Source organism: Ziziphus jujuba, chromosome 11 (assembly GCF_031755915.1).
Source record: "Ziziphus jujuba cultivar Dongzao chromosome 11, ASM3175591v1".
NCBI lineage: Eukaryota > Viridiplantae > Streptophyta > Magnoliopsida > Rosales > Rhamnaceae > Ziziphus > Ziziphus jujuba.
Genome location: NC_083389.1, coordinates 13,385,101 through 13,529,279, shown reverse-complemented (window position 1 = coordinate 13,529,279; position 144,179 = coordinate 13,385,101). Strand labels below are relative to the sequence as shown.

At 32.3% G+C, this 144,179-nt stretch overlaps 12 protein-coding genes, 2 long non-coding RNA genes and 1 pseudogene across 20 annotated transcripts in view; 10 read left to right on the top strand and 5 right to left on the bottom strand.

Moving 5' to 3' along the window:
* Positions 1-2,166, top strand: part of LOC132799973 (uncharacterized) — a 2,714-nt gene extending 548 nt beyond the window's left edge. The window contains exons 1-2 of the mRNA XM_060812755.1: positions 1-1,251; positions 1,458-2,166. The exon at positions 1-1,251 is cut by the window's left edge and continues 548 nt beyond it. Coding sequence (XP_060668738.1) covers positions 1,216-1,251; positions 1,458-2,090 — 669 coding nt within the window. The 5' untranslated portion in view covers positions 1-1,215 and the 3' untranslated portion in view covers positions 2,091-2,166. The remainder of the gene's footprint in view (positions 1,252-1,457) is intronic.
* Positions 2,167-13,312: 11,146 nt separating this feature from the next.
* On the bottom strand, positions 13,313-14,903 carry LOC125419472 (uncharacterized). The gene is made up of 2 exons (XR_007238434.2): positions 14,486-14,903; positions 13,313-14,179 (listed from the first exon to the last, which is right to left on the bottom strand). It is a non-coding gene; the product is annotated as an uncharacterized LOC125419472 (long non-coding RNA).
* A 1,291-nt stretch (positions 14,904-16,194) lies between these two features.
* On the bottom strand, positions 16,195-18,156 carry LOC132800075 (uncharacterized). Its single transcript, XR_009634971.1, has 3 exons — positions 17,797-18,156; positions 17,297-17,471; positions 16,195-16,847 (listed from the first exon to the last, which is right to left on the bottom strand). It is a non-coding gene; the product is annotated as an uncharacterized LOC132800075 (long non-coding RNA).
* A 14,311-nt stretch (positions 18,157-32,467) lies between these two features.
* On the top strand, positions 32,468-38,663 carry LOC107403905 (gamma-glutamyl hydrolase 2). Of its 4 annotated transcripts, none has more exons than XM_048465563.2 (10): positions 32,471-33,375; positions 34,143-34,229; positions 35,101-35,190; positions 35,282-35,376; positions 35,499-35,559; positions 36,064-36,126; positions 36,237-36,299; positions 36,874-36,962; positions 37,994-38,086; positions 38,265-38,663. In XM_048465563.2, the coding sequence occupies exons 1-10, from the start codon at positions 32,899-32,901 to the stop codon at positions 38,308-38,310; spliced, it is 1,164 nt and encodes a 387-aa protein (XP_048321520.2). In that variant the 5' UTR covers positions 32,471-32,898; the 3' UTR covers positions 38,311-38,663. The 4 variants fall into 4 exon arrangements, with proteins under 4 accessions (XP_048321519.2, XP_048321521.2, XP_048321520.2 ...); XM_048465561.2 differs by having other exon boundaries at positions 32,473-33,375; positions 36,037-36,126; XM_048465562.2 differs by lacking the exons at positions 37,994-38,086; positions 38,265-38,663 and adding an exon at positions 37,825-37,987 and having other exon boundaries at positions 32,468-33,375; positions 36,037-36,126.
* An 876-nt stretch (positions 38,664-39,539) lies between these two features.
* LOC107403900 (uncharacterized) lies at positions 39,540-44,015 on the top strand. The gene is made up of 8 exons (XM_016010815.4): positions 39,540-39,824; positions 40,164-40,219; positions 40,302-40,426; positions 40,842-41,001; positions 41,115-41,542; positions 41,735-42,229; positions 42,914-43,019; positions 43,640-44,015. Exons 1-8 carry the CDS (start codon positions 39,756-39,758, stop codon positions 43,773-43,775), a joined length of 1,575 nt encoding a protein of 524 aa, XP_015866301.2. The 5' UTR covers positions 39,540-39,755; the 3' UTR covers positions 43,776-44,015.
* A 2,349-nt stretch (positions 44,016-46,364) lies between these two features.
* On the top strand, positions 46,365-50,572 carry LOC107403902 (uncharacterized). 2 transcript variants are annotated; one of them, XM_048465437.2, is made up of 9 exons: positions 46,365-46,603; positions 46,961-47,049; positions 47,344-47,458; positions 48,271-48,464; positions 48,546-48,651; positions 48,758-48,905; positions 49,051-49,190; positions 49,736-49,902; positions 49,983-50,572. In XM_048465437.2, the coding sequence occupies exons 3-9, from the start codon at positions 47,368-47,370 to the stop codon at positions 50,274-50,276; spliced, it is 1,140 nt and encodes a 379-aa protein (XP_048321394.2). In that variant the 5' UTR covers positions 46,365-46,603; positions 46,961-47,049; positions 47,344-47,367; the 3' UTR covers positions 50,277-50,572. The 2 variants fall into 2 exon arrangements, with proteins under 2 accessions (XP_048321394.2, XP_060668718.1); XM_060812735.1 differs by lacking the exon at positions 46,961-47,049.
* A 741-nt stretch (positions 50,573-51,313) lies between these two features.
* LOC125419444 (uncharacterized) lies at positions 51,314-55,331 on the bottom strand. 2 transcript variants are annotated; one of them, XM_048465440.2, is made up of 5 exons: positions 54,988-55,331; positions 54,825-54,893; positions 53,621-53,743; positions 51,842-51,961; positions 51,314-51,599 (listed from the first exon to the last, which is right to left on the bottom strand). In XM_048465440.2, the coding sequence occupies exons 2-5, from the start codon at positions 54,859-54,861 to the stop codon at positions 51,535-51,537; spliced, it is 345 nt and encodes a 114-aa protein (XP_048321397.1). In that variant the 5' UTR covers positions 54,862-54,893; positions 54,988-55,331; the 3' UTR covers positions 51,314-51,534. The 2 variants fall into 2 exon arrangements, with proteins under 2 accessions (XP_048321397.1, XP_048321398.1); XM_048465441.2 differs by having other exon boundaries at positions 55,087-55,331.
* A 1,435-nt stretch (positions 55,332-56,766) lies between these two features.
* LOC107432497 (uncharacterized) lies at positions 56,767-61,406 on the bottom strand. 2 transcript variants are annotated; one of them, XM_048465896.2, is made up of 8 exons: positions 61,247-61,406; positions 61,014-61,104; positions 60,573-60,641; positions 60,286-60,453; positions 59,795-59,965; positions 59,313-59,522; positions 58,056-58,144; positions 56,767-57,711 (listed from the first exon to the last, which is right to left on the bottom strand). In XM_048465896.2, the coding sequence occupies exons 2-8, from the start codon at positions 61,096-61,098 to the stop codon at positions 57,058-57,060; spliced, it is 1,446 nt and encodes a 481-aa protein (XP_048321853.2). In that variant the 5' UTR covers positions 61,099-61,104; positions 61,247-61,406; the 3' UTR covers positions 56,767-57,057. The 2 variants fall into 2 exon arrangements, with proteins under 2 accessions (XP_048321853.2, XP_048321854.2); XM_048465897.2 differs by having other exon boundaries at positions 56,767-57,708; positions 61,014-61,397.
* A 4,697-nt stretch (positions 61,407-66,103) lies between these two features.
* LOC107432550 (uncharacterized) lies at positions 66,104-70,697 on the top strand. Its single transcript, XM_048465487.2, has 7 exons — positions 66,104-66,270; positions 67,232-67,605; positions 67,780-68,007; positions 68,233-68,587; positions 68,674-68,801; positions 68,990-69,125; positions 70,113-70,697. The coding sequence occupies exons 2-7, from the start codon at positions 67,262-67,264 to the stop codon at positions 70,350-70,352; spliced, it is 1,431 nt and encodes a 476-aa protein (XP_048321444.1). The 5' UTR covers positions 66,104-66,270; positions 67,232-67,261; the 3' UTR covers positions 70,353-70,697.
* An 8,752-nt stretch (positions 70,698-79,449) lies between these two features.
* On the top strand, positions 79,450-81,768 carry LOC107432488 (subtilisin-like protease 3). Its single transcript, XM_016043632.4, has one exon. The coding sequence runs from the start codon at positions 79,495-79,497 to the stop codon at positions 81,766-81,768; it is 2,274 nt and encodes a 757-aa protein (XP_015899118.4). The 5' UTR covers positions 79,450-79,494.
* Positions 81,769-83,637: 1,869 nt separating this feature from the next.
* Positions 83,638-86,219, top strand: LOC107432502 (subtilisin-like protease 3). The gene has a single exon (XM_016043647.4). It carries the CDS (start codon positions 83,774-83,776, stop codon positions 86,120-86,122), a length of 2,349 nt encoding a protein of 782 aa, XP_015899133.2. The 5' UTR covers positions 83,638-83,773; the 3' UTR covers positions 86,123-86,219.
* A 22,435-nt stretch (positions 86,220-108,654) lies between these two features.
* On the top strand, positions 108,655-109,617 carry LOC112488977 (subtilisin-like protease). Its single transcript, XM_060812895.1, has 2 exons — positions 108,655-109,285; positions 109,592-109,617. Exons 1-2 carry the CDS (start codon positions 108,655-108,657, stop codon positions 109,615-109,617), a joined length of 657 nt encoding a protein of 218 aa, XP_060668878.1.
* A 9,303-nt stretch (positions 109,618-118,920) lies between these two features.
* Positions 118,921-120,557, bottom strand: LOC132800013 (uncharacterized). Its single transcript, XM_060812894.1, has 3 exons — positions 120,502-120,557; positions 120,138-120,375; positions 118,921-118,946 (listed from the first exon to the last, which is right to left on the bottom strand). The coding sequence occupies exons 1-3, from the start codon at positions 120,553-120,555 to the stop codon at positions 118,921-118,923; spliced, it is 318 nt and encodes a 105-aa protein (XP_060668877.1). The 5' UTR covers positions 120,556-120,557.
* A 4,622-nt stretch (positions 120,558-125,179) lies between these two features.
* Positions 125,180-127,955, top strand: LOC107432487 (subtilisin-like protease 3; annotated as a pseudogene).
* A 10,973-nt stretch (positions 127,956-138,928) lies between these two features.
* Positions 138,929-141,475, top strand: LOC107432561 (subtilisin-like protease 3). Its single transcript, XM_048464830.2, has one exon. The coding sequence runs from the start codon at positions 139,026-139,028 to the stop codon at positions 141,390-141,392; it is 2,367 nt and encodes a 788-aa protein (XP_048320787.2). The 5' UTR covers positions 138,929-139,025; the 3' UTR covers positions 141,393-141,475.
* Positions 141,476-144,179: the final 2,704 nt, after the last annotated feature.

Sequence of the window (144,179 nt, the reverse complement as noted above, 5' to 3'; positions counted from 1 at the left end):
AAAAATGCTCTATCTGTTGATGATTATATTCTTAAAATGAAAAACTTGGCTGGAAACCTAACAGCTGCTGGTGATAATGTCTCTGAGACAGATCTAGTGATGTACATTCTTGGAGGACTTGGCTCCAATTTTCAACCAATCTCAACAATATTGGAGATTCAACCATAACAGTATTCTCTAGAGGATGTACAGCATCATCTTTTAGCTTTTGAGTCTAAAATTGATGAACTTAACTCAGCTATTAACTATGATGCTACACATAAAGCTGCATATATGGCTACTGGCTCAATTTCTTCATCTTTTGGTTCTAGTTCTTATGAGCCTTTATCTTCTTCTTATGGATCTGGCATGCCATTTATGGCTCATTCTGGCTTAGGAGTAACCAATCCTTACTCTATTCAGCCAAGTTTTTCCCAATATATTGACTCCTCTCTTGGAGAAATTGATTCCACTAATAAGGTTTTTAATGTGATGCATGATTCCCAATCTGTTGGTCGAAGTTTTAATAATTTCTCAAGAGGTAGAGGTTTTAATAATTTCTTCAGAGGCAGAGGAAGAAATTTCTTTGGTAGAGGTGGTGCTCGATCGAAACCAACTTGTCAACTCTGTGGTGTCTATGGTCATGTTGTAGCTGAGTGCTATAGACGGTTTGACAGCACTTTTCTGGGACTAAATGTTGGTAATACTGTTTCTGAGGTTTCATATCCTCCTGCTCCTCCTGCTCTAAGTAATTTTACTGGTCAATCTTTTACCTCACACCCTTTATACAGTTCATTAGCTCCAATTTTCCTTCTCAGTCTTTACACAACCAAGCCACTTTGACAAGTGCTTCTTCTACACCAGGCTCCTTCATTCGATCTCAAACTGATACACCATATTGTGAATCACAAACACCTTTTCCATTGCCTGCTTCACACTATCCTCTACCTTTTAGACCAATACCACCACTGTTACAGTTTGGCACTCTACCACAAGTTGCAGTCACTACTTCTTTTGCACCTTCAGTTGGTCCACCTAGCCAACCTGTTCCTTCCTCTTTGCAAGCCCAAAGTCACATGGTTCATTCTATTACGCCAACTACAGCACCACAAACTTCTGCTCCAGTTGTGGTTGTATCTGACAAGTTTGCTGATCATTGTCAATCAGCTTCACCGATGACATTGCTTGATCCAGCTTGGTATCTTGACAGTGGTGCTATAGATCATGTAGCAGTTGATGGAAATGCTCTTTTGGAACAAATTGAGTATCGAGGTAACGACAAATTAATGGTTGGTAGTGGTCAATTTCTAGTTATTTCTCATATTGGAAATTCTTATATTCCCACTGGTAGTATTCCAATAAAGCTGTTGAATATTCTTGTTGTTCCTTCAGTTGCAAAGAACCTGCTTAGTGTTTCTAAACTAACAAAAGACAATGCTTTGATAATTGAGTTTATTGCTGCCTCTTGTGTTCTCAAGGATCATCAAAGGACTGTACTACTCAAAGGTGTGCTTGATGAGGGCTTATATAGATTGATACTTCCAAAAAAGGATCATCATACCAGCATCTCTTCCTCAACTTTTCTGTCTTCTCATGGTCCAAGCAATATTTTCAATTCCTCATCAGACTCTTCTTTTCAAACTACAACAACTAGTTTCGTCTTTCCTACACATGATACTAAGATGCTTTCTGATCTTGCTGCAAATTGTAATACTGAATCTTCTCTTATTTTGTCTTCAAATAAAGATTTGTCCTGTAATGTTCGTGTTTCAAAGTCAATTGTTAGTTCAACTTTTCCTTGTAATCTAATATCAGATTTTAATTGTAATTCATCTTCATCACAGTTTGTTGTTAGTGATATGTTCTCTGAACAATGTGATTCTACTATCATCAATAAAAACAATTTTATTTCAGTTTTACCTTCTTCTTTTTCTTCTACTAATTCAACATCTTTGGCTTCTTTTTCAGGAACAAACATGAATGCTGATGTAAATATTTTACATCAACGATTTGGTCATCCATCTTCACATGTTCTTTCTCAAATTTTACCTTTTTGCACACATTCTTCTACTCCAACCATTTCAAATTTGTCTTTCTGTTATGCTTGTTAGTTTGGTAAACAGCATCTTATTTCTTTTCCTTCTTCACGCTCAAGACCTGCAGCACCTCTTGAGTTGATTCATACAGATTTATGGGGTCCAGCACCAGTTAAGTCTGTTGATGGTTTTCGTTACTATATTCAATTCTTAGATGATCATACTCGTTATGTTTGGTTATATCCTCTTAAAGTTAAGTCAGAAGCCTTACAAATGTTCATTCAATTTCAAACCATGGTTGAACGACACTTTGACAGGAAAATTAAGACTGTTCAAGCTGATTGGTGTGGTGAGTATCGTTCCTTTTTGCCTTATCTTACCACCATTGGGGTTCAGTTTCATCATCCTTATCCTCACTTACATTCTCAAAATAGTCGTGTTGAGCACAAACATAGACATATTGTTGAAGTAGATCTTAATTGACTTGCTCATGCTCATATGCCTCTTTTATATTGGTGGGATTCTTTTCGTTGTGCTGCCTTTATTATCAATAGATTACGCACAAAAGCTTTACAAAATTACATTCCATACCAACTGCTCTTTCACAAATCTCCTGACTTTAACTTTTTTCGTGTACTTGGTTGTGCATGCTATCCCTTCCTTCGGCCTTACAACAAAAACAAGTTCCAGTTCCATACTCAGAGATGTGTCTTTCTTGGTTACAGTCCTCACCACAAAGGTTATAAATGCCTTCATTCTTCAGGACGTGTCTATATTTCTAAAAGTGTCACTTTTAATGAACAAGAATTTCCTTTCCTTTCAGATCCTCTTTTTGTTTCCTTACATAATTGAGTATGGTGCCTACTGTGAAGTCTTCAATTTCATATTCAGAGTCTTCTGCTCCTTTGTTAGTTTTAAAAAGGTCATCCGCATCTACCTCATCTTCTTCTAATGCTATCTCTCAATCTCTTCATCCCATAAATTCTTTAATTCCTCCTATTTCAGCTTCTCCATTAGTTCCTACAACTAGAAATCTGCAGCAAGAGCTACCAATTTCTTCCTCTTCACAATCCTTACCTATGCATTATTCCCAACCTACTTTCAATACTCATCCTATGATTACTCGATCCAAAGTAGGAATTTTTAAACCAAAAACTTTTTCAGCTACACATCATCCCTTACCTGTTACAGCTTTCTCTTTTCCTTTAGAACCTTCTATTGTCTCACAAGCTCTTTCAGATCCTTCTTGGAAACATGCAATGACTTTAGAATTTGAAGCCCTCAAGCGCAATAAAACTTGGAATTTAGTTCCTTATGAACCTGGAATGCATGTAGTTAGTAATAAATGAGTGTTTCGTACCAAGTTTAAAGCAGATAGTACAGTTGAGCGATTGAAGGCACGTTTGGTGGCCAAGGGTTTTCAGCAAACACCTGGAGTTGATTACACAGAAACCTTCAGTCCTATTATCAAACCAGCTACAATACGACTCGTTCTTACTCTAGCTTTAATTAATGATTGGGAAGTTCGACAGTTTGATTTCAATAGTGCTTTTCTTAATAGAGACTTAAAGGAAGCTATTTATATACAACAGCCTGAAGGGTTTGTTGATTCATCCTTGCCTACTCATGTTTGTAAGCTCACTAAGGCTGTTTATGGTATTAAGCAAGCTCCAAGAGATTGGTTTGACAAGCTTAAGACACTTCTTCAAAGTTTTGGATTTCAAAACTCACAAGCTGATAATTCTTTGTTCATTTTGAACACTGCTTCAGCTTATGTTTTAATTTTGGTGTACATGGATGACATCTTAATTATAGGAAATAATCCAACTTATATAGCTAGCTTAATCAAACAGCTAGATGATGTCTTTTCTCTTAAGGATTTAGGAAGTCGTCATTATTTTCTTGGTATATAGGTAACACGTACAAGCTCAACTATGCTTTTATGTCAAAATATATTTCAGATTTGTTGAAAAAGACTAAGCTGGATGGTGCAAGCCCTGTTTCATCTCCAATGTGCTCTAGCAAGAAGCTTTTTCAGTTTGATAGTGATCCACTTCAAGATCCTGCTGCTTACAGAAGTACTGTGGGAGCTTTGCAGTACTTATCTGTAACATCCCACATCGGTTGGAAATGGGAACGAAGCATGGCTTATAAGCATGTGGATACATTTTCCTTCAAGAGACCTTTTCCTGTGACCCACCGTTATAATGGGGTCAGGAATAGCAAAACCGTGCGGGTCGGGCCCAAAGCGGACAATATCTTGATGCGGGTGGTCTAGGCTGTTGCAGTGGTATCAGAGCCGGACCCGGATAGATGTGTCAGCGAGGACGCTGGGTCCTAAGGAAGGTGGATTGTAACATCTCACATCGGTTGGAAAGGGGAACGAAGCATGGCTTATAAGCGTGTGGATACATTTCCCTTCAAGAGGCATTTTCCTGTGACCCACCGTTGTAATGAGGTCGGGAAGAGCAAAACCGTGCGGGCCGGGCCCAAAGCGGACAATATCTTGATGCGGGTGGTCTGGGCTGTTGCAGAAGATATTGTCATCTCTGGGGTATTCCAGGCCGTAGCCCCCCTCAAGGTTTTATGTTCCCTGTCAGCGCAGCGAAAGGCCTCTTCCTGTGACCCACCGTTGTAATAGGGTCAAAAAAAGCAAAACCGTGCGGGCCAGGCCCAAAGGGGACAATATCTTGATGCGGATGATCTAAGCTGTTGCAGTGGTATCAGAGCCGGACCCGGATCGGTGTGCCAGCGAGGACGCTTAGCCCTAAGGAGGGTGGATTGTAACATCCCATATCAGTTGGAAAGGGGAACGAATCATGCCTTATAAGCGTGTGGATACCTTTCCCTTTAAGAGACCTTTTCCTGTGACCCACCGTTGTAATGGGGTCTGGAATAGCAAAACCGTACGGACCAGGCCCAAAGCGAACAATATCTTGATGCGGGTGGTCTGGGCTGTTGCAGTGGTATCAGAGCCGGACCCGGATCGATGTGCCAGCGAGGACGCTGGGCCCTAAGGAGGGTGGATTGTAACATCCCACATCTGTTGGAAAGGGGAACGAAGCATGGCTTATAAGCGTATGGATACCTTTCCCTTCAAGAGGCCTTTTCCTGTGACCCACCGTTGTAATGGGGTCGGGAAGAGCAAAACCGTGCGGACCAGGCCCAAAGTAGACAATATCTTGATGCGGGTGGTCTGGACTGTTGCATATCACTCACTCGACCCGACATATCATACTCAGTTAGTACTTTAAGTCGGTTCCTCCAAGCCCCTACTGTTAATCATTAGGATGCCTGTAAACGTATCCTTAGATATCTGAAAGGCACCATTCATCATGGTTTAAAGCTCACGTCAAATAAAGTTCTTCAAGTTCAAGGTTTTGCTAATGTAGATTGGGCTGGTAGTATTAATGATCGAAGGTCAGTAAGTGGGTATTGTATCTACTTGGGCACTAATATGATATCCTGGAGTTCCAAGAAGCAACGAGTAGTAGCTCGATCTAGTACTGAAGCTGAGTATCATGCTCTTGCTCACATTACATTTGAAATTTGTTGGCTTCAGAATTTAACAACAGAACTTCAATATAAGCTTGATTGTCCAATTGTATGGTGTGATAATACTGGGGCAGCAGCTCTTGCTGCAAATCCTGTGCTGCATGCTCGTGTCAAACATATTGAGTTGGACTTGCATTTTGTGAGAGATAAAGTAATTGCAGACTTTGGAAATCAGATACATACCAACTGCTGATCAAGTAGCTGATGTGTTTACCAAACCACTTGGCACTGACCGATTTCTTGCTCTTCGTAGTGAGCTTAATATTGTTGATACTGTAGTTTAACTCGTTCAATATTACAGCTCTATTTCTTCAATAAATTGAAGAAGTGGAGTCTGTCTAGAGGTTGGAAGAGACTTGCTTTTGCGGGGGCATATTGGCTTGGTCCATGTATAGTATGAGGAAGAGGTTTGCTTCTGCAGGGGCGTATTGAATCAGTCTTTGCTGCCAATCTAGTTACGTGTCTTCTTGAATGATGTGGCATTTCCCTGTTGTTCTCTTACTATCGGTTGTTTAAAGCTTTCTAATAATCTATTAGTTAGAAGGTTAGTTAGGAGGTTAGCTTTTACTATTAGACACGTGTTTATCAATGATTTGTCACTTTTCATCTTACTGTGGTGCTGTATAACATGACAATAGTTTAGCTTTTATTGTAAGCTTTTTTTTTTCTTTTTTAATAAATAAAGGTGAAACAGTATCTCTCTGTACTTTCTTCTTCTTCTCTCTCTCTCTATTTGGTTCATCTTCAACCTAAAGAATCTGCATATTTTACTTTTTCTCTCAATATATTTAGAAACATATTCATTTTTTATTATTTTTCTTCCCCATATATATTAGGCCAGTGACTTCTTTTTTTTTTTTATGGTCTTTATTAGTTATTATGTTTTATATGAGGCCTGGCTTGTTTTAAATTTTATGGAATATGATCAGTATGTTTCAAAACACAAAAGTGAGAAATATTTTGTTTGTGTTTTTTGAAAGCTTTGTGAAACGTTAATTGAAGTATTGGAAAAAATTGATTTATAGAAAATAAAAAAAAAAATTAGGGTTGATTTTGATTTAGTAACTTGTAATTTGGAGAAACCACATTTAGAGAAGTTTAAATTTAAAAAATATTGCAATTTGGACTCTCAAGTTTTGTTGCAATTAGCCCAACATGTTTGATATTGATACTTAGGTTCCTTTAAAATAATAATAATAATAATAATAATAATAATAATAATAATAGTATTAATAATAATAATATTTAATTCTTTTTTCTTTATCCTCAGTTTTTGCTGTCCCGTGTAGTGATCCACTATAAAATTCATAATTTCGACTAAACACACAACATTAAAAATAAGAGAATACATATATATATATATATATATATATTCCATTTGACTAACCAAGCCATGATAACAACACAAAATTTCATATGCTGATTTAGATAGAACATTTTCTTCTATCTTCATCATAACGAACTATTACAGGTCTAGCTTCTTTTACTAACCAAACCATGATAACAGCACAAAAATTGCATATGCTGAAGTAGATAGAACATTTTTCTCTATCTTCATCATGACAAACTATTACTAGTCTTCTTTGGAGAGCCACCAACTCCACCTTTGATATTGTTGCTATTATTTCTGGATTTCGAGCTTCCAAAAGAATCCCTGATCTCCTCCCTTAATGGCCCAATGCTATTAGTTTGTCCACCAGGGGGTCCCTTGCTGATATCTTTACGGGAAGGTTTACTGCATGTTCTGTAATTCAATCAACCAACAAAAAAATTATATATGTTAATGTTATTAGGCTGCATCTTAATTCCATTAATATATATAATTGTCATCTAAAACTAAACAATCATTTCTTATCACACGAACTGTGTCACAGATATATGTAGTTTGGTAATCAATATTTCTTTACTATATATTAAATTACTCTTTCTATATGTATATTCAATTCATCATTTTGTATAACAAGATTACATATGTAAGAAAGCCATGGAAAACAACAAAATATTTGCATGCTTTAATTCTCATAATTTGTGAATTAGAAAAATTTGAATCCCCCTTACATAATCGTGGTTCTTCTGTTGCAAGGCTTGGAAAACGGTATTGAGTTCTGCAGCTGCTGGGTGATCTTCAGTGGCATAGTACCGATGAAGCGACCAACAGAAGCCATGTAAGCAAATACTGAAGAAATACGAACTTTAATTTTCTCGCTGAAATGCTCTCTGATGAGCTCTACTCAGAACCAGTTCTTTAACTGTGTGGGTGCCCTCAGAGAGCATAAAAGAAAGATATATATACACAAAGATTGACGACGTGTCCACTAGTATATATAATAATGCAAAGTGGACTCTGTCTTTATTGTTGGTCAATGTTTTAATATATATATATATATTATACTATAGCATGCTGACCGTCCGTACGAATGTAAACTCCAAAACCAATTGGGAGTTTGACTGTCCTATATAGGATTTCATTTTTGAAGTCAAAATACATACGTGAATGAGACGTTGACCGTTGATTTTTAGACCAGAGATCTACGTATACGTGTAATTCTTTCTATAAGATATATACAGCTTTTTCGGAGTAGTCAGTAGTACCACACGTAAATTTGATACCACGACAACTGACGCCTAGCATGCGCTTGGAAACAATTCTTTTTTTTTTTTTTTTTTTTTACCATCTCTGCCTTTTATTTATCAAAAAATATATATATATATATTGTCTCTCTCATATTTATTAAGTTTTATATTTATATATGATATTTATGGTGTTGCTCTTTTAAGTAGTACATGTGTTTATATTAAATTATTAAGTTTTATATTTATATATGATATTTATGGTGTTGCTCTTTTAATTAGTACATGTATTTATATTAAATCTATCCATGGAAAAGCTTTTCATTTTTCTTGTCAAAGATTCCATGGTTGATTTAATGGTAAATTGTATTTTATTAGTCTTGTGATTTAGACTCTCAATTTTTCAACTCAATAATTTTAATGTCTAGTTTTTCATTTTTTTTAGCAAACGATATTAAAGTGTAAAATATTAAAATTATTTTTAAAAATTTTCACTTTAATGCTTTTATTTTTAAAAAAAAAATAATTTGGATCACTTAATTCTTATTAAATTATATTAAATTTTAAATTAGAATATACTAAAAATATAGATGTTTTAAAACTAGTCAAAAAGGACCAAATTGCAACTAATTGAAAAATTAAAAGTCTAAATTGTAAAATTTTGATAATTGAAAGTATTAAAATGCAATTTTTCAATTTGTTAACAAGAAAGTATTAAAGGGAAAAATACTAAAATTATTTTTAAAATTTTGCACTTTAATCAATGTCTTTTAAAAAAGATTGGTATAGGTATTATATTATATCAAATTTCAAATACATTTAATTGTGGTTAATTTTATCTTAGGAAGAATGTGTGACTTTTCAAACCCATATACTCATCGGCATGTTTGGTACACAAGTTTGGAATAGATTTGAGAATGGGATTGGATAAGGTAAGAATAGTCTAGTTTTGTGTTTGGTGTCAATTGCAAAGAACTAATTTATATATATATATATATATATATATATATATATTTATATATGTATATATTGTTATTAAATTGATTTTTGAATGAAACAAAACGATTTAAATTAGATAAGTTCAATATAAAAATAAATAAATCATTTATCTAATTATATTTTTGAAAGAGTTTATCTAATTAATATATAAAATCATTAATATCATCTAGTAAAATTTCATTTATTAATTTAGACATCCACAAAAAGTGAAAGAAAAACTGGAGAGAGGAAAATAAAAATCAAATTAAAGAAACCATAAAAAAAAAATTTAAAAAAAAGAAAGAAAGAAATGGGGAGATGAAAAAAAAAATTGAAACTAAGGGGGATGTATTCAATTTAGAATTTGAAGGATTTTAAAATTTTTTTAAAGTTTTGAGGTATTCGATTTAGATTTTAAGAGAGTCCATACAAATCTAATGATATTCAATTCAGATTTTGATGGATTTTATAAAAGTCCATTAAAATCTAGATGTATTCAATTAGAACTTTATAAAATTCTTTTAAAATCTGATGGTATTCAAAAAGTCATTGATTTTAAAAGATTTTAAAAAATAATGGATTTTAATGGATTTGAAAGGATTTTAACAGGAAAATTGTGAAGAAAATTATCAATATAAAATCCAGTTTTAAATCGAAAGATTTCATTGGATTCTTATAAAATCTTTATGGAGTCTGTAGAATTCCATAACAATCTATCAAATCCTTTAAAGTCTATAATTCATTTTAAATCTATCAAACTCTAAATTGAATATATTTCTCTAAAACTAATGCAATAAAAAAATAAACAAAGATTAATAAAAGAAGAAAAGAGCAAAGATTTAAAAAAAAAATTTAAATTTTTAAAAATTTTAATTGTAATACAACATCAATGAGTTCTTCCTTTTCATCTTAAAATAATTGTTCTAATTGTTTAATATATTTAAATTTATTTTGCAAATATAGATATATGTATGTGTGTGTGTATATATATATATATATACACGTTTTTGTTTTTTGGATTTATCAATTCCCCAACATATCATACACTTCAATCTTATCAAGTTGTTGAGAAAAACAAACACCAATATATAAAAAACAAAAATGGAAAAAATGATGAAGTTAGTAGCATAATGTATGAATTTAAGTGGGTGAACGAGATTAAAATAGTATAGTTCAAACAGGAATTGGAAACAAATTATTCTTTATATTCACTGCAGCTATTGGCAGCCAAAATAGTATCTCTGAATGATTGATACGTCGATTTGGATCATTTTAAGTGAGTTTTTAAGTAAGTTGTCAAGAAAAAGGAGCGAGCACTATTGGATTGATAATGCCCATGGACATATAATACATATATTCCATATGTGCGTATATATAAATATATATATATATATATATATATTTTCCAGAATTCCACACTTTTCTTGGGCTTTCCTTTCACAGAAAGAAATTTGTTACAAAATTCGAAGGCCGCCTTCACGTTATAATTCACACGTGACCAATGCTTTATTAGAAAAATAATTTTTGTTGATGGATTTGACAATGTGCACCAACCCACTAAATCGTTGCATAAAATTAAATTAACACAGTAAAAAATATTATATTAACACAGTCGTCTTTTTTGGCGTGCAAACCGATACACATTTACTACGCTACACGTTTTACAATGCTGCTTATTATGCTGTAACGCAATTTCTGCTCTTAGATATTTGGTACACTACTAAAATAATTTTATTGTATAACATTAAATTGAATGTTTTAATATTATGCCTTGTTTGATGCAGGATTTGTAGTTTACTATAAATTTTTGTAAAAAATTGATTTTTACTTATTATTCATGATAAAAGTTACACTATCAAAACTTCTATAATATCAAACCATAAGGCAAAAAAAAAGTTTTAACGTTAAAAAAATAAAAATTAATAATATTTGATTTTTTTAATAATTAAAAAATTAAAAATTTTCATTATTTTTAATATTATAATCTATTTTTTTAAAAAAATAATTACATTAATTTTAATATCTTAAATGAATTTTAAGTGATTTTTAATATATTAAAAAACATTAATAATGAATAAAGCATTATTTTTCAAATATTATAACTGTCGATAGAAAGCTACAACTTACAATGATTCATTATTAACAGTTGTGATAGTTTCCTAATGAATGTATATTTTCAAAATCATTATTTCTTCCCTTGAATTATTGTCTCTCTGTTATATTTTTTTTTATATCATTATATTCCTTTTTAATATTTCTTTGAAATCTATAAATACTAAATAAAATTATTGTTGAATGTATTGAAAACAATTAAATAAGTGTGTGTACAGAAAGAATTTAGATTTTTGTTTAGTTTATTGTTCTTTAAAATCGAAATGCTACTATTCAAAAAAGTTATGGTTATATCCTATAAGATAATAACTATAAAACTGTGAATAGCATAACAAAATTGATATTGTTTTGAAAGAAGAGAGCTCAATTTTTGTCTCGATAAATATATAAAATCAAATTTCTATAAATTTTAATTGTAATAAAATACCAATGAATTCTTATTTTTTATCTCAAAATAATTGTTCTAATTATTTAATATATTTAAATTTATATTACCTTTTGGTTTTCTGGATTTTTTAATTTCCTAGTGTATGAACTTAAGTGGGTGAATCAGATTAAAATAGTATAGTTCAAAGAAGAATTGGAAACTATTTACCCAAAAAAGGAAAAAAAAAAAAAGAATTGGAAACAAATTAATCTTTATATTCACTGGAGCTAGTGGCAGCCAAAATAGTATCTCTGAATGATTGTTCAACCAAAAAACAAAAAAAGTATCTCTGAATGATTGATGTATAAATCCACAACTTTCGATTATTTTAAGCAACTTGTCAATAAAAGGAGTGAGCATTATTGGATTAGAAATAAATCATTGCTATGTTATTGGATTATAATTCACGCGCGAGCAATGTTACATGGGGCCCAACATTCTGGTCCTGTGGTCAAGTTGGTGATTAGAGTTCACCATATTACAAGTTCGAGAAGAGGCCGGCAAAAAAAAAAAAAAAAAAAAAAAAAAACCAGATCAATGTTATATTAGAAAAATAATTTTTGTTGATGGATTTGACAGTGTGCACTAAACCACTAAATCATTGCATAATATTAAATTAACACAGAAAAAATTATTATATTGACACAGTCCTATTTTTGGCGTGCAAACCGATATTCATTTACTATGCTACACGTTTTATGCTGCTTATTATGCTGTAATTGAAAGAAAAATTATAAACAAAGCTAAAAACTAAAATTATTAACAATGAAATTGCAAAAGAAAAAGAAAACAAGGTTACATGGGGGAAAGTTGTTTGATGAAGATGCAGGTGTGCATTTCTCCAACTGATTAAGCTTGTATTTATAGCTTTAGATTTCTATGCTATAGAAATTTTAATCCAAATAGAACTCTATCATTAGTTATATTAGAAATTTCAATTCAGCTCAATTTCAGCTTGCTTTGTTACATCTCATCTTTATTATTTTTTTTTCTAAAACAATCATAGTTGAGCTCAACACAGTTTTCAATTAGGGTGTCAACTGACCATTAAAATATTTAGGTTGCAAAAAACAGTTGTTGGAATATTTTTCTGTAGAGATAAGGCGGCTACATATACATAAGCCTGCTAAAAATTTTTTTAGATTAGGTATTTAGAAATAAATATTCGAAGAATAAGTATATTTCGAAATAATAATAATAAGTGATTGAGTGGGTGTAAACTTTTATTATTCTTTAATCAATGCGCCGTTGTCCGATAATAATAATAATACTAATATAATAATAATAATAATCTACCTCTAAGGATGACCGGAGCTCTCTCTCAAACTTGTGGCATACAATTATAGAAAGAAAAGTTAATTTGTCAAAAAAATAGAAATAAAGAATGAAATTTTTTTAATAAAGTCAATTGACCAAATGCAATGAGAAGTTAATATTAATACGTGATAATATTTTAGAAACTTTTAATCTGAAAATATCTAATCGACTATAAATGTTTGTAAATATAATCCTCACTTTTCATCTATCCTAATTTATTCATCTTTTCCTACTAATAAAGCCGATATGCACAGACGACTAGGAAGTAATCAAGAAGAATAATTTGTTTTGTTCAAAAAAATAAAATATTATAATTTGTGCCCAGCAAAGGTAGATATATCTTTATCCAAATCCATTTTAATTAATTTTTTTTATAAAACTATGCAAGACATTATTATGTATATCTCTTCATGATACAAACACAATTTTGGCTTCTTTTGAGGCCTTATTTCCACACACATCGATCTCCCTACTCCTTCCGATATCTAATAAAAATCTAACGTTCTTCTGATCACAACGTTCATGCACATGAAAGCACGCACATAATCCATTATATATGTTCATACCCATATAGTAACATATATTTATATATAGATATGGGTAGGCTTCCTTATACAAAGTTCTTTTATTAATATTTAAAACAAATAATCATGGACATTGAAATGGTCTAATCCAATGATGAATAAAATATAGGAAGTTAAGAATTTTAAATTCATAACTAATTTTTAACTCCTTATATTTTATCCACAGAGTGGAATTATGTCATTTTAACAATCATGATAATTTGTCATAAATATTAACAAAAAACCTTAGTACAAAAACAGGCCCATATATATATATATATATATATATATTATGTATCAAATTTTTCTACCATAAGTTACATAGTCGGCATTCGAGTCCTATATATTATACCAGTAACAGAAAGGTTTTTGCATCCTATTGCTAGTAATAGTATGCAGATATCCATCGAAAACTGGGCGATCTTGCACATGGTAGCGATATATATATATATATATATAATCTTAATTGGTAGCACTAGCCCTTCTTTGGAGTGCCGCCACCAACTTCTTTAGTTTTGTTGGAATTATTTTCAGATTTAGAGCTTCCCGGAGAACCATTATTACTCGTAGGCTTATTGACTTGTGTTTGTCCACCGCCCCGGCCTTGGCTGATATCTGAACGAGTAGGACCACCGCATTTTCTAATTCATCAACAGATCAAAAATATAAATATGTTAGCCTCTATAGCTCTAATAATAAAACTAAACAAAGTTATTATATATATATATATATGAAAATAAACGTTATGGTTTTCGAGTGGTAATATTATTGAAAGAATATAAGTCTAACTATAGCAGGAAATTAACAATCAAATCTTTAGTTTTTCAAGGTTTGTCAACTTTCCAACCCGAGTTCATTGAATTTAAAGTAATAAAAATTTTAAAAAAAAAATTAAAGCAAGAAACTAGATTTATGCAGTTCATGAAGAATAATTTGTTGGAACTAACATGATGGCGAGTTTACGGTTGAGAGGCCTCCAACTGGGCATTCGGATGAGGGTGATGATCATCTTTGGCATATTGCCACTGAATTTACCCACTTGAGCCATGAGCCAAAAAAAGTAAAAAAAGCACGAAGTTAAATTATTAAACTAGCTCTCTGAGAGTCTGAGTATGATCAGAATCTCAATTCCTCGTCTGTGGATTCTAATGAGCAAAAGAGAAGGAATATATAAAGGAGTGAGAAGATTTTTTCTAGCTAGTGGTACAATAATAATGCAAAGTGGACTTGCATGTCTTTGTGCATTTAACTCTCAGTCCACTTTAATTATTTCATTTTTAGCTTCTCACTGGACCAGGTGACATGTAAGTTTTTCTTTCTCTATAATCGAGGTGAATATCTGATGCTTATCTCTTTCATTTTATATACCATTATGTGTTTTTTTAAATTAGGTATAATTCAAAAGTATTTCATGTTTATATAATTAATTTGGAGTATAATATACATATATCAACATTTCATCACAGCGATCAGTTATTTGACTTGAATAGTAGTACACCAAATTAATTAGGGATATGGACTTTAAATTAATTTTGGATGTATATATATATATATATATATATATGTATTTAATTTTTGGGGACAGATATTTTTGAAGTAGCTAGTTTGGGGAGTACCACTTGTTCAGATGACTTTTCTTTGTTAAGGATTATATTATCTAATAATTGCCCTTTAATAATATGCTGAATTGGTCGTCCGTGTGAAAGTAATAGCATATGAAATGTGAACATTCGTGCCATTTTTTATTTCCCCATGAAAGGAGACTCTGAAGCTTTTGAATATTGAATCGGTGGATTTTGTCTTCCACCCAGACTTTCATTTTTTAAGTCAATGCATATATTAATTTGGAAGACTTTGACCGTTGATTTTGAATACACGTTATTAAAATTTTTGGAAGGACACAATTATTTCCACACACAAAAAAAATATATATAATATATATATATATATATATATCTTTTAATATGAAAAAAGTTGTGTCTTAAAAATTATGGTTGATCAGCTTGAGCTATCATGCACTTAGAAACAATTTTCCATGTTACTTATTTTCTACATCTGATTTTATTTAAAATATGGTATTTCTTTTTGGTAAATGTAGGTTATATCATGTTGAATGTTTCCAAGGGGAAAGCTTTTTCTAGTCAAAGATTCCAGGGTTTGATTGAAAACGAAACCACTAAGCATATTAATTGACTAGTTAGATAGCTAGTTCTAATTTATTATTCGATTCATTAATTATCCTTATCCATTTTTTCTTTCTTAATCAGAGTCCAAATCTTTTCACTTTATTATTCACGATTTCATGCAAATCATAATGCCTTTAATTTTCTCATTTTGATTAGTTAAACAAGTAATTAGAGGTCTAACATTTGGTTTATGAAATAAAATGGTCTGTGTGTACGTGGTAATTTGTCGAGAAAAACGAACATTGAAGCTTTATTTACCAAAAACAAAAATATAAAATAAAATAAATAGAATAAAAAAAACAAACATTGAAGCACGAAATACAAAATAATAAAAAATTAATTTTGCCATTAGTTAAGCAAAAAATTAGATGTCTAGCATTTGGTAAATTATAAAATCAAGAATATTAAGGACGCTAACTTACCTGCTGCCAAGGAAATTTAAAAAAAAAAAAAAAAAAAAAAAAAAAAAAAAAGGCAGATACTAACTTGTTTAATAACTTTTTCAATACCAACTTATATTTATATATAACATTGTTTTATATTATAAGTTTTTTGTTAACTAATTTAGTAAGAAATTTTTATAAATCATAAGTGCATGATTACTTCAATCTTATCAAGTTGTCTATTACCCAAAAACAAAACAAAAAAAAAACAAAAAAAAAAAAAAAAAAGCCTAATCAAGTTGTTGAGAAAATACAAAACAATGTCACAGAGACACAAAAAGCAAAAACATTGAAAAAGTTAGTAAGTATTGGCCATATGCATAGCATGTGGACCACAGTTTAATAGTATCTGCCACCACAATCGAAGCTTGCAAGTATTCCAATTTTGATCTCTATAATTCTGCTACCACTCCATCGACTCTGTATATTCTCACCTATAAATCGAAAGCTGTATCCTTTTTTCCTCATAGAACTTTTTTTTTTATTTTTTTATTTTTTTAGATAGAGAAAATGGCTACGGAAGAAGAAGAATGGAAATGGGTTTTTGAGATTTCTCAGTGGACGGGAGAAGAACGAGTTCTACAACATAAAGCGAATGTGACATTTGAATCCATTGATTCTAGCCGATAGAGTTCACCAACAATGGATTCTTTATAATCTTTTTCACCTTTCCTATAAGCCTGCCGACAACCCCCAAAAAAAAAGAGAAAAAAAAAAAAAAAAAAAAAAGGGTCATATCAAACATATAAAAATGGTAATGAAGTACTTGCGTCCATTCTTAATTCACCAATAGCCTCTTTGGCAAACTTCGCAAGCAAGAGCATGCAAAGGCTCTTTCCCCTTTAATAAACAAAATACAATATAAGATTAACGACAATTTACATGGATAATTACAAATTCATATTATTATTTTTTTAATAAAAAGAATTGTTATTTTTGAAAACGAAACTAAAAAAGTTTCAAAATTAGATCGGCATGGGAGTTTTCAAAAATAGTTTAACTCTTTCTTTTAAATCTAATAGAAATGGTTTCTCATTAAAAAATTAGTCTTATACAAATTAATATTGAAAATCATGAGTTTCAACCAAGAAAAAAGAAACGCAAAAAATCATTTGACAGAACTATTTACCCTTTTTGGTAGCTTTAATTGAAGAAGTTGCGGAGATTCTTCTTGGTTGATTTTTAGAGCACTATGATTGAGACAAAAAGCAATGGTCATCGTCTTCTTTTTCTATGCATTTGGCAGTGATTTTCAGTCGTCCTATTTTTCCAACTCAAACCCCATCTTCCATATTCATCTTCTTCTGCTGTGCCGAATTTTTATTGTTGGACAGAAGTAATTTCAATTATCACAGAATCAAAATGCTCAAAAAAAATTAAAAATAAAAATGCACCATTCTATCAAATAAATGAATAAATAAAATTGCACTTTAGGAATGCGGCTATCATCACCACACTCTTCACACATGAAGATTACAAAATCAATCCAATTTATATAAATATACATATATATATATATATTTTCAACAAAAAAGAAAAGCTCATCATGTTTTATAGGGCAATATTAATGTCATAACAGTCTTTCCAAAAAAAAATAATAATAAAAATCAAAAGGAAAAGGAAAAGTACCTACAAATATGTGGTAATGCGATGCCTATTACACTCCTTTTATTAGATCTATTCTTGCAACAATCAAAAGGAAAAGTACCTACGAATATGTGTATAGAAGATAAAACAGAGAGTAATCACCAGAAACTTTTTGAAAAAAAGGGATCTCGAAAAAAACAAAATCAGACTAAACCATTGAGATGATAGAAAAATCCCCAAAAATCAACCATATTAAGTATGACCCTTTATGACATGTCTGCTTGTATGATAGCCATACCCAAAAACCAAAAATTCAGAGAACTCACCCCAGTCCTTTAAATTACCAATTTTATCCTTCCCTAAATGAAATAAATATTTGGCAAAAATGTATTTTATAATTCAAATACCCATTCTAACCTTCTATTTCCCTTTAAAACAAAGAGCAAGGTATTTTTCTCGAGTCCGAAAATTGTGGTAGTGTTGGACATTGCGGCTTTTATATATAGCTATAGATATATTTATCTTTGGTTTTTTTTTTTTTTTTTTTTTGGGGATACTTACAAATATCATCTATTAACAGACAGTATTATTATTATTATTTTTATTTATTACAATTTATGGGAGGGAAAATTTTTATCTAAGGTCAATATTTGAACTTTGAATTTAAAGGACTATTTTCGTTAACTAGTGAATCAAATCTACTGTATAAATTTAAGCGGGTAAAAAGTCATCCAATTAAATAGTTATTAAAGAAGAGACAAAAAAAATTATGCAACACTACTGGTGGCAGCAAAATTGTACTTTTACTGCGTGTTTGTTTCACCCGATTGGACAGGATTGTGTTCCAATCTGGTGTTTGGAAGGAACAAATGAAGGAGCGGATAAGTTAGCCGCTGCAGTGAAATAATCCCCCGAGAGGGGGATTAAGCTGACCCGTCCTTCCCCCTGGGTCAAATTTCTGTCCGGAGCTCATCGAAGGCGTTGGTGGTGTCTCTCGCGTGCCTCTGCCCAGATCAAGCTCTGTGTTCTTCTTCTTGAATCTGTGAGTTTGCCTTCTTCTTTCTCTTCTCATTGTTTGTCTGCTTCTTCTTCTTCATGTTTCAGTTTATTTATTTCTTTTTTATTAGATCTACCCATATTCCTCGTTTCTGATCTGCCAGAAAAGACTTTTTATTTTTCTTTTTCTTCTTCTCTGTTCTCGTTCTTCTTCTTCTTCATCTACATTGTTCTTCTTCTTCTTCGTTCTTCTCTTCGATCTGGCATTGTTTTGTTTTTTTTTTTTTTTGGCCATTTTATTTCTTCTTCTTCTTCAATCTGGTAGGGCAAATCTGTAGACAAAATTTCTTCTTCTTCTTCTTCTTCTTCGTTCTTCTTCTCCTTCAATCTGGCATTGTTTTTTTTTTTTTTTTTTGCCATTTTATTTCTTCTTCTTCTTCAACCTGGGAGTACAAATGTGTAGAAAAAATTTCTTATTCTTCTTCTTCTTCTTCTTCGTTCTCTGTTCTCCTTCGATCTGGCATTGTTTTTTTTTTTTTTTTTTTTGCCATTTTATTTCTTCTTCTTCTTCAATCTGGTAGGACAATTTTTGTCTTATGGCAATGGCAATGGCAATGGCTGTTCATGTTCTCTCCATTTTTGTTTTTGGAGGGGCGAATAGAAGAGGATGACATCAATGGATTTGTCCTATACAATGGATTTGTGTATTCTTCCTAAAACTACTCTTTATCTCTAACAGGATCGCATCATAGCTCGTCTCCAACAATCATATTCACTAGATTGCATTCCAGTGGAGGCAGAGTATCAGGTTGGTTTACACCAGATTAAGCATTGTAAAATCTCATAAGTCATAGGAAATTTTACTTGTTAATATTATTTCAATGTGCTGTGAATATCTGTCGTATTATCTAATATAATCAGTTTATGGACTTGAGAAGTTACTCAGATTATGACTTTATCAAAGGAATGATGATAGATTAATATTTCATCTAGGTCTATTGAGAGCTATTCATAATTATCTGTTGATCTTAGAATAAAAGTTGTTTATTATCTCACTGAATGGAAAATCAGTATTCAGCTTTTTTTGTTAATAATTTTACACTGAGTGTTTTATCTGTTCTCAATTCTTGAAATGCTGAATGTTGATGCTCGTTCTTACTAAATCCCATGCTCTGAATAGCAGTAGTGTTATCTAATATAATCAGATTATGGTAGATTATGGACTTGAGAAGTTAACTTAGATTATAACATGCGAGAGGAATGATGACAGATTAATATTTCATCTAGATCTATTGAGAGTTATTCACAAATCATAATTATCTATTAATCTGAGAACAATAGTAGTTTATTCATATAATAAATGTTTTGGTGGGTGCTTTAATAGACATTTCTAGGATATGCATCTGTGGTTGGGAAGATGCAGTGGCTATGGTAGGTTGGTGACTAAGGTGGGCCATAGCCGCGGTTGCTAACTTGTCTATCATTCTCTTTTGAAAAACTGGATTCTTCAATTGACATGGCCTTGGACAGAATAGTTACTTATGGAATCACATGGGCTTGTATCCTTCCTAGTTGGTGTCTTTTGGTTGTATTCAGTTTGAATCTAGGAATTATTCTTGTTTTAAGAGAGGGTATTTTTCGTCATCTATGCATTACTATTGATAATGAAAGGGCTTATGTGTCACTATGCAATATGCTGCCAGCGAAAGGACTCAAAATTAATATGCCTTGTCCCATATCCCATGGTTACCAAAGATGGATTGCCTAAATGTTCAGTTTGTTTATAATGACCCAATTTTAAATTGGACCCCATGTAACTTCTGAATTTTCTAGGATTTGCAAGTGGATCAGGGGAAATAATTTATGAGAAGGATGTCAACCTTAAAGGAGTAACAACTGTCTCAGTCGAAGTTTCCTAAATAGTTCGATCACTTGATAAAATTGTTTGTCTTAGATTTTGTCTTAAACAACAAGAACTTATGGCATGGAACATGCCAAAAGCATGTGTTTTGTTTTTGTTAGATATACAGGAAAAGTACATGATCTAATATGACGCTATAAACTTGGATCTTAAATCTTAGGCTACATTATCAAAATTGACAAAGTTTCAGTGTTGTGGAGATAAGAATTGTAATGAGAAGTAATGGAATTTTATATTGTCGTATTGGAGAACTGGTGGGGTAGAATATCAATGTATTCATATGGATGATGCTTGTATTATCTTGAGAAAGTTATAGTATCCTGTTATGTAAATGCGGCTGTAGATGGGGAAGTATCTGTATTGATACAATACAACATGAGTAATAGGAGTTGTATTGAACATGCCTGGAGGTACCTTGGACACTTGCCAGTACATTATGGCACTTGGGGGTGGTTTTCAGGGATGTAGGTTGACTTTTAAAAGCTGTAAATGGATTTGGCAAGGCCCCTTGAAATGCAATTTAAGCAAATCTGAATTAGGAGGATGATTTCACATGAGGGGTAGAATTTGTTAGGTGATGGCCAAAGCTGGATTGCAACAAATTTAGTTTCACATTTGGGGCTGAAATGGGGGAGGGAAGCTTTCAAAGGAGGATGGTTTTGAGCTGTAAAATGGATAGAAGACTAGACAGCCCAAGTTAGTTATACATGAAGCAATCTCGCTGGTTGTTGGAACTTGAATCTAGTTAGATATTTTTTGCTTGCTGACTGGTTTTTAACCAAAACATAAGGACTGATCTATAAGGAAAGGTAACTGATGTGGCACTTAACATAGTTGGGCCATCTTTTATTTGTTATTCCTTATACTTTTTCTTCTATGTTACCAGATACATAATTATAATTTGATAAGAAGTTACAAAAAAATGATATTATGATAGATAAACATTTTGTTGGTACTTAAATAAATAAATGAAAAAATCCTGCTAATTTAATCTTTTTCATCTTTTTTAAAACATAAAATATAAATAGGTTTTTTAAATTAAAAATAAATATTTTTTGAAACAAGGACAAAGTAATCTATTTGAAATCAAGTAAAGAAATACTTAAATAGTTTATGGAGAACTAAATTCAAACAAATGTGACCCTTAGACATGTAACTGCACCAATCCAGATAACAAATTTCTCCTCATGCATCATTGTAGTGTCTATTGGTTTGATTGTTAGATACTCCTTGTCATATCCTTGTACTTGAGCAATATCTGTGAACATATGCTAATGTGTTTAGAATTGTTTATCTCAAAGTCATTAGCTAAAAACATATATTATTACATTCACGCTATGTTCTCATTAGTTGCACCGATAAACAGAAGTAGATATTAGGTGTTTATACCTACCATAGATAATCTATATGAGAGTAAAAATTCTAACATTTTTTCGTTTGTTTATATATAGGATGAATAATGAAAATTCCAATGTCTTTTGCACATTCGTTTGTTTATGCATAGATATGATAACCTTATTTTTACTTTTTTGTAGTGAATATGGATCGAAGAAAATTAGCTGCATTATTGATGCTTCCAAATGATAAGGCATTAGAATATTTTTGTACATGCTTTATAGTTGTCGGGTTTATGTACATGTATGTAGCAATGCGATTGAGAAATGATAGAGGTGCTAGGAATCGAATAAATAGGACTGTAGAGTTGCGTTCGTCTTTTGTAACTAGTTTGTTGGACAATGATGTTAACTGTATTAGTCAACTTAGGATGGATAGGAGAACATTTGGTATTTTATGTCAGTTATTACGCCATGATGGATATGTTAAAAGAGATGGTACTGTTACATTGGAAGAGCAAGTGTGCATATTTTTGCATATAATTGCTCATCATACAAAGAACCGTACAATTATCACTAGATTCAATAGATCGGGGGAAACAGTTAGTAGATATTTCAATTCAGTGTTGAATGGAGTGTTACGTTTACATGGGACATTGTTGAGGCATCCTAAACCTGTGTCAGATAATTGTTCGGATGATAGATGGAAAATATTTAAGGTATGTTAATCAATTAGTTTGGTTACTTTATTTAATTCGTAGATATATGTGGCAATATCTTATGTAACTAATTTTGTTTATGACCTAGAATTGTTTGGGAGCATTAGATGGAACTTATATTAAGGTTAATGTACCCGAAATCGATAAGCCGAGATATCGAACCAGGAAGGGTGAGATAGCCACAAATGTCTTAGGTGTATGTAACCCAAATATGGAATTCATATTTGTATTACCTGGTTGGGAAGGTTCCGCTTCAGACTCAAGAGTACTTCGAGATGCATTAAGTAGGCCAAATGGATTAAAAGTACCCATCGGTAAGAGCAATCCTTAAAGTTTATATTGTAGTGGACTAACATTACGCTATCTAATAGGAGCTATTTTTCTGTGTTAGGTTATTATTATTTAGTGGATGCTGGTTACACTAATGGTGAAGGATTTCTTGCACCATATAGGGGAACAAGATATCACCTTTCCGAATGGAAAGATGCTTGTGCACCTGCAAATCATGAAGAGTATTTCAATATGAAGCATGCATCTGCTAGAAATATAATAGAAAGATGTTTTGGGGTTCTAAAAATGCGATGGGCAATTTTAAGAAGTCCATCGTTCTATCCAATTTCAACCCAAATTAAGATAATTATTGCATGTTGTTTGATACATAATCTTATTAGGAGAGAAATGGCACTTGATCCTGGAGAAGCTGAATTTGATATGAGTAACGATGCTGACATAAGTGGGGATGAAGATATTATAGGGTCAATTGGTTCTTCGGATCAATGGACTAATTGGAGAAATGAGTTAGCTAGGCATATGTTTGATGAGTGGAGAAGTCGTCGTGGTTAATAGTTGATTGTTATGATTTATATAATTTTGTAACTGTTTAATTTTATGGTATTTGTTACATCTTTTGTATGAAGACTAAATTATATTAAATATAACATATGAGATTTTTATTATTTGTTATTAAATTCATATTTTTTATGGTATTTTTGGAATCATGGAATTTTTACATAAATAGCAATGGAAGTTGGAGGTAGCAGTAACGATAATAGGGGTGGTGACTCTAGGCGTACATGGACTCAACGAGAGGAAGAAGCTTTACTGATTATCTTAGATGAAGCTGTAGCTAGTGGGCAACGTTGTGATACAGGGTCATTTAAGCCTGGTACACTTACTATGATTGAGAGGCGACTATCTGATCTGTGTCCTAATTCGAGACTGCGAGCCAATCCACATATTGAGTCGAATATGAGAAAGTGGAAGAAGCAATATGGTATAATATATGACATGTTGAACAAAAGTGGATTTGGATGGAATGACTCTCTTTAATGCGTGGAGGTTGACAGTGAAGAAGTTTGGCAAGCATATGTGCAGGTTTTGAATATTATTTGAAAATATATGTTAATTTCAATTTTAGTTTGTTATCTAGCATTTATTTTTTCTTAGCTAAACGTTGGCTTTTTGTATTTTAGAGTGCCCCAAGTGCAAAAGGTTGGAGAGGAAAATCTTTTCCTATTTATGAGAAGCTTGCTAATATTTTTGGGAAGGATCGGGCAACCGGACATGGAGCTGATATGATCAATGAAATAAATCTAGACACTGCAGATGAACCAATTAATAATGTCAATTCTCCAATGTCTGTGAATCGAGGAGGTAGTGAACCATCTACACAAGTTCAAGCAAGAGGTAAACGAAAATCTAGATCGAAGGACGATGACATTGTAGCCGGGTTAGGCAATGCAGCAGAGAAATTATTTGATAAATTGGCTGCAAAGTTGGAAAAATACGAGGCTTATTATCCACAATATTTAGCTATGGAGCTTGACAAGTTAGGATTTGAGGCCAGTGATAACCTCAAAATCTCTAAGGCAATGAGATCGGATCCATCAAATATAGAGGTTTTTAAGGTTATTAAAACGGATGCGGGGAAGATTGCATATGCTCGTGACTTTTTGGATAACTAATTTAGTAAAGTAGTGGACTACATATTTCTGTTTATGTATGGGAGGATGATAATTATGAACAATTAGGTTTGAAACTTATGAACTTGTTGTATGATGGTGGATGTTTGTTTCTAAATTTGCATGTAAGGATAATTTTATGATTATGTGTTATGTTTTAGAATATTCATATGCACGTGATTGAGTTGATATATTGATTTTTTAATTGTATTACTATATTATATTATAATGTATTCTTATATGCAGGAATATTAAATGGCAAGGAGAAGAGTTTATGTTGTGTTTAAAGGTAGAGAACCAGGGATATATAATTCTTGGCCTGAATGTCATCAACAAGTGCAAGGATTTAGAGATAATTTATATCAAGCATATAATACAACCCAAGAAGCTGAAATTGCATATGTTGAGTATGTAGAACAATGGATGCGGAATCGTAATGACGCAAATCTAATACGAAATACCACCGCACATACACATGCTCAATTGAACAATGAATGGCGTAATGGTTTTATAGTAGGTTTTTTATTTGGATTGCTATCAACAAGTGTATTTACTTATTTGTTTTATAAGTAAATTATCCTTGTAAAATCCAATATATTTATATTTATGTAGTACTTGTTATTTGAATTGCTACATGTGAAATCTATATATATATACGTATAATTTGGATATGGATATTCTTATATTATCAACAAGTTATTAATTACATATACTATTAATCATTTCTTTATTTGTGAATAATTGTTATTTATGATTTACCATACTAAAATATTATTTTTATTGGTTTTGGAAACAATATATTTATGTAATTTAAGGGTTGAAAAAATATTCAATTGTCTTATGCATACCATTAAAATATATTTATTTTTAATTAATTGTTATTTATGGCATACTTTGTCTTAAGTTAATTTTAAGCTATTTCTAAAGTTACATATTAATATTATTTGTGGATGTATACAACAAATTTTGTATATTTTGCATGTATATATAAATATATAAATATATAAATGTACAACTTTAATTAGATGTAATAATTTTTTTTAATATAAAAATAAAATAAAATTTTTATTTTTTTAAATTAAAAATATAATTACAAAACAGTCCTATCCAGTCCGATTTGGCACCAAACATGGTACAATTAGTCCATCATTCAGTCTGGAACTATGCCAAATATAGTACTGTACTAATTATCCTATCCGATCCTATCCGATCCTGTCCGATCCGGACATATCCGGCGTACCAAACTCCCCCATACTGATAATTTATCAATACAAAACTTTCTAATACTTCAAAGGAATTTGTATAGAAAAAGGAACAGCTCTACTGGTAATGCCAACGATATCTATTACTTCACAATTCGACACTTTTCTGGGCCCTCTTAATTTCCATGCAGTGAATTTTGGAGACCACTTCACATGATTCGCATGGCCAAAGGATATATATAATGCAGTTTGCTACTTTTTGTTTTTTTGTTTTTGTTTTTTTTTTTTTTTTCCCCCGATTAGAACAACCATAAAAGAAAGATACTTGGCTTTTTATCAACCAAAAAAAATTTTTTAAAAAAATAAATAAATAAAAAGATGCATGATTGGGATTGGTCATCATTCATCAGGTCATGGTTGTTTCTCCCTATTGGAAAACATAAAAGCATATGTCGATTAAAGTGTATCCAATAAAGTAGTGAGACTGAGAGGTCATTATAGAAGCCAATTAACTTATATGGTTAACTCACATTGCCAAAGGCTATATACACAACGTGCGGATCATAAATGGGAAAATAAAAGAAGTTCACATTGGGAAGGAAAAAAAAAAAAAAAAAAAAAAAAAAGACACAAAACGTATATATAGAAGAAAGTTGCATGCTTTCTTTTCTGAATTAATATGTATTCTCATTTTTAATTCTGCAGGAGAGAAAAAAATAACTTGTGTCTATTATTCATTTTATTTTGTTTGGGGAAAAAAATTGAAATAAAGTCCCAAAAAGAAGCTGTTTACTTTTAATTAACATAGTATTAAAGCCTAAAAATTTGATTTCTCCCCTAATGGAAAAGGCACAACTTTCTCTCAAAAGTCCAGTGAACTTGAACCCTCTCATCTCCAATATAAAAAATAAACAAATAAATAAATAAAAATAATGATAAAAAAAAAGAAGTCCAGAAACTAGATGCCCTGAATTAAGATTTTTGCTAATAGTTTTGATTGGATTACAATTATTTCAAGTCTAAAAGGGAGGTGGGCACAAGGCAACAACCGTACATAGAGATTTTGATTTTTTTATTATTATTATTATTTTTATTTTTATTTTTTTAACTAAAGTAATGTCATATGTAGAAAATACATTTTTTGGTAAATTCTGTGGAACAATACTTATTATTAATCAACCATGACTGGACATAGCATGTTGGCAACGAAATAATATGTTTTGAAAATTTTTATTATTATTTTTGAGGGAATTTGGCCCAATATGCCTGTTTTAAAATCTTTAATAAAAATTATCGCTCTGTTTCTAACTTTTTTTTATCTACTCATCTTCTTTTCATTATTTCAATTATATCCTTGGCCATGTACCACATAAAATTTCTCTCCCTCTCTTACTAATATCCCACATTCCACATTTCACTTTCAATTTCCCTCTGGTTTTTGTAATCTTCCAATTTGAGTTATCAACGATATGTGAATCAATTGAATTGTGTGTGTGTTTTCTCAAAGGAAAAAGGAAGAAAGGAAAAACGAAGGTGCAAGGATTGTGGGCTTTTCGAGAAGGAGAAAAGGAAAATACTATTTTTATTAAAGGTAAAATAGGAAATAATTTGTAAATAAATTAATAAAAACCTGAAAAAGAAAGAGGTGAATATTATTTGCCCCTGTTTTAGTGGGTATCGGTCCAAATTCCCTTATTTTTGTTGCCTACTTAATACATTGTTATGGAGTTGGGCCAAATTACCATTTCATTGTCCGTTATACAAGAAAAATGTCGACCGAGAAAGCCTGAGCAGACCCATTAGTAGTTAGGCCACGAACTTAAAAGCCCATTGAGCGTTGTCACTCCGATCTCTCATGTACACATGTAATTTGGGCCGTAAAATGTGGGCTTTTCTTAGAATCAGGGATTGGGAGGTCACTAACATGAACTCGTACCAAAACAAATAAATAAAAAATAAAAGATCAGATAATGGATTTACCTTGAACCAGTCAAAAGGTGAGTTAATGTTTTTCCTTTTTTTTTTTTTTTTTTTTGGGGTGAATTGAAGAGATGAAATATTATTAGTTTGGAGGGGAAAGTGAGTGCGAATCACTAGAGATTTCACAAAAATTATGAAATTTTGAAAATTTCTCAAGGATATATATTAATTTATTGTTAGGAAAACTTTGTTGATTTAAAATTTTATTAATTATGACACTGGTTTCTCATTTGCTGAACGTCATTTTCCTTTTAATTTTTTTAATCCTTGTCTTGCTTTCCCAAAGGATACAAAATAAAATAATAATAAAAAAAAAGGCTCTAATTCAATCTTGGATCGATGTTGATTCATTGAAGCATAACAGTCGGTGAGTGTGAGGTTTTCATTTTGGATTAGTGACAATCAACCAGGAGGAAAGGACGGCAGGTTTTCAATGATTCTTTTTGGTAAATAGTTTCAATGATTCTTGGGAAAATGACAATTGGAAAGTGATATTTCCACGTCAGAAAATACTACAAGTCATTATTGTTAGCGCTCGTGAACAGGTAGGTAAGAGGAAGAGGTTGAAGAAGTAGAAAACAAAAATTAAAAATGCTCACATAACATAAACCTACTTTTCTTATTTTTGACCAACTAAGATTCTTTGGAAGGGAAACCTTTGATCGTTAGGCAAATAGAAAAAGGGTTATCAATTGGATGCAGATTTCTGATCTCTCCTTCATATAAATTTCATACATAACTATGGAAATTTTATTTTTCTTCTCTCTTTTTGATATTCAGTGAATGGTCTTATGGAAATTTGAATTCAAAATATATATATATATATATATATTTGCCTGGACGACAGGATAATTGTTTTTGAAAAAACAGTGTTTTGCCACAGAACAACCTTGGATTGTTTGGTTTTTATTTGAGGTTTGGGATTAGTCCCCGAGATGTTTACTATTAGATGCCAAGTAAAATTTTTCTAATCCCAAAAGCTCCACACTAAATTTTCAAACTCCCTTGTTACCATCACATGAGATTATATATGAAAATTAATGAGTCTGAAACTTAATTAGAAGGTCGATCCATCAATAAATATATATATATATATATATATATATATATATTTGGTTTACGTTGATAAAAATCAACATGAATGTAGCTTTTGAGGAACTAACATATATTTGAAGACTTTTTAAAAAAATAATAAAAATTAATTACATTTTGTTCTATATAATTTATTAAAAAATTAATTATATTTTGATACATTTAACTTATAAAATTTTCCGATTTAAATTTTTAATTTTTAAACTTAATGATTTAGAACTTTATCTTTTAATGTGTTGTGGATTAGATTATAATTTACGTTAACTACAAAATACATACAAATCATTTTACCAAAAAAAATATATATATAAAAGAAAGACAAATGATATTTACAAGAAAGAAAAAAAGCACGGACAATGAAAATGACCAAACGCAGCTATGAACAGCCAATGGATTGGAAATATGTGATCCCATTATAAGGAAAACCCAAAAAGATTTTGGTGAATGCATAAATACAATTCTCAATTTCGTTACAAAGGGATCAAATTTACTTCAGAATAGGAAAATTAAATTCTGAATAATATTTGAAGGGTCAATTTTACCTTTAAAAAAAAAAAAAAAAAAAAAACCATTCTATAGACGCATTGCTTGATAAAATGACCCTTCTGGATCAAAGCTTGACCCTCCAAGATATTATCCAGCGCTATTCATGTTAGGAACTATAATCTTCTGTGTAACAAAACAGATAGAATCCAATTCTAAATTGTTCAGTTTGTGGCATAAACCACGTAGAATCAAACTTTTTTTCTGTCATTTTCAATTAGTTGTCGAATTTTCCTTTTGCAACCAAGAAGAAGGGATTCGCTTTTTAATTCTTATAATGCTCGTACCTTCTAGACTTCTTCACCTTTTATTAAAACAATTTTTTTTTTTTCAATTGAGTTTTTTTTGGTCAAATAATTTAATTGACTGGTGGATTGAAGTCGTAACACAAAAATGACAAAACAACTAACTTTTTTTTTTTTTTTTGGGGGTAAAAAACCATTTATTTAACAAATTTTTTTTTTCTTAATAAAATTCGTTGATTAGTAAACACTCTATCATTTTAATGAGTATTTATATATATATGACATTTTATCAAAAATATATACAACATAAAATTAATGATATTGATGGATATATAATACCATAGTAAGCGATGCAAATTAATCGTACACAATTTAATTACAAATATTAATGGGTAATGTAGCAAAAAATAATTTTTACTTCATACAAAATTGCTAATCGGGATTATGGTTTTATATTTCATTACAACATTTGAAAGAAACAATAGCAAATATAAAGAAAAGTAATATAAGAAAATAACACAATCGACAACATAATTAAAAGATAAAAGATTATTTCCATCATAACAAAACTATTATAAAATATAAATTATACTATTTTTTACATTTTATAAATTATATAAATTATAAAATATAAATTAAGTGATCATATTACTATTAGGTTTTAGAAACGAAAAAATAATAATTACATTAATCTTTTTAAGATTTTTAATACTTCATCAGATAATGATTGATAAAGCAAATTAAAGTATAACATAATATTAAAATAATGAAAGTATTTAAACATAATAATAAGCCTTAACTTCACAATTACAAAGTTATCTAATTCGATTTTTTTAATTTTTAATTTTTTATCATTGATATAAAGTATATTATACTTTAAATAATTTTATTAAACACAAACAAATTATCATTGATTATAAGAAATTGCCAAGCACAGAGGCTAGAAAGCCAATCAATATGAGAAAAGTAAAGGAGAAAAGCTGAAAAAAAAAAAAAAAAAGTGAAAAAGCTGTGTGGGTGAAGAATGGCAAAAAAGTCAATTTAAAATTGCATAAGGAGTTAATTTGGTGTGTATATAAATATTTTTCCTTTTGAAATATAGTTAATTCTGTAATTGCGTGGAGAAGAAATCCATAAAGGAAAAAAAATGGTATTATGGGAAATAAAAAGAATATAATACTTTTTCTAGATGCATGGGGTATAGATTTCAAAGTTAATAAAAAATAGCATTAAAAGCTTCAAGATAAGACGTTTTTCCCGTGGCAATAATGCTTGGTGACACAGCCTAAAAATTTTACAATTTTTTTTTTTTAATGGAATGGGTCACTATTTTTCATTCATAACAAAAACAACGACGGAAAGCTACAAATTATGATTTAAGTAACTTTCATACCATAATTTAAAAGCTTCTTTGCATCATGATTGATGTGAAAAAAAAAAAAGTAGACTATATATTATAGCATCATTGCCTACTTAATAAGTTAACATTCTCCGCATTAATTCTCTCAAAAAAAAATAAAAAAAAATCTACATATTAATGGGTTTGACTAAGTCCAATTAAAGTTAAACAGATCGTCTAGAATGGCTTCTGGTATAATCTGATCGACAGAGCAGAGGATTTTGTGATAATCTGTTTTTTTTACTGTCATGAATTGATTTTGGCCGTAAAAACCTTTGCAGAAATATAAATTGGTAACGTAATATTATTGGGTGAGCCAAAAATTTAAATGAAACAAAAACACTCATAATTATGTAATATGTATATCAAACTAATAGTCTCTTCATGTTTAAGTATTGTTGGTTCATATTATTGCTTGATCTTACAGCTGAACGCAGTTGTTAAGCACATTATATGTGTTATGACATTACTAATTCCAAATTTTTCTTCCTTTTTTTGTTCCTCTTTCGTTTATGGACAAGATTCAAACTTAAAAAAGTTATTTCAATTTCTAATTTTTTTTTAGCCATTGAAATAGGGAATCCAATAATGAAAACTCTATATCTGAAAAGTTGACAAGTATGTTTACCTCCTTTATCATGAACATTGTGAATCATCTTAAGGCTTAATTTTTTGAATTCAATTTGGGTGTGCTCATAAGGTCTCCTGGTTGCCACTCCCATTTACAAGTACAAATTTTGCCAAGTCAAATAGATGGACTTCTTCTAGGCATAACGAAATTTGAAAGATGTATTAGAATTCATTAATAAAAATCAAACATTTTTTTGAATTGGAAAATTTTTTTTTTTTGGCCACCAATAGCCTTTAAACTTATTTATAATTTTTACTTTTATAATATATAATTTGTTCAAAACAAAACTATAACTTTTTTTGAAAATTTAGAGGTCATTGTTATTAAAGAAAAAAAAAAAAAAAGGTTAACTACATTTTATCCTTTTTACTATGCTATTTTTGTACTTTGCGTCTCAATGGATGATCAAAAAAAAAAAAAAAAATAACAAATAAAAAATCAAAGATTTAGTTTTGTTCAATAAATTGGTTCTACCGAACCAAACCTGTATACATCTCAATTTTGAAAGTAGAATTTAAGGATTTTTTTTTTTTTTTTTTGGGTAATTTGAACTGCACTGAAGCAGAAAAAGTTAAAATAAGTAATATTTGAATATATGGAACTTTCTTATAAATATTTTATTACCGTTGACATTAGAATTGTGGATAAAAACAAAAAAATGCATACAAATTGGTGTATGTGATCAATGGATGCGTACGTACTGGATTGGTGGACCCTATACATGTTTTGCGTGTCTGAGAAGTGGGAGGGTGAAGAAGCTCTACAAACGTGAAAATAGTACAGGCAAGGCGCAACAAGGAAGAAACCCCGCTGTGTGTCACTCTCTTTGTCGTCGCTAAAAGCCTTTTCTCACCATTTTTCTTCCTACACCTTTCTTACGTAGCTTCTTGTACCTTCCAGACCTTCCTCTTTTTTCTTGTTTTTTCTCTCTCGTCAAATTGCAGTGCCCCAGTTGTCGTCATCCACTCCAAACACCGTCTAAACTAAACTGCCACCCAAACACCTTTTAACGACGACGGCGAACCTTTTTGATTTCCAACTCATCCCCACCTGGCTCTCGTCCATGCCAAGCAGAAAAGCTCTGAACCCGTCTCTTTGCTTCTCGTTTCCGATTCACCCAAATGCCCTCCAACTTCCTCTCTGATTCCGCCTCTACCCCAACCTCCAACCACCCCCCCTCCGACTCCTCCGTCACCGCCGCCTCTTCTTCTTCCGATTCGAGCAGCGACGCCCTCTCACTCACCTCTTCTTCTTCCTCTGTTGCTTCTCGACTCTCGGAGATGTGGAACTACCTCTGGATTCCATTTATGATTTCGTTGTCTAAGGAGCTCAGCCTCGCCAAGGCTCAATCCGGGATTTTCCTTCCCGGTGAGTTCGAAGCTGACTCGTCGTCGCCAAGGTGTACGGAACCGGAACCCAGGTTGAATTACCGGCCCGTCATCGGGATTCTCAGCCACCCCGGCGATGGTGCTTCTGGACGACTCAGTAACGCCACCAATGCCTCCTACATCGCTGCCTCCTACGTCAAATTCGTCGAATCTGCTGGTGCTCGTGTTATTCCCCTCATATACAATGAGCCTCCCGATATTCTATTCCAGGTTAAAAATTTAAAAAAAAAAAAAAAAACCCTTTTATGTATATATTTATATTATGGAGAAAAATTATGAACTTCGAAATCAGATTGGTCTCCTTAATGTTTCCTTGCAAACCGGCAGCATCAATAGCTAGTGTTGTAATTGTAAAGTAAAAATTATTATTAATTATGCGTGGTCGGTTACTGGATTTTGGAATATTTTATTTTTAATGTTTGGATAGCGTTGTAGATGTAGAAGGTGAAGGTTGTAACCTTTGGTGCGTTACTTTTTTTATGATTTAAGAACTAAAACATCAATTACCCTGTTTGGCAGCAGACTGAATAGAACAATTCTTCTTCAAAGGAGAAAAAAAGATAAAAAAACATCCCACTTTCTCCTTTTGGTAAATTTCTGGTGAAAATGCTGAGCAGCTACTTCTGCTGCAGAAGGTGCTTCTCAAAACTGCTGTGGTTTCTGGGTTATGGGAAATTTTTGATCTTTTTGATATTTGTTGATGTTCTTTAATATGGGTCTTTCTCTTTTTTGGTTTTAATGATCAAATGATTCATCGGTCTTGGAAAAATTGTATCTTTTCTTGTTTTCCTCTGGGAAATTTGTGGATTTATTTTAAAAGTTTAAACATTCTATTAAGATTACAACTGTTTATTTCTGTCAAATTGTCAATGCAGTAAATTAGGACATAATTTTCTGCTTAGTAGTTTTAGTAGTAGTTATACATGAATTTTCTTTGCGATTTTATCTGTTGCTTATTATATCCTGCCGCATTGCAGAAGCTTAATCTGGTCAATGGAGTGCTCTTCACTGGTGGGTGGTGTAAATCTGGTCGCTATCGTGAGGTTGTGGAGAAAATATTCAAGGTGATTGTATATCTAATGAATTTTTATAATGATGAAAATACATATGATGGATTACTGGATTATACTGCATAAGTGGTGGTGTGAATTTGGGATTGGTTTGCTTGGCCTCAGCGGCCCAAACTGCATTTTATGTTTTGCTTATAACTCTCAAAATATGGGTGGTGATCTAAATAAATCCTCAGTTTAGTGAAGAAGTTGCATTTTAATATGGTGTTACATTAACATTTAACATTTTTAACTGATGCAGACCTGTAAAAGGGGATGTATCGATATACTTTTTAGCTTTTCTGAAGTTGTTCGAAACTCATGTTGATGTCTTCAGTTAATCAGAGTTAAGTTAAATCTGCACAGTTTTAAAGGCTTGTCCTCATGGGTATTAAGATCAGCGTTTAGACTTAGATCCGTAATTAATATGAGTTGATACTTTAGAAAACCATAAGTATTTTTTCCATTTATTAATAGAATGTTAAATGTTTCATATAACATTTTGTTATTTTATCTCTTTTAGTATGATTATGTAGAAATTTGCATCTATAGCGGGCTCTTTAGTTCAAAATTTCTAGTGACGTCTCAAGTTTATATAGGTGAAAAGTTTCAAATCAGTTAGTGTATAAAGTTTATTAGAATAGTGAAGATTCCAAAAGCCATCTGTTGTTATGTTTGTTCTTTGTAATGTTATCAGATGCTATATGTTGGAAATCGAGAAATTTACATGTCTTTACTAACCAGATTATCTCTTACTACCCTTATCAAGGCAGCTACTAAGATTAAGTTTTCAATAAAGATAGAATTCATGTATATATACGAAAGTCAATTCCAGCTTTGTCCTTGTGCTGCAGTTTTCTAAGCTATTCTGTTTTCTGTTCTGTAGAAAATTTTGGAGAAGAATGATGCAGGAGACCATTTTCCATTATATGCCATCTGTTTAGGTTTTGAACTAATATCAGTGATTCTCACGAAGGTTAACTTGTTAACTACCCTTCTTCTGACTCAACACATATTATTTACTCTCTTCATATCATCATGACTGACAACATTTTAATTGACAATAGGATAGGAGCATTCTTGAACCCTTTAATGCAGCAGATATGGCATCAAGTCTACAATTTACGAAGGATCTTAATATTGAAGGAACTGTGTTTCAGAGGTGATTGAGACCTGATCAGGAATCTACCGCTCATTTTATATTTAACAATTATGTGTATTCTACATATATGCATTATTCCTCCAGCCATGCATCTCCTAGCTTATCCTTGTATTCTTATGCAGATTTCCTCCGGATTTGCTGAAAAAGTTGAGTACAGATTGTCTTGCCATGCAAAATCATCGTGTGAGTTCAAGTCTTCAGGGATCTTTCCTTTTTTTGATAGTAAATTCTTGTGACAAATAATTATCATATAAGCTTATAGATTTGCATAACATTCCTCTCATTTCTTTATCCAGCAGAATTCCCCAGCATGATTTATTTACTTAAAATTTCAATATTCATTTCATTCTTCATTTATAAAAATGGCTTCAAAATAATATAACTAAGATAAAGTTTAAATGAAAATATTTAAAGCAATTTTAAAAGAGTGATTTCTTTTTTTTTTTTTTTTTGGCTGTTTTTACCATCCAAATTCTTGTGTTTGAGGTAATTAATGTTAATTATATTTCTAAATATTATCAAGGCAATCAATTCAGTTGCTTCTGTTTCTTTTTCGTTTGTTCTTCTAGTATCGAGCATGTTATTTTTATCTGCTATTAATCCAATCGTTGTACACTCATTAACAATGTAAAGATAATTGATCTGCTTTTAATATAACAGTATGGTATCTCACCAGAAAGATTTCAGGAGAACCAGTATCTATCTAGCTTTTTTAAGATCTTAACAACTTGTAAGGATGAAGATGATAAGGTACGTAATGAAACTTATTGATTCATAACTCATCAGACATTCAATAGTTTTTATTCTACGAAGTTTTTCTTTCCCTTAAGATGTTCTAATTTGCATCATCACTAAATCAGGTCTATGTCTCCACATTACAAGGACGCAATTATCCTGTGACTGCTTTTCAATGGCATCCAGAGGTATTACTGTAAATGCGTTTGCAGCATTTCCAAGTCTGTTAAGGATTCTTAGCTAAATAAAAAGTATGTTAAGGCTTGGAAATTTATTTTCTACAATTTCTTAATCTAATATTTTGAATATTTAGTCAAGTACCTGAGAACTGTAAGGGTTGGCAGTGGAAGCCAAAAAAAAGAAAAAAAAAAAAAAGGGAGTTGGCATAACACAATATGAAAATGAAGGATGATGAATTGGTATTATGCTTTTGCAAACACACTAAATCATGATGACGTGGATCATTACATGTTCACAGCCATTACTATTATTAATGTTGTAAAGTGATGAATCTGGCTTTAGAGGTAGAAGCTTTCTCATTTTGGGGAAATGAAACTTTTTAGCATTTTGTTAAACTCTTAAAAACGATGCTGTCAAGAAAATGGAAAATGAAAAATGCTGTCAATAAAAATGGAAAAAGGAAGAGACTACCATTTAATTGATTTTACATTTTGTTGTAGGTTTTGTGAGCTTAAATTTTAATGTTTGTGGATTAATGTCTAAATACTTGCCTTTAAGAATCCCTCTCTATTAATGGTGCAGAAAAATGCTTTTGAATGGGGCTATCCAACGATTCCACACTCAGAGGATGCCATTCAAGTGACTCAGCATGTTGCAAACTATTTGGTCAGGTTAGGACTTAATGATGTTACTGTAAAGTTATCAGCTGAATTCTTTTGCTGTATTTATTTGTTTCACTGAGGGGATGAAAGTTTTTAAAATTATAGTGTATACCAGTAGTTCACTGATGAGGTTTGATAGACTATATTCTAGTAGCTATCAAGTTGATGTCTATACATGTATACACACAGCCTTTTAAAAACATGGCTGTTTCTCATAAATAATGTAAGTACTACATAAAGTAGCAAGAGATGAAGGTTCCAAGAGAAGCAGAGATGAAAAAGAAATGGGGAAGTATAAAAATGAGTAGAAGAGTAGGCTTTTAAGCTGTAGATGCATTTTTTTTTTATCCTTACTTTTATGTAAATGTATAAAAGTAGCCTAAGTCTACCATGTAGAAGTTAGATGATTAGGGAAGCAATAGTTCTTCTTGACCACATTTCTAGTTTGGAGACAAATTCTTTTTTTTTTTTTGTGCCAATCTTCCAGCACCAAGTGCAACAACCATTTTGACTTCTCTCAGCAGACACTGGAAGCATTCAAACTACTTCGGAATACTTTTCACTTCTCTTGTCACAGGTCATTTTGAGTGACACAAATTTTTTAGCTACTCCCATTGTTGGGAGAAGAAAAAGGATAAAGGAAATTTAAAAAATAAAAATAAAAAATAAAAAAGGGGAAAGGAAAGATAGATACTAACATCCAGAATCCTGTTTCTCTAAAAACTCTATTCCGAACATCTATTTTTTCCAAGTTAATATATACAAATATTTTGTTGCTAATTTAGTTGGCACCTATTTCAGAATGCTCTTGCAGTTTTCTTGCCTTTTACCAATACCATGATTTACTTGTCAATATTCTGTTATATATTAGGGCACCAGAACAATTAGAGGAAGAGAACCTGTTGAAGCTTTTGAGTAGAGACGATTTTGTTCGTTTTATATGTATCAATAATTCAAATATGAATGGGATTGAGTACCATAAAATTTTAAGAATGGTAACATAGCTACAATGATTCCATCCCTATACGTGTGTGTTGCAGTGAGGCCCGGAAGTCATTAAACAGGCCACCTACTCAGAAAGTACTTGACAATCTAATCTACAACTACAAAACAACTTATTGTGGACGAGCAGGGTGAGCTCAATAGGACCTTTGAGACTGAGTTATTATTTTGATTTATTGTCCTCTAATTATATATATATATATATATATATATGTATGTATGCCTGAGTTGTTATTTTCGATTTGCAGATAAGTTTATTGTCGTTCTATTTTATTTTTATTTTTATTTTTATTTGGATTCTGATTGTAGGAGGGGATATGATGAAGTTTACATCTTTACACGATCACCGATGTGAATTCTACGACACTGTTTCCCTACATGTACATGTAAATTGTCAAATGAATTGGTGTAAGTGGAAAAACTGTGAGATTGTTAGAAATACATCCATTATATTTTTCTGTGATTATGTGGACATTATTTCCCAGTAACCAACATTGTTTGTTATTTTGGTGGTTTCAAATGTTGGCGCTGAGTCTTTGTACTAGACCTTGGCAACTTTATTTTTTATTTTTTTTCTCTGTGCTTGACCATGTATTTATGTATATACAAAATATATTAATGCTAAAGAACCCGGTAATGGTTTTGGTGCTGGTCGCAAATTTTTGCCCGGCCTGCATTCAAAACAAAGGGTTTGGACACCTTTCCTAAGTTTCCAACTTTGTGTTTTCTCTTCTCTTCCTGTTATAGATGAGCTATCCTCTTCACAGGTTCAAAAATGGAAATGACAATGAAATTAGTTCTTTTTTTTATTAGAATCGATTTTAAAGCAAAAGTTGTTGATGGATAAAAGTATTTAAGTTTGAGATTCTATTAAATAATTTTTATGCATTTTATAGGCTTTGACCAACCCTCAATGAATAAGCATCTTTTGGTTTTTTTTGCTTGTTAAGCATTGATTTTAAATCTTAATTATTGATTATCAATTTAATGGATAAAATTAAATTATTTTATTAAAATAAATAAATAAATATATAACTTCATTTTAAATATTTGTTCAAATATGTTAAAAGTGTTAACAAAAAATATGTTAAAAGTGTTAAAAAAAAAAAAAAAGCGTAAACGAATATATAAAAAACCAAATGGAAGATTCAAAATGCAATTTTGCTCCAGTGTCGAATGGTATCCAAATATTTATATATTCATCCGAAGTCCAAATTACATTTTTGTAGTTGAGAGATAATTAGTGGTTAAAAAATTATAGTAAAATGTATTTTAACAAAAAATATATATAAAAAGTGACTACTGGAAATAACATAATTGGATTAGATGAAGGATTACTTTTTATATTATTATCAAACTTATCAAGGCACAAAAAAAAAAAAAAAAAAATCAAAAATCAAAAATCTGTTTTAGTAATTTTTACAAAAATAATAATTTTGTTTTTAAGTATGTTTATTGTTTACCAAATAAACCATGTTTGTAAGGAGGAAATTGACTGTTTCAACCGATCTTATTTTATTCACACCACCAGAACAATTTTCCGCATGTGCGAAATGAAAACCCAGTATTCCAAAAATTGGTAATGCAAAGGTAAAAGAAATCCACGAAAAAAAAAAAATTTAAAAAAAGAAAAAAAGAAAAAGTGAAACCCCCAAGAAAGCAATTGGCGGGAAAAGGAACGGCGAATTGGGAGGGAAACTCATCCATTTTGTTTATTATTATTATTTATCATATTTATTGGTAAATTCTGTTTTCTGTTTTTCGTGTTAAAAAAAAAAAAAAAAGAAAAAAGAAAAAGAAATGGCACAAATCGAAACCCTAGGTATACTCCAAGATATCCAATCCCTCGTCTCTGATCAACTTCAAGTGGTACCGCCTCCTTCTTTCATAATTTGTTTATTTATTTTTATGAATTTTACACAAATATTGGTCTTACCCAGTCAATCTCAATTTCACGCTCTCGATTTTGCTTGATTTTCTGTCTTTTAGTATTTGTATTGCTGTATTACGGTTCGTCATAGTCGTCTGAGTGTTTATTAATCTTAAAATCTTATTTTATATGGTTCTTTGAGTGGTTCTATAGCCTATACTGCATTACCCTTTTGAATTAGCAGCTAGCTGAGAGTTCTTTTTTGTTTTTTGTTTTCTAATTATTATTGTTAATTTTGGCACCTGAATATGCTTAATTAACATTGTCTACTTGTTCAGGTTTCCTACAAATGGCTGAGTCGCAATTACTTGGTGTCATCAAGTACTGCAATGAGGTAGATCTCTTTAAAGCCTGCAGATTTGCATAATATATGTATATATTCTTTTGGGTCCTAGTTGAAAGTTGTTTGTTTATAGGTTGCTAAAAGAGTTCGTTGAAAAACATGAAAATGGGTTTGAAGTGGTTTACTTATTGTCTGGTTGGTTGAAGAGTAACCCTCCAATTTATCATCGAAAGCTTGTATCTGGGTCTAAACTTCCAGGTATTTTTTTAAAAAAAAATTTTTATTTTTATTTTTTTGTCATAATTTTGATGAAGGCGCATTGTTCTTTTTCATTTTTGCTTTCTTTTCCCCTGCAAGCTGTTTCTTAATGTATCTCTGTCATGATTTAAGTTAGGAGATTGCTTATCAGTTTATTGTTTTTTCTTCTTCTACTCCACTGCTATTTTTGTTGTATAGCTCAAAAGCATCTTTTACATTTGTTGCATCCAAATTATGAGGTGTGATTGTTTTCTTTTTTAGAATAAACTGTGCTATTCTGAAAGTCATTACTTTATTATTTTATTTTTTTTCGGTCCTTTTGTTCCTTTATTCTGAAAGTCATGTCTATGGATTATTTTTAAATATTAGGATAAAGAATGTAATGTTAAAATGTTTTTTCTTGACTTTTGTGCAGAAGCTAAACAGGAGTTCAATGAGAGTTGTTCAGTTCAGGTTTATAGCGTGCAAGCTTGCATTCCAAAGGATCCTGCTGTTCTTTGGAATGCTGAGTTTCTACAAGCGGAGGAGCTCTTTAAGCAGCCTTCAACAGTTGACAATTGCTTGAGAGATAACAGGTATATTGTCTCATGTTTTAAAACCTCTACATAAACAATATGACATGCGCTTTTCTGGATATTTACAAGTCAGTAAGTTGTATTGATAATTTTAAGAAAACCACGGTTCTCAGATTTTGTGGGATTTCCAATTCCTTTGTCAAGCGCAATGTGGAGGGAACACCATTGGATATTTCATCTTCACACCTTAAAAGTGAAGTAAACCTTGGTCTCAAAAGTAATTTGGCTCATCAGAGTATCACTGTTCCTCAATCTCTGCAAAACAAGGGGCAGCAGTCTAGTTCAAAAGCTGATTTGCTGTCTCCTAGTGTGGCAAAAGACGTCAAAAGTGAAAGTAATGGCTCAGAAGTGCATGCTCAGGCTAGCAAACCTCCTGGAGACAAAAAAAATACTTCCTTGCCAGCAGAAGAAAAGAAAGTCCAGAATGGTAAAGGTTCTTCTAGCACTGGAGGTTCATTGGCGACTTTTTGGAGTCGTGCATCCGCGAAGTCAAAGCCCAGTTGTCCAGCAGAAAATAGTAACTTAATTCCAAATCCTGCTGGTTGGTTCCATTTTCCATCATAAAGCTAATTTTACTATTTTTTGCTTGACCATGATACTGAGTTGCTTAAGAATTTGACTTTTCTCTGAGATGCATATCAGAAGTAGAAGAGGTTGTTTCTCTTCACAAAAATTGTTTTTTATGGATCTTTGCTGATCTTTTTTCTTTGGTTTTGTTACTTGTAACCTGTAGGAGCTAGTTCAGACGCTCAAATTTGTGCTCAAGAAGTGGTAGAAGGTTTCAGCAGTGACGATGATGTGCATGATATCAATGTTAAGAGAGCTTCCAATGGTGAAGGCACTAGGAAAAGGAGGGTGGTCTTTGACTTCTCAGATGATGATGAATATGAAGATGCAGTCAATTTAGCATCACCAGAAACTGTAGAAGGGAAATCAGGTCGGGCTCTGAAAGAAAGTATCAACATTCCGGTTCCAGAGAAATCCAATTCGAACTTTGACAAGCAGGTAGAAGATAAACCGAAAACTAAGGAAGAGATATCAATTGGATCTGAACAATTATTGAAAGAAGATTCTTCAGTTCTTAGGAATGATGGGGCTATGGCCATTTTTCCTACAGAGAAGAAAAACAAGCAGTTAAACAAAGAGGATAAACAAATCAAGGCTGCTCCAGATTCACCTAAAAGGAAAAAGATTCTAAAGACACGCATTGATGAGCGTGGCAGAGAAGGTAAATAATGCTTTATATTTCTTATTTTCCTAGGAATTTTGTTTATGCTGTTTGTTTTGGCATGGTAATTTTTGGTTTTCCTGTTCTACTATTAAAAGATGCCCCCATACAACCAAATTTAATTGGTTGGCTTTTGATATTAATTGTTTGTAAGTGATATTTCCTTAGTGAGTCCCTAGCCATCTGTCTCGGTACTGCATAAGCAGTTCTTTTTCTTGACTTTGGCTGGCTAATTTTGTTTTAATTGTTCAATATTTAAAGTGTAGAGTTGTAATAGCATCTTTTTTTTAAAAAAATCCAATAATAAAAGTGGTAAAAATAAATATTTAGTGCGTCCATCATTATAGTTTATTGTTGTTGTTTTGCTGTTTTAAACATGTCTAGTTGTTGCTACTATAGTTGTTAAGTTATTATCACTTGTTTAATGCTACTATCAAGTACTTCAAGTTTGTACCTAAAGAATCTGTAATTCTAACCTACTTTTTTCTTTTTTCTTTTTATTTTTTTATTTTTTTATTTTTTTTATTTTTTCATTTTTTATTAATTTCAGAAGTGTGTGCTGTGTTAAATCCATTTCTACTAGCAAATACATCAACTATACATCTCTTAGTTTTTCTCCTCCAGTTTTTTCTTAACTATTTTTTTTTTTTTTTTTTTTTTTTTTTTTTTTTACTATTTTAACAGTCACAGAGGTGGTTTGTGAGGGTCAAGAGACAGCACCACCCAAGAAAGCTGAATGTGATACAACAAAAGTTGATAATAATTTAGTCACCAGTGCTGCTGTTAACAGGTGAATTCAATTCTTCTTTTTGTCATTTCTATTTTGCCTGAAATGTTTGCTCTTGAATGAAGACTTGTACTGCTGAATTTACATGTTGGTTTAAAATGGTGTTTGCAGAGACTCACAGTATGCTCTTTTGTTTTTTATTTTAAAAATAACAAAATTGATGTAATGGTTACTCGATCTCTGACGCTCATACTACAAGAAATCCGCCCATTTCTTTTCTAGCAATTTACACTTTTTCATATGAAGAAACTACCAGAATAAAAATTTTAGGGGAGGGTAGCTGCTATGTTGGTTCAATTAAATCAGCACAGGGCTTAGACAGCTTAGAATTGGAATTATAATGATTTTGGCCTTTTCCATCAAATGAAATTAGGAAAAGATCCTTGAGACAGAAATAACACATACAAATATTCCATTTGTTACCTTAGTTTTGATGTTATTTTTTGTCATTGTATCATTATTTGAGTGACTGGGGCATTTATGTGGTCTGAATTCCATGTCCTTTAGTTTATTACCCATATGCTCAAATTGGTAGTCACTTCTTCGTGGCAATGCTTTTTCCTTGCTGAAATTTTTACCTAATGCGTGCATACTAAGCTCAAGATGTGGCATTTATGATCCAGGCCTCCTGCAGCTAAGAAGGCATCGGCAGTTGGCAACACTGCTCCATCCAATGCAACAGGCAAAACAGGAAACAAGAAAGCGGGAAACAAGGATTCTAAGCAAGGCAACCTTCTTTCTTTCTTCAAGAGGGTTTGAGAATCTAAAGCCGGAAAGAAAATTGTTCCGTTGGATTGTTTTTCAAGTCGTGGTGTTCATGTAAAGCCTTGTATGGCTGCTAGAGAGCCTTATAAGCCCCGTTTTGAGCTGTTGATATAGGTTTTTGTGCAATTTCAATCTAGCCGCGGCTTGGTTCTTTTTCCCAGTTGATCCTTAGTGTTACTGATTCAATTTTCGTTCAATGTACATGCTATTATTTATAGCTTTCAGAATCGAAAATGTTCCACATAATATTAGGGATGGCAATTTATCCCGCACATCCCGAAAACTGCAGTGCACTGCCCCTAACGGGACGGTTTTTCCCCAAAAATCGGGATGACAGGGCAGAGTTGGGGCTTGAGATGAAAAATCGATTCGGAACCGGGCTGGGCCTGGAGAATAAATACTTCGGCCCGAACCCAGTCTGGTATATATATATATTTATTTAATTTAATTTTTTTATTTTTTATTTTTTATTTTTTTATCATTCCCAATTTTTTTACTAACAAAACAATCCTATCCCTGTAACCCCTCATTTCATTTTCTTCTTGCCCCGACACACACTGCCGCCGCTTACAGTTGCTGCTTAAGCTTTCACCGCCACCTGCTGCAACAACACAGTTGAGCTCCTTGTGCTACTGGATCTCTCTTTCTTTCTTGTTTTTCTATTCTTGTAAGAGCTTTTTCTGCCATTGCTCTAAATCATACATTTTGTTCTTTACTTTTCCGTTTGTGGGGAAGCGTTTGGGGTTTCCGGATTGGGATTGGGGGTCTGGGCGGTTGACATTTAGGAAGGGGGACCAGCTCGAGTTAGCAAGATGGAAAGCTGTTGATTTTCTAAAATTCTATTTTATTACTTTCTATTTTCTATTTTTCCTTTCTTCTAATTATTTCATTTTCTTACTTTTTATTTTTCATTTTTTATTTTGCCCCTATAACAAATGATTCTAATCCAATTTTTTCTTCTTTTTCCAAAATAATAATTTTAAAACATTTCTTCTTTAGTGATTGGATCATAGTATTTCTTCTTTATTACATTTCTTCTATTTATTTTTATCCTTACAAAATATTTCAATATTTTAATTTTATATTTTGCATCCGATTCATTCATTGAAGTATACTTGTTTAATCTCTTTTAATGCTATGAAATCTTTGTCTCCATGACAAAACTATTTATATATATATATATATATATATGCATTTGGCCACTGCGGCAAAATTGCTTAGAATATATAATTATTTATTTTAATTTCCTTACACACTTGTCATCATTCAACGAAAAAAAAATATATATTGCCGAAGTATGTGCACTTTTTTTTTTTTTGGGTCAGCATCATGAAATTGTGTTAATAATTAAACATGGTCTTGCAAAGACTCATTGCATTATGGAAAACAAGATTGACTCTTTAGATTTTCCAAAATCATTCATGGAAGACCATAATAATTAATTTGTTTGGAAATAATATATATATATATATATATATATATATATATCAATTAAAAACGGAGAAAACCGTCTCGTTCCATTTTCGCCTCGCAAAATCCCCGTCCCCGTCCTGTATCTAAAGAAACGAAAAAAACCGTAGGGATGGAATCGCAAATTTCCTGCGGGGATGGAAATGGTATTTTCAAAACCGTCCCCGCCTCACCACATTGACATTCCTACATAATATAGGAATATTTTGGCCATTTTTGCCTGGTAGAATGTTAGAGCTAGTTTAACATCTTATACTCAATTATCAGGAAGTGTGAAATTTACAAGTCTTTTCTTTCTTTCTTTTTTTTTTTTTTTTAACAACAGTTAGATTTCTTTGTAGGATACTAGGATGATAGTCTATGATTAGAAAATTCGTTTGAATTTAAAAATCAGAGAATGAACCTACTCCCCCAACCTTTTTTTTTTTTTTTTTGGTTTTTTCTTCTTCTCCTTCTTCCTGAAAAACGCCTAAATAATATGGCGCCACCATTACTCAGGTCATTCTTATCGGTGCATAAAATATTTTGGTTTCCAATTTATTTTATCAATTGAAAAAATCAGATGATCAGTGTTAGGAAATGATATTTTCCAAAATAATGATAAGTATTTGTACATATTTTAAAGTTGAAATTAATAAAAATATTAATATTAAATTATGAGATACTTTGAGACTGTAGCCTCATTTTCTCGCGAAGTTTCTGAATTTTTTAAAAAGTAACTGTACTGTTTTTGGAAAAATTAAAAAAAGTTATGTATCTTTAAATAAATATTGTTTTACTATTTATCAATATCAATTTATAAAATATTTATAAAAAAATCAATTTATAAAATAAAATTTTAATTGAAAATATTTAATTTTATTAATTTTTATATTAAATTTTAAAAATAATTTTTTTAATTGATATGAATTTTGTTAGCTGATAAATATTACTTTCCAATATATATATATATATATACATATATTATTTTATTAATTTAGACATAATTAATTTAATTATCACATATTAATCAAGTTATGTATTAAAAAAGTTAATTTATCACTGATCTCTGAATAAATAGGACAATTGTGACAAAAAAACTAATAATAATAGCAATAAATAAAGGTGAAAATTGACAACTAAAAATAAAAAATAAAAATGGCGGTATGTTGTTTGTTTTCGTCTAACAATTTCGGGTGAAAGCCCGATACGAGTAGGTGTTTCGTCTCTCTGTTAATTGCTTTTGGGAAAGAGTTGCAGAGCAGAGGATAGAAGAAAGAACATTAGAAAGAAATTAAGAAACTCAAACAAAATGGCTAAGAAAGAGAGCTCAAAGTTGAATATCGCTATAATTCATCCCGATCTTGGTATAGGTAATATATTCCTCCTTATTAGTTTATTGCTTTCGTATATACTTTGTTTCCCATTTGTTTGATTTTATTATTATTTTCAATTTGTGGTTATTTTTCATAGTAGTGAATAAGTTGAAAAATCTTGGACCTTTTGAGTTCGTTTTGCGGCTCTTTGAATCCCTTAACAATTTCGATACTGAAATCATGTACTCCTTTATGCTTAAGCTTTTCTTTCTTTTGGGCAATAAGAAAATGTATGTTAAGAGAAAAATGAATTGAAGGGTTTCAAATGTCAACCTTGTTTTGTAATTTTTTTGGGTTGTATGGAAATTTGAAGTTTAAATTTTAAATTTTAAATTTTTGACGTTTGTAATATAGGATTAAGAGTTTCAAATGTTGAAGTAATGGAAGTTGGTACTTGTATTCGAGGAGATGGTAGCTGAACTGTTTTTCGCATTCTCTTACAGGTTAGGTTTGCATTGTGGAAATGCCATTTTGGCATAGATTGAAATATCTTGTGATTTTGTTAAGTGGGTTGTGGCTATGGGCTACTAAATTGTACTATATAAATATTTTTGGCCCCATGTTATTTTCTGTTAGTTCTGATAATTAAAAAATTTATACCTCCATACCTTCTTCATGTATGAAGAATTTCTTCTTCTTTTTTTTGGTAATAGTGTATGGAAAAATTTCTTTCTGCACAAGATTTCGTTGTGGTTACATATTTGATTATTCTGCTATGATTTCCTTGTAATGCTTAGGTGGAGCTGAGAGATTAATTGTTGATGCGGCTGTTGAACTTGCATCCCATGGGCATAAAGTTCATATTTTTACCTCACATCATGACAAAAAGCGATGTTTTGAGGAGACTATCTGGTATGTTTTGCTGCCTTTTGTTTCCTAACTTTATTCCGATTTATCTATTAATTTTACAGTCTTATTTTTGTCATTTTTGAAAAGAAAAAGGAATTAGGGGAAAGTAGTCTTATTATCTTTGTTGATCATTAAAAATTTTTTCCCCCTTACTCCAGTATCTTGAGCCCATGACCTTTCAGTTGTAGATGTGAGTGATTTATCAACTGAGCCAACGTCACTTTACAAGTAGCCTTATTATCTGCTTGATGCTTTCTCCTTCATTATTTGTAAATGGCTTCAAGTCAAGGTATAACTAATGCATCTTCATTGAATGAATGTAATTTGGTTGTCAATGTTAAGATGGAAAATTGGCACATTTAGCAGTATATTTATATATACAAGCAATCATAAACAAGGATACTTGTTCAAGTGTATGAAGACCTAAGGATGCATTTGCATAGAAAAATAAGTTCACTCGGCTTGATGAAATAAGAAGGGAAAGGGATGGTCAAATAACTTGAGTATAAGTAGTAAGAGAGGATATGAGTTGTTAAAGATGTAATATATGGTTCAGTATGCTTGAGTTGGGGAAGACCTAAGATGGCCAGTCCTGTTTTCTTCTTTTCTTCCAGGTGGGTATTGGAATGAAGGGTAGATTCTTTAAATTGAGTTGAGCTTAGATAATTTTATTTTCCTGCCTGCTTAAGTTCTGTAACCTTTTCTGCAATCTTTTGTCTCATTTTTCTTTTATCTGTTATCCCACTAGTAACCTTCCACAACTCTTATGAATGATGTTTCATGCTGGGATACTTTATTTGAGATTATTTCTGCAGGTACTTTTCCAGTTACTGTATATGGTGCTTTCCTACCTCGACATATTTTCTACCGTCTTCATGCTTTGTGTGCATATCTGTGGTGCCTTTATGTTGCCCTCTGTGTGCTGGTGATGTGGTCATCATTCGATGTAATACTAGCAGATCAAGTTTCTGTTGTCATTCCACTAGTGAAACTTAAAAAGTCAGCAAAGGTATTTATGCCTATTTTTACATTCATTTATCAGAATGTGTTTGCAACATTTGTAGCTTGTAAGTAACATTTTTGTATCCAGGTTTTGTTCTATTGTCATTTTCCTGATCTATTACTAGCTCAACACACAACATTTCTGAGGAGGATATACAGGAAACCTATAGATTTCATTGAAGAAATGACAACTGGTCTGGTTCCATATCTTATCCTTTGTCCTACTTGTTTCAGATCTCTTCTTTTGCTTTATGTATAAAGAGACTCCATTTCTTATTAATTTGATTCCTAGGACTGCAGGAATGGCAGATTTGATTCTTGTCAATAGCAAATTTACAGCCTCTACTTTTGCAAGTACATTCAAGCATCTAGATGCACAAGGAATTCGACCGGCTGTTCTTTACCCTGCAGTCAATGTGGATCAGTTCGATGAACCTAGTTCTTCTAAGTAAAGAACATGTCTGTATATTTGTTGGTGCCTTTTTGTTTCTTGGCCATGTTTTTAAATTTTCATGCATAACCATTTCATTTCCCCCCTGAGAGTAATTATATGTCTTGTTTTTTACTTATTTTTGTTCTTCTCTCTTTTGTAGGTTGAAGTTTTTGTCTATCAACCGTTTTGAAAGGAAAAAGAATATAAACTTGGCAATTTCAGCGTTTTCTATGCTATATACCCTTGAAGGAGATGTTCTCCAGGGTCTTAATCTGGCTGAAGCTTCACTGACTATTGCAGGTAACTTCTTTAAAACGCAATCAAATAAACTAGTTAGATTATGGAGTTTAACTGTTATGTAAAACACCGTGGTTTTTTGGGCTGCTAATTTTCTTTTAACAAAGTATTATTGCTTCCAAGTAAAATGTTCAAGATACTCTAGGGTATAAGCCACCAGGTCCAAAGAAATTTAATGAGGGCTTTTTAGAACCGTGTATTTAGGTGGTACCTGGAACATGATGCTGATTTAACTTGACTGGAGGACAAGTATATTCTTTTTCTATGAATTTTGTCGAAGGTTCCATAAAACAAATAAAAAACACCTCTAGTTCTATCAATGCTTTTTTCTTTCAAGAACTACATTTTCAAAATATTAAATTTGGATTACTTTAGCAAATTTTATTTGTACGAGTCTCAGGCTAGCGATTTACTGGTATTTGGAGATTATTACAGTGAAGCTTAAACGCTGATAGATTGTCTTTTGACCTCTGAATGATACATGATCTGTAGAAGTACATGGTTCTAGATTTATAAGTTAGAAACGTCATGCATGTCCATTGTTCCAGGTGGTTTCGATAAACGACTAAGGGAGAATGTTGAGTATTTGGAGGAGCTCAAAAGTTTAGCAGAGAGGGAAGGAATATCCGAACGGGTCAATTTCATCACTTCTTGTTCAACATCTGAAAGAAATGCTATTCTCTCTCAATGCCTATGTGTTCTCTACACACCAAAGGTGCGGACATATCATGGTTTTCTCCTGAAATTGATAAAATATGGTAAGAACAATCTGATGCAAGTATTTAACCGATGCAGGATGAACACTTTGGCATTGTTCCTCTGGAAGCAATGGCAGCTCAGAAACCTGTTGTTGCATGCATCAGCGGTGGCCCAGTAGAAACAATTAAGAATGGTGTAACAGGATATCTTTGTGACCCTACTCCACGAGAGTTCTCTTCTGCTATGGCTAAATTCTTTCAAGACCCAAAATTGGCCGAGAGAATGGGTATAGAAGCTCGGCGGCATGTCACGGAGTCCTTCTCTACAAAGATATTTGGTCAGCGTTTGAATCAATACATTGCTGATGTTGCTCGGAGCAAGAGAGACTGATAATGACACTGTTTTCTTAGACCTTATTCGAGATATTTTAAAACAGATGTTAGGCTGTTTTTCTTTGCGCACAGATTTTTTTTTTTTTTTTTTTAATTTTCCACCCCTTTTTGGCTATTTTATCTGAGGAAATTATCGAAGCGAACAAGGATTCGGTGGCTTTGATACTAATGATGCTCTCTACCAACTTTGTGAGCATTGATGCAGAGATTCTTATTAGGTCCATTTTCTGATTTTTCTTCTACCAATGTAGTGTAATAAAACTTCTAATTTTGCAAAAAAACCCCATTCCTAAATTTCTTTTTTCTTATTCATAAACTGAACCTTATATTGACGATGGTTAAAGACTGTTGGAACTTATAATTTACTATCTAAATAAAAATTATACCATATTATTAAAACTTAAAAAAGAATAAAATAAAATCTGAAAGTCTATAATAGAAATGTGGATGAAATAAATTCTCCTATTCGGTTGCTTTCCACCCAAATATTTAAATTTGTAGTGGGCCATCAAGATATTCTGCATTGTATCTTTTATTGGATTTTTGTCCTCAATCAACTTCCGGCATGAAGAATCTTTTTTATGCAGTACTCTGGCGTGAAGAATTTGAAAATTTATTCGTGTTCTATGCTACATTTGATGCCATGCCAGGGTATTATCCTGCAATAGTGCATTATTTATTTATTTTTTTTCTTTTTGTTTTATTTGTTTTTGGGGGGGTAATAATCCTGCCATGGAGATTGGACATTCAACAGAAGCTATTACAATGAAATTTTATTTCTATCATTATTGCTAATATATGCTAGTGCCTTTTCATTTGATGCTTTTTCAAATGAATGTCTAAAAAAAAAATAAAAACGTTATTTGCACTTCACGTGGATAAGTCATCTTTTTAAACAGCTCTGATAACAGTTAATAATGCCAAAATAATAATTTACAATTTCAGTTTTAGATTCTCATTTTTAAGGCATTCAGAAAACGCGTTCAATTTAACAAAAGGCACAATTCGTAAAACCACCCAATGAGGAGAGGGAGAGAGCATGAAGCAGAGAGTTTGTAATAGATCCAAACAGTTGTTACATTCTTGTTCAATTCACCAAAGAAATTAATCAAGTTAAAGCAAGAAAGTTAAAGTGGATGCAAATAGAGAGGTTTCAAAGCAACCAACTCTATTAAACATATGAAGGAAAATGAGAGAATAATATACACGATTTACATTCAATCTTGTGCACAAATTTTGTTCCGTCCTCTCCTGTACTAACCCTCCCGAATCAAGTTTGTCGGCTCACTTAAAACATACTTTGGTAGTTCATATTTCGCACCTGCAACAAAGTTTGTTAGGAAAATATTAGCAGGAATTTCAATATAAAGGAAACAGGATCTACAGGAAAAAAGTTCTCATTACAATGAACATTTTTTTTTTTTGGCGGCTAAAAATCCCTTAAGTACTACCAAACTAAAGCAGTCGTTAGAAAATTCCCCTGTCTGCGGGGTTTTGTGCACCTGCTTCTGTTTTTATGGAACAAATAGTTACTCAAAAGAAAATGAAGAATGGATTAAGCACCTCTTTCATCATAACAAACGGCCAAATCACTACTTTGAACAATGACCCCTGCACCCTCCACAATCGCTTGTGCAAGGGTTAGGTCTGCTTCAGCTGCAGCTCTTAATGCATCCCAAATCTCTGGAGTCGACAAAAACAGAAATCATATTTAAGATATACATCCATGAAAACAAACCAACGTCCAATAATATGATATCAATGCACACAGAGACACATAATAAACATGTAGAAAATATGTAGACACACACACACACACATTTGTAAGTATGTGTACATATATATGAATTGTGTGTGCCTGTAAGCATAAAAACTAAAAAGTAAATTGTCTTAAGGCAAAATGGGTTCTTGTTCCTCAACTATAGCCCTAAGAACTATAAATTTCAACATCCACAGGCAAAAGCAGCTTCACCATAGTGTTAAGAAGATCTTTTCAAGCACAAACAACAATCGTATCCGAATATAGGTTACATATTGAAAATACAGGTCAACGACTGAAAGGAAGCGTGTGACCAACCTCTGATTTACGTTTTAGTAATAAGAAGCATAAACCCTTTTAAACAAATATAATCCATACAATTAGGTATGTCTAACCAGTCATAAGCCAGTTCTCAACATGAAAACCAAAAAAAACAACTAACACTCCATTTAAAATCTCTGTTCTTGTTGCCTAATCAATTCACTCAAGTCAAAACACTCCATATCAGCAAAGATATTAGCCCATCATTGCATGAGATGTGGTATGCGATTTCAATTTGTGATAAATCCTATGATTCAAATTAACCATTTAGTGACACTTGGTTCTATCCTTTAGAACCACATTCTCATGTCAGCTAAAACTTCTGAAATGCTCAATAAGTTTGGCTGTAAAAGTATGGTTACTGCTAGAGCAGTTAATTCATAATGCATTCACTATAATTTTAGCGGGCAATGTCCTGTAACCAAATAGAAACGCAGACTTCCATAGTTAACCATTGGAATAAAAAATTACTTGATAAACTGATTTGGGGTGGTTGAGACTGAAGGCTCCCTCTCATGGCATCACATTGTCCATGACAACAAATATTGTTATAATTAGGGCTTCACAATAAAGAACTGAACACATAGCCTAAGAATTTCTATCAGCTTTTATACCCTGCAAGATGCCAAGCAATCTGATTATCTCTTTTCATGGTAGTAACAAATTAAGACTTAAAACAGATGGTAGATTATTACTGTGTCATGACCTCAAAATGTCAACTTCCTGTAGCAAACTACAAAAGCCATAGGCCATTCTCCAATTTCTCCGCACCTCAACCCCATGTTTTTTAGCATTCTCCAATGCACCTATTCAACTTGAACCAAAATTACTCCACCTTTCCCTCTAGTTCCCTTCCTGACCAGGAAAGTGAAACCTTGCATGAGGATATCCAAGCTCAAAGCCACTGTCCATATAAAATCTAGTCTTTATGGTTGGAAAATAAGATATTTTATCCTGTGGCTATTACCATTTCAGATCAGCATATGCAGACTAAAAGTATAGTGGACAGCTATTCGTCTTGGGAAACATCCTTCTATGTCTACTCATCCTTTTGAATGGTTAGGCATGCTATCTAATTGACCAACACTCAAGACTATTTCTTCAACTCGATTTGTTTAGTTATATGATCTTCACAAACATGAAAACACTCTTGTATTATAAGTAGCATACTAGGTCAATAACATTTAACATGTAAGCTAATCTTCAATGAACTACAAAGACTGTCCACACATTACGGATCTTAGAATCTGAGGAAGTACTACCTTTACTGCCACCATAGTGAGGAGCAGTGTCCCAGAACTCATCACGCATCTGCAATAGCTGACTTTTTGTTATTGGCTGAGGATGCTTCCAAGGTTTTGGCTTCCGGATTCTTTTCACAGCCCCTGTTTTATTAGAAGTTCAGGTTATTTTAGCAATTGTTTAAGCAAATAAATATTGAAACTGGATGTATAAACTTTCAAAATTAACTCTTTTATCTGACAAACTTAGAAATATGAATATACTATTGAAGATGTCAATCTCAAGTACACAAAGCAAAGATACTGCTTTTTCGTTATATTATTCTTCTTTCTATGTTTCTTCGTCGGTTTGCCAAACTATATATAACTACCAATTATCAACTACCACGATCTTCATTCAGTAATAACCCAGGATTATTCAAACAAGACCAAACAGGCAAAAAATGAAAGATAGCTCTTTTAACTTTCTGCTTTTGTTTGCAAAACAAATGTGCATCTCAAGAATGCTTGCATGTATTCCACTGCACACAAATAAAAGAGAGATTGATTTGAATATGGAATCTAAAAGTTCAACCTACCTAACGCTTTTTGCAATGTATGTCGTTCAAAACCAAGCCGGATGGGAATTGGTATTAAGATTAACATAAATCAGACATCCGAGAATATATCACCACCAGCACTTATACAGAGACTGGCTTCTTAATTTTTAGATTGAAAAGTTGAAAAACATTTCTAAAAAGCCCAAATCCAGCCAATAACCAAAATTTCATAATATCTCAGGTTAAGGTTATCCAAAACAGTGTCACTAACTCACTGTCACATTCATCTGGAGCATTGATTTTTGAAGAAATTTCCAAAAAAAATAATAAATAAGTTTTTTTCTCGTAATATATGAATAAAAAATCTTACGAATCACCTTTCAAATTTTAAGCAAGCTAGTCACCAAATTTGAAAGCTAATAATTAAAACAAAATTGAACAAAGACAAACCTAATACTCTGTTTGGATGATGAGAAAAACATCCCGAAGATGCAAAGAATTCACTAATTCGGCTTTGGTAGAACTGAGATTATAATTTTACTAAGCAAAAGAAAAAAGATATCATAATGTTTCGGTTTATTTTCTCACTTGCATAAGTTTCCTGAGCTTTCTGAGCCACCAAACAGAAGGAGAACCGTCGGAACAAATTAAAAAAAAAAAAAAAAAAAATCAAAGAGTGAGCTCACCGTCTCCTTTGGCGTGTGACGATCCAGCACAACCCATTACTTTGTTGCTCTCTCCAAACGCAATTAGGACTGGCAATTATATATATTATATAATATATATATATATATATATAGAGAGAGAGAGAGAGATAAAAACAGAAACTGAAAAAGAAAGAAAATTTACAAGGAAAGGAAACAAAACGACGGGCCTAAGACGTTGAAGGGAAGCTTCACTGAGACGCCAAGTCAAAAAAAAAAAAAAATAATAATAATAAAATAAAACCTTTGCACACTCTCGGAGCAGGCAACACAAAATTCCGGTGAATGTCCCTGCGGTTTTTCCGGTGAGAGGAAAAAATTAAAAAAAAGGGGTAAAATTAGGCCAAATTAGGCATTTTGGTTCTTTTCCTTTTTTTTTTTTTTTTTTTTTTGGGTTAAGATTTATTTCAATGATTGCTCAATTATACTATTTTTTTATATTATTATTATTATTTTTTTTAATAGAGAGAGAGGTGGATGGTGAAGCAGTAGTTGGCTGTCATGTTCGTTGTTCATGCGTAGTTTGTGGGTAGCTTCTTATTTTTCTTAAATGTTTCTTTTGGATATTTTTTATTTTTTTTTTTTTACTTTGATTTTTATTAATTATAATTTAATTTGAAATGGTATGAAAAGTCATTATTTTATCAATACTGGATTAGCAATACTGTTTATAAGATCACTCTTGAATTGGATATGTCAAATTCTAAATCTATATATATATATATATATACTAGAAATATAATAATTGGATCTATCAAAAATATATATTTAAAATATTTAACTAACCAAAAAAAATTTTGCTTTTTTGGATTGCTATGATAAACTCTGATATTTATAAAAAAGGAAAAAAAAACAAAAAAAAGTGAAAAAAATGCTCTTTTTTTTTTTTTTTTTTTTCTGGATTTGTATGATAAAGTCTGATATTTATTTATTTGGAATGTTGTATGGTTGGGAATTTGGATTGGATCAGCTTTTATAGTAGTTAAAGCTCCACGTTTTGTACGAAAGTCTTTTAAGCTTTATCTTACTTTCAACCTTCTCAGGTGAATCTAATTTCTATTCGCCAAAAAAAAGAAAAAAAGTGAGTCTAATTTCTTCCAACGCTAACCAAATTCAACTGGTTTTATTATTTATTTTGCGTACTATGATTTATTTTTTACAATATTAAAATTGAATCCAAATGTCCATTTATGAGAGGGCCAAAAATTGACTGTTTATGATTATATGAAGTATTTTGTTAAGAAAATTTGATTAATTCAAGTAGATCTGCAAAAACTAATCATAAAACAGCCAAGTAAAAAAATATTTAGCAACGCTTCCTCTTGTTTATTTATTTATTTTATTGCTATGAACCCTTTAGGTAAATTAAGCTCAATTTTATAAATATTGAAATTTTATACAAATACAACCCTCAAGACAGGGTTTGAGAAAGATACGTTAATCATGACCAAGATACACGTGATTATCACATGCACCAGGATTAACTAACTTGAACATGAACATTTCAACCATCCATCGTTTTTTTCCAGAACATCAATTTCATGGTGGTAAAGAAGATTTTGACATGCCAACACCATGCCTTAAAAGGCTTTTTGTCTAACAATTTACTTTTCCCATCTTGATTTATTTCTCAAAGCTCATAATTTACAATTTTAAGAATGAATCATTTAGCTTAATTAATATCATCAACTCTAACTACTAGGGTGACCAAATAGTTTACTTAAATAAATTTTCGAAGTGACATAGCTTTAATGATTGACTTGCTAATATAATCTATAATCTAAGTACATGAATGATGTGTTTTTTTCCCTTTTTACTTTATTTTTGGATATCATTGAATGAATTGAAGTCATAACCTCCCACATAGGATAGATGCAGAGATTGCCACCGCTTTTCCCGCAGGAACAATGCATGGATGACTAAGTAAATTTAATAAAACAAATGCATTTGCTTTAACCTAGACATTGAACAGTCACATCTTTTGTAGTTGATGCTCACAGACCAAAAATAGTCATTTTCTTTGGCTCAAGTAAAACAATCTTTAGCTAATCATCTTCTATAATTTTTTCCCTATAGCATACATCCTTTGATACGGAATAGTCAAACTGCAAAAACTAGATCAAAGAAGAAACATAGGATACATATTAGCTCAAGATTGGGCAAAACGCATTGCATTTGGCTGGGAGCCAAATTGTAGTTACTGGATGCAGTTTCATCAGTAACGATATGAATCATCCGGTCCATACCTATTCCTCATATTGTAATGATCAAACTTTGGATTGTCATAATTCACTGGCTTCATCTCAACAGGTTTCGGTTCTGCCCCTACTGCTCCAAAAACTACTTCTCCACTCTTTTCTCGCTGGCGATGCCTTGTTCTTTCTTTCATGCTCTTAGACCTGCTACTAGGAGGGACTTCACCAGATCCATAGAATTCTGCATATTCTTGTCGTTTCGAAGACCGATGCTTGCTTGATAAAGACAGATCCTTAAAACTATTTGACTTTATTTTTGGAGGCTTCATTTCCGAATATTTTTCACTTGCACTTGGAGTATGGGCCTGCCGAGTTTGAGAAAGGGTAGCAGGAGTACTTTGTCTCTGAGTTTGCTTTAATGGAGGTTCCGCTTCATCTTCGGGCATCGTAAGAGAATCTTTCAATGGTGTAATGCCTTTCTTGGGACCAGTGGATCTGAAACGAGATGGAATGAAGAAAAGAAAGCTGCCAACCAACGCTTCAAGACCAAGCTTAGATAGATCAATAATGAGCTGTCCAAAAGATGGCCATCCCGGTTCCTCTTTTGTCTTTTCCCCAACGAAAGTGGGTTCCTCTTTCCTAGGTTGCTCCTTTATTTCACTCTCAAACGGCTGCTGGTACAAAAGTAATGCTTTGGATTAGACCAAGAACCAAGTATGCATGTAGACCAGTAAAAGAAACTTTCAAGAACACGAAAACCAAAGAATTGTAGTAGAAACCCCACTCAGTATGTATTACATACTATCCCTAATGCAACCTGCTACAAGCAGTATATTTTTTGAAAACTTAAGGAGATAAGAAAAAGAGTGACATGTTATAGACTTATTGCAGTGAAAAAGCATTTTTCAGCCAGGAAGATTCGAGTAAAGTGAATGAATTTTTTTGGCCGGACTGTCATAAAAGGAACATGGGTAGTGATATTTCTATTTTCATATTTTACTGGATCAAAGGTGTATACCATCCTTGAGAAGAAAGAGGGCCCAAATCCCTGCTGAAGGATGCATGTAGCATACCCTACCAAGACAGCACCAACAACCAAAAGGATGTCTGCCAAAAGTTCCACAAAATGTCAGTCATCATACAATAGTGCAATCCCACATATAACATATATATATATATATATATATATTTATATAACGGAAATGGCAGAATATTGGGACTATGGACCTATGGTTTCTAAAATAATTCTTTGTACATCTGCATGGAACATCTAAATATGTTGTACAGTATAAGCAGACAAACTCTTAAAGCACATCAATGTACATCTTATAAGATCAGACTATCAGAGAACATAAAACCATTAAAGACTGAACAGAACAATATACCAAACAGATCATCTTTGAAATGCATTTGATTGAACTTGTAGGTTATTTATAGTGCTAGAAAAAAGGAGTCGAGACCAGCAGCAAGGTACACACATCAAAAGCAAAGATTGATATTATGAATGTCAATCTTCTAATTAGATTTCTCCATGTCATGACCTCGCCATTTCCAGCACTACAACTAACTGACCTTGGAGCGCAACCATTAGGGATATGCAAATTATGCTAAGAATGAGAATATGCATAATGTTCTAAGCAAGAGTAATACAATAGGGGTTAAAAAGATTCCAGAATGTAGAAAGAGTTAAGACAACCAAAAATATCTTCTCCTACACTCCAGTCAGCTATCCATGATATCCCTTTCTATTGCTATTTCCTCTCCAATGGTTGGTCAGGTGAATTGAAGAACATGAGTAGTTCCAGGTAGTTCATTTAATCTTATCAAGTAGACAGTTATTTTATAAATTTATTGCCAAATGCGAGAGTTATATTTAGGTAGGGATACTTAATATCTGGTAACTACAGTGCAGATTATGAGTACCATTAATCATCAATGAATAAATAAAGCAATTATTTCTCTAAGGGTTTAGATGCCAGGAAAAAAATTGCATAAAATAAACTACTTTCAGTTTCCTTTGACATGTATTTCCTCCTCAAGACTACATCTGGAGTTGGTTTCTTCCTATCTTGGATTATAGTTGTTAACTCCTAACAGAATAACTGAAGAAGAGTGTTGTTCACAAAGAAGAGTGTGACTGCATACTAGATAAATTGCATTAGACGCTATATCTATAGCCGTAACTGCTGCAACCATAAAACACCAAATTTTTTGCACCATTGATTAGAACAAATTAAAATTTAAATAAATAAAATTCATCAATTGAGAAACTCGCCTGTGGAAGAAATTGAATTGCTCTGATAATCACAATCCTCCTGGTTAAGAGCAATTTGCCGTAGAGCAGCATTCCCTCTGTCAACAACTAATAAAGAACAAGTAGGTCGAACATATACTATATCAAAATCATTTGAGAACTTGGCATCCTCGCTAGGTCCATCCCTATAGCCAGCTACATTTGATTTTCCACCAGCAATGGTTGTGACACCTGGCACAGATACATATTTGCAACATATTTTACTTAGCATTTGTTGCCCTTTAATAGAATCCATAATACAGGTCTGCAACTTTAACAGCCCAAATATTTTTCAATTATATTTACAACAACTCCTGTATATAGTTAACTGATTAACACCATGTTCAGCTACTTCATTATTTATGCGAAGAAAACAGGTGAGTTAGGTCCTACTCAGTTTGATGTCATACGCATATCTATAGGGTTTTAACTATAGTCATCCAATTAACACAAATTGCATATACCAGTTTCTCCGATTTTTCTGATGGCGAGATTCAATGTATCAGCAACATACACGTTCCCTTTATCATCCATGGTCACACCTTTGGGATGATTGAAACGTGCATCACTAGGCTTTCCATCTACATGTCCCGTGTAACCTTGAAATGATCCAGCAACCAATCTTGCCCTACTATCTGCAATAATAAAAATTGAAAGGAAAAGAAAAACAAATAAGAAAACAAAAGTACACAAATCAATCTTTACCACAAAGAACTTAAGCTAAACTAACAAACAAACCTATTACTAAAAACTAAAGATAATTATTACATACCAAGTAAACTAAACAAAACAGCTGAAAATGTTTCTGCTGAGTAGAATTTGAATTATTTTTTTCATCTTCCATCAACGGTTTACAGCAATGGAAGTAGAAGATTAACGATTAAGGCAATACTATTGCTAAGATAAGTTGTGAAGTGGAAACAAATCAATAAGTTTAGAAAACAAACTTGCATACATTGGGACAACGGTGGAGTGATGCGGACAATGTTGCTATTAACTGAATCAACTGCAAATAATTCGCCATCCTCAGAAACACGAATTTTGTAAGGAACCACTCCAATATCGTTTCCCTCCACCACAGTCTCAACTAAGTATCCATCCTCAAATTGAAGAACATTTCCATCTGTAAAACAAACAACATAGCGAATGGTACCAACAAATTAAAAAGTACACCCCCAAAAAAATGTAAAATGAATGAAAAATCTCCGAGCGAATTGACTGATAACAGTGATTTCAAGTAACCTGATTGGGGTGTTTTGGAGGACGACCTGGTCCATTTGAGAATAGAAGATATGTGTTTTATCAAAGGCCCTGAGCAACCACCATATAATTCAAATCAAATAATAATCAGAAAATGAAACATGTCCACTTTGGTAAACAGATCACATAAACACATCCAAAAAAAAAAAATAAAAAAAAATCCACAGAAATAAATTTAGTGAAGAAGCTTATTTCGAAATTAGCAGAATGAGCAGAACAAATGAACCACAATTAAAAGGAAAAGATCATGTGGGTATGTAAAAGAACTAATTCAAAGTGATTAATAAACTTAATACATGGCTAAGTATTTCAAGCAAAAGAAAATTAAAGAAAACAAACAAACCCATTAATTAAAAACACGAATAGATTCAAATCATTCGAGAAAAAAAAAATAGAGAGAAGAAAATGGCGTGTGAAAATTACCTGCAGGAGCAGCATGAGCTTGAAACCGTAGTGTATAACTGACAGCAAGTACTATTAGAGTGAGAAAGAAATGGGAATTTCTCATGGCTCACTGAAAAACCCAGGTTGAGAGAGAGGAAGAGATCAGAAACTTGGGTTTTGAAATTTTAAAAAGTATGAGTGGGCGAAAATCATGGGAATGAAGAAAAGAAAGGAATGGCAATGGCAGAGATTCACATTCTGTGTTTGCTTACCAACTAGCAGCAACTGGGTAGGGGGTCTGTTTGTTCTTCGTCAGCAGCAGTAGAACTTTGGGTTTGGGTGGAGCTTTTGTTTGCTTGGTTTTTGCTAGCCTGTGACGCTGCGTACACCTTCTTTTTCTACTTTCACACTTTCTCTCTCCACTTTGTATTTCTTCTTTTTCTCTTTTTTTTTTTTTATCATTTTTATTTTTATTTTTTCAAAAAAACTTTTTACGCAAAGCGAGTTTTTCAAGGAGGTAAAAAAGACAATATCGGTGGGGGTGGGAGGGCGGAGTGGGAGAGTTATCGTGTGCTTCAGTCATCTTCATACATTATCCTAGTTCTACGCCACGTTTCACTGAAAATTCATGACAAAGCCCCTTGTATTAAATACCATACTGGAAAATGTCATTAAACATTTTTTATTTTATTATTATTATTATTATTATTTTCTTTTTATTTGAAATCGAGAATTCAGTAAAATTAAAAAGGAAGGCATTACAATTACAATTAAGTATAGATCAAATAAGCTTCTTCCATATATTTTTCTGAATCATATAATCAACATACGAGGACAGTAACCAATTTGGTTACAGAAATCTATTGAAATAATTGATTGTTGTTGCCAATTAATACACACTGTGAACCAATCTATTAATTTTTTTAGGAATCTAAACAAAATTTAAACTTGTAAAGTTTGAACTAAACAAAATTTATTATTAAAAAAAGGCTTTCAAAGGTCCAATAAAGAGGGCTCTTTCTTTCCTATTTAAAGCATTAATCACTGTAAGGGCATCCATCTCAACAATCACCTTTGACCAACTATGCATATAAGCTACTTACATGGCCTTCCCAATTGCTTCTAGCTTAGCTACTTCAGGAATCGATATTTTTTGCTTGAAGGCATGAATATGCAATGTGTTTCCTCTATCATCACGAGCTATCACAACCAAATAGCTTCTATGATTTTTCACTTTGCACCTAAATTTAGTTTTATGATTCCGGTTGATGGGTATGTTCACCTGAGATTGTTCTACTCACTAGAATCCTCTTGCCCTTATCTAATCCTTCCTTCTCGATTTTGTGCTTCAATTAATTTTTTGGATCTACTTTTTATCAAAAGTGGTGAGAGGTCCACGTTCTTGACATTTCTTTCATGGTAAACTTGGTTTCTAAGCCATTACAGATGCTCAAGAGTGATGGCACTGAAAATAAAGAAATTTTTTTTATCTTACACATAAATTAGGAGCACTCCTACAGGATTGATTAAACAATTAATAAAGAACATCAGATCACTATATCCCATTGAATCCCATCTAAACCTCCATGGGCTGACAAATCATAACCTTCTCGCCACTTCACATTGGAAGAACACATGTATTTCATTCTTGACACAATTGTACTCATGTACACAGACTCCCCTTGCCCCTCTCTTCGTCAATTCTCCTGGCCACTAGATTCGAAAACACAGGAAAACATTTATCAACAAGTTTCCACAAAAAATAACTTTGCATCCACCTGCCCGAGAGCCGAATATGGGCTTGACGAGTCCACAAAAATGACTTCGGCCATCTTGACTGTGACCTGAATAGCACCCTCGTTAATTTACCAGAAAAAGAATAGCAATTACAATTACACTTTATATTATAGAAAATCATCATTTAAATCTTATTATCAATTTTAATAATTAAATGTTACCATAATTATATTTTTATTGTATTATTCAATTATAAATATTAATTTTTAATTTTATTTTGATATTAAATTATAAAACTTAATTAAAAATTGATAAATAAGTTTATTTTAATATATATAGAAAAGTTAAAGGAGATTAATAATATTTTAATCATGAAATCTAAATATAATTTTAACAAAATTAAAAAGGTTTAAGTTAAAGTTGCCAAATATGTACTAATGTTTAGGCTATAGATAAATAAAATATAAAAAAGTCAATTTAAAGTATTTGGTAATAACTAAACATTAGTTGTTTAAATAACAATCAGTTTATAGTGTTTGGTATTTATTTATTTATTTTTTTACATCTGCCTGTAGTTGGAAGCGAATTTGGGTTGGCCTTACCTCAATGGTCGAGCGCCACTACCCGTGCCTCAGTTGCACGGGGTTCGAATCAGCTGGGGAATTGGGTATAGGGGAAAAAAAACAAAAAAAAAAGGAATTTGGGTTGGCTACTCAACAAGAATAGTTATTGCCATCTAAACTGTGATCTCAACCATGTCTTAGTTATAGTTAAACTTTATATTATTGAAATTTTATCATTTAAATTTCATTTGTCAGTTTTTATTAATTAATTTTAACAATTAAAGGTTACCATAATTATATTTTTACAGTATTGTTCGATTATAACTATTAATTTATAATTTTAGCTGGGCCTTCAACTATAAAAGTTAGTTAAAAAAACCGATAAAAGTTAATAATGATTTTCCAAAATTATAAAATTTAAATGTAATTTTAGCAAAATTACAAGAATTTAAATGAAATTTGTCCAATACCGTACTAATGTTTCAAAACTCTAGATAAATAAACCATTATAAAGTCATTTTAAAGTATGCAGTAATTTCTAAAAATTAAGTGTTTGAGCAACAATATATGTAATATGATTGATTTATATGTTTTTAATAAAATATACTAAAATAAAAATGAAATTTGAAATGAAATATGCAATAATTTATCATATATATATATTTTTTTCATAAATGTAGGGAAATACAAAAAGATATGTGAAGTTGATAGTTTACGTTGCAAAATAAATCCCCACAGTTTAAGAATCACTTAACCAAAAAAAAGAAAAAAAAAAACTCAAAAGAGAAAAAAAAAAAAAAACTACATTATTAAATTATCATGACATATATATGTGCAACCATACTTAAATCAAGTTTTTAACCTTTGAATCACATTAAGAGCTGGGTTTTACAATTTTATTTATTAATCATAAAATCTCAACTCCTCAATAAAATTTTAATATATTAGTAATTTTATATTTTAAGTTTTAAAATTTTAAATTATAACTTTTAATATAATTTAAAAATTAATAAAAAATATCTAATATTAGAATTATCAGGTGATATGAGTTGACTATGTATGTATATATATTTATATATATATATATATATATACAAAATTTTTGCATGTAGATGATATATAACAGTAAGTGGTATTCTTTAACAAAAAAAAGAGAAAAAGAAAAAAAGAAAGAAACAGTAAGTGCCACATAATATTGATTAAAAAAAAACAAAACGTGCCATATGGTATAATAAACAAAATTAATATTCAATCAAAACAACGTTTAAATTTATCTGTAGGCTTGAGAATACATCTCCAACTCCCTGGTTCAATCAGGTCTAGGTATGTATGAAAATGCCACTGATATTTTAAATTTATAAATACATGAACAACTTAGTGGAAATAGGAAAAATATATGTTCCTTTTTAACATTTTTTTTTAATTATTATACACAATAATTTTGCTATAAATTGAAAACAAGATTAAAATTATTAATCCTCAGCAAAAATGAAGATGAAGAATAATATTCCTCAACCTGGAAAATTTTATTTAACCCAAGACCTATCAATGAATCCAAAAAACTTACGAGATAGGATAGTAGATAGTTTTTGTTCGATATATACACAAATATAATGAGTTAGAATATCTATTGTTTTAGCTACTAAACATTTAAATATTATCATCAATTTAAATTATTAAGAAGTTATTTTTGATATTATTGACGTATTATGAATTATATTTAATAATTTCATGTATCTTAATATTTTTTATTAAATTTATTATATTTTATATTAACAGGCCTTATAATGATTTTATATAGAATAATTTTTAATATTTATGAATTATTTTATTATCACTTGTATTATAATTGTTGTATTTTTATCTTATAATTTATATGTAAAAATTTACATTTTAAGTTATTAAATATTTATATTTTTTCTAATTTTATTGATATTTTTATAAAATTAATCTTTGATATTGGCATTTTTATCCCTGAATCTAGGTAAAATTTTTCATCTTTTTTAGTTTAAACTTTAGAATATACCGTAATCTATAAAAAAATAAATTCAAAAAACATTTAAATAATTAAATTATATATATTTATTTAGGATGAGAGTTTTAAATTTAGTATCATTATTTTATAAAATAGAAATTCAATAATTTTGTCATTAAAAGTTGTCCCAAAAATGCTCACATAAATAAATTTTAACATATATACCAATTAACTAAAGTAATCCCAGCAAAAAGAAAGAGTGCAATGTACAGTAGGGTGCATATTCACATCTTTATACACGTCGTAATTTATTATTACTCGTGATGCAGTAGATTCAAATAATATATTTATTCGATTCAATAATAAAATGGAAATATTACTTTAATGTAAATTTTTTTATACAAAAAAATATAAAAGGAAAAGAAAAATTAATCGGAAAATCCAAAATCATATTGCATTATTCAAAAAAAATAAAAACCCAGCAAAGAAACTTTTAATTACTAATCAATAAGGTACGTTTTTTGTTTTCTTTTGATGGTTAAAATCAGATGGAGACACCTTGAAAATTTATGAAAAAATAAAAAAAATACAAAAAAAAAAAAATCAAGCTAGGGTTCCTATTTTGGGCCATTTTCCTAGTATCCAAAATTAAATTCCATATCCAATAAAAAGGAAAAAAAAAGAAAAAAAGAAAAAAAAAAGGGGAGCATTTCTTTCAATCCAGGTCACTTTCTATGTCATACGTGTCGAACGATCATTGGGTTTGACCTCGTGGCGAAAAAGGCCCACTCGTTATCTGAAAAATGCACGCACTGTCTCTCTCTCTTTTTCATGTTTTGTATTGTATTTCTTAAATCTTAACGTCAAAGCCTGCAAGCCCTTGGTTCCCTTAGTTCTCCTTTTGGAGCTCCGTTCAGATCCAGAGCTCTTCCAAACCCAAAATTTCTCCCAAAAAAAAAAAAAAAGAAAAAAAAAACAAATCTCCGACCTTAGGGTTCTGATTTTCCCGTCATCAAAGCTTGTACGTTTACTTTCTGATCCCGATCCCGATTATTCTTTCTCTGCGATTTCATTGCAGTCGTTTCTCAGATCTGTTCATTTTGTTACTTTTTATTTTTTTTATTTTTATAAATTTGCATGTTTCTCTGTGGACGGATGCATGTGTTTGTATAATTTTGTTTGCATTGCATGCATTTGATTTGTGATGGATTCGAGTTAATCTGACTCTCTATGTGGGATGTGCTTTGTGTTTTTGACTTTTGTTTGGTGCGAAGTTTTTCAATCGTTTTATTAGCTGCGACCTTTGATCTTCTTGTGCCTGAATTTCATGTGGATGTAGATTTGATTTTTTTTTTTTTAATAAAATTTTTATAAATCATCATTTTAAGGAGGAGAATTGGAAACAAATATGGGGGATCTTGGCGATTCCTGTTTAGCAGTTTCAATACTCTAGTAAATTAAATCCTCTTCTAGGTTGTTGAAGCCCAATTTCGTGGACTCTTGAATAAGCACTAAAGATTTAATTTCTAGGAATTTTGCACCAGCCCTGTAACTGCATGGTACTTTTATCCCTTTGTATGATGCGGGAGGTCTTGGTTTATGAAATGTGCATCCCACAATTATGAGAAAATTTTGTGATGGGTCGTGGACACTTTTTTTTTTTTTTTCCCAACAAAACTAAGTTTCTGACATCTTGCAAATTGAAAACTTTAGGTGACAAAATTTTGCAAATTGAAAATCTGAGGTTTGAAATTGTTTTTAGGTAATGTTTTTTATCAAACTTTTCTTTTTATTTATTGGAAGACCGGTTCAAACATAGAAACTGGTTCTGGTTTTTGCTATGAGAAGTCCCTAAACTACATGCATGTTTCAAAATGGAGTTTTTTTCTTGGCTATCTCTAGCTTTCTGCATTAATTCAGTCATATACTGAACCATGGGGTCTGCATGTGTTTGATTCATTTTTCAAAATGGCTGTGTGCAGGTAGGATTAGCTTAGCTTGGACAAAGCAAGATGGGAGGTGGATTTCGGGTGCTTCACTTGGTCAGACCTTTCCTTTCATTTCTACCCGAAGTTCAGAGCGCTGATAGGAAAGTTCCATTCAGGGAGAAGGTCATCTATACCGTTATCTCTCTCTTCATTTTCTTGGTATGCAGTCAGCTACCTCTTTATGGCATACACTCTACAACGGGGGCAGATCCATTCTACTGGATGCGTGTCATCCTTGCTTCAAACCGTGGGACTGTCATGGAGCTTGGAATCACACCAATTGTGACATCTGGACTTGTGATGCAACTCCTTGCAGGATCTAAAATTATTGAAGTGGACAACAATGTTCGTGAGGATCGTGCACTCTTGTATGTATCTTTTGGGACCACATTTTAGTATCACTCTTTGCATACCATTTACGATATATAACAATTTATGAAGCTTGTGCCTTTAATGGAAATTTCTTTTCTAAACATAGTCGGAAAGGGCTCCCTTGCTTCTACTAGCAAGTGTCATATGATGATTTTTGAATTTTCTTCCAGAAATGGAGCACAGAAATTGTTGGGCATATTGATAGCTGTTGGTGAGGCGGTTGCATATGTTCTCTCTGGAATGTATGGAAGTGTTGGCCAACTTGGAGTTGGAAATGCCGTTCTTATCATCATTCAGCTTTGTTTTGCGGGTATCATTGTGATATGCTTAGATGAGCTTCTTCAAAAGGGTTATGGTCTAGGCTCTGGAATTTCTCTTTTCATAGCAACCAATATCTGGTGAGTTTTGTGCTCCATGAATCGTACTAATTTTTTACTTTTGTAGGAGTTTTTTGCATTGTTAGCGATACCGTGTATAATTCAGGTTTTATTTTATTTTATTTTATTTTATTTATTATTTATTATTTTATTTTATTTTATTTTTTTAATTTTATTTTTTGGGGATATTTTCTATTATTTCTTCTTGACTTGGAAAGTATTAAGAGTTTTATCTTTTGTATTCAGTGAAAATATTATCTGGAAGGCGTTTAGTCCCACCACTATTAACAGTGGCCGTGGAGCTGAATTTGAAGGTGCCGTTATTGCTCTGTTTCATCTGCTGATAACTCGAACAGATAAGGTTCGTGCCCTCCGTGAGGCTTTCTACCGGCAAAATCTTCCAAATGTAACAAATCTGTTGGCCACAGTCTTGATCTTCCTGATAGTGATCTACTTCCAAGGGTTCCGTGTGGTTCTGCCTGTGAGGTCAAAGAATGCCCGTGGACAGCAGGGTTCTTATCCTATTAAGCTGTTCTACACCTCCAACATGCCCATTATTCTACAGTCTGCACTTGTATCCAATCTCTACTTCATCTCCCAGGTAATGTTTTTTATGCATTTGTCTGGATGTGTTGGAGTCAACTTTTGTGCTTTACCTTTTTAACCATTTTTATTGTGCATTTACAGTTGCTGTACAGGAGATACAGTGGAAATTTTCTTGTGAATCTCTTGGGTAAATGGAAGGAATCTGAATATTCAGGTGGTCAATTCATTCCTGTCGGTGGTCTGGCTTACTATATCACTGCTCCTTCAAGGTAATTAGAAGTTTTCTCCTCTTTTTGAGGTTGGCTCTGAAAAATCGAAGTTTTCATTGATATTGGTATTATTTCTTGTCTGATTGGTTATGCATGGTAGCTGGTATTATCTTTTATCTGATCCTTGCCTCATTGTTTTCCTACCCATTTAATTGAAACTTTACTTTTTTGACTATTCAATTTTGCAGCTTAGCTGATATGGCAGCCAATCCCTTCCATGCTTTGTTCTATCTTGTATTTATGTTGTCTGCATGTGCACTATTCTCAAAAACATGGATTGAAGTTTCTGGGTCATCTGCAAGAGATGTTGCAAAGCAGCTCAAGGTATTTACTACAACTGAATTTTAGTTATATTATATCTTTTGCAACTTAGATAAACAACTTACTCTCTCTGGATGGAAGCAGTTTACTGCATGCTTGATAATTGCCTTGTGTGTCTCATGCTTTGCATGCATCTCCTTGGATTCCACTTAGTAGACTTGTCTCATATGCACCATTATTTTTTTTTTTTATTTCTTTTTTTTTTGGTGAAGTTTGGTGGTGTAACTAAAATTTGATTTATTGATTCCTAAAGTTTTACTGAAAAATGTTATTTAAACCAAATATATGCGATTTACAGTTGTACTGACATTTTCTTTATTGCAATATTGGAAATTGAAGCCATTTCATAGTTTCTTTATCCTCCAAAAAACTGAAGTTATGCTATTCACGCATGAATGCTGATGTTGGTCTGACCCTAAATTGAAGCCATTTGATACTTCTGATCCCTCAAAAATGAAGTTATGTAATTGTTCACACTAGTAATTTGTATCTAATGGTTATATGAAAAGAAATTGAGTTGGTTTGTCTTGTTTACTTCAATGTTTCTTGTGCTTATCCTTTAGTTCTCTCGTCTTTGGTTGTGTGATACTGTTGTTGCTACTCTGTGTTCGTCTTAATTATGTTTTCTTCCTCCTTCTAATTAGTACTTCTCCTCAGAAGTGTAGCATGTGCACAGCATCTAGTTTTATGGTCTGATTAGCTTGAAGTTCAAGAATTCTATACTTAAACGGTTGACACCAGGACATGCCCTCAAATGGCAGTCTATTCTTTGCCTTTTTCTTTGGTCTCTGAATCTCGTAACATCTGTTTCTTTGCGTATATTGGAACTTTAACTTTAACGCAAAAACACAAGAGGCATAATATGTACTCTATTAATGGAAATGTCATGTTATTTGTTTTAATTGTTTTTATTTTACATAAAAACGCATAAAAAAATGCATATTATTTCATTATGATATTTCGTTACATATTGCTTTTGCTAATACGCAGGAACAACAAATGGTGATGCCTGGACACCGTGAGTCTAACTTGCAGAAAGAACTGAACCGCTACATCCCTACAGCTGCTGCATTTGGAGGCATGTGCATTGGTGCACTTACAGTGTTGGCAGATTTCATGGGAGCAATTGGTTCAGGAACTGGAATTTTGCTTGCTGTCACAATTATTTATCAATACTTCGAGACATTCGAGAAAGAAAGAGCGAGCGAGCTTGGCTTCTTCGGTTTTTAATCTTATTAGACATCATGGTTTAAACATGCAATAGCTCCCTGACAATTTTTGGTGTAATGAGAGACGTAAGTTGGTCCAATTTAACACCAAGGGCTTCAAGCTCAAAGATTAGGGTAGTTTGTTATTACTGTCTTTATGAGAATTCGGATAATTTTTGATATTTTTGAACATATTGCTGTTTTTTTTTTTTTTTTCTCCTTTCTCCCTTCTGTTTATTTTTCCCTCTCTGATTTTAATTTTTAAATTACGTCTGGATCTATGTAACGTTCTAGATACTGTGAAGAAGGCAGAAGTTTAAAAGGAATAGACTAGTACTTTCCCATTCTCGGTTTGGGATTTTGGGTTTGTAACTGTTTTTATTTGTAGTCACAAAATTCGTAGTTGGATGAAAAAGTCTGCTGAAAGTAGAATCCTACGCCTAATTGGATTTGGCCTCGGATTCTCTTTTCACTGAAGACCACATTTTCATTCTTCTACATGTTCTCCATATTTTCTCTGTCATTGTCTGGTCAATGGCTGTGAATGTAAGAGTTCACGGAAACTTAACCAAGTTGTATTCTAACATTAAGATCGACTTCCATTTGAAACGGAGCATTAAAAAGCAGCTCCGAACCGACGATGGAGTCATGGTTTCGGTTTCTGAATATTCTGTAGCTTATGAAAAGCCAGCTTCAGTGGTTATTATTTTTTATTATTTATATCAAAAATCAATAATATTTTTATAAATATTTTCATATTTTAAACTATTAACATTTTGATTGATACTCGAACTTTGATTTACGATTTTGAAGATGACACTGATATATGTACTATCTGTTAAAAATAATTAATTAGTAATTTTAGGACTACTGGAAGCCTTCTTGTTTTAAAGTAAGGTAACTTTTAGACATCTCTAGAACCTGATGTTGGATAAAAGTAGAAATCTCTATTACCGTACACTTGGTCATCAAGTAAAGGCCGAGGTCGCAGTCGAATTGATAACTGCCATGCTTCTTTATTTATCTCTATTCATATTCGAATGTGATAAACAACAATACCAATAATTATCAAAATTCCTATTCAAGTTTGAATGTGACATATAGCAATGTCGATAATTACTAAAAAAAATAAAAAAAATTAATATTTGTCGCAGTAAAGAAATTGTCAGTAGGTGTTTTCTAGAAAGCTAAAATTTAGCCACAAAATGTATGTCGGTTGTATCTAGTCAACTAAACCACTAAATGCCAAAGTAGAAGTAAATCATTGCTCCTTCCAATTTCACTCTCTGTTCGCCTTTTATAAAAATACCCTTTATGTAAATTTATCCTAGATTAATTTTAAAACCATATAAAGGGAAGTAAAAATACTATTATTTTATATTAGCAATAGCATTTTAAAAAAAATGCTATAATTAAATGACATTTGTTGCAATGCCTCCTTCACTATCAGACATATATCCAATCTTCCATTTAAAATGAGCTTTCGCTTGTAACCAATTATTCAAGAATTTTGGTAGTAGAGCCTTATGCTAAAATAGCTTGCTCTAATCCTTCCTTATTTTCAGTCATCTATTTTTGGAGTTTACTGTAATTACTTATTTTCCTTTCATCTCATGCAATTTTTAATCTCCATATTTTACTTTGGATGAAAAACTTTCATCAATCTTCACAAGAAGTTGTCGATAACCTGTTTACAAAATCGGTGCAATTATTATTTGAGTATCAAATGTTTTTTTGTTCTTGTTTAACAGACATGAATAACATATTTGATTTTCTTTCAGCTTTTTAGAACAGTAATTTCATATATTTTTTTAATGTTTTTATAGCAATAATCTATTTTATAAATGATTAGAGATTTTGCATTTAATGCATCTGAAATGATAATCTTTTTGACTCATATCCATATCTTTTGCAAATAATGCATTAAATTTTTTGTTCATTCTTGTTCTTTTTCTATTATCCATATAAATAAAATTTGTGAGGGATGTATCTATGGAAAAAAAAAAAATATACATATATATATACAGATTGTCATTTTTTAAAAATGTTTGGAGAGCAAATGTAGAGTTGGTATATTTTCATATTGTGGACCAACTCAAATTTCATCATTGAATGGAGAAAAAAATATTTCCTTTTATTTGTTAATGACTATAAATGAATGATGAAGATATATATTTTTAAAGAAAAGTCAAAAGTTTATTCGATCTTCCAGCAACTTAAAGCACTTGTAGAAAAGCATATTGGTAAATCACTAGAGACATTCTGAATAAATTGTGGTGGAGAACTCATCTATAAACCCTTAAAGGATTATTACAAGAAAAACAAAATTCAAAGACAACTCACCGGTTGTCATATTCTACAGCAAAATGGAGTAGTGAAATGTAAAAATATACCAATTGCAAAAATAACAGAAGCACTTTAAAGGAGAAATGCTTTCTAAACAACTATTGGATGGAAGCATCCAACACTTCTATCTACATCTAGAATAGATCTACTACAAAAGTTATGAATAAAACTCCATATGAAACATGGTACAAATGAAGGTTTTAGTACAATTTTTAAGAGTATTTGGATACATAGTTTATGTATATGTTCCTTCACAATACAAGAAAAATTTCAGGAAAAAGGAAAAAAAAAATATATATATTCATTAGTTGTAGTAGTAAGTAAAAAGGTTACCGATTATGTAATCTAAAAACAAATAAATTGGTAACTTATAAAAATGTTATCTTTGACAAATCTGTAAATGGAGTTGAGCAAACACTCGTCAAATCCTTAGTCAGTCTACGACTCAACTCTAAGCACAAGGTATCAAGAAGTTTCAAGCACATTCCAAATAGTGGATATATTTTTGGATGATGGATTACCACCAAGAAGGTATGCTTAGTCAAAGAAATTTACGAATCTATTAACATGGCATTTTCATTTTAAAATTTTGAAGAAGCTGCAAAGAAAGATATTCGGATTAAAGAAATGAAGAAATTGCAAATCATTGAAGAAAACAATAAATAGGATTTTCATTGAAGAAAACAATAAATAGGATTTGATTTATATACCTGAAGGCAAATACGTTATTGGCTCAAAAAGGTTTACAAAACCAAATACAAAAAATATGGAACAATTTAGAATACAAAGCACAGCTAGTTGACAAAAGTTATTTACAATGTCAAGAATTAACTTCAACATGACATTTGCACCAATTGCTTGAATGAAAACTGCTAGAATTGTTTTAACATCAACTACCCAAATGAAGGTGCCAGATTATCAATTTGATATCAAATCTGCCTTTTTAAATGGCAAACTCAAAGATGAAGTATATGAGGAGTAATCTTTGGATTACAAAAAAGAAAACAAAGTTGCGTGGTTAAAAATGGATTATATGGACCAAAGCAAGCACCACAGTCTGGAACAACAAAATTGATTTATATTTTTGACAAAATGTATTTCAACGGAGTTTAAGCAAGCCTTTCTTATTTGTCAAAAGAGAATGTATGCAAGATATTCTCATTGTATGCTTGTATATGTTGATGATTAGATTTATACGGGTACTAGCCAAAAAATGGTGGAAGAATTTAAAAAAGTACAATGATGATAAATCTTGACTTGATGAAATATTTTTTTAGCATTTAAGTTCAACAAGAACAAAGAGAAATATTTATTTCTCAAGAAGAATATTTAGATGATCATCTTAAACAGTTTCGCATGAATGATTGCAAATAAGTGTCTATGCTAATGGCATTAAATTAGAAATTGGGAAGGACTATGTTGTAGAGAAACTTGATACAAAATATACAAAACTCTAGTTGAATGCTTGATTTATCTAATAAATACTAGACCAGATATTATTTTTGGTGTACATTACATTTCTGTATTCATACATGGACCATATAAAAATCACTAGATTTTAACAAAGAAAATTCTTCACTATCTACAAAGTATCAAAAAGTTTGGAATTAAATATGCAAAAAAAGCAAACATGCTCATTAGATACACAAATAGTGATTGGGTAGGCTCAATAGATGACCACAAAAACACCTTTGGATATTTATTTTGCTTAGGACAAAGGCAATTTCCTAGTCATTAAAAAAGCAAAGGATCATTGCATTATTTGCAGTAGAAGTAAAATATATATCAGTTACATATGCAACATATAAAGCAGTTGATTCAGAAAGATTTTATCAAATATACAATACGAAGAAACTGCTTCAAAAATTATCAAATGCGACAATATATTTGCAATTGCAAATGATAAAAAATCCAATATTCCAAAGATGGACAAAGCACATTAATTTTTACACCACTTCTTCATTTATTTGATCGAAAAAGAAGAATCCAATTTGAATTCATCACTACAAATGAGCAACTAGCTGATAAGCTTACAAAATCGGCAACAACAGAAAAATTTGAAGATTTCAAAACCTTTCTTAAAATTAAAAATTAAGAGGAGTGTTAAAAATAATTAATTAATAATATTAGGAGACCATTGAAATACTTTGTTGTCTTGAAGTAACTTGTAGACATCACTGAAACTTGAGGTTAGATAAAAACAGAAATCTCTAGAAACCAATACTTTGTCGTTAAGTAAATATTTGTGGCTCTAAAGATATTATCAGTAGGTGTTTTCTAGAAAGCTAAAAATTAGTGACAAGATGCAAGTCTGCAGTGCCTAGATCTTTCATGGTGACGAACCATTTGATGTCTACATACAGGCTTGAACACTAAGGCAAACGAAGCCATTAAGTGCAATAGTATAAGTAAATCATGACTTTTCCCAATTACACTTTCGGTCCATCTGTCCTTCTTTCATAAAAATACCCTTTATTTAAATTTAGCCTTCTTCACTTCACTATCAGTTTCAATACTCAAGCCCCCATTTAAAATAATCTTCCGCTTGTTACCAATTACTGTACTTATTTTCGATTTGTACCACAACATCCAGTTGCATAGAGGCAGATCATATTCAGGCACTCCTTTCTCTGCATTAAATATTTCAACATAACAAATTCAAGGAAACAAAATAATTACACAAGGGCATTAATTAGTGGTGTCCTAAACAGACACTAAGAGCATATCTTCAGCAGCTTTATCTTGTTGCTCTGCTTGGTGCTGCTACTTCGTTAGTAATTTGGTGGACATGTTGAAGTTTCCCTTATTGTTTTTCATGGCAGCTTGTGATTGGCTAGCTAGAGAGGTGAGAATAAAGATCAAGAAAGTGAGCAGAAGCTAAAACCCTAAAAAGGAAGCAAGAGCTTAAGACCTACTAGATTAATTAAAAAGTAGTATTTGGGCACGCGAATAAATGGCATGGGTGAACTTTGTTTCATGATATATATATTTTGATTTAAAAATATTTTAAAAAATAAAATAAATAATTTTTTTATGAAATATAGTTTTTAAAATGAAATGAGATTTTTATCACTAATTACATAAAAATAAAATCACAACCATAAAAACAGAAGATTTTAATGCCACAAAGCAACGTCTTCCTCCAACATTGAAGCAAATCCGTCAGTCCTCTGTGCCGTGTAGCAACAATTGGAGTGTATAGAAAAGTTAATTGTAGCTAGGAAAGGAATATAGGAAAGCGTAAATTTGTAATTCCATTATATTGTAAGTCCATAATCTGTCAATCTGTAGACATAAATATTACGAAAGCACAATTATACATTTTAATTGTAATGTTGTAATTTCACATTCTAGTCTATTAGCATTGATTTTATAGCTATTTTTTTTTAATAATTTTAAATGTAGTAAAATATGCACAAAATTTATTTATTAAACAATACATTTTAAAATATTATTGATTAATATATTAATATAATTTATGAATAAGTAAATAAAAAATAAATTAATTAAATATTACTTCATTAGTAAATAATTTTTTTGAAAGTCATTTATTAAATAAATTGGTGATATTTTGACAACCTTTAACACTATTATTTTTTTGATAAATATATATATTTATGGTTTGATAATTACTAGAAACACAAAATGAAATGGAAACCATACAAAACAACAAAATCAAAATATCTTGGTTACACTAAAAAATAAAAATAAAAGCAAAAATGTATTAGGTGCGTAAAATATCAATATTGCAATACGAAGATTTGAATAAAATTAAATTAGTGTGTGAATAGGTTCCATCCTACAAGTTTGAACTTTTAGTGAAAATGGTACTTAACATGGTACTTTGTGGGCCGGATGATGAAGTAAGCCATGGATTCAGAATGTGCGGATGTATCCCACACGTCAAGGTGTTCGAACAAAGTGCTTCCCAAGTTGACAATCACTTCTAGTGCTTTTTTACCAAAAGAATTATTAAAAAAAAAAAAAAAATCACAAAATAACTATCTGAAATATTTCTGGTAAATTTTGAAGTGTTACTGAAGGGGAAAAAAAAAATCATTGTTTTCTTAAAATTAGCATCATAACCTTTTAACATGATAACTAGCACTTCCTAAAACACCAATAATTACTTTGCAAAATGGAAATCGTGCTTCAAGTTTAGCGGGATTAGTGAGACCCCTCTACTTAAGACACCTTGATTTCGCAACCTTACCATTTTCTTTTACACTCGGATATTTTGACCATATACTTTTCAGCATGCTGAGTTCCACTTCCAACAGTTCAAATCGCTAACTCATAATTATGATCAACAAAATTGCAATGAGCTCAGTCGCCCTGGAAGACTAATAAGCAAATAATCACATCAGAGAAATTTGAATCCCAACAAAAGTAAATAATTAAAAATAACACTAAACTTCCACTAACAGGTTATATTCAAGTGGATTTGATTTTTTTTTTTTCCCAATCAAATTACCCATAATTACTATTCTAAATAAAGAAGAGATGTGTTTCAAATTCATAAGGTTATAATAATATGAGTGTAAATGAATAAAATTCTCATCACCTCTATACAAAGAATCAAATCCTACATCTCGAGGATAAATCTATTTTCATTCATTCGCAAGTATATATATATATATATATATATATATATATATATGCATATATAAACATGCTATAGGAAGACTGATAAGCAAATAATTACATCAAAGAAATTTGAATCCCAAGAAAAATAAATAATTAAAACTAACACTAAACTTCCAGCTAATAGGTTATATTCAAGTGGATTTTTTTTCTTTTCCCACTTGCCATAATTACTATTCTAAATAAAGAAGAGATGTGTTTCAAATTCACAACGTTATAATAATATGAGTGTAAAATGAATAAAATTCTCATCACCTCTATACAAAGAATCAAATCCTACATCTCGATGATAAATCTGTTTTCATTCATTCGTAAGTATATATATATATATATATATATATATATGCATAAACATGCTATAGTAGATGAACAATGCCTTGTTTTTAAAAAGATAGATGCATAAATAAATTTACAGATTTATGTTTCTAAGGATAAACATTTAGGGGGTGTATTCAATTTAAAATTTAAAAGAATTTAAAAATATTTAAAAATTTAGAGATATCTGATTGAAATTTTAAAGGAATCTATATAAATTTAATTATATTCAATTCAAATTTTAATAAATTTTATAAAAGTCCATTAAAATATAGGTGTATTCAATTATAATTTTATAAAATTCTTTTAAAATCTATAGGTATTCAAAAGGTCATTAATTTTAAAAGATTTTAAAAAATATTGAATTTTAATATATTTGAAAGGATTTTAAAATAAAATTGTGAAGAAAATTGTAAATACGAAATCCAATCTTCACTTCAAGATTTCATTGGATTTTTATAAATGTTTTATGAACTCTATAAGATTTCATAACAATCCATCAAATCTTTTAAAGTTTATAACTCATTTTAAATCCATTAAATTTTAAATTGAATACACCTTTTAAATTTTTCTTATATTTTTAGACATCCTCACAGCTAATCGTCCTCTTCAGCAAAATGAAATATTATATATATATATATATATATCATTTTGATTTTTCAAAACAAAATCTTTCTGCTACACTGATGATCATAAAACAATCAAATCTACATGTAAGGCTGGAATGACAGCTCAAAGTTAAATGTAGAACCCCTTCAAGCCAATACGGGAAACAAAGTTATATGGATATGTTAATCTTTTCTTTTATTTTCTTCAAGAAAAAGAAAAAAAGAAAGACAGAACATTTCATTTCACTGAAAGAAAACAGAAATAAGAACAAAAACCAAAGAAGTGCAAAAATTAGAAAAACGCCTACTTTCAACTAGCCATATATCTAATTAAATAACGACAACAATCCTCCAAACAAAAATTTAGCTAGCATCAGAAAATTAATTAGAATATAAATCCGACTTCCCATTATAACTTAATATAGTATCTAATTTGTCATGATAAGCAGTCTGGTTTATATTCCTTGAAACCATGCACCCAATTAAACAAGATATCTTCCTAGAAAAAAGAAAAAGAAAAAAAAGCAGCGTTCAAATGCTATACAATTACATATATATATATATATATATATATATATATATATATATTTATATGTAATTGTATAGCCTTGACAAACCACTTGTTCCATTTCTCAAACGAAGCAAAGTTCAAAGCAAAACCAAGATCCATAAGCTCAATCATTTATACATATGAAGTAGCTGTTAATTAATTATATATCCTAAGAATTCCCAGCAACCAACCCCAGAAAGCTGTCTCTCTCTTTTATACGTACGTAAAATTACTAAATATATATATATATATATATCTTTTAAAAATCTCTTCAACAATCTTATGATCTTTGTAAGCCAAATACTACGTAAATTTTTAATGAATAACCAAAAAATGATAAAATATTTAGCCCACTATCCAGTATATGTATAGCTCCACCGAATAAAGATAATGCTTTGGTTATGATGAGATAAACAGCCACACCACAATGTTTTGATGAGACAAGGAAAACAATGATTCATCATATGTGCCTTCCATTATTTTTTGTTTATTTTGTTTATGAATTCATATTGTAGTATATACATTTCCTTTTTATCCAAGCAATCATAATCTAAATTCCCTTCTAGGGTTCTAGCAGCTACTACTCCATCATATATATATATATATATATATATGTGTGTGTGTGTGTGTATGTTGTGAGCTTGAAACACATGATAGAACAATTAAAGCACTTGCGTGCATGTTCATCAAGTTCTTAAAAGATGTTGAAAATTACCATATTTTTCCTTCAACTACTTTTCCTTCGTAATTGTTCATTACAAGCAACGGCTGATGAAGGATTACAAGAGCAAAGCAACTATCAAACTTTCATCGTTTTCACCAAGAAGCCAGCGGCTGGAGTTTCGTTGCAGAATTGGTATCAAACGTTTTTAACATCAACAGCAACTATAGCCACAAACTCAAACCAACAGCCTCAAATACTCTACGCATATAGAAATGTGGTCGCTGGTTTTGCAGCAAGATTGACAGCAGACCAAGTGAAAGCCATGGAAGAAATGGAAGGCTTTCTTTCTGCTCAACCTGAAAGGATATTCCCTTTACATACTACTCATACTCCCAACTTCTTGGGTTTAACCATAAACCGAGGATTGGGATTTTGGAAGGATGATTCAAATTATGGCAAGGGTGTGATAATTGGCGTTGTGGACACTGGAGCTTTTCCTGATCATCCTTCGTTTAGCGACGATGGTGTTCCTCCTCCACCGGCTAAATGGAAAGGCAAATGTGAATTCAAAAAGACAGAGTGTAATAACAAGCTAATTGGGGCAAGAGGTTTACGAAGTTCCAATACATCTGAGCCACCATATGACAAGGAAGGCCATGGAAGCCACACAGCAAGCACAGCTGCTGGAAACTTTGTGAAAGGAGCCAATGTGTTTGGAAATGCTCAAGGCACAGCAGTTGGCATTGCTCCTCATGCTCATTTGGCCATTTACAAAGCTTGTGCCGAGAGAAGTTGTAAAGAGACTGACATTTTGGCTGCAATTGATGCTGCTGTTGAAGATGGTGTGGATGTTCTGTCCATCTCCTTGGGCGATGGCAAAGTCCAGCAAACACCTTTCTATAAAGATACAATCGGATTGGCTGCGTTCACCTCAATCCAAAAGGGAATTTTTGTAAGCTGTTCAGCAGGGAATGCAGGTCCTGAATATAAAACTTTATCCAATGAAGCTCCTTGGCTTCTAACTGTTGGAGCAAGCACCATTGACAGAACCATAAAAGCAACTGCAAAGCTTGGAAATGGAGCGGAATTTGATGGCGAATCACTTTTCCAACCTAAAACTTTCAATCCCAAATTGATACCTCTTGTCTATCCTGGTTCGAAGTGGAACATATCTGCTGCTCTTTGCGACAGGGGATCTTTGAGCAACACCGATGTGAAAGGGAAAATAGTGTTGTGCGAGAGAGGTGGGATGATACCAAGAATTGCAAAAGGAGAAGAAGTGAAAAATGCAGGTGGTGTTGCTATGATTCTCATGAACGAAAAGCGTGATGGTTATAGCATCTTGGCGGACCCTCATATTCTTCCTGCAACTCATGTGAGTTATGAATCCGGATTGAAGATCAAGGCCTATATAAATTCGACCCGAGATCCAAAAGCAACAATCTTATTCAAAGGAACTGTGATAGGAAAATCAACCATTGCTCCATCAGTGGCTTCCATATCATCAAGAGGCCCAAGCAAGGCAAGTCCTGGAATCTTGAAACCGGACATTATTGGTCCCGGAGTCAGCATCCTCGCTGCGTGGCCTGTTTCAGTGGATCACACTCACAGTAACATTTCCACAATGAGAAAATCGACATTCAACATGGATACAGGAACTTCAATGTCTTGCCCTCATCTAAGCGGCGTTGCCGCTTTGCTCAAGAGTTCTCACCCAGACTGGTCACCTGCAGCCATTAAATCAGCCATCATGACCACCGCTGACGCAGTCAACAATGTCGGCAAGCCTATTGTTGATGAAACATCTTTCCCAGCAGATGTCTTCGCCGTCGGTGCAGGCCATGTGAACCCTTATAAAGCAAATGATCCTGGGCTTGTTTATGATAGTGAGCCGGATGATTACATTCCTTATCTTTGTGGATTGAACTACACAGACAAAGAGGTAGAGATCATTGTACATCGCTCAGTTAAGTGTTCTGAAGTGAAAATCATAGCGGAGGCACAGCTGAATTATCCTTCATTTTCTGTGCTATTGAGGTCTAAGAGTGTGAGTTTGACGAGGACTGTGACAAATGTTGGAGAGGCTAAATCAACTTACACTTTGGAGAAGTCTGTGCCTCCAGGAATAGGCATCATTGTAAAACCAGAAAAGCTAGTATTCAGTAAGGTTAACCAGAAGGCTACGTACACAGTGAAGCTTATCCCGCAAAGTGGTGCCAGGAAGTCTGGTCGAGTGTTTGCTCAAGGGTTTTTGAAATGGGTCTCCGATAAATATTCGGTTAGAAGCCCATTATCTGTTACATTTGTGTGAAATTGGGCCACTTTATCTCAGAGTAAAAACTACACTATCTAGTATATGTTTCTACGTCTGTTTCCTTTAATTTTGTGCAAAACAGCATAAAGTGGAATAACATTATGCATATATATTATAAAAAAATGATGTTTAAATTTTGAAAATTTCAATGATTTTGACCCTTATTTAATAATTAAACACAAAAAATAAAATTATGAATATTAACTAATAATTAAAAAAAGTTTAGATAAAAAGATAAAATTTATTATTTAGTCTATTATAAATTTAACCCATATTGATCAAATAAAAATATATTTATATTCTGGAAAAACTTGTACACAACGGTGGCGCTGTGTCATCGTTTACCGCTTCTATTAATCATATGCTGTATCAAGTCAATCATTTATAGTGATGTGCAATATTATATAATAATGAAATAAAGTATATTAATTTTATAAAATATTTATTGAATATCCATTTATGAGAGGTCCATTTTGCTATATTATCTTATCAAAATGTTTAGATAAAATAATTGATATTTGAGTTATGTGTTTTAAAATATAATTATTAAAAATTATCATTGGTCCCAAATATTTCATTTTTAACTACTTTTTATCAATTTGTTATATGCGAATAACATGAATACATAAAGAAAAATCTAAAATCTATTTTTCACCGCCAGTGATCATCATTGTAATATAATTCATATGGTCGTTTGGTTATTTAATTGGCCAATTTAGTTTAAAGGTGTAAAACAATTAAATTCAGCTCACTAACAAATTATCTTACATATGGATGATGATGGTGATAAATAGAAAAATTCAACCCTTGCAATGTGTATGATTCTGCTTCTAGAAATAAATACTACCATGGTAAAATGGTTAATTATAGCCAGCCTGAGAATATACTGGCAAATTTGACAATCTTTAGATGGAATAGTATAATTGTTTTTGGATGTTTGGCAATCATGCTTCACTCGTTTGTTTTTTTCCGCTTTAATATTTAGTATATACTTTCTTTTTTTGAGTTTTACGAGGACGGTGACAAATGTTGGAGAGGCTAAATCAACTTTGGAGAAGTTTGTACTGCCAGGAATAGGCATCGGTGTAACACCTGAAAAGATAGTATTCGGTGAGATCAACCACAAAGCAACATACACAGTGAAGTTTATCCCACAAAATGATTCCCAGACGGATGGTAAACTGTTTGTTGAAGGATATTTGAAATGGGTTTCGGGTAAGTATTCTGTTAGAAGCCCAATATCTATCACATTTGTATGAAATTGGGCCATTTTATTAGCACAGAATAAAAGCTACTTTGATACCCTCTTAACCACTTATAATTATCTTTTGACCTTTTTTTATTTATTTTTTATTTTGTGAGAAGTGTCCAATGAAAAATGGATTTTTTTTGGATAGGGAATTAATTTGTATGTTATATGTTGTATTCGGATCCTGTCCCATAGTGGTGATCGTAACGTGATGACAATTGAAAAATAATTTTTCTAAAAAATATTAAACTTGCTGTCGGGTGATTGAGTTAAAGCCCCAATGCCTATATATTTGAATTAAAAAAAAAAAAAAATTCCGGTAAAAGGGCAAAATTATATTTGAGAAAAATTAATAAAATTCTGTTACATATTATTATTAATAATAAAAATAAAATTCTATGGCTACCGATGTTCATCATCATTGTTATACTACTTTCAAATATTTTGTTACAAACAAAAATATCTGATCCCCCTATCCGGCAGTATATAGTTCTGGCCATATATAGTAACGATGAATGCATGATGATCTTGCTTGCATGTATATGACCATCAAGTATAAATTTTTTTTAATCTTATTTTTTATTTTTTTATATTTTATTTTAAGCTGCTTTCATACTTTAGCTTTTAATAGTGCGACCACTTTGAGGTGGGAAATTTTTTTTCTTTTATCCAATAATTATGGCCCGTCTTCCCACTGTTTTGACATGAGCCACATGGTGAAACAGAGTAAATTGTGAATTTAATAACCTGTAGATGGAGAATTCACAAGGCAGAGCTTTGGAGATGATCATGTTTCCCCTCGGATTGGTTCTTGTTCTAACATTCTCAACAGCAGCTGCCGAAGAACTTGAACCAGTTAATTTCCTGACAGATGAGGTCCAAAGCATCTCGCAAACTTATATCATCTTCACCGAGAAGCCCGAGGCTGCAGGGGCTAATTCTCTACAGTATGAAGATTTAAACACTTGGTATCAATCATTTTTACCCACTTCCGCAACTCCAAACCAGCAAAAACCTCAAATTGTCCATACATATCGAAACGTGGTGAGGGGTTTTGCAGCAAGATTGACAGCTGATCAAGTGAAAGCCATGGGAGACAAGGAAGGTTTTCTGTCTGCTCAACCTGAAAGGATGTTATCTTTACAAACTACTCACAGTCCTAAGTTCTTGGGGTTAATGAACCAAGGATTGGGATTTTGGATGAACGGTTCAAATTACGGTAAAGGGGTGATAATTGGCATTGTGGACACTGGGATTTGGCCTGATCATCCTTCATTTGGAGACGAGGGTGTTCCTCCTCCACCTGCTAAATGGAAAGGGAGATGCGAGTTCAAGGAGACAGTATGCAATAACAAGCTAATTGGAGCAAGAAATTGCGTCCATGGTGGTGCTGCTACTTTGTTTCCCTATGAGGTCGGCCATGGCACCCACACATCCAGCACGGCTGCTGGAAATTTTGTGAAAGGTGCCAATGCGTATGGAAATGGCAATGGCACGGCGGTTGGCATGGCCCCTCATGCCCACTTGGCCATTTACAAAGTTTGCTCTGTCAAAGGTTGCAAGGATGGTGACGTTTTAGCTGCAATTGATGCCGCGGTTGAAGATGGTGTGGATGTGATCTCCATCTCCATGGTCTATAATCATGCTAATTACAATCCTTTCTATGAAGATACAATTGCAGTGGGTGCACTTGGCGCAACCCAGAAGGGAGTTTTGGTCAGCTGTTCGGCTGGGAATATTGGATATGAACACAAAACTTTATCAAATGAAGCTCCTTGGATTCTCACTGTCGGAGCAAGCACCATTGACAGAACCATAAAAGCTACAGCAAGGCTTGGAAATGGAGCCGAATTTGATGGTGAATCTGTTTTCCAACCTAAAGATTTCCATCCTGTATTGTTACCTCTCGTCTATCCAGGTTCAAATGGGAACCGATCATCCGCTTTTTGCGAAGATGGATCATTGAGAAACATGGATGTGAAGGGAAAAATAGTTTTGTGTGAAACTGGTGGACGGGTCTCAAGAACTGCAAAAGGATATGAAGTGAGAAGTGCTGGTGGTGCTACTATGATTGTCATCAACAGAGAGCAAGATGGGTATACCACTTTGGCAGAAGATCATGTACTTCCGGCAACTCATTTGGATTATGCTTCTGGGTTGAAGATCAAAGCCTATATAAATTCAACCCAAAATCCAGAGGCCACAATCTTATTCAGAGGAACTGTGATAGGAGAATCATCATCTGTTGCTCCAGCAGTTCCATTCTTCTCATCAAGAGGCCCAAGCAAAGCAAGCCCTGGAATTTTGAAACCAGACATTATTGGTCCGGGTGTCAGCATCCTAGCTGCATATCCATTTCCATCAGACAACGACATTGCCACAAGGGCAAAATCAATGTTTAACATAATGTCAGGAACTTCAATGTCCTGTCCTCATCTCAGTGGCATTGCGGCTTTGCTCAAGAGCTCTCACCCTGACTGGTCACCAGCCGCCATTAAATCTGCCATCATGACTACCGCTGATGTTGTTAACCATCATGGCAAGCCCATTGTTGATGAAAAGCTCTATCCTGCTGATGTCTTTGCCATTGGTGCAGGCCATGTGAACCCTTCGAAAGCAAATGATCCTGGTCTTGTTTATGATATTCAGCCGGACGATTACATTCCTTATCTATGTGGATTGAAATACACGGACAAACAAGTAGAGGTCATCACAAAACGCAGTGTCAAGTGTTGTAAGGTGGAAAGCATAGCAGAAACGCAGCTGAACTATCCTTCATTTTCTGTGATTTTGGGGACTGAGAGTCTGTGTTTTACAAGGACAGTGACAAATGTTGGAGATGCTAAATCAACATACACTTTGGAAAAGTCTGTACCTCCAGGAATGGACACCACTGTAATCCCCGAGAAGCTGGTATTCAGTGAGATTAACCAGAAAGCAACATACACAGTGGAATTCATCCCACAAAGCCACAAGCAATTTGGTGAGATATACCCACAAAGCCACACTGGGAAGAACAGTAAGCGATATGCTGAGGGATATCTGAGATGGGTTTCGGATAAGTACTCTGTTAGAAGCCCAATATCTATCATATTTGCATGATATTGGGGTTAGAATAAGCTTTTGCACTTCTTTATTCAATAAAGCTATCTACAGCTACTTGATTTAAATTAATTAACCTATTGATAATTTGGCATAATTTTACTTCTGTTAACAAATTAATGAAGGTTTGATTAATTAGACAACCTAATAACAATTTAATATCGAGCTGTTTTGCGGACCCATATATATATATATATATATTCTCCAAAGCCTTTGGTCATTTTCACAGGGTTTTCAGTGGGTTGTGCTGAGAATTCCTAATTACTTCTTGATTAAACAGATCCTCCATAAAACATTTTATTTAATTGCATCCTCTAAATAGCTGACAATATATTGTTATCTTCTGATTTATAAAATTCTTCGGACAAATTCATTCTACTCATATCACAAAGCTAAGGAAATTAGTATATCACTGATCCCACCTCATCGCTGTGTTCCCTACCTTTTCAATACTGGATACAGATATCATTCTGATAAATCTCTGACAAAATTATATAAATATTTAGAAAAAAATAATTTGCCAAATACTTTTTCGTATCATTTATTAGTTTGATCATCCGAAGATAATTTTCATAATATTTGATATATTTTAAAATTAAATTCAAAAAGAAAAAAAAGATTTTTGAAGGTTAATTGATAACAAAAATAATATATATATTTTTAATTAGGATTATAATAGTATTCACAATTAGAGGAAAAAGGAAAATAACTCAAATCTACTATTTAGTGTGGATGTAAGGCATATTACTGGCAAAGCACACTCCTCTAACAATAAAAATAGTACCAATTTTTGGAAAATTTTCATTTAGACTTTCTTATTTTTTTTCTAAATATAATTGAATTCCATATTTTTAAAAAATTGTTATTTAAATTTTATTTGTTAGTCTATGTCAGTTAACTCTAACAATACTATAATTGTATTTTTGAAGTATTCATCCATTAGTAAATACTTAGTTTGTAACTCTTCTTTTTATATTTTTAACTGTACAAATTAATTAAAAAAATTAATAAATGAATCTATTTTAATAAATATATAAAATTAAAAAAAATTAATTATAATTTTTCAAAAACATAGAATATAAATACAAATTACAATCAAATCAAATGGTCTTAATAAAATTTACCCCTTTTCTAGTTGTTACTTAACTTTTAGGTTTAAATGGGTGTTTGACATCATGTTTCACGTTGTTGTTTTTTCCTTTTCTCTTTTTTTCTTTTTTCTTTTTTCATGCTTTGCTTTAGTACTTTATTCTCTAGAATTCTTTTTAATACTTTTCAAGAACATTTAGTGCGTGGCTTTCTTTTGGAGGTCGCCGATTACAATATAGGAAAATGCATTAAGAAATTTATTTTTAAAAGATTATTATTGAGACAAGTAATTTGGAGCATTTTGACATTTTTTTTTTTCCTCGTCCAACATTCTATTGAAGGAGTTCAAGTGAGGTTGACTTAACTAATCTGCTGTAATTGGTCAGTTTTTCATAAAAAGCTTCATTTAAACTTTCTTATTTTTTTCTAATTATAATTAGATTTCATACTCTTGAAAAATCATCATTCAAACTTTATTTATTAATTGATGTCAATTAATTTTAATTATTAAAGATTATAAATGTCTTTTTAGAATATTAATCTATTATTAAATACTGATTTCTAACTCTTTATTTTTTATTTTTAAAATTAATTAAAAAATTAAAAAATGGATTTATTGTGATATATAAATATATATATATATATAAAATTTATTAACGATTTTTTTTCCTAAATATAAATTATAATACAACCAAAAAGGTCTAGATGAATTTTATTCCTTTTCAATTATAGCTTGGTAATACTGCTTCGAGAATCTTTTAATCGAATTTAAGTTTTAGAATTTAATGTATGTTTGACATCATGTTTCACGTCGTATCTTTTTCCTTTTTTTTTTTTTTTTTTTTTTCATGCTTCGCTTTAGTACATTATTCTCGTAAAAGAATTTTTAATACTTTTTCAAGAACATTAGCATCTTTTGGAGATCTCCAATTATAATACACCAAAACGCATTAAGAAATTTATTATCAAAAGACTATTATTAAAATAAGTAATTTGGAGCATTTTGACATTTTTTTTGTTTTTGCCTCATCCAATATTCTATTGAAAAGTTCAGTTGATAAATTATTTATATTTATATTTAAAAAATTGTGGATAAAAAATAAAAAAGAAAATTGTTATAAATGATTAAAAACATTAGGATAAGCATCATTTTGGCACCCCTCATTTGCTATTTTTTTCAATACTGCAATCCTATTATGAAAAATATCAATATAATCTCCTCACATTTTATATTTGTTTCAATATAACATTATCTTTCAAAAGTCTTGCTAATAAAGTTTGAATTTAACCAATTTATCATTCCTTTGACCATTATTTTTTTGTTTTGTTTCACTTATATAGATTTTTTCCCTAATTTCTAAGAAATTTTTTAATAAAATACACACACACATACATACACACTCATATTTGTTATTATATTACTAAATCTTCTAAATACCATGCTAAAATCCTTCTCCCCAATTTATCCGCCAAAAAAAAAAAAATAGTAAGTTACATATAATAATTATGATTGTTTTTACCTCAACTTTAAAAGTTAAGCTTATCCACATTTAATACACTTGCAAGTACTTTTTTTATTCAAAGAAAAAAAAAATTTAATTGTTGCATTTGATCACATTATTTTCATTTATTAATTTTCATTATTTTTTATTTTTTAAAATGACTAAAAGAATTTTATTGGATGAAGGATAAACAAATTAAATTCTAACTTTATTATAAATTTTTTTTTATAAAAATGATGTCATATTAAAACAAAAGTAAAATATAATAAAATTATACTGACATTTTTCATTGAAATATAATACTGAAAAATAACAAAATAAAAAGGATTATAATAATATTTGTCCATAACATTATATTGAAGGGATAAAATCTTCTAATTATGTTTTAATTTATTTTTTATCTTCAGTTTTCATCATTGTGTAATGTCACATCGTTTAAAAGTATGACCAATCTAATAATATAAATTAAATGATAAAAAAATTATTATTGAGTAGACATGGATGAAAATAAGAAAATAGCAACAGACAACCCGTGCCTATATTTTAATCCATAAAAAAAATACCCAAAAAATTCAGTTAAACACAGCTGAATTGTTAGTAGATTAAAGCAAGAAAAAACCTGCGATATAATCAAATGTTTAACTCCCGAAAACATAAACCTTTAACACCAGTGACATAAATATGTGACAAAACATTTAACAAAAAATTAAGAATTATCTTTTTTGGAAAAAAAAAATCTATATATAATGGCCATCAATTTTTTTTTCTAATTTTTTAGTAATTTTTTTCTTCTTCATTTTTTTTTTTTTTTTTTTGTGTGTGTGGGTAAGTTTGAGTTAGGTACGACGGGCCTAGAACAGCTTGCATGGGAGCTAGAGATGGTGGTGTAAGCAGAGGAAAAAAACACTAAAAGAGAAGAAGAAGATGCAAATGGGAATAAGAGGAGAAGAGGAGAAGAGAAGAAAAGGGTTGGTGCGAATGGGTATAAGAGGAGAAAAGGAGAAGAGGAGAAAGAGGCTCGGTGCGAATGGTAATTTTTGACATGTAAGCTTCCTTATAATCTGAATCGTCCGAGTAACATCATTTGAATCCAATGATCAAGTTTTTTTGCATGTTTTTGATCCGCACTATATTAGTTAGGTCGGATTTGACCATAAAAAGACTATATATATATATATATATGCATATACATGCTATAGTAGATGAACAACACCCTGTTTTAAAAAAGATGGATTTATAAATAAATTTACACATTTATGTTTTTAAGGTTAAACATTTAGGGGTGTATTCAATTTAGAATTTAAAGAATTTTAAAAATATTTAAAAGTTTAGAGGTATTCGATTGAGATTTTAAAGAAATCCATATAAATTCAATTATATTCAATTCAGATTTTAATGAATTTTATAAAAGTTTATTAAAATCTACACGTCAATTAGAACTTTGTAAATTTTTTTAAAAAAATTATAGATATTCAAAAAGTTATTAATTTTAAAAGATTTTAAAAAATGATAGATTTTAATAGATTTGAAAAGATTTTAAAGTAAAATTGTGAAGAAAATTCTTAATATAAAATCCAATCTTAACTTCAAAATTTTATTACATTTTTATAAATGCTTTATGAACTCTATAGAATTTCATAACAATTTATCAAATCTTTTAAATTATATAACTCATTTTAAATCCATTAAATTTTAAATTGAATACAACGATTAAATTTTTAGACGTCCACACAGCTAATCGTCCTCCTCAGCAAAATGAATTATTATATATATATATATCATTTTGATTTTTCAAAACAAAATCTTTCTGCCACACTATGATGATCATAAAACAATCAAGTCTACATGTAAGGTCTCTCCATTTGGAATGACAGCTCAAAGTTAAATGTACAACCCCTTCAAGCCAATACGGGAAACATAGTTATATGGATATGTTAATCTTTTCTTTTATTTTATTTTATTATTATTATTTTTTTTGTTCCCTAAAATGAAAAAAAAAAGAAAAAAAAAAAAGAAGAAAGAACATTTCATTTCACTGAAAGAAAACAGAAATAAGAACAAAGACCAAAGAAGTGCAAAAATTAGAAAACGCCTACTTCTACTAGCCATATATCTAATTAAATAATTAACGACAACAATCGTCCAAACAAAAATTTAGCTAGCATCAGAAAATTAATTAGAATATAAATAAATCCAACTTCCCATTATAACTTAATATAGTATTTAATTTGTCATGATAAGAAGTCTGGTTTATATTCCTAAAACCACCCAATTAAAGAAGATATTGTCCAAAAAAAAAAAAAATCAGCGTTAAAATGCTATATATATATATATATAATTGTATAGCCTTGACAAGCCACTTGTTCCATTTCTCAAACGAAGCAAAGTTCAAAGCAAAACCAAGATCCATAAGCTCAATCATTTATACATATGCACTACACGAAAATTAAGCTCTAGCGACACACTATTAGCGACACTATGAAATAAATACGTCTAAAAAAAAAACCACAACTCTGAGGTTAATGCGTTAGTAAAAATTCGACCAATAGCGATGCATAAGAAAAATGTCGACGTCGAGAAGTCGCGAGAAACAACGATACACGACGCATCCGTTAAGAGTCGTTGAATATTCAGCCCAACAGAGCTGCCTGTAATAGAGTGCATATATTTTATATCAATTGTATTGTTTAAATGCTACACTAAAGAAAATTGTTAATCAATCTGATTTTCTTTCAACTTTTCAAATAGGTGAAAATATTTAAGAAAACTTAAAGAGCTGTATTTTAATTCTTTTTTTTTTGTTCCACCTTATAAATATCCGGCGTCGCATAACGAAGTCTATGAGTCGCCTATTAAATTATTAATTTTTTTTTTTAGATTTTTGTAAATATTAATCAGTTGATTTTTTTTCAACTTTAAATAACAAGTGAAAATATTTAAGTAGCATGAGAAAGATAATTTTTTTTTCCCCAAAACATATACATTCGGCGACATATAGGCGTATTGTGAGTCGCCTGATGCCCTTATATTTATTTATTTTCATTTTTCATAAAATATTAATCAATCTGATTTTCTTTCAACTTTAAAAACTATTGAAAATATTTAAGAAAAATAACAGTGTTGGATTTTTAATTTTTTGGAAGACATATTATTGATATCAGGCGATGCATAAGCAATATTATGAGTCGCCTATTAGTTTAATATTTTGTTTTTTGGGGTTTTTTGTAAGTACTAAACTGTTGATTTTCTTTCAACTTTAAATAACGAGTGAAAATGTTTAAGCAGCATCAGAGAGCTTTTCTTTTTTGTTTTATCCAAAAAATATTTGTATCAGGCGACGCATATAGGTACATTTTGCGTCGCCTTATTCTCTTATATATATATATATATATATATATATATATATATATATATATATATTTTTCTCATAAAATATAAACCAATCTGATTTTCTTTAAACTTTAAAAACCAATGAAAATATTTAAGAAAAATAACAGTGCTGGATTTTTAATTTTTAGAAGACACATTATTGACATCAGGCGACGCAGAAGTATTATTATGCGTCGCCTATTAGTGTATTAATTTTTTTTTGGGTTTTTTGTAAGTATTAAACAGTTGATTTTCTTTCAACTTTAAATAACAAGTGAAAATATTTAAGTAGCATCACAAAGCTTTTTTTTTTTTTTTTTGTTTTTTCCAAAAAATATTTGTATCAGGCGATGCATATGTATATTTTGAGTCGTCTTATTCCCATATAAATATATATATATATATTTTTTTCATAAAATATAAACCAATCTGATTTTCTTTCAACTTTAAAAACCAGTGAAAATATTTAAGAAAAATAACAGTGCTGCGTTTTAATTTTTTGGAAGACATATTATTGATATCAGGCGACGCAGAAGCATTATTATGTGTCACCTATTAGTGTATTAATTTTTATTTTTGTGTTTTTTGTAAGTATTAAACAGTTGAATTTCTTTCAACTTTAAATAACATGTGAAAATGTTTAAGCAGCATCACAGTGCTTTTTTTTTTGTTTTTTCTAAAAAATATTTGTATCAGGCGACGCATATGTATATTTTGCGTCGCCTTATTCCCATATAAATATTTATTTATTTTTCATAAAATATAAACTAATATGATTTTCTTTCAACTTTAAAAACCAGTAAAAATATTTAAAAAAAATAACAGTGCTGCGTTTTAATTTTTTGGAAGACATATTATTGCGACGCAGAATTATTATTATGCGTCGCCTATTAGTGTATTATTTTTTTTTGGGTTTTTTATAAGTATTAAACAGTTGATTTTCGTTCAACTTTAAATAACAAGTGAAAATATTTAAGCAGCATCACAGTGCTTTTTTTTTTCTTTCTATTTTTTTCAAAAAATATTTGTATCAGGCGACGCGTAAGTATTTTTTTGCGTCGTCTTATTCCATTATATATATTTATTTTTTTTCATAAAATATAAACCAATCTGATTTCTTTTAACTTTAAAATCCAGTGAAAATATTTTAAAAAAATAACAGTGCTGCGTTTTAATTTTTTGGAAGACATAATATTGATATCAGGCGACACAGAATCATTATTATGCGTCGCCTATTAGTGTATTATTTTTTTTTTGGGTTTTCTGTAAGTATTAAACAGTTGATTTTCTTTCAACTTTAAATAACAAGTGAAAATTTTTAAGCAGCATTACAGTGCTTTTTTTTTTTTCCAAAAAATATTTTGTATCAGGCGACGCATATGTATATTTTGCATCGCCTTATTCCCATATAAATATTTTTCATAAAATATAAACCAATCTGATTTTCTTTCAACTTTAAAAACCAGTAAAAATATTTTAAAAAAATAACAATGCTGCGTTTTAATTTTTTGGAAGACATATTATTGATATCAGGCGATGCAGAATCATTATTATGCGTCGCCTATTAGTGTATTATTTTTTTTTGGGATTTTTTGTAAGTATTAAACAGTTGATTTTCTTTCAACTTTAAATAACAAGTGAAAATTTTTAAGCAGCATCACAATGTTTTTTTTTTTTTTGTTTTTTCCAAAAAATATTTTGTATCAGGCGATGCATATGTATATTTTGCGTTGCCTTATTCGCGTATAAATATTTATTTTTTTTCATAAAATATAAACCAATTTGATTTTTTTTTCAACTTTAAAAACCAGTGAAAATATTAAAAAAAAATAACAGTGCTGCGTTTTAATTTTTTGGAAGACATATTATTGATATCAAGCGACGCAGAATCATTATTATGCGTCGCCTATTAGTATATTATTTTTTTTTTGGGTTTTTTGTAAGTATTAAACAGTTGATTTTCTTTCAACTTTAATAACAAGTGAAAATGTTTAAGCAGCATCGCAGTGCTTTTTTTTTTTTTTTGTTTTTTCAAAAAAATATTTGTATCAGGCGACGCGTAAGTATTTTTTTCGTCGCCTTATTCCATTATATATATTTATTTTTTTTTTCATAAAATATAAATCAATCTGATTTTCTTTCAACTTTAAAAACCAGTGAAAATATTTAAGAAAAATAACAGTTTTGGATTTTAAATTTTTTGGAACACATATTATTGTTATGAGGTGACGCATAAGCTATATTATGTGTCGCCTATTAGTGTATAAAGTTTTTTTTTTGGTGTGTTTTTTGTAAGTTTTAAACATTTGATTTTCTTTCAACTTTAAATAACAAGTGAAAATGTTTAAGCAGCATCACAGAATTTTTTTTTTCTTATTTGTATCAGACGACCCTCAAGCATTTTGTGTGTCGCCTGTTCACCTTTTATTTAAATATTTTTTTTCTTTTGGTTTTGTAAAAATATTTATCAATCTGTTTTACTTTTGGCATCAAATAATCTGTTAAAATATTGAAGCACATAACTGTGATGGTTTTTGTTTTTTTTACATTATTTGTATCAGGCGACTCTCAAGCATATTGTGCGTCACCTGTTCACCGTTTATTTTAATTATTTTTAATATTGTTTGAAATTTTGTAAACTTGGTATGTTTAAAACCAAAGTTCATGCAAAACAAATATTGCCTTATGAGCGATTTTCACAAATTTGTCTATGATATTTTATATGTACAAACAAAAGCTATTAACAAAAGCTAGCTATTTCACTACCATGCATATATATATATTCATTGGTTTGAGATACTTGTGATCATCGCCGTTGCCCATTCATCTCTAAATTCATTGACATTTTCAGCTTGTAACCAAGTGACACCTTCGTACTGAACATGAGAAACTTATGTTAATACATATACAAATAATCATAAATATTAATTATTACATAATAGAAATATGATGAAATCATTAAATTAATAATAATTTACCATTCCTTTTAAGTCTCGGGGAGGAACTTTGCGCCTAATGATATCTCGCATTATCGTCATCATATAGTAACCGCATTTCGTATTCTCAGGCTACATCGGTGTCTAAATTTGCAAACAGTAAATTATGTGTAATATTAGATACGAATATATACAAGTATTTAAATTAACCAACAACTAATAATGCTAAGTTTATATATAATAATTACCTTAGTATTTTGCCACCGAAGTTTCTTTTCAAATGTCTTTCCTTGGTTCCATGCAATGAAGGAACTATATAGAAATATAAATATTGTATAAGATTTTATAGTAGCTTCAAATGTACAAATCCAATATAAGAACAATTAATTAAAAATATTAGAGTTATTAACTTACTCGTCGATCAAAGTTTTTAGATCCTTATCAATTATATTCTTATGAGTCTTCAAAGAATCAAAAAACCATGCTACTGCTTTGTATAAATCAACTACACATCCTAAAAACACCAATAAATATTTTAGTTAATATGATGTTTTTCGAAATTAATATTTTCACAACATAATTCAATTAAAACTAATACAATATTACCTTGCACAGTAGGGAAAGAACTATAGTTGATTATTTCTTTCATCTTGCCATCTACTCAATATATTTATCATCCGTTCATGAGGGTTTGGATGACCAACCGAAGCAATAATATCCGGATGAACAAAGCAATAATTCCTTTCGAAGGAGCCCGTCAATCCCTCACATAAATGCCTACATAATCCGATTACAAGTAATTATAGTGTTTAATTAATTAAATTAAAGAATTAGTTATAAAGACATCCAAATTTAGTTTACCTTATGTAGAACAAGATGCATTCGGAAGATAATTCTTGCATGTAACAAAAATCATTTATATCGCTACTCGCTATGCCCAACTGTTGTTCTTCCCCAAAGATCTCTTTTTTCATATTAAAAAACCATAAATGATCGCTATCGACGTCCTTGATCCGACGTAGCAACTCTCGGATCGTTGGGGTAACGCTAAGGGATCAACATTATCAGCTTGATCATTCTCAACATTTGACCTGTTCGAGCTTCCCTATAAATATCAACAAACAACATTTAAAATAGAACAAAAACAAAATTATTTTAAACTTCATTAATATATATAGCTGCATCGAACAATACCTCCTCAGATGGCAAGATAACAAGATCTCTTGGCCATGCAACAAATGCACCTTCAGCATCACTGACATGTATGATGTCAAATGACGGAATAAGCAAAGGTCCAAATCCATCAATAACATCATCAATAGTGACCTTATAATTTGCTGCACCTAGCTTCACACCATGGCACATATCCGTTGGCAGCGAAGGTACCAAAGTGCCACATGCTACTATATGGCCAACATTGCCTTGTGCAAGATTGCATTTTACACCCTGCAAAGTTTAAAAAAAAAATAAAAAAATTAATATATGTTCACATGACAATATTCCTTCAACTTAAAGACTCGATCCCATGACCTCATGGCGGTAGGTAAGACTCTTCAACCATGGGAGCTATATAGATAGTAATAAGCCACTTAAACATATATATATATATATATATATATATGAAATAATTACCTCAGGATAGATTCGAGGAGCATCAATCCAAGATGTAGATTGGGTCCCATGAGCAGCAACATCATCGAATTGGGTCCCTAGAGCATCAACATCATCTGCTGGGGGGGTCCTATGAGCAGCAACATCATCGACTTGAGTCCCAGGAGCATTAACATCATCGGCTGGGGGGGTCCCTTGACCAGCAACATCATCGACTTGGGTCCCAGGAGCAGCAACAGTATTGGCTGGATGAGTGAGTGACGGAATGTCAATACCATATGCCAATATGAGCGCATCAACTTGGACAGCGCTGCTGCTGCTTGAATTTCTGACGATCGCCACCAGACCTTTGAGCAGCATCTCATAGATTGAATTGTTTCCACTTCCCTCTGACTTGGTCTTTTTTTGTGAACTCGGCTTAGGAGTATGGAAAAAGTTATTCACCATGTATCCTTTGCCTCGACCCCTAAGCCTACCTCCATACTCCTCTTTTCCCAAAGCTTGTGTTAGGATATCCACCGAAGGTGAAGGCTGAATTTCTCCTTCTGTTGCCTTCTTCTTTAAGTCATTCTACAATATATTGTTTAAATGATTGAATATATCAGTTTATATAATAATGAACTAAATAATAATATATGCAACAAATATTCATAAAAAATACAATACTCACAATTTTTTCCGCTACATGTTCAGTTTATTCATTTACATATTTTTCATCCTTCCCCATACGTGCCCGTATCCACAAGTCATCTCGGTCTACATAATCTTCGGTGCCTCTTTCAAGTTGCTTCAAAATTACAAATAAATTAATTTTAATAATGCAAGTGATCAAGTAACAATGACAAAATTAATATGGTTAAATGTAAATAAAAATAAATTGCATACAATGGCTCTTTCTAATCTCGTGTAGCCCATTGCACCCATCCTATGCGGATACTTGTTTAATTGCTGTTTTTCCGAATATTTTTCACTTAATGCCTACAAAAGTTATAAACATACATATTAGAAAACCCAAATAACATAAGTCACCATAACAAATTTTAATTTTTATATAAATCATGGCAGCACAATTTAATACAACATTAACGTGCATTAAATAAAACTACACCTGGAATTTATCCTACAACCTTTGTTGTACAAAATCATCCCACATCTCTTGGCTTATGAATTTATAAATTGAGGGTCGATGCTTCAAATTTTTGGGTGTGTCAATATATGGTCGAACAAAATATCTATATAAGTAATTCTTGAATTTTCTCTATTTGTCACAACAATCTTTTAAAGTTGCCTTCCTAAAACTATCATCCTTACCCGTATATTGCTGCAAAATTAAAATATATATATATTTAGTAACATTGATTGACAAGTAAATGCGGTAAGTTAGAAATGCAAGTAAAATGCATATATACAAGCTACAAATGCAAAAAAGGAATTATAAAATCTTCATCAATTAAATATTATTCATAATAAACAATATTTAACAATAATGCACTCCGTACCTTTATTGATGCCCATAGGTTATCTTTTAACCTATCGGACACATCTCTCCAATTAGGTATATTAATTGGTATTGTGCTCCTAGTCAACGAGCCCTCTAAATTGTTTAGTCGAACGGCCTCAGAGTTAATAGCAACTCCAACCTCATTATATTGAGGTTCCAAGCTTTTGTTTCCCGCTAAATACTTCCTAAGGCCTTTCATTGTTGTAGCCCCTCATTTTCTACGCCTTGGGGATGATGTATTCGGCCTTTCCATATCACTGGATGGTGATCCAGTGCCATCCCCATCCGAGAGGACATGTTCATTAAAAGGATCCATAATTCTGCATACAAAAAACATAAACACAAGTTAATATTACTAACAATATGAACATAGGGTGTAGTATAATGAATAAACCATTAATAACAATAATAAACGATAAATTCATGTAATTTATTTACCAAGTGATGCAGTAATAGTATCTTCTCTTAACATCTATACTCTTTAACAGTCATTAACATTTTCAAACTTTGCATCCGGCGACTAAATCACTAATGGATTTTGAGCCGTACAAACGACGTCGTTTTAAGACCCGCAACAGAGCACCACCTCTGATATTTTCCACGCAATTTATAAAGCTATATCTTGAATTTAACCATATAAACACGTAATACAAATATTAGCATATCATTTTGCTTTACTTACAATCGAACCCTACTCAATAAATATAGCTATTTTTCCAAACAAAATTTAGCTAACCCATTGTCGACGACAAGACATGATTTTGACAACATAAAACCCCACCAAAATTACAGTAACAAACAAATATTTAGAAAAACAAAAAAACCAGCAAACAGAATATTTTTTCCAGCAAACACATACACCACCGAACCCCAAAAGGGATGAAAAATAGCACACCTTTACAAATCCAGCAATCAAGAGGAACTTCAAGCCATCATAGCAGCCGATGGTGATGGCACGTCAGAAACCCAGCAACCCAATCCCGGCGATGAGACGGCAAAAATCCCAGCCACCCACCGCGACGGTGAAGTACACGACCCATCGAACATGGCGACGGCGACGTCGATGGCAAAAGGGTGAAGTGCTTCCAACCCAACCACCGGCAAGAAGAAGAAGCAGATGAAGAAGGAACTTTGAAATTTAGGAAAGAAACCCACAAAATCCTTCAAACCCTTGAAAGAAACAAGAATGCATAATGAGAGTGTGATCCTTCAAAATCTTCTCATACCTCCTAGATTGCTTCCAACTCTCAAGTTTCCATACTTGGGGTTAATTGTTGAAAAGAAAGTCCATCGATTAACGTGCCATTTTATTTCTAATATTTCCTGAATATTGGGGAATAAAAAATAGTTATTAAAAACATTTTAGGGGCAAATAAAAATATTTAAAGACACAAACAAAAGAAAAAATGGAAATACAAAAAAAAAAAAAAATTAGAACGCACGACATATAAAAAAGAAACTACGTCGCCTATAAAAATTAAAAAGCATATAAATTTTAAGTGTTTTGAAATGTTAAATAAAAAATAAATATACTTGAAAGAAAATCGGATTGATTAAAAAAATAATAAAAAAACTCATTCATGTTGTTTAAATATTTTCACTGGTGATTTGATGCTGAAAGAAAATCAGATTGATTAAATAGAAAGATCACACACCAAAAAAAATTATTTGCTAACATTAATTAAACAAAAAATTTGTTAATTTAATAAGTTGCTTAAATATATTAACAAGATATTTGATTTTGTAAAGAAAATCAAATTAAATTAAAAAAAAGAACAAAAAAAATATATATTTGATTATAGGCGATGCATAAGAGTGATTATGCGTCGCCTATTACTTATAATTTTAAGGGAAAAAAAAAACCAACTTCATCTTGTTTAAACATTTTCACTGGTTATTTGATGCTGAAAGAAAATTAAATTTATTAAATAGGAAGATAACACAAAAAATAAATAAATTATATTTTGGTTATAGGTGACGCATAAGAGTGATTATGCGTCGCCTATTACTTATAATTTGGAAAAAAAAAAACCTACTTTATCTTGTTTAAATATTTTCACTGGTTATTTGATACTGAAAGAAAATCAAATTTATTAAACAGGAAGATAACACAAAAAAAAAAAATTATATTTTGAATATAGGTGACGCATAAGAGTGATTATGCGTCACCTATTACATATAATTTGAAAAAAAAAAAACCTACTTTATCTTGTTTAAATATTTTCACTGGTTACTTTCAAATTGATTAAACAGGAAGATAACACAAAAAAAAAATTTATATTTTGAATATAGGCGACGCATAAGAGTGATTATGCGTCGCCTATTACATATAATTTGAAAAAAAAAAAAAACCTACTTTATCTTGTTTAAATATTTTCACTGATTATTTGATACTGAAAGAAAATCAAATTTATTAAACAGGAAGATAACACAAAAAAAAAATTTATATTTTGAATATAGGCGACGCATAAGAGTGATTATGTGTCGCCTATTACATATAATTTGAAAAAAAAAAATCTATTTTATCTTGTTTAAATATTTTCACTGGTTATTTGATGCTGAAAGAAAATCAAATTTATTAAACAGGAAGATAACACAAAAAAAAATTTTATATTTTGAATATAGGCGACGCATAAGAGTGATTATGTGTCGCCTATTACATATAATTTGAAAAAAAAAAAAACCTACTTTATCTTATCTAAATATTTTCACTGATTATTTGATGCTGAAAGAAAATCAAATTTATTAAATAGGAAGATAACACAAAAAAAAAAAATTTATATTTTGAATATAGGCGACGCATAAGAGTGATTATGCGTCGCCTATTACTTATAATTTGAAAAAAAAAAACCTACTTTATCTTGTTTAAATATTTTCACTGGTTATTTGATGCTGAAAGAAAATCAAATTGATTAAACAGGAAGATAACACAAAAAAAAAAATTATATTTTGGTTATAGGCGACGCATAAGAGTGATTATGCGTCGCCTATTATTTATAATTTGAAAAAAAAAAAACCTACTTTATCTTGTTTAAATATTTTCACTGGTTATTTGATGCTGAAAGAAAATCAAATTGATTAAACAAGAAGATAACACAAAAAAAAATAAAATTATATTTTGAATATAGGCGACGCATAAGAGTGATTATGTGTTGCCTATTACATATAATTTGAAAAAAAAAAAAAGAAGCTACTTTATCTTGTTTAAATATTTTCACTGGTTATTTGATGCTGAAAGAAAATCAAATTGATTAAACAGGAAGATAACACAAAAAAAAAAAATTATATTTTGGTTATAGGCGATGTATAAGAGTGATTATGCGTCGCCTATTACATATAATTTGAAAAAAAAAAAAAAACCTACTTTATCTTGTTTAAATATTTTCACTGGTTATTAGATGCTGAAAGAAAATCAAATTGATTAAACAGGAAGATAACACAAAAAGAAAAATTTATGTTTTGATTATAGGCGACGCATAAGAGTGATTATGTGTCGCCTATTACTTATAATTTTAAAAAAAAATTAATCTACTTTATCTTGTTTAAATATTTTCATTGGTTATTATGCTGAAAGAACATCAGATTGATTAAACAGAAAGATCACAAACCCAAAAAAACAAATTATTTTCTCATAAGCGACTCATAAATATTTTAATGCGTCGCTTGTTATTTGAAATGTCCTTCCCCAAATGTAATCTATCAGTTTATTTGGGTTCATATAAACTATCACTGATAGCCAAAAACATGAAAGTGCAACTCGTTGAACATACTTACTTCGAGCAATTGGACTATGGGATCTTGCTTTAGACCAATTTACAATTGTTATATCCTATCTCAAATTATGTCGTGAGATGTGTTTTTGTGTTTGTGTATACTCATATATGTGAATAATTGAAAAGAGCATTGATAGAACTGTTTTATATTTTTAGATTAATTGACTTGGTGTTCATTGGAATGCTATGTGGAAATATTTTTGGATGTAATTTTAAAAAAAGTAACTAAAATTAAAAAATAAATTTTAATTACTATTGGCTAAGGCGACCCTTTTATATGTAAATGCGTCGCCTGTTTATCTCAATGAGTCGCTAGATCATCTACTTTTTTAAACGAAAAATTACAATTTTAGAGTTATTGCCAAAAGTTTAAGAAGGAAATAGACAGTACTTGGAGAAACTTTTTTGTTTTAAAAGAATTAAAAAAAGGGCATCTATGAAACTGTTTATCCTTTAGCGACACAATTTATTTGAATACGTCGCCTGTTTATCCAATTTCTTAAAATTTTTGGCGCGTTTTCAAAATTTACGCGGGATTTTGAATACCATTTCTTTTCACAAAATATGTGTTAGTACACTTCATAATAGGTGTTAGAATTGGAAGCAATCTAAAAGAGACTTGAAGAGTGGGATATTTCGTGTTTAATTTTCTATTTGCTGGCATTGCTATCTGGAAGCTGGATTTCTCTGTGTCGCCCTCGCGGTTAGCTTGGCTTCTTCTTTCTTCCTCTCCATGGTTTTGGTGAGTTTCTTTTCGCTTTATGATTGGCGGTGACATATGGTGGATTGGGTTATTATTTATTTATTTATTCATTATAACCGAAGGTTAGGTTCGCTGGGTTTTCTTAATCTTGTTTTTGTGGATAATTTGTTTGCGATGGGTTTTCTTAATTTTTCTTTTGTCGATAATTTGTTTGCGATGGGTTTTCTTAATCTTGCTTTTGTCGATAATTTTTTTTGTGATATTGTTTGATATTGTTCTGCTTAGATTGGTAGGGAAATGGATAAATCGTGGATAACGAAGGATAGAACCTCAAGCGATTTTGCTAAGGGGGTGAGTGAATTTTTGAAATTTAGCATGGAGAATGCCAATGATTGTAATGCCATACAGTGTCCTTGCATGCAATGCAGGAATATGAAAATCCATACTATTAGGGATATTAAAGGCCATATATATTGGAATGGGTTTGATGTCAACTATCGGCGATGGATTTGGCATGGTGAGTCATGTGCTGATGGTATTGGACCATCTTCTCATTTTGGGAATATTAATGTAGAATATAATGAAAATGATAGTAGTAGTAAGGAAGATGTGGCTTTCAATAGCTTAGACATGACCCGTGCTGCATTAGAAACTTTTGATAATGATCCTAATGAATTTGCTACCTTATTGGAGGATGCGGAGAAACCTTTGTACCTAGGTTGTACCAAATTTACCAAGTTGTCGGCCTTGGTTAAATTGTACAACTTAAAGGTAAGATATGGATATTCTGATAAAAGCTTTGATGTACTGTTGCAATTGTTACCCGAGATGTTGCCAAATGACAATGTGTTGCCAACCTCCATGTACAATGTTAAGAAGACTTTGAGTGCTTTGGGAATGGAGTACATCAAGATTCATGCATGTCCTAAAAGTTGTATTCTGTTTAGGAAGGAATATGTGGACCTTAATGAATGTCCTAAATGTGGATCTGCTAGATGGAAAATTGATAAGAATGGAGTTGCTAGCAATATTCCAAATAAAATTTTATGGTACTTTCCTATTATTCCGCGTTGTAAACGAATGTTTCGTAGTGTTGAAACGGCTAAGAATTTGACATGGCATGCCAATGGGAGAAAGGTTAAAACAGGGGAAATGCAACACCCTGCGGATTCTCCATCTTGGAAGTTGGTTGATCGTTTATGGCCAAACTTTGCATCCGAAGATAGGAATTTGAGACTTGGGACCGTGGTCGATGGAGTTAATCCACATAATATATTGAGTAGTAGGTATAGTTGTTGGCCTGTGATGACGGTTGTGTATAATCTTCCTCCTTGGTTGTGTATGAAGCAGAAATTTATGATGTTAAGTCTTCTAATTTCTGGACCGAGGCAACCTGGAAATCAAATTGATGTATACATGGAGCCGTTAGTTGAAGACCTGCAGCGGCTGTGGAATAAGGGTGTTACGGTCTTCGATGCTTACTGTCAAGAGAAATTCACTTTGAAGGCAGTGTTACTATGGACAATAAATGATTTCCCAGCTTATGGTAACTTGTTTGGTCATGCGGTGAAGGGATATTATGCTTGTCCAATTTGCAGTGAAAATACTTTTGCTACAAGGCTAAAGCATGGAAAAAAAATGAGTTTTACCGGGCATAGAAGATTTCTTCCTCCAAATCATCACTATAGAAGGCAAAAGAAGTCTTTCAATGGATTTCAAGAATTTGAAGTGCCTCCAAAACCGTTGACTGGAGAAGAAATCTTAGATAAGCTTAATTCAATGAGATTTGATAACTCACATAAGAGGAAAAGGACTGTTGATTCTGAAGAATGTTGGAAGAGGAAGTCCATTTTTTTTTAATTGGAATATTGGAAATTTCTCCATGTGTGACATAATTTAGATGTCATGCATATTGAGAAAAATGTTTGTGAGAGCATATATGGTACATTGCTCAATATTCCTGGTAAGGCGAAGGACGAAGTTAACTCGTTTAGATTTACAAGAAATGGGTTTGCGGAAAGACTTGGCCCCTAAGCCTCAAGGAAATCGAACTTTCCTACCACCGACCTGCTATACATTATCAAAGCATGAGAAGAAATTGTTTTGTAAGTGTTTAGCGCACTTAAAGGTTCCAGATGGTTATTCTTCAAACTTTAGGAATCTTGTTTCAATGGAGGACTTAAAGATGGTAGGATTGAAATCTCATGATTGTCATACATTGATGCAACAACTCTTGCCTCTTGCAATTCGTGCAATCCTTCCTAAACATGTGAGACATGCAATTGCAAGACTTTGTTTTTTCTTCAATGCAATTTGCAAGAAGTGTATCATTGTTGCTAAATTGGAAAATAGTCAAAATGATCTTGCTACAACTTTGTGCCTTTTAGAGAAATTCTTTTCACCATCGTTTTTTGATATAATGGTTCATCTAACTGTACATTTGGTTCGAGAGATAAGATTGTGTGGATCAATACATTTCAGGTGGATGTACCCGTTTGAGAGGTACATAAAAGTATTGAAAAGTTATGTTCGAAACAAAAATCGGCCAGAAGGTTGTATTGCCGAGGGTTACATATGTGAAAAAGTGATTGAGTTTTGTAGTGAATTTCAGAGAGAATTAGGTGCAGTTGGAAACCCAATTGGTAGATACCAAAAGTTAAATGATAAGGATGATGTTGGTGCCCCCATTAAAGGTGGAAAAAGTCAATCAATTGATCAAAAACTTTGGGAGCAAGTCCATAGATGTCTACTTTCGAATACACCAGAAGTGGAACCGTATGTCAGGTGCGTATATACATGTTAATGTATAAATTAGTTGATATTTTTAATATATATATATATATATATCAACATGTATAATTTAGTTGATATTTTGAATATATTAATATGCATCAATAAGTTGATATGTTGGATATTTTTATTAATTACAACAACTTTTACTTGTTTTAGTATTCATTTTGAAGTCTTGAAGTCAAGCAAAAAAAATCGAGGAAAAAAAGCAAAATGGTTTCAAGACGAACACAAACGTACATTTATGTACTGGTTACGTGATAAGGTATGGGAAAGTTAAATATTCAATATATAATATAATTGTTTTAGCTTTAATTTTTCATATTTTTTTCAATTGACTAGATTGCACAAGAGCGAAGTCAACCTAATTACACAGTTTCTGAAACATTACGATGGTTAGCCCATGGTCCGCAGTGGGTGGTAACGAAACATGAATGATATGTCATTAGAGGGGTTAGATTCAACACTATAAATATGGATAATAAGAGGGTCACCCAGAATAGTGGTGTCAAAGTTATTGTCAAAAGTGAGCATTTTGCTACTGCTAAGGATAATAACCTAATTTTAGCTGAGATGGCATACTATGGGATCATAAGAGAGATTTGGAACGTCGATTACACTATGTTTCGAATTCCAGTGTTCAAGTGTGATTGGGTTGACAGCAGTGGTGTGAAAGTTGATGAAATGGGGTTTACATGTGTTAACTTTAGTAAAATTGGATATAAATCTGACCCATTCATCATGGCTTCACAAGTTCAACAAATATTTTATGTTGAAGATCAACTTGATTCGAGATGGTCTGTTGTTTTAACTCCACCACGACATTGTACTTTTGTTGAAGAAGAATTGGTTGAAGAATATGTTCTTGACGATACTACAATGGCTCACAATCCATTTGCCATACAATTGCCAAGTGTTGATGAAAATGATCATGAGGATGAATGTGAGAGTGGCTATGTTCGTAATGACTGTAAGGGGATATGGATAAACAATATCTTCTAAATAAATTGGTACGTATATTTATTAACTTATGTTTTAAGTAATATTTATTTATTCATTATGCTTTTTTTTTTCTTATGTGTTTTCCACTTTAATTAGGAGAAATGTGCCACGCCAAACCTTAAGAAGGTAAATATTCATTAAATTTTCATTTACCAAATTACAAATTAATTTATTAATGATTAAGTTTTTATTAATTTATTTTGCGTCAGTGTTAATTTTTTTATTTTTCCATATGCAGTATGAGGGTGTAATATCGTCAACATGAGGACATTAACTTCCATCTCAATGAGTATGCATATGTAAAAATATGTCAATGAGATGATATTTAATTATATTGATAATTGTTTTGTTATAAACAAGTATTTATTTTAAATTTTTATATTCTAATTATTTTGGACGAAGCTAAGTTGGGTTTTTTGGTATTATAATTACTTTTATATTTTAATAAATTTTTAAAAATTAAAAAATATAAAAGAAATGGTGACTCATTAAGATAACTAAAAGTCGCCTAAATTATATAACGACATATAATATGATCAATTTAGCGACTCATAAATTTCACGACTCTACACAAAATGTCGCTAAAAGTATTTTTCCAATTTTAGCGACATAAATATATAGTGATCCTAAACGAAAAAGTCGCTAATAAATTTTTAACGACATTTCCGTAAAGAGTTGCTAAATCAATGTGTCGCTTTAAGAAAATTGCTGCATATGTCGCTAAATGGGTAAATGCATCGCTAAAAATTCATAAATATATGCGACTCTTATAATTTGTCGCTAAAACATGAACGTTTGCTAATTTGGAGACACTAAAAAATAGTCGCTAAAAATATATGGGTCGCTAGAAAAGAGACCCAAAAAATTTGTCGCTAAAACATAATGCGTCGCTAAATAGGCGACAAAAAAATGTGTTGCTAAAAACGCATGAGTCGCTAATTTGGAGACACAAAAAAATAGTCGCTAAAAATATATGGGTAGCTAAAAAAGAGACTCACATAATTCGTCGCTAAAACATAATGCGTCGCTAAATAGGCGACAAAAAAATGTGTCGCTAAAAATGAATGAGTCGCTGTTCAGAATGAATTTGTAGCGACACAAATATTTAGCGACACAAATATTTAGCGACGTATTATGGTAGTGTCGCTAAAACTTTTTAGCGACAATATTATAAAGCGTCGCTATAAGTACATTATTGTATGCGTCACTAAATATTAAATGTGCGTTGCTAAAAATTGTGAATAGGCGACTGTTATGATACGTCGCCTATTATCTTATATATTTCGCGACAGGATATTTGGCGACTCCGTCGAATGCGTCGCTGTTTATTTAGTGCGATGCAGTACTTGTGTCGTGTATCAACTCGATTCTAGTAGTGATGAACTAGCTCTTAATTAATTATATATCCTAAGAATTCCCAGCAACCAACCCCAGATAGCTGTCTCTCTCTTTTATACGTACGTAAAATCACTAAATATATATATATATATATATATTTTTTTTTCGAAAATCTCTTCAACAATCTTATGATTTTTTAGGCCAAATACTACGTAAATTTGTAATGAATAACCAAGAAATGATTAAATATTTAGCCAACTATCCAGTATATGTATAGCTCCACCGAATAAAGATAATGCTGTGGTTATAATGAGATAAACAGCCACACCACAATCTTTTGATGAGACAAGGAAAACAATGATTCATCATATGTGCCTTCCATTATTTTTTGTTTACTTTGTTTATGAATTCATATTGTAGTATATACATTTCCTTTTTATCCAAACAATCATAATCTAAATTCCCTTCTAGGCTTCTGGCAGCTACTACTCCATCATATATATATATATATATCTATGTGTGTGTGTGTGTGTGTGTATGTGTGTGTGTGTGTGTATGTGTGTATGTTGTGAGCTTGAAACACATGATAGAACAATTAAAGCACTTGCGTGCATGTTCATCAAGTTCTTAAAAGATGTTGAAAATTACCATATTTTTCCTTCAACTACTTTTCCTTCTTAATTGTTCATCACAAGCAACGGCTGATGAAGGACTACAAGAACAAAGCAACTATCAAACTTTCATCGTTTTCACCAAGAAGCCAGCGGCTGGAGTTTCGTTGCAGAATTGTATCAAACGTTTTTAACATCAACAGCAACTATAGCCACAAACTCAAACCAACAACCTCAAATACTCCATGCATATAGAAATGTGGTCACTGGTTTTCCAGCAAGATTGACAGCAGACGAAGTGAAAGCCATGGACGAAATGGAAGGCTTTCTTTCTGCTCAACCTGAAAGGATATTCCCTTTACATACTACTCATACTCCCAACTTCTTGGGGTTAACCATAAACCGAGGATTGCAATTTTGGAAGAATGATTCAAATTATGGCAAGGGTGTGATAATTGGCATTGTGGACACTGGGGCTTTTCCTGATCATCCTTCGTTCAGCGACGATGGTGTTCCTCCTCCACCGGCTAAATGGAAAGGCAAATGTGAGTTCAAGAAGACAGAGTGTAATAACAAGCTAACTGGGGCAAGAGGTTTACGAAGTTCCAATACATCTGAGCCATCATATGACAAGGAAGGCCATGGAAGCCACACAGCAAGCACAGCCACTGGAAACTTTGTGAAAGGAGCCAATGTGTCTGGAAATGCTAAAGGCACAGCAGTTGGCATTGCTCCTCATGCTCATTTGGCCATTTACAAAGCTTGCGCCGAGAGACGTTGTAAGGAGACTGACATTTTGGCTGCAATTGATGCTGCTGTTGAAGATGGTGTGGATGTTCTGTCCATCTCCTTGGGCGATTCCAGAGTCCAACAAACACCTTTCTATAAAGATACAATCGGATTGGATGCGTTAACAGAAACCTCCATTTCTACCGAGGGTAATATATTCAGCTATGGTGGTTTTTATTTCCCAGTGCTCATTATATTTTTCACTTTTATTTTATGTTGTTCATATATTTTTGTGCAGATAAGAAGTCTGATACAGGGAAGGAGAATTTTCCAAATGAAGAAAATCATGAAAGTACATAGAAAGTTTATCATTCATATGGAGTTTCCTTTTCATGATTCCCTGGAAAATGGTACACCCGAAAGTTTATCATTCATATGGAGTTTCCTTTTCATGATTCTTTTCATGCAAACTAGATAGTATATTTTGCTTATTGACAGCTACTTGCTATCTGCAGGGTTCATATATTTGTTCAACCAATAGTTAATCGTGTTGTCAGCAAGTGATCCTTGACTACCATGGCTGATGTTTAATTGCTGTGACAATTTCAAGCCTTTCCATTTCTGATGGGGAACATTGGGTCAAGTCGGGATTGATACCAACAGAGGCTTTTGTAGGAGCTGTAATATTCTCTAGGAGCTGTAATATTCTCTGGGAGGTGTAATATTCTCTTGTTTTTATTCATAAAACACTTGTACAATTTCCTCTTGCTAATTCAGATTTTGTTTTTAGTTTTTGTACTTGATTCTTGTGTCAATATGATGTGTAAGGATCCAATTTCATTATTAAATTCTCCATATTATTTGATATGTGGAGAAGCAATAAATAAGAAGGATGATAATTTAAATGGATGGTATCAATCACTTTTACATGAACGGCTCCATGGTAGTATGTCCAAATGAGACTTGTTAGGAGGGAATTAATTGTCTGGCTTTTGTAAACTATTTAAATACATGGATATGAAAGTGTAAAATAAAAATAACAGTTTTCCATTTCTCATTGACTGTCTCGAATACAAGTGATAATATTAAAACAATTTTTTTGACCATCTCTCATTTCTATCTACCCTCATTAACTTCTGTCCCTCTCTCTTACTGTCCCTGCTACCACATTAAATGTATACTGTGTCTTCCTCTCTCTTTCTCTTTTGTTGGTTAGGTACCTTTCAGCCTTCTTTCTTTGCATTGATGAACATTGCAGAAAATCCCAAAATCTTTTCAGTTCAGTTCACTCTCCCTGCATCATCTGAAAATCTTCATTGTGGAGCCCATACACTTCAAAAGGATGTAATTAAATTGTACGTTTCTGCAGATCGGATTTAACGATTACCTGGTATGTGGATATATATACATATATATATACATAATTTGGCTTTATGCTACTTCTTTACATAATTTTTTTTATCATTTATAATAATTTTTTTTCCATCTTAATGTTTTGAAATCATGAACTCCCAATAGTAAACATAAATGGCTTAATAACTAAGCCAAAAAATAAATACAATATACTTCATATTAATTTTGTTAATTGATTTTACGAAAAAAATTTCCTAAAATATACTTTACGTATAGGTGATAGATAAAGTCAAAATCAAATAATGACTTAGCCTTAGCACAATACTAGTAGTGAGGAAAAAGTATGAATTGGTACGAACAAAGGAGGCGTTATAAACTATGAACAAAAAATTAAATATAATATTATAAAAATGAATCAAAAATGTTTTGTTTGAATTCACAGAAAGATGATATCGAGGTCAAATTTAAAGCATTAGACCTTTCAATGGATCAATTTAATTAATAAATATATATATATATATATATTAGCCTAAGAATAAGAATTTAATTTGTCAATATTGTATTAAAAAAATAACATTTACATGGTCAGAAAGGGAAAACATTGACCAACTACAAAACTCGTTTGTCTTCTCTATCTAGCAGCTAGTACCTTCTATCAGCTTTCACAGGGTGTGTTATAAATATAAATATGTGTACATATATGGCAACATTTTTCCCTTAAACAGCATTTGTACTCATTTACATAAAATGCATTCCTATTTTATCTTTACTCATTTACTAAAAATGCATTTGTATTTGTATTTAAAATGCTATTCCAGTAGGCGTTAATAACATAATTGTTTGGCTTATTTTCTATACTCATTTACTAAAAATGTATTTGTATTTTTTCATTACTTTTGCTTCAGGATTATAGTTAAACCTTCCAGCAAAGATTCTACGATTGCAGAAGTAGATACTTAGTATGTTTTGAATTGGTAAACTCTTTGTGCTCAATGTCACAAATTTCAGTTTTACTGTTCTATGATGGAACATGGAGTGTATGTTCTGAAGGTACCTAGAGATACCAACGTCAAAGAACGAAGATTATACGTATCAAAAGGAATTGTACGTTGGCCGAACTTGAAGATGTTGTCTACAACGCTCTCAACTTAGATTCTACACAACATCAATTAATCTTCATATACCATGTGTGTTTGTCATGTGAGCCGTACGTTGTGGAAAATGATGAAGACCTACAAAGTTTTATAGAAGAGTATAGTTCACACAGACCTCAAAACAGATCTCCACTTATTGTTGATGTGTTATCCAGGGTTCCAAAAAGTATTAATACTGCTGGATGTGTTGTGAATAGGATACCTACAAGTTCAGGATTTATGACTAATGCCCCACTATTTGCAGTTCCCGAGATAGCTACTTGTACCTCTGATGCCGACATGCAGTTTCATGTGCCGGAAACTCAACCTGGATTCTCTGAAAATCAAATTTGTGAAAACAATGTGCAATCTGTGGAACATGATCATGATAATGAGCACTTCGACATTAATGATATGAATGAATATCGTGGACATGATTATGATCAAGATGAACAATTTGAGGTTGAGGTCAACACTGATCGTAGTGAAGATGGGTTACGAGACATTTGTTGGACCCAACATTCGGGACTTTCAGCTGGTGATAGTCGACATGGTGAGTCTCCTTATGGTAGTACTCCAATTGATAATGTGAATGATGATGTGCTTGCCTCTCCTTGTACCGAAAACCATTTGGACATTCGACAGGATTCTACCGCAACCATGGCTGAACTTAGGGTTAACCATCGCTTCTCATCCGTCAATGCCCATGAAATCATTCAAATCAACCAAATCTTTGCGAGTAAGAATGCACTACAGAAGAATATTAGTCTTTATGCACTAAGGAGAAATTTTGAATTCAAGGTCAAGAAGTCGGATAGAGTCCGATATAAGGTTGTATGTGCAAACGACAATTGCATGTGGTGAATGCGTGCTACCAAACTACATGGTGATAATACAGAGGCCTTCATGATTAGGGCCTTCAAGGATGAGCATATTTGCTCTTTAAATATCATGAAAAGGGATCATCGTCAAGCAACAAGTTCAGTTATCGGAGACATCATCCAGCCAATGTTTGATGGGATTTCAAGGCAATACAAACCTCGAGATATCGTGCATGACATTCGCTCTAATTACGAAGTAAACATAAGCTACAACAAAGCATGGGCCGCTAAGGAAGTTGCACTATCAGGTTTGTGGGGCACGCCAGAAGATTCATATGCAAAACTTCCTTTATGGAGTCACGTTTTGAAGAGCAAAAATTCGGGCACGTTTACTCGAATTGAAATTGATGATCAAAACAGATTTTTATACTTTTTCATGGCACTTGGAGCTAGCATTAGAGGGTTCCAGCATATGCGGAGAGTCGTAGCTGTCGATGGAACTATACTGAAGAATAGATATAGAGGTTTGTTATATATTGCATCATGTTTGGATGGGAACAATCAAATTTATCCACTTGCTTATGGAATAGGCCCTGGGGAGACGGATGCGGCTTACACGTGGTTTTTTGAGAGCTTTAAAGAAGCGTTTGGGGATGATCCGAATATAGCTTTTATATCGGATAGACACAAGAGCATTGCAAAAGTAATACGTACAGTTTTCCCTAATAATCACCATGGCCACTGCACATATCATCTTGGTACAAATTTACGTGCTAAGAAGTTTAAAGGTAATGTCAACGCGATTATATCAACTTTTAATGATGCAGCTAGAGCATATATTGTTGAGGATTTTGATAAGGCCATGCAGCTTTTAGAAGGGGTTAGTATTGAAGCTGTACAATATCTCAAGGATGCAAGTCCTTCAAAATGGGCTAGATCACATTTTCCGGGCAATAGATACAACATAATGACAACTAACATTGCAGAGAGCATGAATTCTGTGCTTATTGATGCTAGGGATAAACCTGTTTTGCCATTACTAGATCACATTCGTGATGTTTTGCAAAGGTGGTGGTATGAACGTCGAACTAACGCTGTTGCAATGCAAACTCTTGTTACTAATTGGTTGGAAAAAATCATGCATGACCGCTCAAATAATGGCAGAGGCTTACGTGTTATGCCAATGAACTTATATGAGTTTCAAGTTGTTGGCCATGGCATGTTCGTTGGAGTTGTTAACTTAGAAAATAAGACGTGCTCATGCAAGGAATTTGACATTGATGGATTTCCTTGTGTCCATGCAATTGCAGCATGTAAGCATCGACATATTTCTCCATATTTCCTTTGCTCGGCGCATTACTCAGTTGACTCACTCCGTTATGCATATTCGGAAACCATATATCCACTTGGAGATAAATGTCAGTGGCATGCTCCAGATGATGTCATAAACTAGGTTGTACTTCCACCTCAAATTGGCAAACAGTCAGGAAGACCGAGAAAAAAGAGGATTCAATCTCAAGGAGAGGAGCGTCATCAATATAGATGCGGGAGGTGCAAACAGGTTGGTCACAGCAGCCGATCATGCTCCGCCGCCGTACCTCTTGATAGCACTAACAACTAACAACACCACTAAAACGAACACCCATTAATCGCATGATGCTATATTCAGACAATGAGGTCATGTTATGTGGTATGTGAGTGTATGAAATGTAGTCAGGAATGCAATTAGTTGGCCAACCGCGTAACATGTGTTTTGGCGTAATAGACGTTGGCTTTATGTGTTCTTTTATTGTCAAATTCATCTGTCGTATTGTTTTGATAACATATCATTCCGTCTTCAATTTTTGGTTAAGTTGTTTGTATGTTTCTTACTATTGCATGGATGATATTACTGCCCAATGGTAATGACCAATGCATCATCGGTAATTGACATTTGTACACCGTCGTAAAAGACTCACAACAATTCCATCCGGCAACTTCAATCATGTGTGTTCCAACCAAAAACATGCTAAATGTAGCATTATTAATGATAAATTCTGGCAAAGTAAGTGATTAAACGGCATTAAAAAATGAAAACGTTCAATTTGTTTTTGATTCAAAAATTACCGAAGGTTTCGTCGGTAATTACAGAAACCCTATGGCAATCACATTTTACCAATTTTTTGGGCCCCATAAGTCCCCTAAGGTGTGTTGAATGCAAAAAAATGAACAACATGGATTCTAAAATTATCCTAAGGAGAGAAAATCCCAAAATTGCTTAAAAAGTTCTCAAATTTTCTAAAAAAATACAATGACTGTACACGATCGGTAATTCCCGAGGAAACCGTCGGTAACCAACAAATACACCCTGGAAAAATTACCGATGGTTTCGTCGGTAATTACCGAGGGTGTACAGTCCATCACATTTTACAAGTTTTTTGGGTCCCACAAGTCCCATAACGTGTGTTAATGCAAAAACATGCAAAACAGGGATTCTAAAATTGTACTAAGGAGAGAAAATCCCAAAATTTCATAAAAGTGTCTCAAATTTTGCAAAAAAATTGGATGACTGTATTCCCTCGGTAATTCCCGAGGAAATCGTCAGTAACCAACAAATACCTTCTGGAAAAATTACCGACGGTTTCGTCGGTAATTCCCGAAGGTGTACAGTCCATAACATTTTACCAATTTTTTGGGCCCCATAAGTCCCTTAAGGTGTGTTGAATGCAAAAACATGCAAAACAGGGATTTTAAAACTGTACTAAGGAGAGAAAATCCCAAAATTTCATAAAAGTGTCTCAAATTTTGCAAAAAAATTGGATGACTGTATTCCCTCGGTAATTCCAGAGGAAACCGTCGGTAACCAACAAATTCACTCTGGAACACTTACCGACGGTTTCGTCAGTAATTACCGAAAGTGTACAGTCCATAACATTTTACCAATTTTTTGGGCCCCATAAGTCCCCTAAGGTGTGTTGAATGCAAAAACCTGCAAAATAGGGATTTTATAATTATACTAAGGAGAGCAAATCCCAAAATTTCATAAAAGTGTCTCAAATTTTGTAAAAATATAGGATGACTGTTCACCCCCGGTAATTCCCGAGGAAACCGTCGGTAACCAACAAATACCCCCTGGAAAAAATACCGACGGTTTCGTCGGTAATTCCCGAGGGTGTACAGTCCATCACATTTTACCAATTTGTTGGGCCCCATAAGTCCCATAATGTGTGTTGAATGCAAAAACATGGCAAATAGGGATTCTAAAATTATAATAAGTAGAGAAAGTCCAAAAATTTAATAAAAGTGTATCAAATTTTGCAAAAAAATAGGATGACAGTTCACCCTCGGTAATTCCCGAGGAAATCGTCGGTAACCTACAAATACCCTCTGGAAAAATTACCGACGGTTTCGTCGGTAATTACCGAGGGCATACAGTACATCACATTTTACAAGTTTTTTGGGCCCCACAAGTCCCATAACGTGTGTTGAATGAAAAAAACTTGTAAAATGTGATGGACTGTACACCCTCGGGAATTACCGACGAAACCGTTGGTAATTTTTCCAGAGGGTATTCTGTGGTTATCGACGATTTCCTCAGGAATTACCGAGGGTGAACAGTCATCATATTTTTTTGCAAAATTTGATACACTTTTATGAAATTTTGGGATTTTCTCTCCTTAGTATAATTATAGAATCCCTATTTTGCATGTTGTTGCATTTAACACACCTTAGGGGACTTGTGGGGCCCAAAAAATTGCTAAAATATTATGGACTGTACACTTTCGGTAATTACCGACGCGACCTTCGGTAAGTGTTCCAGAGTGAATTTGTTGGTTACCGACGGTTTCCTCGGGAATTACCGAGGGAATACAGTCATCCAATTTTTTTGCAAAATTTGAGACACTTTTATGAAATTTTGTGATTTTCTCTCCTTAGTACAATTTTAGAGTCCTGTTTTGCATGTTTTTGCATTAACACACGTTATGGGACTTGTGGGGCCTAAAAAACTTGTAAAATGTGATGGACTATACACCCTTGGGAATTACCGACGAAACCGTCGGTAATTTTTCCAGAGGGTATTTGGTGGTTACCGACGATTTCCTCGGGACTTACTGAGGGTGAATAGTCATCTGACTTTTTTGCAAAATTTGATACACTTTTATTAAATTTTGGGATTTTCCCTACTTATTATAATTTTAGAATCCCTATTTGCCATGTTTTTGCATTCAACCCACATTATAGGACTTGTGGGGCCCAACAAATTGGTAAAATGTGATGGACTGTACACCCTCGGAAATTACCGACGAAACCGTCGGTAATTTTTCCAGGGGTTATTTGTTGGTTACCGACGGTTTCCTCGGGAATTACCGAGGGTGAACAGTCATCCTACGTTTTTGTAAAATTTGAGACACTTTTATGAAATTTTGGGATTTTCTCTACTTAGTATAATTATAGAATCCCTATTTTGCATGTTGTTGCATTCAACACACTTAAGGGACTTGTGGGGCCCAAAAAGTTGGTAAAATATTATGGACTGTACACTTTCGGTAATTACCGACGAAACCGTCGGTAAGTGTTCCAGAGTGAATTTGTTGGTTACCGACGGTTTCCTCGGGAATTACCGAGGGAATACAGTCATCCAATTTTTTTGCAAAATTTGAGACACTTTTATGAAATTTTGTGATTTTCTCTCCTTAGGACAATTTTAGAATCCCTGTTTTGCATGTTTTTGCACTAACACACGTTATGAGACTTGTGGGGCCCAAAAAACTTGTAAAATGTGATGGACTGTACACTCTCGGGAATTACCGACGAAACCATCGGTAATTTTTCCAAAGGGTATTTGGTGGTTACCGACGATTTCCTCGGGAATTACCGAGGGTGAACAGTCATCCTACTTTTTTACAAAATTTGATACACTTTTATTAAATTTTGGGATTTTCTCTACTTATTATAATTTTAGAATCCCTATTTGCCATGTTTTTGCATTCAACACACATTATGGGACTTGTGGGGCCCAACAAATTGGGAAAATGTGATGGACTGTACACCCTCGGGAATTACCGACGAAACCGTCGGTAATTTTTCCAGGGGTTATTTGTTGGTTACCGACGGTTTCCTCGGAAATTACCGAGGGTGAACAGTCATCCTATTTTTTTGCAAAATTTGAGACACTTTTATGAAATTTTGGGATTTCTCTCCTTAGTATAATTACAGAATCCCTATTTTGCATGTTTTTGCATTCAACACACCTTAGGGGACTTGTGGGGCCCAAAAAATTGGTAAAATGTTATGGACTGTGCACCCTCGGAAATTACCGACGAAACCGTCGGTAAGTGTTCCAGAGTGAATTTGTTGGTTACCGACGGTTTCCTCGGGAATTACCGAGGGTGAACAGTCATCCTATTTTTTGCAAAATTTGAGACACTTTTATGAAATTTTGGGATTTTCTCTCCTTAGTATAATTATAGAATCCTTATTTTGCATGTTTTTGCATTCAACACACCTTAGGGGACTTGTGGGGCCCAAAAAATTGATAAAATGTGATGGACTGTACACCCTCGGGAATTACCGACGAAACCGTCGGTAAGTTTTCCAGAGGATTTTTGTTGGTTACCGACGATCTCCTCGGGAATTACCGAGGGTGAACAGTCATCCTATTCTTTTGCAAAATTTGGTACACTTTTATTAAATTTTGGGATTTTCTCTGCTTATTATAATTATAGAATCCCTATTTGCCATGTTTTTGCATTCAACACACCTTAGGGGACTTGTGGGGCCCAAAAAATTGGTAAAATGTTATGGACTGTACACCCTCGGGAATTACCGATGAAACCGTCAGTAAGTGTTCCAGAGTGAATTTGTTGGTTACCGACGGTTTCCTCGGGAATTACCGAGGGAATACAGTCATCCAATTTTTTTGCAAAATTTGAGACACTTTTATGAAATTTTGGGATTTTTTCTCCTTAGTATAATTTTAGAATCCCTATTTTGCATGTTTTTGCATTCAACACACGTTATGGGACTTGTGGGGTCCAAAAAATTGGTAAAATGTCATTACCGTAGGATTTCGGTAATTACCGATGAAACCTTCGGTAATTAAGTATTTGTGCCAATAGGAGAACGTTTTCGGAACATTTGGGGGCATTGATGAATGTATAATTTGCATGTTATTGCCGAAAATACTCCATTAGTTGAGTATTTGGAGAAAAAAAAAATCTTAATTCATATTACCAAAAGCGTTTCTGTAATTACCGATGGTGAATCAGGAATTATCGATGAACCATCGGTAATCATCTTTGCTTTAATTTTTACCACAACCGAGGGTTTTTTTTTCTTTTTTCTTTTTTTTTTTCAAAGGTTGTCATTAGTAAAGATAGGTTCAGCATATTAAGATAACATTAGTATAACATTAGTATGGAGTGTCATAACATTAAACATACGATCTACGTTGAAATTTTATTAAAGTACAAATCAATAGCATTATTTTTCTAAAAAACATAATGTCTTGCGGACCAAATGAAGGATTCTCCTCACTACTCATGTATTCAATAAGTTTCAGAGCGTAGACGCCACAATCACCCCTGCAGAATAGCATTAATGATTAGCATTAATGAAAACCAACCACGTGTATTTTCACACGTAACCACAATAAAACAGCAGCAATACAAGTTGTTTGAAATGACAACACATTCATACCCATTATCTTGGCAGGGTGCAACTTTGATCATGGTCATCGTGAATGGATCTAAAGTGGGAGGCACATCCGGATTCTTCTCGTAACATCCCCCATCCCTCAATAGGTAAAGCAGCATATACGTAAGGCATTCTGCATTCTTCAACTCTCTATTCTGGACATATTTATTTCCCATATTTGGATCATATAAATCAATATGTCGGGCCTTCAAGTCCACACATGCTACCAACCAATGCGTGCCTCCATTGTTGACAGGGATGTACACCTGCAAATTAGAACATAACCTCATTATCCACAAAATGGGAAACTTAGTGAGAATTTTTTTCAATATATGTATGGACTTACATAATCACATATCCGCCACGACACGCTAGGTTTGGGTGACTTCCCATGCACATAGCTACAAAGGGTCGCATCACATGAATATGTGCTACGAGATGCCCTCCATATGGGATAACGCCTTTTGATGGATGACTGCCAAATAATGAAATATATACAATATAAAATATCATCAATATAACATTAACCAACGGAGTAACATCCCATCATCTTATCCTAAATAACACGTCTAATATGGCACGGGTGTTGGTGAACATTTTCTCATTATCAAACCGCCTTTTTCGTATGAAATACAAAATAGTATCAATATGCTGCAAAACCACATTAAAGGAAATAAGTAACAAGTGCGAGGTGATAAATAAAACATCATTCCAAATGTAGGACCACAATGATTTTACATGAACAAAAAGCATATAACTTACATAGGAATTCAACCATCCTTCATCGGTAAGTAGCTCAGCAAAAAATTCCTTTCCCACCGTCATATAAGATGTACACACGGTTGCTTCCTTCGGTGCCACCCTATGCCACTCATCGAACGCCCTCTCCTTTGATGCATCAATAGGTCGAGTAAGATTAAATTTGACCTTCTTTTTACACGGGTCGGTGTAAGGAGAGATGACGTGATGTGACTGGTGGTAAACTCAACCGAATCGGCTTGTATCACCAACGTTATGCGTCCGATCTTCCACCTCAATCTCAGTTGATTGGTCATGATGCGGACTGTCAGCTGAAGCACTGATATCCCACCCGAAATGCAAAGGCTGATATGGCATCAAAGCCCAGGAATCCTCCACATAGGGTCCTCCAGGTACGATAGGCTCAAACGGTGTAGTACAATCATCATCCTCCTTCCTACCATTGGAACCGTCTATGGGTGCATCAAATTCTTCAGCTTGCTCTCCAACAGACGGTGCCACAGGGGATGATGGTCTAACCGAAGATGACGGTGAATGGCTATGCATATGATGCTCGGCCTGCAAAACACAATGGTTATTTTTGCAGTTCCCAAACTCTAACAACAAATAATTGTTGAATTACAATATGTAATTTAATAATGCTGAAGCAACAAAGTAAAGTATACTAAGTTGTCTAAATGATACCTGATGCTTTTGTTGGTCAATAACAGAACTAAGCATCTTCCTTAACGCTGCCATCTCTTTATTTAATTCATCAAATTTTGCCTCTAAGCAAGCAAGCTAATCAATATCAATATCCAAAACATAAGTCAACATATATTAGTACAACATATGAAATACAAATTTGCGTGCAAGTAACAATTGCATACCCTGAAATTAGCATCTGGAGGGCCGCTAGAATGCTCCTCAGCTTTGAATGCATCTTTAGCGCTAACATCTTTAGCGCCAACATCTTTAGCGCCAACTATTGGTGCTACAATTGGAGGTGACGTGTAGCGAACTTCATGTATGTCAACTGCTATTGTTCGCCAGTAATCCATAGTCTTCTCCTCATCGGTAGCATATAACCTCCAGTGCACAACATACTACATGAAATGAAGAAAGGAAAAAAAAGTAAATTTGGAAACTGATTATGGTAATGTAACTTGAATGTAGTCGTACCATGTAGTCTAAAAAAAATTTGCCTTACATTGCTATTGGAGGAGAACCAATTATGGACAGCAAAATGGTTCGGTTGCCTTGGAGTATGCCATCCAAGGATCCTCGGACAACGGGTTTCCAACCGGTCGGCAAATTGGTTACCAAAATCAGGGATTGCTTCAAACCCCCACGCCTACAAAATACAAATTATAGGTTATTAAATATAATTTTTAAGTAAACGCTACATGTATTAAATATATTACCGTACCTAAAACACCAATGGAAAACCTTTTAGGTCATAATACTGTGATTTATTCTTTACTGCACGTCCTCGTCCTCGTTGCTGGAATGCATTGTGGAATGAGTTGATCGTCTCCTTGTAGCTCAGAATGCCCCAAGGGTAGGAATTAAATACGTCAAGATCAGCAACCAAATCAATGAATTTTTTATTTATTTGAACCTTCAGATCCATTCCGAGTACACCATGAACTAAGAAATATAGTAACGCAATTCTAACAGCATCCCAATCATCCACAAAAAGTGTATCCTTGCATAGTCATTCCAGTTCGGGCGGTTTCAAGTCACTCCTGTCATCTAGCAACCTCGTGCGCAGCTCATTTCCTTTGGAAATTTGCATATCATACATCGAAGGGTACCTACAAAACTTTAACCCACTAATGAGTGCGAATTCCCACTTCGTAAACCGCACTGCAGATCCGCCGAAGTTAAACTCCAGTACTTCTGGATTGTTGGACACAACTTGTCTACAAAGCAGGTGATGCACTACCTGACCAGAGAACCGGAGGTTCTTCATGTCAAGTAAATGTCCAAAACATGTTTGTCTATACTTTTCCAGCTGCTCACTTGTGAGGACACTTGTAATTACTTTGTTCGCCTCTATTGGATTCCCGAATGAATATGCCCTAACTTTATTTATATCGGCATCCTGCAACATCTGTTCCTTTGGAGCATCGATGGGCTGCAAAATGAATTACATAAATGGAACTGACATCAACGATTTAATCATACCCTATTTTTCCACCCTAACTTGATAATAATAATTTCCAACTAAATCTTAAGACATATGGGTTCACATTTTTGCACAAGTGGTAATTACCGATGAAACCATCGGTAATCAACCTACAATGAACTAAAAAAAAGCCCGATGGCCTATCGGCAATTACCGATGGCCATCGGGTGAAGTTTTTCTTCAGTTTTCACATTCATGAATAAATACTGTCAGATGTCTTATCATTTACCACACAAAACAACATAAATGAATATAAAACTTACCATATCAGATGGGGGAGAGGAAAGTGGAACGTGCCCTCGAAGTTTGGTGCTTTCCGTCTCAGTTTTGGATTTCTGCCTAGTAGTTCGTCGACGCTTAGAGTCGGGTGCTGCTATGCTACCACCGCGTCTCTTACTTTCCACCTTCTTAACTCCCTTCTTCGGTTGACGTCGTAAGTTCCTCTTTGGTGCCATTATAAAGTACAACCTACAAATGTACATTGACAACATTAATAAACTTTTATCTACCTTTAACAACATTGTCAACTATGTATACATACATGTATAAATATCCGCAATCCTCAATTTCATACGCTCTCTTCCTAAGGATATTGTTCATGCCATCTACAAAACATTTACTGAACATTTACTGTATAGCAGTGTACATGCCATCTAAATCTTTCTATCTTTTTCTTCTTTAATTTTTTATTTTTTTCTTTTTTGGGGATAAAGTGTTTGCGTGTTTGCTTCTAGCTAACCATGTACCTAAAATTTTATGCATCGATCTTCTCTCTCTCTCTCTCTCTCTCTATATATATATATATATCTATACCTTTAGAAAGTACTAACTCTGGAATTCTCAACTTCAATTCTAATTAATCATAAAGTATTTTTCTCTTATCTCCATGTACTGATTTTTAGTAATAAATTACCCTAGCAAAAAGGAAGAAGAAAAAACTTAAAAGAAAAAAGAAGGTCTGAAAAGCAACTAAGATTTCTAATGCAGCTATAGTCTAAAGTGAGGTTTTAATAGAGCAACCCACAATTGTGGCCAATTATGATGCTACATGCAGATGGAGATAAAGTGAAATATTGAAATGACTGGAGAGGAAGTAGTCAATTCACCCAAAATAGAAAAACAAGAAAGTGAAGTATAGAGGTGGAAGACTAGATAGAAGCGACGCAACAGACAGATTGTTATAAGCCAATCAAAAGCAGTCCTTAGACTGTATATATACATATCATATTCATGTTATATTTAATTATTTCTTACCATACAATATATGTCTAAAAAATATGCACAGAAAGTTGCAGACTATAATCTGAACATATAGGTTAAGCTGGACTGCAACATGTCCACCACTTCTATATGAGTATGTCAACTAATGTAGCTACATCTCTTCCCCATACTGCTTGTGTTTAACCTGATTTGGTTATAAAAGCTCAGACCTACCGACATCTGTATATGCTATACAAATCATTCACTTCATATTTATTTTATCTGTATAAAAATCCAAAAAGAAATATAATTAGTTTCCTAAGGGTCAAGTACGTTTTTAAAAAAATTCTTCTTTTCAACCCACAAAACCAGTTTTCTAGACAGAGTTTGAGTATCATGCACTAGTGAGATAACACCTTTAGCTTAAGGATTTAAACTTCGATCATGGTAAAAATCCTTATATCCCTAAGTTGTAACAAATACATATATATACATATATTATGTTCTTTTATTACAAACTAACATTCTTCTTCATCAAATTCATTGATTTCCCTGCCTTCATCCTTTATTTATTTTCCATGCTCAGGGATGTCTGTCGATGGAACCGAAAAAAAAAAATTTATAAAAATTTTTAAAAAAAAAATTAAAAACGACGTGTCGTCTGGGTGTCGTTCATCCCAGACGACATGTCGTTCAATCCATCTTCAACCCTTGTTCGGGTCGACCCGAACCCGCCTAAACCAGTCCCAACCCGATTCTTGACCCGGTTATTTCTTCCACCTCCGGCCACCATTCAAGGCCAAACCGGTCCCATTTCTTTCCTCTCTTCATTTCCTACTAATGTCCAATATTAATCTATCCTAAAACCTAGGTTATAATCACTTCTATACGAAAACCTAAATCTTCAAAAATTCCACATTTTAAACCGGTTCTCAAACACTAAACAGAAATCACAAGTTTCAATGTCTCATTGTACTAAATTTGTAAGTATTTAACGGTAAGGTAAGGCAACAAATAAACACAAAAAATAAAAATAAAAACGCACACTCCACGGCAACGAAAGAGATAAACACAAAGACAAATCCACACAAAAACAACCCACACTGGTCCCACGACAACAAATAAACAAAAATATTCAACCAATTACCTCGGACAGTGCTGAGATGAGATCCTAATGTTTGGCTTTTCCACGGCAACTTTGGTTTGGTTTTTTGTATTTGTATGTTCGTGTAAAGACGTTTAGAAAAAGTTGATTTTTGTTTGGTTTAAAATATAATAGGATATGTAAGTAATTTTTTTTTGTTTGAAGGTTACAATGGATATTGAAGGGTAGAACAAAAAATATATCAAATGAGAGAGCAAAATTCATTAACCTCGGTCCTATGAAGGTATTGGACCAAATTCCCCATCTCACAAAATGATTCCCAGAAGGATGGTAAACTATTTGTTGAAGGATATTTGAAATGGGTTTCCCGTAAGTATTCTGGTAGAAGCCCAATACCTATCACATTTGTATGAAATTGGGCCATTTTATTAGCTCAGAATAAAAGCTACTTTGATACCCTCTTAATCACTTTAATTATCTTTTGACCTTTTTTTTTAATTTATTTTTATTTTTTTAGAAATGTCCAATGAAAAATGGATTGTTTTTTTTTTTTTTTTGGGATAGGGAATTAATTTGTATGTTGTATGTTGTATTCTGATCCTGTCCCATAGTGCTGATTGTAACGTGATGGCAATTGACAAATAATATTTTTCTAAAAAATATTAAACTTGCTGTGTGGTGATTAAGTTAAAGCCCCAACACCTATATATTTGAATAAAAAAAAAGATTCCGGTAAAAGGCCAAAATTATATTTGAGTAAGAATTAATAAAATTCTGTTACATATTATTAATAACAATAATAATAAAATTCTACAGCTACCGATTTGCATCATCATTATTAGACTACTTTCAAATATTTTGTTACAAATAAAAATATCTGATCCCCCTATCCAGCAGTATATTGTTCTGGCCATATATAGTAACAATGAATGCATGATAATCTTGCTTGCATGTATATGACCATCAAGAATAAATTTTTTTTTAATCTTTTTTTTTATTTTTTTATTTTCGCTTTTAAGCTGCTTTCATACTTTAGCTTTTAATAGTGCGACTACTTTTGAGGTGGGAAATGATTTTTCCTTTATCCAATAATTAAGACCCGTCTTCCCACTGTTTTTTTTCTATGTCAAAGAGCATGAACCACATGGTGAAACTGAGTAAATTATGAATTTAATAACCTGTAGATGGAGAATTCAGCTTTGGAGATGATCATGTTTCCCCCCGGATTGGTTCTTGTTCTAACATTCGCAACAGCAGTTGCTGAAGAACTTGAACAAGTTAGTTCCCTGACAGGTGAGGACCAAAGCATCTCCCAAACTTATATCATCTTCACCAAGAAGCCCGAGGGTGCAGGATCTAATTCTCTACAGTATGAAGATTTAAACACTTGGTATCAATCATTTTTACCCACTTCCACAACCCCAAACCAGCAACAACCTCAAATTGTCCATACCTATCGAAACGTGGTGACGGGTTTTACAGCAAGATTGACAGCTAACCAAGTGAAAGCCATCGAAGACACGGAAGGTTTTCTGTCTGCTCAACCTGCAAGGATGTTATCTTTACAAACTACTCACAGTCCTAAGTTCTTGGGGTTAATAAACCAAGGATTGGGATTTTGGATGAACGGATCAAATTATGGTAAAGGGGTGATAATTGGCATTGTGGACACTGGGATTTGGCCTGATCATCCTTCATTTGGAGATGAAGGCGTTCCTCCTCCACCTGCTAAATGGAAAGAGAGATGCGAGTTCAACGAGACAGTATGCAATAACAAGCTAATTGGGGCAAGAAATTGCGTCCATGGTGCTGCTGCTACTTTGTTTCCCTATGAGGTCGGCCAAGGCACCCACACATCCAGCACGGCTGCTGGAAATTTTGTGAAAGGTGCCAATGCGAATGGAAATGGCAATGGCACCGCGGTTGGCATGGCCCCTCATGCCCACTTGGCCATTTACAAAGTTTGCTCTGTCAAAGGTTGCAAGGATGGTGACGTTTTAGCTGCAATTGATGCCGCAGTTGAAGATGGTGTGGATGTGATCTCCATCTGCATGGTCGATAATCATGTTAATTACAATCCTTTCTGTGAGGATACAATTGCAGTGGGTGCATTTGGCGCAACCCAGAAGGGAATTTTGGTCAGCTGTTCGGCTGGGAATATTGGACCTAAACACAAAACTTTATCAAATGAAGCTCCTTGGATTCTCACTGTCGGAGCAAGCACCATTGACAGAACCATAAAAGCTACTGCAAGGCTTGGAAATGGAGCCGAATTTGATGGTGAATCTGTTTTCCAACCTAAAGATTTCCATCCTGTATTGTTACCTCTCGTCTATCCAGGTTCAAATGGGAACCGATCATCCGCTTTTTGCGATGATGGTTCGTTGATAAAAATGGATGTGAAGGGAAAAATAGTTTTGTGTGAAATTGGTGGATGGGTGTCACAAACTGCAAAAGGATATGAAGTGAGAAGTGCCGGTGGTGCTGCTATGATTGTCATCAAGAGAAAGCAAGATGGGTATACCACTTTGGCAGAAGATCATGTACTTCCGGCAACTCATTTGGATTATGCTTCTAGGTTGAAGATCAAAGCCTATATAAATTCAATCCAGGATCCAAAGGCCACAATCTTATTCAGAGGAACTGTGATAGGAGAATCATCATCTGTTGCTCTAGCAGTACCATTCTTCTCATCAAAAGGCCCAAGCAAAGCAAGCCCTGGAATTTTGAAACCAGACATTATTGGTCCTGGTGTCAACATCCTAGTTGCATATCCATTTCCATCAGACAACGACATTGCCATGAAGACAAAATCAATATTTGACATAATGTCAGGAACTTCAATGTCCTATCCTCATCTCAGTGGCATTGGGGCTTTGCTCAACAGCTCTCACCCTGACTGGTCACCAGCCGATATTAAATCTGCCATCATGACTGCTGCTGATGTTGTTAACCATTATGGCAAGCCCATGTTTGATGAAACACTCTCCCCTGTTGATGTCTTTGCCATTGGTGCAAGCCATGTGAACCCTTCTAAAGCAAATGATCCTAGTCTTGTTTATGATATTTAGCCGGACGATTACATTCCTTATCTATGTGGATTGAACTACACGGACAAACAAGTAGAGGTCATCACACAAAGCAGTGTCAAGTGTTCTAAGGTGGAAAGCATAGCAGAAATGCAGGTTAACTATCCTTCATTTTCTGTGGTTTTGGGGACTGAGAGTCTGACTTTTACAAGGACAGTGACAAATATTGGAGATGCTAAATCAACATACACTTTGGAAAGGTCTGTACCTCCAGGAGTAGACATCACTGTAATACCCGAGAAGCTGGTATTCAGTGAGATTAATCAGAAAGCAACATACACAGTAGAATTCATCCCACAAAGCAAGCAATTTGGTGAGATATACCCACAAAGCCACACTGGGAAGGACAGTAAGCGATATGCTGAGGGATATCTGAGATGGGTTTCGGATAAGTACTCTGTTAGAAGCCCAATATCTATCATATTTGCATGATATTGGGGTTAGAATAAGTTTTTCTACTTCTTCTTTATTCAATAAAGCTATTTGCAGCTACTTAATTTAAATTAATCAATCTATTGATAATTTGGCGTAATTGTACTTCCGTTAACATATTAATGAAGGTTTGATTAATTAGATAACCTATAACAATTTAATATCAAGCTGTTTTGCGGACCCATACATATAAATACTCTCCAAAGGCTTTGGTTATTTTTGTTGGATTTTTAGAACAAAAAACATAGTAAAAACGAAAGAGAAAGAAGCTTAAGCTGGTATGGTTACTCCACCCTCGTTCATTATGGACATAACATATACCCACAAGTTTTCATAAACAGTAAACCACCTAATTTTCACCTACTACTGTAGTAATCATATTGCTAAAAGACAAGCCATACTTTGGCTACCTAATACAGTGGTGTTTTTATCAAAAACTAAAAGTACAGTAACTAATCATCACAAAGCAACTTATACAGCAACAAAAGTGACATTACACTAACACTCCTCCTTGGCACTTTTGCTGGAAACACTAAGATCATTTCTTAATGTTTCAAACTTGTTTCTTGGCAAAGCTTTCATCAAAATATCAGCAAGCTGGACCTCAGAACTGCAATGAACCAGCTTCACTTCACCATTTCTTTCAGCTTCTCTCACAGCATGATATTTAACTGGAATATGCTTTGTTCTTCTATGTTGACCTGGATTTTCAGCAATGGAAATTGCAGACTTGTTATCACAGTGTATTGTGATCGCTTCTTCTTGCCTCTTATTTAAATCAACAAGCAACTTCCTTAGCCGTAAAGCTTGATTTGAAGCAGCTGCAGCAGCAATATATTCGGCTTCAGCTGTGGATTGAGCAACTGAATCCTGCTTTTATGAGCCTCCATGAAAAAGGACCTGAACCAAGAGAAAATAAATACCCTGAAATACTTTTTGAATCCTCCATGCTTCCAGCCCAATCACTATCAACATAGCCCATCAACTTGCCTTCTTCTCGCTTCAAAAAAAAAAACACCATAGTCTATGGTGCCTCTAATGTATCTTAGCACTCTTTTAGCTGCAGAATAATGCATATGTGATGGAGCATGCATAAATCTGGAAAGCAAACTCACAGAAAACATAATGTCAGGTCTAGAAGCACATAAATACAGCAAACTTTCAATAAAGCTTCTATAGGTTGAAACTTCAATCTTGGCAGCACCATCTTCAAGTTCAAATTTTTTATTGTAAACCATTGGAGTGTCAACTGGATTACACTTCTCCATGTTAAACTTTTTGAATAGTTCCACAGCATACTTCTTTTAGGATAAGAAAATGCCATGACTAAATTGATATATCTCCATGCTAAGAAAGTAGTTCATCACTCCTAAATCTGACATTTCAAACACCTTTTGCATTTCAGATTTAAACTTCAACACACTTTGTGAATCTCATCCTGTAACAAACAAGTCATCAACATATAGAGAAACAATCAATTTTTCATCATTTGAACCTGACTTCACGTACAAAGTAGGCTCATTCTCACTCATTTTAAATCATTTTCCAACAAGGTGTGAGTCAATTCTACTATACCAAGCTCTGGGAGCTTGTTTCAAGCCATAAAGAGCCTTATGCAATTTATAAACCTTGTCTTCCTTTCCTTGAACAACAAAGCCTTCAGGTTATTCAACATATACTTTTTTCCTGCAGGTAACCATTTAGAAATGCAAATTTCACATCTAAATGGTAAACTTTCCAGCCTTTTTGAGCAGCAAGTGCTAGTAGAAATCTGATTGTTTCTGTCTCGCAACTGGTGCAAACGTATCTCCATAATCAATACCAGGTTGCTGCACATAACCTTTAACTACCAATCTTGCTTTATGCTTATTTATTGTACCATCAGTATTGACCTTGGTCCTAAAGACCCATTTCACTCAAATGGCCTTTTTGCCTTGGGGTTTGTTCACCAATTCCCAAGTTTTGTTTTTGCTAATCATATTGATTTCCATTTTCATGGCCTCTCTCCATGTCTCGAACTGATTTGCGTAATTGAAAGTAATTGGATCACACAATGCTAGGTTGCATATTTCCTATTCATCAGTCAAGGGTCTTGTACCTCGAACATCGGACATGAATCTTGTATCTCGGACATCGGACAGGGGACTTATAGCTCGGACATCGGACAGGAATCTTATATCTCAGACATCAGACAGGGATCTTGTATCTCGAACATCGGACAGGGATCTTGTATCTCGAACATCGAACAGGAGTCTTGTATCTCGGACATCGGACATGGATCTTGTATCTCGGACATCGGACAGGGATCTTGTATCTCGAACATCGGATAGGTTTCTTGTATCTCAGACACTTCTCTCGAATGCATCAGTGAAGGGTCTTGTACCTCGGATGCATTAGTCAGAGGTCTTGTACCTCGGATGCTTATCTTGGATGCATCAGTCAGAGGTCTTGTACCTCAGATGCTTTTCTCATATACATCAATCAAGGATCTTGTACCTCGGATTCCAACAGCATCTTCATCATTTGAATTATTCTCATCCTGAATGTAGTCATGTTCTTGGATAAATTCTTTGCTGAGGCTTGAACTTTACTTTTTTCCCAATTCCAAACAGCAGCTTCATCAACTTTAACATTCCTACTAACAATTAGCTTGTTAGTTTTCAAATGATATACTCTATACCCTTTTGTGTTGCTGCTGTAACCAACAAAAATTTTCATATCAGCTTTTTGATCCAACTTGTCTCTCTTAACTTCAGGAACATGTGTATAACAAATGCTCTCAAATATCTTCAAATGCTCCATAGTAGGCTTGACCCCATACCACACCTCATGTGGAGTTTTAAACTTCAATGCTTTAGTTGGTAATCTATTTAGCAAATACACTGAGGTATTTACTGCTTCAGCCCAAAACTTCTTTGGTAATTGCTTCTCAACCAACAAGCATCTACACATCTCCATAATAGTCCTGTTCTTTTTCCCACTAACCTTTTTTGCTAAGGAGTATAGGGAGAGATCAGCTGATGTTGAATTCCAGCTTCTTTGCATTGCAACTCAAACTTTTGAGCTGTATATTCAGTCCCATTATCAGATCGTATCACCTTGATGCTACATTTTGCTTGATTTTCTACCATGGCTTTAAAGCTAGTGAAAATCTCAGCAACTTCAGATTTTTGTTTCAGAAAATACACCCAACATATTCTGGAGAAATCATCTATGAAAGTGAGAAAATATCTACTACCGTTGATAGAATTCTCACTCATAGATCCACATACATCACTATGAATTAACTGAAGCTTTTCAGAGGCTCTTCAAGCGCCTTTCGAAGGGAATGGCAGCCTTTGTTGCTTACCAAGCAGACACACTTCACACACTTCCAGGTTTTTGCTAACAGCAGGCATATTCTTCACCAATTTCTTTTCATGCATTAGATTCAAGGAGTCATAATTAAAATGACCAAGTCTTTTATGCCACAACTTAGATTCATCACTAGTTTTGGCATAAAAAACATTATTTACCTTCTTGTTCCACTCTACCACAAAACTTTATCTTTCATTCCAACATTTAGAATTTCATTTCCATGTTGATCAAATATTATGCAAGACTTATCTTGAAAATTCAAAGAATATCCATTTTCAAGCATTTGTCCCACACTTAACAAGCTTTGATTAATTTTGGGTACACATAATACATTTAAAATGAGTTTAGTACCTGTTGAAGTTTCCACAGCCACTTCTCCTTTGCCTTGAACTTGAATAAAATCTCCATTTCCTATTTGCACTTTGGAAACAAAGCTTCTATCCAAGGTCTTGAAGAGATCAGCATCATGAGTCATATGTTAAGTGCAGCCACTATCCACCAACCAAGCTTCCTTGCTGCCGTTTTCTACATAACATGTAGCAACAAACAGCCTTTCCTCACTTTGCCGTGCTTCATCAGCAACTTGTACTTGGTGTGCTTGTTGCACTGGTCCTCCTTTGTTTTTGCAAACTTTTTCAATATGTCCCAGTTATTTGCAAACTCTACATTGAACATTTGGCCTAAACCAACAATATTTTTCAGGATGGTTGTCCTTTTTGCAATAAGAGCACGTCATAAACTTCTTTCTTTCACCTTCTCTGCTTGTACCAGCACCATATTTTCCTTTGACATTACTTCCTCCACCTTGCTACTTCCTTTGATTATTGTTTGCTGGAGCCTTACCTTTTTGTAATGTTAAAAAAGCACTTTCTGAGGTTTCTTCTTGTCTTATATATCTTCTTTGTTCAGTTGCTTGTAAAGCATTAACAAGCTCTGATAAAGAAATATGATTCAGGTCTCTTGACTCCTCCAAGGATGATATCTTTGCTTCGAACTTTTCTGGTAAGCTGACTAGCACTTTCTCCACCACTCTTCTATTTCCTAGGTCCTCTCCAAGAATTCTGATCTGGTTTACAACCTTCATAAGTCTGTCAATAAAGTCTTTTACCAACTCAGAATCCTTCATTCTTCAAGTTTCGAACTCCCTCCTTAAGTTCAAAACCTGCATTTGTCTTGTTCTTGCACTTCCCTGGAACTCTTCTTTTAGCTTGTCCCAAACCTCTTTAGCTGTAGTGCAAGCCATAATTCTGGTGAACATCACTTCTGAAACACCAGCATGTAAGGCAGATAAAGCTTAAACTTTTTAGCAACCTCCTCACTATGTTGCTTTATTTGAGCGATATTGGGATTTGTTGTCAAAGGGGGAGGGTTTCTTTCGGTCTCTATTACTTCCCACAAGTCAAAAACTTGAACGTAAGCTTTTATTTATAAACCACATGGTATAATTTTCTCCAGAAAATATAGGATGTGATGGAGCAAAAAAATGAGTTGAAGCCATTTAAAAAAGAAGGAAAGGTAGAAGGAAGGTTTCTGTATTTTTTGCTATTTCATTCACAGCCCCACTAAAAGATCATTAGAGCTTTGATACCATTTGTTGGATTTTTAGAACAAAAAACACAGCAAAAACGAAAGAGAAAGAAGCTTAAATTGGTATGGTTACTCCACCCTCGTTCATTATGGACATAACATATACCCACAAGTTTTCAGAAACAGTAAACCACATAATTTTCACCTAATACGGCGGTAATCATATTGCCAAAAGACAAGCTATACTTTGGCTACCTAATACAGCAGTGTTTTTATCAAAAACTAAAAGTACAGTAACTAATCATTACAAAGCAACTTATGACAGTAACAAAAATGACATTACACTAACAATTTTCATAGGGTCTTCACTGGGTTGTGCTGAGAATTCCTAATTACTTCTTGATTAAACAGATCCACCATAAAACATTTTATTTAATTGCATCTCCTAAATAGCTGATAATATATTGTTCTCCTCTGATTTATAAAATTCTTCGGACAATATCATTCTACTCAATGTCACAAAGCTAAGGAAATTATTACTATTTATTAGTATATCACTGATCCCACCCCATCGCTGTGTTCCCTACCTTTTCGATACTGGATACAGATATCCATTCTGATAAATCTCTGACAAAATTATATAAATATTTAGAAAAAAATAATTTGCCAAATACTTTATAGTATCATTTATTAGTTTGATCATCCGAAGATAATTTTCATATTATTTGATATATTTTAAAACTAAATTCAATAAAAAAAAAAAGAAAAGGATTTTTGTAGATTAATTGATAACAAAAATAATATTTTTTTAATTAGGATTATAATACCATTCACAATTAGAGGAAAAAGGAAAATAACTCAAATCTACTATTTAGTGTGGATGTAAGGCATATTACTGGCAAAGCACACTACTCTAATAATAAAAATAATCTGCTTTTATAGGTTTCGTATACCTAATCTGCTGTAAATAGTACCAATTTTTTGGAAAATTTTCATTTAGACTTCCTTATTTTTTTCTAAATATAATTGAATTCCATATATTTTTTAAAATTATTATTTAAATTTTAGTTGTTAGTCTATGTCAGTTAACTTTAACAATTAAAAACTATAATTGTATTTTTGAAGTATTTATCCATTATTAAATACTAGTTTGTAACTCTTCTTTTTATATTTTTAACTGTACAAATTAATTAAAAAAATTAATAAATGAATCTATTTTAATAAATATATAAATTAGAAAAATTAATGATAGTTTTTTGAAAACATAGAATATAAATATAAATTAAAATCAAATCAAATGGTCTTAATAAAATTTACCTCTTTTCTAGTTGTTACTTAACTTATAGGTTTAGATGTATGTTTGACATCATGTTTTACGTTGTTGTTTTTTTCTTTTCTCTTTTTTTCTTTTTCCCTTTATTTTCTTTTTTCATGCTTCGCTTTAGTACTTTATTCTCTAGAATTCTTTTTAATACTATTTCAAGAACATTTAGCGCGTGGCTTTCTTTTGGAGATCTCGGATTACAATATAGGAAAATGCATTAAGAAATTTATTTTTAAAAGATTATTATTGAGATAAGTAATTTGGAGCATTTTGACATTTTTTTCCCTCGTCCAACATTCTATTGAAGGAGTTAAACTAATCTGCTGTAAATGGTCAATTTTTTAGAAAAGCTTCTTTTAAACTTTCTAATTTTTTTCTAATTATAATTAGATTTCATGCTCTTCAAAAATCATCATTTAAACTTTATTTCATACAATTTCTGACTCTTTATTTTTATTTTTTAAATTAATTAAAATATTAACAAATGGATTTATTTTGATATATATATATATATATATATATATATAGTTATGTATAAAATTGAAAATATATTAACGATGCTTTTTTTTTCTAAATATAAATTATAATATAACCAAAAAGGTCTAGATGAATTTTATTCCTTTTTAATTATAGCTTGGTAATACTGCTTTGAGAATCTTTTAATCGAACTTAAGTTTTGAAATTGAATGTATGTTTGACATCATGTTTTACGTAGTATCTTTTTTCTTTTTCTCTCTTTTTTTTTTTTTCCCTTTTCTTTTTTCTTTTTTCATGCTTCGCTTTAGTACTTTATTCTCGTAAAAGAATTTTTAATACTTTTTCAAGAACATTTAGCATCTTTTGGAGATCTCCGATTATAATATACCAAAACGCATTAAGAAATTTATTATCAAAAGACTATTATTAAAATAAGTAATTTGGAGCATTTTTAATTTTTTTTTTTTTGTTTTTGTTTTGTTTTTTTGTTTTGCCTCATCCAATATTGTATTAATAGGTTCCGTTGATAAATTATTCAAATTTATATTTAGAAAGTTTTAAGTAGGAAGTGAAAGGAAAAATTATTGTAAATAATTAAAAATATTTGGATAAGTATCATTTTGGCATTCTGATTTGCTTTTTTTTCAATACTGCAATATCAATATAATCTCCTCACATTTTATATTTGTTTCAATATAACATTATTTTTCAAAATTTTTGCTAATAAGGTTAGAACTTAACCAATTTACCATTTCTTTGACCTTTTTTTTTTATTTTTTCACTTATATATATTTTTTCTCTAATTTCTAAGAATTTTTTTAATAAATCACACACACACACACACACACACACACACACATATATATTTGTTATTAAATTACTAAATCTTCTAAATACCATGCTAAAATCCTTCTCCCCAATTTATCCCCAAAAAAAGAAAAAAAAAAGTAGTAAGTCATATATAATAATCATGATTGTCTTTACCACAACTTTAAGAGTTAAGCTTATCCACATTGAATACACTTGCAAATGCTTTTTTTTTTTTTTTCAAAGGAAAAAAAAAATTAATTGTTGAATTTGATCACATTATTTTCATTTATTAATTTTCATTATTTTTTATTTTTTAGAATGACTAAAAGAATTTTATTGGATGAAGGATAAATAAGTTAAATTCTAACTTTATTATAATTTTTTTTTAAATGATGTTATATTAAAACAAAAGTAAAATATAATAAAACTCTACTGACATTTTTCATTAAAATATAATATTGAAAAATAACAAAATAAAAAGGATTATAATGATATTTGTCCAAAACATTATATCGAGGGGATAAAATCTTCTAATTATGTTTTAATTTATTTTTTATCTTCATTTTTCATCATTGTATAATGTCACATCATTTAAAAATATGACCAATCTAATAATATAAATTAAATGATAAAAAAAATATTATAAAGTAATAAAGAAAATAGCAACAGACAATACCCATTCTATTGAAAATAGCGCCCCCGTGCCTATATTTTAATCCATAAAAAAAATACCCAAAAAATCAAGAATTATCTTATTTAGAAAAAAAATAAAAATCTATATAAAATAGCCATCAATTTTCATCTTCTTTAATGCGAACTTCCACAATAAAAGCTCATCATTTCAAAGATTTTATTTATTTATTTGTTTTAATTGCGCGGCATTTTCGTTTGAGAAGCCCGGCATCGACTACAGGCATGTTTGGCGGGGACACAAGAAAACTATTTTTTTTTTTTTTTTTTTAAAGATGAAAAATAAGGGTAGGTGTTTTTGGTCATCGCCTTGCCCCCCCCCCCCCCCCAAAAAAAAAAAAAAAAAATTGAAAAACAAGTAGTTTTGTAAGTCAAAAACAACAAAACAATTTTAACTTGTTTTGAAAAAAATAAAATAAAATAAAAATTATTATTATTATTATTTTAACTCAAACAAGAATGATTATTTATTGGTATATGATGATCATTCCCACCCGATCCCTGTGTGTTCCCAGAGCAAATTACTAGTACTTGGGAAGTATAATTTCCTCCTTTTACAAAGGGTAAATCTCATCCCTTGTGAGAGGAGAGAGTAGGATCTTTTTTCAGTGTTTATGACGTTTTCGATACTGCATATTGAAATCCAGTCTAATAAATCTTTGACAAAATTACACATCTATATATGTATATAGGAAAAAATAATTCCCCAAATATTTTTTAGTATCATATATTAGCTTGATCATTCAAAGAAAATTTTCGTCATATTTGATGTATTCTTAAAACTAAATTAGAGGGAAAAGGGAATAACTCAATCCATGATAAAGTGTGGATGTAAGGCATGTCACTAGCTAACATTACTCCTCTAATAATAAGAATAATATGCTTTTATAAATTTTTTATAACTAATATGCTGTAATAATACCAGTTTTTTAGGAATTTTTTATTTAGAATTTTTTATTTTTTAATCATAATTAGATTTTATATGTTTGAAAAATCATTACTTATGCCCTTTTGTCGGTTTATGTTAATTAATTTTAACAATTAAAAACTATGCTTGTATTTTTAAAGTATTAGTCAATTATTAAATACCAGTTTCTAACTTTTTTTTTTAACCGTAAAAATTAATTAAAAAAACTAAGAGAAGATCTACTTTGATAAATATATAAAATTAAAAAAAGTTAATAATAATTTGTTAAAAATATGCAATATAAAAATAACTTATAATAAAATTAAAGAGCCTAAATAAAATTCCCCCCTTTTAATTGTGGTTTGGTAAAACAGCTTTGACAATCTTTTAATCAAATTTAATTTTGGGGTTTTAATGTCCGTTTGACATCACGTTTCACGTTGTTGTCTTTTTCTTTTTTTTCTTTTTTCCTTTTTTATCTTTTCATGCTTCACTTTACTATTTTATTCGCCTAACAATCTTTTTGATACTTTTTCAAGAAGACGTAGCGCGTTGATTTCTCTTGGAAATCTACGATTATATACGAAAATACATTAAGAAATTTATTATCAAAAAATTATTATTAAGAATCAAGATAAGTAATTTAAAGTATTTTGACTTTTTTTTTTCGTTTAATATTTTAATGAAAAAGATAAATAAAATTGATTTAATTGATAACATGTAAAAAGTTGTGCGTCAAAAGTGGAGAGAAAAAACTATTATAAATAATAAATAAATATAAAGGTAAGTATCATTATAATACTCATAATTTGCTATTTTTCAATATTGTATTCCTACTACGAAAAATATCAATACAATCTTTTCACATTTTTTTTGTGTCAATATATAGTATCATTTTTTAGTACTCTTACTAATTTGGTTACACTATTTTTATTTATTAAATTTCATTAATTTTTATTTTTAAAAATGATTAAAAGAATTTTATTAAATGAAGGATAAATAAGTCATTCCAACTCTCTTATTAAGAGTTATAAAAATGACATTTACCAAAAAAAAAGAGTTATAAAAATGACAGCATATTGAGATAAATGTGAAACGTAAAAGGATTATACCTATATTGTTTATAATAAAATTGTAGTATTGAAAAAAAGATACTTACCAAAACTTCATATTGAAGGATAAAATCTTCTATTTATTTTCCTTTTATTTATTTTTTATCTCTACCTTTGTTTACCATTGATAAAATGCCACATCATATAAAAATATTATTAAACTGATAATATAAATTAATAGACAAAAAAAAAAAAAATTATCATTGATCAAACATAGATAAAAATAATAACATAGCAATGTAAAATCTCCATACTCTTGAAAGTAGTGCCTCCATGCCTCTATTTTAATCCACAGAAAAATACCCAAAAAATGCCGGCAAACACAACTGAATTGGAAGTAGATTTAAGCAAGACTAAACCTTCAATATAATCAAAATTTTAGCTCCTGAAAACATAAACCCTTAACTACTGGGATATAATTATGTGACAAAAGATTTAACAAAATCAAGGATTATCTTATTTGAAAAAATCTATAATATATAGATATATATATATATATTTATATGTGTATGTTAGCTACCAATTTTCATCATCTTTAAGTCGTGCTTTTGCAATAAAACTCATCCTTTCAAACCTGAGTGGGCGGCCACTTCATTTTATTTATTTATTTATTTTAATTGCGCGGCCTCGTCATTTGAGAAGCCAGCATCTAATAAATTTAAGGACCTCTTTAGGCTCAAAAGAGATTCGCACTTTAAAATTATCTTCTATTCTCTATCCGTAAAAGATAAATTATAATAAAAAATAAAATATTGTTATAAATAAACAGAATTCGATCCCCCCATCCATACTTTATGTTGGGCTATAATTTTTATGTTGCATTTATGACCGTCAACCTTTATTGTTATTATTCTTTTTTTCTTTCTTTATTTTGCTTTAAGGCTAAATAATTTTACTTTTAATAGTGCGCCACTTGCAATAGGACAAATATTGTCCAACCCGGCACACATCCATTCTATACATGTCTGTGCAAGAAATGCATGGTGAATCGAAGTAAATCACCTGTAGATGGAGAATACACAGCACAAAGTTTTGGAGATTATGTTTCCTCTAGGATTACTTCTTCTTCTTCTTCTTCTTCTTAAGTTCTCACCAGCAATAGCAAATGAACAAGAACCAGCTGCAGTTGGTCTGAGGAATATGGATGACGAGCAAAGCAGCTTACAGACTTACATCGTCTTCACCAAGAAACCGGAAGCTGCCGGGGCTAATTCTCTACAGCATGAAGATTTAAACGCTTGGTATCAATCATTTTTACCAACCGCCACAAGCTCAAACCACCAGCCTCAAATTGTCCATACATATCGAAACGTGGTCACGGGTTTTGCAGCAAGATTGACACCTGAACAAGTGAAAGCCATGGAAGGCAAAGAAGGATTTTTATCTGCTCAAGCCGAAAGGATGTTGGCTTTACAAACTACTCACACTCCTTACTTCTTGGGGTTAACGAAAAACCGAGGATGGGAATTATGGAAGAATGAATCAAATTACGGCAAGGGGGTGATAATTGGTGTTGTGGACACAGGGATTTGGCCTGATCATCCTTCATTTGGAGATGAAGGTGTTCCTCCTGCGCCTGATAAATGGAAAGGGAAGTGCGAGCTCAATGGGACTGTGTGCAATAACAAGCTAATTGGGGCAAGAAATTGCATACATGGTGATGCTAATACTTTGTCACCCTATGAGGTCGGCCATGGCACCCACACATCAAGCACAGCAGCTGGAAATTTTGTGAAAGATGCCAATGCGTATGGAAATGCCAATGGCACGGCCGTTGGCATGGCCCCTCATGCCCACTTGGCCATTTACAAAGTTTGCTCCATCGAAGGTTGCAATTCCAGTGACATGTTAGCTGGACTTGATGCCGCGGTTGAAGATGGTGTGGATGTTATCTCCATGTCCATAGTCTATTACCATAATGACTACATTCCTTTTCATGAAGATGCAATTGCATTGGGTGCATTTGGCGCAACCCAGAAGGGGATTTTGGTCAGCTGTTCGGCTGGGAATATCGGACCTGAACATAAAACTTTATCAAATGAAGCTCCTTGGATTCTCACTGTCGGAGCAAGCACAATTGATAGAACCATAAAAGCTACCGCACGGCTACGGAATGGAGCCGAATTTGGTGGTGAATCCGTTTACCAACCTAAAGATTTTCTTCCTGTATTGCTACCTCTAATCTATGCAGGTTCAAATGGGAACCGATCTTCAGCTTTTTGCAAAGATGGCTCGTTGAGGAACATGGATGTAAAGGGAAAAATAGTTTTGTGTGAAACTGGTGGACCGGTTTCAATAATTGCACAAGGCTACGAAGTGAGAAGTGCTGGTGGTTCTGCTATGATTGTCATCAATAGAAAGCAAGATGGGTATACCACTTTGGCAGAAGATCATGTGCTTCCGGCAACTCATTTGGATTACGCTTCCGGGTTGAAGATCAAAGCCTATATAAATTCAACCCAGAATCCAAAGGCCACAATCTTATTCAGAGGAACTGTGATAGGAGAATCATCATCTGTTGCTCCAGCAGTACCATTCTTCTCATCAAGAGGCCCAAGCAAAGCTAGCCCTGGAATTTTGAAACCGGACATCATTGGTCCAGGTGTCAGCATCCTAGCTGCATATCCATTTCCAACAGACAGCAACATTGCAAGAAAGAAAACATCGATGTTTAACATACTGTCAGGAACTTCAATGTCTTGCCCTCATCTCAGTGGCATTGCTGCTTTGCTCAAGAGCTCTCACCCTTACTGGTCACCAGCTGCCATTAAATCCGCCATCATGACAACTGCTGATGTAGTTAACCATCATGGCAAGCCCATTGTTGATGAAAAGCGCTCTCCTGCTGACGTCTTTGCCATTGGTGCAGGCCATGTGAATCCTTCCAAGGCAAATAATCCTGGTCTCATTTATGATATTCAGCCGGATGATTACATTCCTTATCTTTGTGGATTGAACTACACGGACAAGCAAGTAGAGATCATCACGCAACGCACAATTAAGTGTTCAAAGGTGGAAAGCATAGCAGAAACGCAGCTGAACTATCCTTCATTCTCAGTGGTTTTGGGGTCCGAGAGTCTGAGTTTTACAAGGACAGTGACAAATGTTGGAGAGGCTAAATCAACATACAATTTGGAAAAGTTTGTACCTCCAGGAATAGGCATAATTGTAAGACCTGAGCAAATCGTATTCAGTGAGGTTAACCAGAAAGCAACATACACAGTGGAATTCATCCCACATAGCCACAAACAAATTGGCGAGATAAACCCACAAAGCCACACTGGGAAGGACAGTAAGCGATATGCTGAGGGATATCTGAGATGGGTTTCGGATAAGTATTCTGTTAGAAGCCCAATATCTATCATATTTGCATGATATTGTCTTAGAAGTCTTCGCGCTACTTCGTTAGACTATAATTAGAATTTATAATAAAGCTATTGCTGCAGCTACTTAAGTTAGATCAATTAACTTATTGGTAATTTGATATACATTCGTAATTCCATTAACAAATTAATGGAAGTTTGATTGATTAATCAACCTGCCTTAACAGAATAAATATCGAGCTATTTGAGGACCTATATAAATGCTGCAAAAGCTTTGGTCATTTTGATATGGCCTTTACTGCGTTGAAATGAGAATTCCTAAATTTACTGCCTGAGTGCTCAGATCCACCTAAAGATTTCTAATCTTGATAGTTAACAAGGTGAGTCCAAGTACACGCCACAACCAAATTACTGAACCTTTTCTTTGGGCTTTAAGATGTTTACCAGAAAATCATGTTGAGACTTGAGATGAGATAATAATCTTGGCTCAATCTCTATATTTTTGGCCCAAAATAAATATAGAAACACTTGGGCCTAACGCTTCATCTTTAGTAGTCCAGATCATAGTGGTAATTGGGAGTTTTAAATACAGTCTTGAATCGAATTGCAGCAAAGCGGAGGCATGATAGGGGAAACACAAAGTTGTGGTAGAGGAAGCAATTTTATTCATGTTGATAAAGAGGCAAGAATATGGATCTCGTAATGTAAGCCCTTTTTGGGTCTCCTTTTGTGATTAATGTAGCCTTTTATTACGCCAAAAATATAAAAAATAAAAAATAAAAAACATGATTTTTTATTTTTTTTGGTAAAATAAGTCATGATATTATTAGGAAAAGTAGGTGGCATATCTATATTGATTGTGACAATTCATCACCTTCATTTTAGTGGAATGATCAAGAATCGGTACGATATCCTCGAGTAGTGGCGTTGTGTGTGTGTGTGTGTGTAAGCTTTTTTCAGTTGGTATCTTTTAGTTACATTTCCAAACGCATTGGCTCCTTTCACATTTCTCTCTTTTACCAAGATCCATATTCATTCACTACAAAATATTATTAAAAAAAAAAAATCATAAAAAAATCTCAAAAATATAAAATAAAGGAAAATAGTTGGAAAGACACAAAATTAAATTGTTGCCTTTTTCACATCTACCATGAAAAAGACTAAAAAGTCTATAGACCGCTAATTCTCACCTTTATATATATATATATATATATATATATATGGAAATTCTATGGTGAGGACGGTCCGCATGAGGACTATAGTATTAGTGACGGTTTTTCATAGTATTAACGACGGGTTTTTAGAACATCGTCACCAATACTATAAAAAATTGTCATCAATACTGTGGTCCGCATGAGGACCGTCCGCACCATAGACGAACTGTATATATATATATATATATAACACATATGTTGGAGGGCATAGGCCATTAGGTGCTGGCATCATGGGATCAAAAAGCAAGGCCAATTTGAACATTGAAGACAATCATAGAAACGGAGATAGACTATGGCTAATTTGATGATTAATCTAAAGTATAAATAATATATAATCAAAATATCTTTGGGTATATATAATGCCAATAATATTGCAATATCAATAATAAAAACAAATTAAATATAATGTTGGATTAACCGATAAAAGACAATGAAAACTTGGACAAGATCAAGGAAAGTCTGAGAAGCATGGTGGATTGGAGACTTAAACCTAAGGGAGAAGACAAGAGAGAAAAAGAGAACTTTTAATTTACTCCGAGCCTTTACGACTTAAATGTACAGCTTGCAGATATCATATGAAAATGTGTGTACACATTTTTCTGTTTCATTTTGACAAAAAAAAGAAAAAAAAAATTCTCTTTTTTCAACCTTAGAAATAAAAATTTGACATGAATACATTAACTCTTTTTGGATGTCATGACTATACTTCAAGAAATTCAATCAATAGTTTAAAAAAAAAAAAAATCTTAGCTACAAATATAAAAAATTGTCATTATAACTATTGTCACAAAAATTTGCCACCAAGATTTGTATCTAATAAAAATATTTTGCCAAAACTTTGTAACTAACCTCTTGTGTTGACGAAGTTATAATGACAAACTGGCTACCAATATATTTTCATGAGCAAAAATTTAGTCATTAAAAAGTTTTTGAGTTCGTAGCTAGTTGGTTAACATAGATCCATAGAGAATATATATATATATATATTGTTATATGGATTTTAGGACAAAATCTTGTTATTAGGGACAAATCTTACAGACATGAACATTTTTCACAAGACACACTTTAAATGACAACTTTATTTTTGTAGGCAAGAAATCTGGAACTAAACATTAAACTTCTTGTAGTGATACATATTGATTAAAAACTATATTTCCACACTTGTGTACGTACAAAGTTCGAGTTGATTCTGTTTTTGACAAAAGAAAAATGTTTTAGAATTTGAAAGTTAATTAGATTAAGATAAGATATATCATCAATCTAATATAAACCTCTTATAAAAAAAGATAAATTAAAATAAAATAAAATCCAAACTCAACCAAAACCCAACAGGCTTCGGTTGGATGGATTGGACTTTTGAGCTGATTATTGTATTTTCAGAAAAAGAAATAATTTAAAAAAAAAAGCACCAATTTAAGTATTATTAAAACAGATGTAAATAATTTTGAGCTTAAATTTCCAGAGCATTTTTCATTCTTTCAACACTTGTTGTGTCAAGACCCGTCCAAAATTTCTCACCGGAATCCTAGACAAGTCCTGATCCCAGGAAAACCCTACCGAACCCTCCAATGGAAAATCCGACAGAACTTCCCCTAAGGGTTGGACTTACTATAATTTTCCTTCAT

Bases quoted from the DNA above. Each gene is read 5' to 3' on its own strand.
- LOC107403905 (XM_048465561.2), top strand. From the start codon at position 32,899: ATGCCCTCCAACTTCCTCTCTGATTCCGCCTCTACCCCAACCTCCAAC. The intron at 34,230-35,100 runs GTGATTGTATAT...TCTGTTCTGTAG, and splicing joins TTGTGGAGAAAATATTCAAG to AAAATTTTGGAGAAGAATGA. The intron at 36,127-36,236 runs GTACGTAATGAA...TCACTAAATCAG, and splicing joins GTAAGGATGAAGATGATAAG to GTCTATGTCTCCACATTACA.
- LOC107403900 (XM_016010815.4), top strand. From the start codon at position 39,756: ATGGCACAAATCGAAACCCTAGGTATACTCCAAGATATCCAATCCCTC. The intron at 39,825-40,163 runs GTACCGCCTCCT...CTACTTGTTCAG, and splicing joins TCTCTGATCAACTTCAAGTG to GTTTCCTACAAATGGCTGAG. The intron at 42,230-42,913 runs GTAAATAATGCT...CTATTTTAACAG, and splicing joins TGATGAGCGTGGCAGAGAAG to TCACAGAGGTGGTTTGTGAG.
- LOC107403902 (XM_060812735.1), top strand. From the start codon at position 47,368: ATGCGGCTGTTGAACTTGCATCCCATGGGCATAAAGTTCATATTTTTA. The intron at 48,465-48,545 runs GTATTTATGCCT...TTTTGTATCCAG, and splicing joins AACTTAAAAAGTCAGCAAAG to GTTTTGTTCTATTGTCATTT. The intron at 48,652-48,757 runs GTCTGGTTCCAT...CTAGGACTGCAG, and splicing joins CATTGAAGAAATGACAACTG to GAATGGCAGATTTGATTCTT.
- LOC125419444 (XM_048465440.2), bottom strand. From the start codon at position 54,861: ATGGGTTGTGCTGGATCGTCACACGCCAAAGGAGACG. The intron at 51,962-53,620 runs GTAGTACTTCCT...TGTCGACTCCAG, and splicing joins TCACTATGGTGGCAGTAAAG to AGATTTGGGATGCATTAAGA. The intron at 51,600-51,841 runs GTGCTTAATCCA...ACTTTGTTGCAG, and splicing joins CGTTTGTTATGATGAAAGAG to GTGCGAAATATGAACTACCA.
- LOC107432497 (XM_048465896.2), bottom strand. From the start codon at position 61,098: ATGAGAAATTCCCATTTCTTTCTCACTCTAATAGTACTTGCTGTCAGT. The intron at 60,454-60,572 runs GTTACTTGAAAT...TTTGTTTTACAG, and splicing joins CTCCAAAACACCCCAATCAG to ATGGAAATGTTCTTCAATTT. The intron at 57,712-58,055 runs GTATACACCTTT...CTTTTGTACCAG, and splicing joins CCTCTTTCTTCTCAAGGATG to CAGCCGTTTGAGAGTGAAAT.
- LOC107432550 (XM_048465487.2), top strand. From the start codon at position 67,262: ATGGGAGGTGGATTTCGGGTGCTTCACTTGGTCAGACCTTTCCTTTCA. The intron at 68,008-68,232 runs GTGAGTTTTGTG...TTTTGTATTCAG, and splicing joins TTCATAGCAACCAATATCTG to TGAAAATATTATCTGGAAGG. The intron at 68,588-68,673 runs GTAATGTTTTTT...GTGCATTTACAG, and splicing joins ATCTCTACTTCATCTCCCAG to TTGCTGTACAGGAGATACAG.
- LOC107432488 (XM_016043632.4), top strand. From the start codon at position 79,495: ATGTTGAAAATTACCATATTTTTCCTTCAACTACTTTTCCTTCGTAAT.
- LOC107432502 (XM_016043647.4), top strand. From the start codon at position 83,774: ATGGAGAATTCACAAGGCAGAGCTTTGGAGATGATCATGTTTCCCCTC.
- LOC112488977 (XM_060812895.1), top strand. From the start codon at position 108,655: ATGGACGAAATGGAAGGCTTTCTTTCTGCTCAACCTGAAAGGATATTC. The intron at 109,286-109,591 runs GTAATATATTCA...TGCTATCTGCAG, and splicing joins AACCTCCATTTCTACCGAGG to GGTTCATATATTTGTTCAAC.
- LOC132800013 (XM_060812894.1), bottom strand. From the start codon at position 120,555: ATGGCAGCGTTAAGGAAGATGCTTAGTTCTGTTATTGACCAACAAAAG. The intron at 120,376-120,501 runs GTATCATTTAGA...TGTGTTTTGCAG, and splicing joins TTGACCAACAAAAGCATCAG to GCCGAGCATCATATGCATAG. The intron at 118,947-120,137 runs GTGCTTCAGCTG...GCTATTCTGCAG, and splicing joins GCATTTCGGGTGGGATATCA to GGGTGATTGTGGCGTCTACG.
- LOC107432561 (XM_048464830.2), top strand. From the start codon at position 139,026: ATGGAGAATACACAGCACAAAGTTTTGGAGATTATGTTTCCTCTAGGA.